This window comes from Gymnoscopelus braueri, assembly GCF_963280865.1.
Source record: "Gymnoscopelus braueri genome assembly, chromosome: 3".
Classification (NCBI taxonomy): domain Eukaryota; kingdom Metazoa; phylum Chordata; class Actinopteri; order Myctophiformes; family Myctophidae; genus Gymnoscopelus; species Gymnoscopelus braueri.
In genome coordinates, this window is record NC_137612.1 from 19,486,478 (window position 1) to 19,623,015 (window position 136,538).

Here is a 136,538-nt window from a genome sequence, read left to right on the forward strand (position 1 = left end):
ATAATGTTCCTGACATGGTGCTGCAACTGTCCTTTAAACTAGGGCTCAGCTTTTCAAACTGGGTTATTATCATTTGTACAATAACCTTTTTGGATGATAAAAGAGCCCCCGTAAGCGGCCTCCTATTTCTTACAATACTTTGTATTCGAAGGGGAGATTCTGCCCTCTCCCCACGATTCCTGAGTTGATACCTATTTGTAGGCATGGAGAAACTTGTAATTTTTCGGTGTTTGAGGCAAACTGCCATTGCTGTAAAGTTAAACTGGAGGATGCGTGACATAAATTCTCCACACCAAAGTTTTTATTTGTTTTGATTTGTGATTTGCTTATCTCGGCAGAATTGGTACCTTTCAGTGATCTGCCTTCGTTTAATGCTCCTTGGCAGAAGATGCGTGGCTCATGAATAAATCAGAGCCCCTCACTGTCAGTGCTTTGAGGGATAGGAAATGGAATTACCATGTACTGTACCATTCTGAACCAGGAAGCACTTTCATCTTTTCTGCTCCCCCCTGCGCTATAAATACCCCTGACCCCGAAAGTACCGTGTACACATTGCATCAGTAAAATTTGGCTTCCACACAAATTCATAAACAATTTCTGATGCATGTTGTTTTCCACATTTAATATTCTTCTTCACAATCAGGTTGATCATTAAAACAGACTCTTCCCTGACACCTGGCCCACACTGATACAAAGCAAGGCAGACAGACAGACACTCCACAAACTCATGGATACATTATACATAATCATAGCAGAATATATCAAGTATAATCATTAACCCTTTAAGACCAGGAACGCATCTGTGTCATTTTTAGATTTTACACTCTGGCTATTTTAGAAAAATCATGAAAATGTGTTCAAACCTTTGAATATATATATGTTTAAAGCAAACATTTTTCTGGGGGGTCCCCTGGAACAAAATATTGGGGGTCGGCGGCCAAATACATATAATGTTGGGGGTCCTTGACATGAAAAAGTTTGAGCACCACTGATATAGAAACATACGTTTTTCAGAAAACTGTTGGGATTTCGGAGACGTGTAGAATCGGCTTCAGGTCGTTGGGCGCGCTCTCACCGCACTTTTATTTTACCTCTGGGGCAGAATCTGCCAATGCATTGTCAATGTAAATGCGTGGATTCAAGCAAGAGCGGATTTTTCCGCTTGTCGCGCAGACCTTGCGTATATCTGCTCTACGCGACATGTCCATTTGAAGCAGAAAACTGCTGGAGGCAGGAGCTGATTTTCCCCCTCTGTCCAATCGGGTGAGTGGAAGGCGGACCGTCCCAAGACTCAGGAAGCAAAATGGTGCTCAAGGCAGCAGGCGGTGCGGGCTACGGGGACGGTCCTGAAAGTGAGTGACAGGCGCGTCACTCCCGTTTTTTAGAATCCGCTGGCTGCAAAAAACTGTGGCTGCGCACAACCTGCGTTTAACAGCGGCCAGCCAACTTTTGGTGAGAGCGCGCCCTTAATGGGTTAAAATGGAAATACAGAAAGTGTTTGGAATTCATGTATATATTATTATTATTACCGTAAGTATCAACAAAGTGATTTATGAGTGATATGATGCATGGATTGTTGACAAAACATACAATGACAAAACCTCGAAATCATGTTTTCCCTAGCCTTTGGATTTTGAACCTACATTGCTAACTAAATAGATAGTGGTAAATGTGTGACTGAATGAAGATTTGAAGCCAAAAGTAGAAACGCAACTTTGAATGAATAAATGTCATTTTAGGGCCCTGTTGGAATTGCAGTGGCATGCAGCCTTCAAAGTGGTGTTGTGTAGATAGTGAATTGTGTAGATCTTTGCCTAAGATATGGGCATTTTCACATTTTATCAAAACGATCAAACTGATGGGAATTCAGCCAGCTGTGGCCATATACTCACCAAACCCCATGAATCAGTTTCTCACCCACATCATAGATAGGCATCAGAGGCTGAATGACTTTTAAGTTCCGTTTGAACTCCTTTGCCTACCTAAAATGGCTATCGTTTGAAAGTTACACACTATCAAAGTTGTCCTTCCTACTAGTTAGACCATTAATTCGAAAACTAACTTTGATAGACTATTAAAGTTACTTAACCACTTTCAACCTCACATCCCTATTTTGGGCATGTCATTATAGGCAGAATGAAAATAAATAATTATAGTAATTTTCCCCAAAAATATTTTCAAAATGGTCAGAAATAGCAGATCTACAAGCTCACAAAGCATTGCGACACGTTGTGAACTTGTAGCATTGTGAGCTTGTCGATCTGCAATGTTTTGTTGCTATGAACGAAATAAGTATACAGGTTAACAACACATATTATCCACTACATATATCCACTACATATTTTGATTTATTTAACCATTTAAGACCTGGAACGCATGTGTGTCATTTTCAGATTTCTTTGGCTATTCAAAAATAGCAGATACTGTATACAGTCAAGCTCATAGCGCGGCACCGAGTGCCGCACTATGAGCTTGTAGATCTGCTATTTTTTTTTTAAATCGTGAAAATGTGTGCAAATCTTTAGTTTGAATATATCTACTTTTATTAAAGCAAAACAAATTTGCTTCTGGGGATTTTACAAACAGTTTTTTTCCCCTAAAGTTATTATTATTATTATTATTATTATTATTATTTTTTACTTATGTTGCTATATTATCAATGGTTTTCAAATCAAGGACCCCCAAAATAATATGTATTTGTCCGCGGACCCCCTCCCATCCAAAATATTTAGTTCCAGGGACCCCCAGAAGCAAAGATTTGAGTTAAGATTTGCCAACATTTTTACGATTTTTCTAAAAATAGCAGATCTACAAGCTCATAGTGCGGCACCACTGAGCTTGTATATCTGCTATTTTTGAATAGCCAAAGACATCTTAAAATGACACACATGCGTTCCCTTCCCGGCCTTAAAGGGTTCAAAATAATTCAAACTTACAAATGTGATAGCTATTCAGAATGGCAGATGATCTCATGGAGTAGAAATGTTGCATGTTTTGGAGAATCCATCATCTTCCTCATTACGTGCACAGGAGGTAGATTTCAACCACCACCGACAGTGAGATTGCATTTTTTAGACAAACATAAATATTCTTTCAGGTCTCCTTCCTCAGTGATGACAGAAATTATTTGCTTTGACTTGTTTTTCATGTTGCATTTCTCCCAGACAAGCAAGTGGCTGTGCTTTATTGCTGCTCTTCACCTTTTGATATACTGGAGTGTCTTGCCTTAGACTCATTAATGTTTAACAATATTGTATCTAGCAGCGTGCCTCAGTTGCTCTAACATGGAATTTGCTGTTTGAATTTAACACATACGCGTGTGTGTGTGTGTGTGTGTGTGTGTGCAGTGGCGGAGCGTCCGGGGAGGCCAGGGAGGCGGCCGCCTCCGGGCCCGCGACCCAGGAGGGCCCGGGCCGTCAGATAATAAATCGGTAAAATCAGGCAAAAATAAGAATTAAACAACATAACCCTAACATAACCCTACCCTAACCCTAAAACCGAAATTAAGTGACAAAAAGACCCCCAAAAAGTGACCGAATCCGCCGAAAACCCGCAAAAAACTTCACACCCACGCAGCGCGCGTGCGTGCATGCGCAGGGGGGGCCTGATCACTGTGCTGTGCCTCCCGGCCCGGCTTTGAGTTGTTCCGCCACTGTGTGTGTGTGTGTGTGTGTGTGATGCTACATAGTATCTCTGTGAACTCAATGCTAGCTACATAGCATCTATTTGAACTCAATGCAAGCTACATAGCATCTATTTGAACTCAATGAAAGCTACGGAGCATCTATTTGAACTCAATGAAAGCTACATAGCATCTATTTGAACTCAATGAAAGCTACGGAGCATCTATTTGAACTCAATGAAAGCTACGTAGCATCTATTTGAACTCAATGAAAGCTACGGAGCATCTATTTGAACTCAATGAAAGCTACATAGCATCTATTTGAACGCAATGAAAGCTACGTAGCATCTATTTGAACTCAATGAAAGCTACATAGCATCTCTTTGAACTCAAGCCAATGCAAGCTACATAGCATCTATTTGAACTCAATGCAAGCTACATATAGCATCTATATAGCGTCTATTTGAACTCAATGCAAGCTACATAGCACCTCTTTGAACTCAATGTAAGCTACATAGCATCTATTTGAACTCAATGAAAGCTACACAGCATCTCTTTGGAACTGAATGCAGGCTCTCGCTGCCCTTACCCATTGTCATTCACTGTAGGGTAGAGTAAGTTAGTGGAAATTACTCCCCCTGTGGCACCGCCATCCATCAAATGCTGTCTTAAGTCATATCTTATGATGACGAACTGTGAGTCGGATGGTTTGTGAATCTATATGGTTCTCTCAGGCTTGATGCTTATACAGAGTACAGTAGCTATTTCATGCATCTAGAGCGTTCAGCTTCCGTTAGGAAGGATAAAGCTGTTTTAATCAAGGGTGACGCTGACTTCATGATCATGGTCATTTTGGACTGTTATTTTGTACATGGCCTTTTATAAGAGGAGACTGTTAGGCAGGTATGAAGCAAGGTATTGAGTGTGTGATGTAGAAATGATATTATAGTGTGTGCATATGTGTGCTGCCCTTGGGGGGGGGGGGGGGGGGGCGTGTCTGTGGGCGTGTGAGCTTGTTGCACTCATGAGTGCATGCATGTGTACAGTACAATTGCATGTTATTTTCATGTCTGGGTTAATTCACATAACCTTTTCATAATGCAATCTCTTTCTGTGATGTGGTAACATCACATTAATACTGAATAATGTCTGGGCCATTCTCGGCTCTGCGACAATGTAATTGAGAAAGAGCCCATGGGAGTTTGAGGACGAGATTGCAAATCTAATATAGATATCCATATCTACAGCAGGTGTTTTCCACCATCGGCCCAGTAACATACCTTTAAACCGAGGAAAGCTTAGTTAGCACCACAACACTGTCTGTATGCATGAATAAAATGAAATATTTTCCTTAGATGTGACATTTTAATGTGCAGTTAACAGTTTGTATGAAATCTCTGATACAAGCAAAATTCCAATTCCCGGTAACCTATAAGGATATTACAACTCACGTCATCAAGTCTGTTAGTACCTAACATGAGTTTTAAACCAGTGCATACAACAAAAATGATGAAACAGCAAACAGTGAACGATGTCCAGACAATAATAAGAATTTTCCTTGCTATTAGGCAGAATTTACAACAACTATACAGCCTAGCAGAAATACTGAGCCTCTGCACTCGGCAGCAATGATTAATGCACTGGCACACTAAATGGATTTGCAATGAACCAATCGTCTGATGAGATGCTTACACTTGCAATAAAAACGGTACGTGTCTATAGCGTGGCTCCTCCTCCTGGCCTTTTACTTTGGAATTATGAAGGCAAAACCTTTCATGTTCATGTACAGTATGACTAGAATGTGAATAGGCCTATGTGTGAACAGAGTAAGTCATCTATCACAAATAATGGCCTGTGTGCGTGCGTGTGCGCGTGCGTGCGTGCGTGCGTGCGTGCGTGCGTGCGTGCGTGCGTGCGCGTTGCAGGTGACTCATTGTGTACATCTAATTCTCAGGGGCAGCCCCGTCTGGTGGTCATAGTAGGCCTATTCTCTCTGTCTTTTGTAGGGCTGACTGGTGATTTTGTCCCTCTCTCTGCCTGTTGCTTTGCCCTGTGATCTATGCCATTTCCCCTCCGCCTCAGCAGGGTGACAGTGGTCTCTGCCCCTGGCCATCCGTCAATGGAGCTCCTCCGAAACATCATATTTCCGGTACAACTTATACCCGTCCCTTTGCGTGGTGAAAAATAACCCCTGACATGTGTGATTATTCTAAACCTTTAAACTGTCTTTTTCTATTACGCTTACTGATAGATTTAGCTTTACCTTCAGGGCCACACATGGCATATGTTTTTTTTCTTTACTCTGGATTGTTTATGTTTGCGTCTGTCGAGAATATCCTCTCTTAGCAGGGGGTTCCTCATCAATGCTCTTTTCACAAATATCAGGGGGCAGCATAAAAGGCAGCTCCAAGGGGGCCACGGTCTAATAGATTAAGACCACTACCATCCCTCAGCCTTGAATACCGAATGTCCATTGTGATTTCATTACCCTCAGAAATACCTCTTTTACCTTCGGCCAAAAGCGAAAAAATGTGTTTCACTGAAATAGCCATTTCCGTTTAATAGAAAACATGTCCTGAAGACACACTGGTATTGCTCTGTATCCACCACCCCGACATACCTATTTCAACAAGTATAGATCGTTACCTGACCTTATAATAGCCGGACAATGGCTCCAACCATTTGTGGTGGAATTTAAGACGGGATTGAGTGAGCATCTAAGATGGACACCACATAGTATTTCTTAGAGACATGCCGTTGCCTGGATTTGACCTGTATTGGTGTGATTTGATTAGCCCATTTAGACCCGGGAACGCATCGGCGTGTCATTTTTAGATTCCTTTGGGCTATTAAAAAATAGCAGATCTACAAGCTCGTAGCGCGGCACAGAGTGCCGCGCTACGAGCTTGTAGATCTGCTATTTTTTTTTAATCGTGAAAATGTGTGGAAATCTTTTTTAAGTGAACATTTGTAAGTCAAATCTTTGCTTCTGGGGGGATTCAACAAAATGTCTTCTAAATCACATATTTTTTTTTTTAAACTTGCTTTAATATCAGTGGTTCTCAAACTTTTTCATGTCAAGGACCACCCAAAATGATATGTATTTGGCCACGGACCCCCATCTTAAATTATTGTGTTCCTTGGACCCCCCAGAAGCAAAGATTTGAGTAAAAAAAAAATATATTCAACGAATTTGCACACATTTTCCAGATTTTTCAAAAACAGCAGCTCTACAAGCTCGTATATCTGCTGTTTTTGAATAGCCCAAAGAAATCTTAAAATGACACACAGATGCGTTCCCGGTCTTAATGGGTTAGATGCGGGGGTCCCTGTCGGGTTGCCTTTTTGTAGGGTTAGGGCTGTGTGTCTGTGATGAGTGAAGCCACTGGCCTGTGTGGTGGAGGATGGATGGATGACCGGGGTGTACAAGGTCCAGGAGAAATGTGCACACCGGTGCCATTGGGGGATAGAGGGGAGGACATGATTCATTTTCAGCATCACTTCACCCAGGATGATCTCATTACTTTCTGCCAGTGGATAGTCCCACTGAAGAGAACTCCACAGGACATCTCCAGCTCTCAGATACGTCGGTGTGGTACATGCTCATCCGCTCTTTTTGACATCAATTATAGAATATAATATAGCCGTGAAATATATATTTCTCGGCTATACCTGAAGTTGATATGAGGATTTTTTTTTAAAAACTTTCTCTATCAATGTGCAAACCATTCATAATTTATCAGGTGTGTTTGTTTTAATATAAACAAACAAATAAATAAAATAGAAACAACCATAACCCATTAAGACCTGGAACGCATCTGTGTCACTTTTTGATTTGAGCTAAAAAGCATCATTTTACACTTAGGCTATTCAAAAATAGCAGATCTACAAGCTCGTAGCGCGGCACCGAGTGCCGCGCTACGAGCTTGTAGATCTGCTACTTTTGAAAAATCGTCAAAATGTGTGCGAATCTTTGAATATTTATTGGTTTAAAGTGAACATTTTTAACTCAAATCTTTGCTTCTGGGGGTCCCTGGAACAAAACAATTTCAGATGGCGGTCGGCGGCCAAATACATATAATTTTGGGGGTCCTTGACAAAAGACATTTGTAGAAACGGCTTCAGGTCTTAATGGGTTAATTGATATGGAATGCAAGTCATTGCCTGTACCAGGCTTTTTGATGCATTGCATCCCTCACCTCCAGTGAAAGGTTCAGCCCTTGACACATGGGGTTCAGGGCTCTCATAATGCAGCCTGTCGGCTTTAAATAGCACAATAGCACTGAGTTATTATTTATTGGCCGTTATTGGTTATTTACTACTTGTCATGTTTGATGAATGCACAATGTTTGATAAATATGCATTATGGATCTTATGACGCTTATAAAATGCTAATGTATTAAAAGGTTTTGCTCTTAAGTGACCATCGATAGATGTCCATAAAAGCTTTGGCTTTGTGATTTACATAATGCAGTGCATCTATTCAGATAAAGTTGGCTGCCACAACTTTGTTCACAGACTTAAGGGGTCGTTCACGAGAACTATAATGGTAACTAGAACTATATCGTTCACCATAGTTTTTGTAATAGTTGTGGTCGGGGCTTAATTTGTGCCGGAGCTCCGGTCCGGTACCTCTGGGGAAATCTAGAGGGTGCTCCGTCACCTCAAATGCACATACAATACATTACGTTTTTATTTTAGGCTATTTATTATTAATTCAACTTTCACATTTTCCCCTCAATGTCCCTTGCTGCAATGGAAAAGGACTGTGGATTAAATGAAACTTGAGTTACGTTTCGCAAATCGCCACGATTTAAACACTATATATAGGTTACATAAAAAAAGAACAAACAGACCAAAGGTTGGACATGTAAAATACATGGGGATCTGTGGCTCAGGAGGTAGAGCAGGTCGTCCAATGATCCGTGGGTCGAATCCCGGCTCCTCCTGACCGCATGTCGAAGTGTCCCTGGGCAAGACACTGAACCCTACATTGCCTCCAATGATTCGGTCGGCGCTCGCTTGCCACCATTGGTGTGTGAATGTGGGAAAAGTGGGGACGCTGGCGTCGACTGTTCGCCGCTCCACCTCCCAATGTCCCCCACCTGTATGAATGAATGAACCATTGGAAAGCGCTTTGAGCACTTGGAAAAGCGCTATAAAAATTCGTTATTATTATTATTATGGGGATCTGTAGTAATGTCATATATTGACGTATTCCTCGCTTAGACTGTCGTATACTGACTGGTTTGGTGTGTACTTACAGTATATTTCAGCAGGACTGCATCGAGATATAAGATGACGGATATTGCCCAGCAGGCCTATTGGTTGCGGTTGGAAGGTTTTACTGGAAATTTTGACTGACTTTTGACTTTTTGAGGTGGTTTACTGGACGCATGTCGTCTCACATTATCGTTCCTTTCATTCTCTTATTTTAAATATTCACAACGATTCTTGCCGGTTATAATATTTAGTCTCATGAATTCAATAATTATCCGAAAATCTCACAAGCGGCGGGGAGCCTTGGAAACGCAGAAGGTAGCCTATCTTTTGCTGTGTGTGCACTAATTAAAACAAGACAGAACATCATATCTCAATCACACAGAGCCTCATCTTTAAACAATAGGTTCAGTGGGGTGAGAGCGCTAAGAATTCCACCAAGTCTTGCCAATTAAAATGCATATGATTAAACACGAATTCTATTATAAATGTTTCCTTACCTACGCTATAGGCAATTAGAAATGGTCAGGATAAGTAGGCTGCTCTTTTAAAACGTGCGTGCATGTTAACTAATGTGTGTTGGAACAGAGAACACCCAACGGTCTTTTGCACGCTTGCTTTTCTCAGTCAGTGTGTGACATGAGAGCCAAAAGGTTCTTCAAAATTAACCATCTACACATTTTAGACTATAATATTCTTTGGATAATCATTCACGTGGGCAATTGTCTCGTCTTTAAATACATTCTGTATTAGAGCTACTTGTACTGAAGAATAATGGTTTTCTAATTAACCCATTCAGACCGGGAACGCATCTGTGTGTCATTTTTTGATTCCTTTGGCTATTCAAAAATAGGAGATCTACAAGTTCATAGCGCAGCACCGAGTGCCGCGCTATGAGCTTGTAGATCTGCTATTTTTGAAAAATCGTGAAAATGTGTGCACATTTTTGAATATTTTTAAAACGAACATTTGTAACTCAAATCTTTGCTTCTGGGGATTCTACAAATGTCTTCTAAATCCTACAGTTTTCCTTTTTAAACGTATGTTGCTATAATCAGTGGTTCTCAAACTGTTTCATGTCAAGGAGCCCCAAAATGATATGTTTGCGTAAAAAAAAAACACTTTAAAAAATACATGTACACACAGATGCGTTCCCGGTCTTAATAGGTTAAATATAAACCTTTATGAAATTTACATAAAGCTGAAAATGCTGCTTGACATGTGCTCAAGCTCTTTTGACTTGTGTACTTCATGTATCATCAATAAATCATCTTAGCATTCCTCTGCCACATCCTGAAGTGCAGAATTTTTGATACAGAGCCAACATCGGCACAGTATGTAGTCTCTGCTTGCCTAATTTATAAATGTCTTATATATATATATATATATATTTTTTTCAAATCAACTTTGCTGCTCTTTGACATGTTCTGTAACTTTGCACAGTTATATGACAGGGCTTTAGTGATTATGGCATCTATTGAAGTGAAAGGTGAGGCGGAGGCTGTAGATGGAAGTGAAAAGTGACCTTGCTGGTTTTGGAGCAGCCAGATGGTTAAGTGAAATAAACACACAGGGTCAGAGCAGTTTTGGACCTTGACCACATGGTGCTGTTAGGAACTGCAACACAGGAATGATGCATGAGAGGACATCTTTTTTTCCCCTTTTCCTAATCAAGGACTCTAAAAAGAATGCACAACACGACCGATTTATTGGTAGGCTGATTCCATCACCCAATACAGACCTATCACATATATATTGGTATCGGCAATTCGGCATTATATTGTCCGATATGTGCTAATATATAAACGTCTTTTCACACAATGTACGGCAGAAAAATATGCTTGGGGTAATTTGTAATAATAATGTGTTTTCCTTTCTTTTTTAAATTTATAGTATTTATTTATTTATAGTTTATAATTATTAAATTATCTTGCAGTATATATTATTTTGGACAATAATGTTTGTTGTTAAACCTATTACATATTTTTGTCACAAGTGTTTTGTATATAAGTACAAGTACATCTATCTGTCTGTCTGTCTGTGTCTGTGTCTGTGTCTCTGTCTCTGTCGCTCTCTCTCTCTCTGTCTGTCTGTCTGTCTGTCTCTGTGTCTGTCTGTCTGTCTGTGTCTGTCTGTGTGACTGTCAGTCTGTCTGTTCTGTGGCCTTTTCATCTGCATTCAACGTGACACAGCTCTACATCTCTTAACACATTGGGTGCCAGCATTTTATAATAAAAGATTACGTTCGGTGCCAGAAATCTCACCGTTGAGCTGCGCAGCGCGACGTGCATTCCATGTGAAAAAAAGCATGCCTCCATTTTGCCCGATGGTCCTGACTAACGCCTGGAACGATAACATCTCTTACGCGAGTAACAATGGCGGAGCGATCGTGCATACAAAATTAGTAGTTTTCCCCAGCGTAAAAAGTTTCGGAGTTATAGGGGTTTAAGAGAAGGAGATGGAACGGAAGCGGATGGGCGGCATGTTTTTTGACACGATGATCCATCTGGCCTATCCTTCTCAGAATCACCACGGGTGATCCCAGAGCTGCTCCAGCCCCTCCCGTGTGGAAAAAAACGAAAAAGACACCAAACACGGTTCAGACCGTGTTCGGCACCAATGCGCTACTCTGTGAAAACACGGTTCAGACCGTGTTCGGCACCAATGCGCTACTCTGTGAAAACACGGTTCAGACCGTGTTTGGCACCCGATGTGTTAATAGAAAGGTTGCTACGTTTGACTTTCATTTGGCATACCAGCATGTACGTAGTGTGGATCTTGGACTTCTCGACTGACAGAGAGCAGAGGGAGGGTCTCTCGCCACAAGGCTTACTCTTTATTATGTACACCGATGAATGTAGGAGCTCTCAGGAAGACAGCTATATCTGGTCTAGGACTCCTAGGTTCACTTATTGTTTTGTGTGTTGTGGGCTGTGTGTGTGTTTTTAGATTCTACTCCCTCCTGTTGTGACTGACTGACAGTGTGACTTGAGTTCTTGTTGTCCTAGTCTAGTCTTCTTGTCTTGTCCTATGTTTTTCTCTCGTCCCTTTCTTTTTCTCTTTTCTTCGGACTGCGCCCCCAGGCCAATGTAATAACTATGACCTGCTATGACCTATGGTCAGGGTTTCCGGCAGACCAATTTTGCCGCGGGGGGGAGCCGAGGCTTAAATTTCCAGCGCCGAGGCTAGACCAAAGGGCTGTCGTGTTTTCATCACACACACACGTCCAGTGCACCCTCACAGGAGGAGAGCGTGCTGTGTGCACCAGGGCTTTGAAGTTAATCTCAAAATTTAGATGTTTTAACCCATTACGACCTGGGACGCATCTGTGTCACTTTTTGATTTGCGCTAAAAAGCATTATTTTACACTTTGACTATTTTTGAAAAATTATGAAAATGTGTGCAAATCTTTGAATATACTGTATATTGTTTTAAAGCGAACATTTGTAACTCAAATCTTTGCTTCTGGGGGTCCCTGGAACAATATATTTTGAGATGGGGGTCCACGGCCAAGTACATATCATTTTAGGCGTCCTTGGCAATTGTGAAACAGTTTGAGAACCACTGATATAGAAACATACGCTTTTTAGAAAACTGTTGGGATTTAGAAGACATTTGTAGAATCGGCCTCAGGTCTTAATGGGTTAACCTTGTTCGCAAAATGTAACGATATATAATCTACAGTATATCGCTACATTTTGCCTCTATCTACGCTATACCCGCGCACCATGCAGCTTCAGCTTTTTGTTCTTTTTTCTCCTTGGTGGAAAGCCTATAGTGACGCGAGGTTAGGCTTCAGCTAAAGGCAGCCAAGTGCCATATGTACCTCACGATAATAGCTTGTTTTGAGCCTTCTTTACCCGTGAGTCACTTCCAAAACTATTTAAATAACTCCAGCATGGGCGGGCGTGTGCATGAAACGAGCACGACTGTGTCCGCGCGTTAGTTTCACGGGACTTTGTCTGTCCCGCGGAGTGGCTCACCGATCTGCCTCTCACTGCAAATTAATTACCAAAGATAAACGACGTGTGAAAATAAGAATGCTGCAAACCGCTCATAAAGCCTTCCGTGTGAAAAGCTTTACTGTTTACGTTGGTTTCTCAATACGCTACCGACGATAGTTTATTGAACGATCAGTGGTGAGCAAAGCTTAGCATGTTCGTCAAGTCAGACGAACGTAAACCTTTTACTTTCGGTCAATGGCCTTCAAAATAAGAGCGCTTTGTCAAGTTATGAGAAAGTAAGTGTCTGGATTTTTCCTGCAGGAAACCCTGCTATGGTCAAATGTTCTGATGCCACTGCGTGGTTGTCCCTTCTCTGAGGTTCAGGATCAGACCACGAGAATGCTCTCACTGACATTGTGAACGGGTGTGATAACAACTTATGGTCTGTTGTTGAAATTACAAATACTTGGGTACTGTTTTTGACAACAATTTTAAATATGATGTGAACACTGAGACTATTGTGAAGTGGGGGAAACAGAGAATTCACCTTCTACTAAAATGAAATAACGTTTCATGTCAGGCCCGTCATTTCTGTCGTTTTTTTATCAATTTTTTATTAAGAGTCTTCTGAGCTTTTCTTTTATCTACCTGTTTCACAGCCTCACAGTAAAAAAACATAAACATAGCCTGAACAGCATTGTTAAAATCTGTTATGAGATTATCAGAGTGAAACAGAGAGAGAGAGCTGAGTTATTTCTGTAACCAGCAAATCCTCCAGAAAGCTGCAAACATTTTGGCTTCTCCTGGACCTATTTTAGCAGGTGAAACCCCCCTGCTGTCATCCCCTCAGTCGTGTGACTTTTAAATGCATGTTATTTTTTACATTTCTTCTTTTATTTTATTTTTTCATTCCATTTACCCTATTTTTATCTTGTGACTTGAGAATGCAAGATAATTATTCCATACTACTCCTTGCAGTACTTTGTTTGTCTGTGTATGCTACGGTTACTCTGTACAAGCGACTCAAAACTTTCTCACTTTCTGTATTGCACTTTTTGTGAGTGAAACCACAGACTATGATTAAATGCTCTTTTCTTTCTTTCTTTTTCCTTTACTTATTCAGGGAAGCCCACTGAGCGCAAGCTCTCTTTTTCAGGGACGCCCTGATAACAGCATATAAAACATATAAAATACATACATAATGAAAAACAATTGTTTCATGTTCTTCATGTTGTCGTTAACACTAGTGATGTGTGAGGGAGATGCCAGTGTTCCTGAACTCTCTTCCAACTAGACAGACTGCCCCCATTACGGCCTCTACACTATGCCTTGGTGTCTCGGCTTAGATGGAGCTCAGAAGTCTGCCCCTCTTGAGCTCTGTGAACAAACGGGCAGTGTGGATGTGTGATAACTGATAGCACAAAACAACATTGAGTGGTAGCCTATCAGCAGCCCACTAGCTGTGACCGCTGGATGGGATTTGGAAGGCCTGGCCCTCCATTAATCATATTCAAATCAGCTTCCACTCTGAATGCCTCCCTTAAGCTCCCTCAACCCCTCAATCCTGCTTATCTTCGTATGGACACATGAAGTTGCAGTCGTGTTTGTCTGGGTTCTACAGCCATCACTCCTACAGTATGTCACAATGTCAATATTCTCGGTGACTAACAGATCCACACTCAGTTCTCAGGGGGTCTTCAGGTGTCATAGCTCCTACAGCAGTAATTGCGAAACATAGGAGAGGTAACGGGTAAGGAGGCTAAAGAACCCAACCAAGATAAAGATAATAATAATAATAATAATAATACCATATTGGATTCTGACATTAGACATATGCACTGGGTTTCTGAATGAACAAAATAACATTTATTGTACAGTCTATCAACAGTGAATACTGCATATGAATGAATATACTGCATTTACAGTTTATCAACAATTACTATATTAATTAATATGAGGAAGTCTCACAACAGTTATCCTTAAGGCGTGGGCATCCGTCAACGTTCTGTAGTGTCCATCCTTGTAAGTGCGCCAGAGTCGATGCCAGAGTCCGTAATCCCAAAAGAACAGAACGGATAGTGCAGGTCTTATACTCTCATATGGGGGTCAAGCTTGGCTGAGGAGCCTGATGACTGCTGGCACAAAGGACTGTCCAAGTCACTTTATGGTGCTGCCGAGGGGGGGATGAGTCTGGCTGATTGAGCTCCTCGTCCCCACTAGCTAATAATAGAGGCAATTCGAGGGGTTATCCAGGATAGCCTCCAGCTTCCTTCTCTTCCTCCCCGTCCACAACTACCTCTAGATTATCCAGTTGAACTCAACTATGGAGCTAGCATTCCTCACCAGCTTGTTCCTAACCCTTGTGTTAATGTCCCCCCCCCCTCCCCCCAACATACCATGACAAAGAAGAGGACACTGGCTACTACACACTGGTTGAACATCTGCAGCAGCCTGCTGCACGCAGTGTTGTGGTCTAGGTTTTTTTTCGGAGGTATACTATAATCATTCCCTGCACGAGATGCGCATGGTCGTGGGTATACGCTAGCGCGTTTTCAATGGATGAAATGGTTAGTAGACTGTATACGCTTTTTCCCCAAAGAATCTACACTGTACACGGCGTATACAGCGGGACACGGTAGAACACACCACTGGCTGCACGCCATGAAGACCGGAGCCTCCTCAACAAGAACAGCTTGCTCTGTCCCTTCCTGTAGAAGAGCAGTGGCTCTCAACCTGTGGGTCCGGACCCCCAGGTGATCCCCACATGATTTTGGGGGCTCCCCAGATGACAATTTAAGGACTTTTAAGACCTTTTTAACACCTCAAAAAAGAAAGGAAAGAAAAAGTCCATCACTGCATCAAAAGTAATCAACAAAACTATACTTTAAAAACTGGTTAAACGTTGACCAAATTGTCAAATAATAAAAGAAAGAGGCTAAATTTTTGAAAATAGCCAATCTATAAGCTCACAACGCCTCGCCTCGCAACGCAAGGCGTTGTGAGCTTGTAGATCTGCTATTTTCACCATATTTATCTGTGGAACCGAGTCAAACTAAAAGTAATGCCTCAACTCCTACATTCCAAGTGCTTGTCACAGGTTTTTTTTTTTTGCGTACGCCTCAATGCCTGTCTATGACCGCCAAGTCAACGCACGATTGGCGGTCATACGGCCTCAGCACTACTTTGCACTCCTCCTCGTTGTCATCTGTGATGCGGCTGACAACGGGAGTCAAGAACTTCTGTAGGAGGTGTAGGTGTAGATAGAGGGTGAACATGAAAGGTGACAGCACGGTTCCTTGGGGAGCTCCGGTGATGCTCACCACCAGCACATCTGACACGCTTCCCTGTGCAGTCTGACGTACTGTGTGTGTTCTTCTGGTGAGGTGGTCGTAGAGTTGAGTTGTTATACCACTTTTCTGTGTTTCAAAATCCAATTTTGGATGTTAACCCATTTAGACCGGCACCGAGTGCCGCGCTACGAGCTTGTAGATCTGCTATTTTTGAAAAAATGTGTGCAAATTTGAATCACACCCATCACTTTGAATATATTATATATATTTTTACAAAAGCAAACATACAAAACTAAAATCTTTGCTTCTGGGGATTCTACAAATGTCTTCTAAATCTAAACAGTTTTTTGTTGCTATAATATCAGTGATTCTCAAACTTTTTTCATGTCAAGGACCACCCAAAATGACGCGGACCCCCCCATCTCAAAATATTTTGTTCGTTTAAAAAATATATATATTCAAAGATTTGCACAAATATTTCACGATTTTTCAAAAATAGCAGATCTACAAGCTCATAGCGCGGCACTCGGTGCCGCACCATGAGCTTGTATATCTGCTATTTTTGAATAGCCAAAGAAATCTTAAAATGATATGGATGCGTTCCCGGTCTTAAAGGGTTAAAGAGGCAGTCTGATGAGATTTCACAGTGTTTTAATATATTAATTTTAAAATATCCAACTGGCAGAGAGGAACTCTTACTAAAGAGACTATGGAAATGAAGCATGAATATACAGATAAGATTTAATTATTCTTTGGCTGTACATTCCGAATGGGAATTTGCCTCAGCTGATTACGACAGTTTCAGTCTTTTTTTGTGATCCTCCAACACGCTTTGTATGCATTATCTGTCACTTTTTTCAACGCATGACTTCTGCTGTACAGTAATTCACATTTATAATAGCTGTTAATGCAGATGATCTTCTAAATATCTACTGTGTGGATTTACTCACTTTACTGTTGCGGTTAACTTACTGCATTTCTTACATTAGCAGTCACGTGATAGTTAAAGGTAGGGTAAGTGATATTTTTGGGCAAATTTCATTTTTTTGTTCAAAAGGTTAAAGTACTATATTCTGATAGTAATCATTGCTACAGGGCGTTTGTTCGGTCACAGGGGTCTCTCCAGCTCTTTAGTAAACAGAATATAGTACATTTTCAGGTAGGTGACAACATTTAAGCCAATCAGGGGAGAGCTGGAGAGACATGGGAGACTCCTTTTACTGAACAAACACTCTATAGCAATGAGTACTATCAGAATATAGAGCTATTTAACACTTATTTTAACCAAAGTAAATCACTTACCCTACCTTTAATATTAATTGTAATGCAATATCGTGTGTTAATAAATCCCTTAGTTAGGGGTTAGTTACAGTAGTTAGTTTTTATTTCGGTCATGATTTTTTTTAAACAAAACAGTTGAACATACAGTACAACTTAGTCAATAAGATGACTATTTGGCCGAAAAGGTATGGGCTGAAGCCGAAGCTTATTTTGCCCACCTTATTACCATTAAAATAAATTATCATAGTAGCAACGAGAAAACACAAGAGCAAACAAAAGAAAATTAACTAACACAGAGCTTCAAATATGTAGCCTACAGTATGAATATAGAGCTACTGATAAAAAGTCACTTGACATTCCTCTGCAGATGCATTAGTTACAGTACTGTTTGTTTATGCACACAATAATGTACTCATGTCAACATAACACATTCACTACATGCGTAGCACAATGTTCCATTAATAATGCAATCGTGCATACACTTGTCAATTGAATGCATCCATATCACATTATGTGAAAATAGCAGATCTACAAGCTTACAAATCGTCTCACAATGTGACATGGTGTGAGCTTGTAGGTCGGCTATATTTGGTGAAGAGATTTGGTTTAGAGGGATAAAGGGGGTGGGGGGGGGGATCCGGTCAAGGAAGTATATGTACTAGAGGTTCGGGCCCGCTACGCGGCCCTCACACCTGCGCCGCACCGCCGATCCGACCAATATGTCTGAGTCATAGTGTCGGGTGCTTTGTCAGAGTACCCGTTGTACCCGTCTGTCTGTGACTCTTTTGTGCCCATATATGGAGATACCTGATGTCATTAGTATATACCCATACCCTGTATATCGACATGCCCATATATGGGCATATTGGTTGGATCTGCGCTTCTGTACAACTGGATATCCATATGCCCATATATGGACATATGGTTCGGATCGGCGGTTCTGGACAACCCGAGCCCCCAGAACCCAGTGGTTGCATTGAAGCGCATTGGACATGCTGGCCATTCATAGGTACTGCGGCTGGGGCCACTGTACATGAACGAGCGAAAACGGTTTCGACCAATGGGCTCGACTCGCGAGCTTGCGCACGGGGCTGCGCACCTCTGTGACGCGCAGAAGCGCCAAATTGGACTCGCCCATCACATTTCCAACCCCGATTTCGGCCCATGCGCTGGGTGAGCAATTCAATGCAAGTGGATGGGAGGGGATATCCGGTGCCCTCTCTATTATTTTTAACTCTATGGGACAACCGCATATCGGAACGACCGGGCGGCGGGCGGCGCACTCCCTCGAGTCCTTGTCGACGCGCAGTTTGGAGTCGGTCGGTCCAATATATGCACATGACCATATATGGGCCTGGGCATATCGGGTTTGTTTATGGTTATATGGCTGAGTCAGAGTGACGTGACTGTGGTCCTGCCTATACAGTACATGGGCATATCGGGTTTGTTTATGGTTATGTCTGAGTCAGAGTGACTGTGGTCCTGCCTATACAGCATATGGGCATATCGGGTTTGTTTATGGTTATGTCTGAGTCAGAGTGACATGGCCGAGGCCCGCTTGCCGGCCCTCCCATTAGTCCATGTTTTAGGATAATAGAGTTTAAGTGGTTAACTAACAATATGAGTTATAGTGACTTCCAGGATATGTACTCTATGTCACTCTGTAGGTACTCATTGGAGTCAGGTTAGCTTGAAAGCCCACTTAGTTTTGTTTGCATAGAAAATAAAGGGTGAAAAAAAGAGTCTGATTCTAAACAGTCCGATTCTAAAAATGTCTTAAAAACATATATATTCAAAGATTTGCACACATTTTAACGATTTTTTAAAAATAGCAGATCTACAAGCTCATAGCGCGGCACCGAGTGCCGCGCTATGAGCTTGTAGATCTGCTATGTTTGAATAGCTAAAGAAATTTAAAATGACACAGATGCGTTCCCATTCTTAAAGGGTTAAACTTCCCCTGCTATTTTCACATTTCTTTGCACAACAACGCTGTGTACGTTGAAGCATAAAACAACACTTAGATGGATAATCGATTCGTTGATATACAAATAAATTAAGAAATATTAAACTTTTACTTTTCGATGAATCGAAAAAGGAATCGATAGAATAATCGCTAAGAAATGAATCGATAGTTGCAGCCCTAGTTACTTACTACTACTTATTCTGTACTTGTTCTCTACCCATACCTGTATCTTTGTTTCATCCTTACTTGTTGCTATGACAGCTGAATTTCCCTCTGGATCAATAAAGGTCTGTTTATTAAGAACAATTATTTAGTTTTTCTCGATGTAGTTTATGTATAAGCGCTTGCCTATGGACCTCTTTATAAAATATGAAACTTAATTTTCTCTCTGTGGTCAGTGCCTAGTGGAGCAAATAAACTGTTTTGTACGGACCGCTTGCTCTCTATGAACGGATTTGAGAGAAGGAAAAACTGGATGATGAACCAAAGCAAAGAAAAAGGGATTAACCCACTGATGGATGGAGATTGACAGCAGTCCATATAAGATGAGGTTGCATTGGATTCAACAGTATATAGCTTTGTACTGGTAAGAACCAACAACATAACTACTGTAACACCCCAACACCTTAACTACTAAATTAGCCAAAATGTTGTGTTTGGAAATAATTTTTGAGTGAGTGATTAAACTACAGTATACTCCAGTCTTCTCTTTCAGAAGCCACAGTCCTAAAGGTTGTCTATGATGATCTCCCAACTTTCTGCAGTGTGTTAACCTACACTCAGACATGAAACAAACTGAAATATGAGAAGGAGCAACTAAAGGAAAAATGGAGACACACTTAGTTTAGGGACACAGACAGATGGATACAGAGATCTCCATGTATGAGCATGGCATAATAATATAATAATACAGATATGTAATAACTAATTAACCCATTGATACCTGGAACGCATCTGTGTCACTTTAGATTTCTTTAGGCTAAAAATCTCGAAAATATTTTTTTTAGATTTTTTTTCAAAAAACTGTTAGGATTTAGAAGACCTTTCTAGAATCTTCTCAGGTCTTAATGGGTTAATTGGTTGATGGATTGTGGGATATGGTATGATATTGATATGGGGTTTGCATAACTGTTCCCAACGAGCATTGGCCTAGTAATTCATAATAATAATTATGTAGTGTACTTTAACTGTAGATGTTTTTGGGGATATTTGTCACGGTACATAATTATGCAAAATGTGTCCTCTGCATGTAGCCCATCCTAACTATTAGGAGCAGTGTGGAAGGGCCATTAAAACGGCACCCGAGGAGCAGTTAGGGGTCAAGTGTCTTGCTCAGGGACACTATATGACAGACTGGGCGGACCGGGGGGAACTTCTTCTTATTACTAGGCGGCCTCTATACTCACTCAGCTAACAGTACAGCCACCCTCTGTAGCCGAGTAACCTTTCTAGTTTGGAAGTAGCTCCCTGCACAATACGTGTGCTTTTCAAGGCACTTGGTCTAATATGAGAATACACACTGAAAGACTAATAGATGGGAAAATGTCAAAGTTCTAACAAGTGTTGTTCCAGTCACCCAGGGTGACCTCTTAGATGACATGGTAATTGTGTGCTGAGCATTAACCCATTAAGACTGGAAACGCACCTGTGTCATTTTAAGATTTATTTGGCTATAAAAAAATAGATGATGATAGATAGATGATCTTGTAGATCTGCTATTTTTGAAAAATCGTGAAAAATGTGTGTAAATCTTTGGATATACGTATTTTTAAAGCGAAGGATTCTAAATCTTTTTTTGAAAAAACATATTTGCTATACTATCAGTGGTTCTAAAATGGCCGTGGATCCCCATCTCAAAATATTTTGATCCAGGGACCCCCAGAAGTTGTAAGAGAGTCAAAAATGTTCGCTTTAAAAAATATATATATTCAAAGATTTGCACATATTTTCCCGATTTTTCAAAAATAGCAGATCTACAAGCTCATAGCGCGGCACTCGGTGCCGCGCTATGAACTTGTATATCTGCTATTTTTGAATAGCCAAAGAAATCTTACAATAACAGAGATGCTTTCCCGGTCTTAAAGGTTTAGCATATCTGTGTCAGAGGGTAGTTAGTACATAGAAGATGAAAATGAATAAAATGCTATTTTTTTAATGGGTGTACATGTATAACGGTAACAACTCTTGCATTTGGAACAGTTGATTATTTTTTGCCAAAGTCTGGCCTGTTACAGTCTGAGGAGAGGGTATAGGCGTGTCTATGAGAGGATCCAGGCTACGTGTTAAAACTGCATTCTGTAACTTTCATGTTTTGAACCCCTGTAGGTGCTGAAATGTTTTTACCGTTGAGTTAATTGAGCCTGCATGCCTGCTTGCTCAGGGGAAATATAGAATTTTGACAGTCAAACAGTATTGGTTAGAGTCGAGTCAGTCGACAGTACCACAGGATCTACGTTTCTCAATAGAAGAGTAGGGAGAACAAATAGAACCACAGCAGTTGGTAATAATTATGCAAGGGATAATTGACGGCGAGCCGGTCATTGTTGAGAAATAAATTATCTCGCTTAACACACGGCTACTTAATAAATACATTAACTGGAACGCATCTTTGTCACTTTTTGATTTGAGCTAAAAAAGCATTATCTTACACTTTGGCTATTCAAAAATAGCAGATATACAAGCTCATAGCGCGGCACTGAGTGCCGTGCTACGAGCTTGTAGATCTGCTATTTTTGAAAAAACGTGAAAATTTGTGCAAATCTTTGAATATATATTGTTTTAAAGCAAACATTTGTAACTCAAATCTTTGCTTCTGGGGGGTCCCTGGAACAAAATATTTTGAGATGGGAGTCCACGGCCAAATACATATAATTTTGAGGGTCCTTGACATGAAAAAGTTTGAGCACCACTGATATAGAAACATACGTTTTTTCCAGAATACTGTTGGGATTTAGAAGACATTTGTAGAATTGGCTTCAGGTCTTAATGGGTTAATAAATTGACCCAAAAGTAACAAAACGAAGGTAACGAAAGTAGTCCATTCATTTATGCCAGGTCACGGTCCGTCCAGTGCAACCTGCGTGTAGCCTCGGAAAACAACAGGAAGTGTCGATCAAATAGAAGAAAAAAAATGTGGTTACTGCATTGTCTATTTCTCGCTTCAAATGTTTTCAAAAATATTCTTGAGAGCAATGGTTTGCTGTAAATGACATTGTGCGTTTGTTTACATGGCTGCCATGTTGGATACGGCTCAAAATCAAGCAGCGCAGCAGGTGCTCTGAGCCTTTGATTAGACAGCCGTCTATTTATTAATGAGCTCAGCGGTCAGCATTCAGAAATAACACGCCGCTGAATTCATTGATTGACCAATCAGAATCAAGCATTCAACCAAGCTGTGTAATAAATTGTATTAACGTACTCTACCATACAGATTGGTCAAAATACATTTGTATTCACAAAAAAGAAAAAAGAAACAGTGTAGCCTTAACAACTCAGGCAAAACATATTGTTTGAAGAATACAGTAATTTAGGTAGGTTTGCTTGCATCATTCCCTCATCTCTGCCTCTGATAATGCGATTGATGAGTACTTGTTGCTTTGTACTGTTCAAAGTCTCAGTATTGGAAGTCATGTGGTGGACTTTCTTACGCATTAAGACCTGGCACGCATCTGTGTCACTTTAGATTTCTTTGGCTATTCAAAAATAGCAGATACACAAGCTCATAGCGCGGCACCGAGTACCGCGCTATGAGCTTGTAGATCTGCTATTATTTTCAAAAAACTGTTAGGATTTAGAAAACATTTTTTAAGAATCGCCTCAGGTCTTAATGGGTTAAGTTGATGAGTCTAAGCAGAAATGTGTGTCCTCCCCGTGCCCGTGTCAGTCCATCGTGGTATTTTAATGGGCACTTATCCTCAAGTGTTCTGCTTGTACCTGTATGAGTGAGTAACACATTAACCCTCTTGAATCTTGAATCATCCTTACAAAGTTAGGAAGCTAAAATTGTGTACATATATCCAGCCATAAACTAAGGAACAGTTTGCCGTCAGGAAACAGTTGTTAGTTTTATTGATAATGACCCACATCTTCTGGCCCTGTCATTGGCTAGGCAGGACTAATGTCTTCAGTATTATAACCAGTATTCGTCTTTTCTATCGTATCTCATAAGTGGTTGGGTCCTTTTGCAACTGGCATGCGCCTGCGCGATGTCAGTGTGTGACGTCTGATAAGTGGTCTATTTGTTGCAAATGTTTATTTGGAAAACCTTTGGAGTATCACTGTATTCTGTAAACAGATTAAATATATTTGTGGATACTCTTATCACCTCTGTTAAAGCAACATAATTCGATTAAGTATTTTAGTTGTTGTGTTAACTCTAGAGTTCTTTCATGGTTATATTAAGATCATAGTGGAGTTCAAGCTGTTGTGCATGTCAGGGATTGATGTTAGGGATTATTGTGGACTGATTTTACGTTTAGATGAGAAATGATTGAAAAGTGATCATCAAGAAGCTAAACTTAATTCATGGCATAACAGTTGACTCCCCAAACAAACCTGCTGAACTGGATGAATGCAATTCCTGCAATTATCGCAAAGACACAGGAACTTTGTGTGGGGGCATTTTGCAGTCCTGGGGTAACTGAAGTGCTAAAAAAATGTAGGTTTTCTATATAAAGTCTATATAGAGTCTTGTTATTGCTGCACATATTCTTAATGATAGGCAAACATAACCTTTTGGAGAGGGTACATGGTACATAATAATTTAGGCGTTTAGCAGATGCTCTTTTCCAGAGTGATTTACAAGCGCAAGTTCAGAGTAAATGACATGAACCCCAGTCTTTTGAAACAATTGAGTATTCATGTAGTGACCAATCAGTTTGGTGAATGTTAAAGGTTTCATGACATTCAGTTTTACTACACATTAAAAGTCTTTGTCGTGGTCCTTCAAACGTGCATAAAAAGTTTTAACTGAAAATTCTACTCCAGTGAGCCATTGCAGGTGTTTCTCTCACATTTCTAAAGCCTTTTCAACTGCAATGTCAAAACTAATCTTTGCCTTTGGGTGTCGCTGATTTTGCCTGTCAATCATCGCCTCTGCTCCACCCCCCCCCAAAGGAAAGGATAGGGGAGGGGCGGGGAGGATAGGGGAGGGGCGGGGAGGGGGCGGGATTAAGTGACTATGACAGCATAACTTGCCAAACGCTTCTTTGGGCTATGCTATGTAGAACGTTTCTCCTAGAACTAGCACTTTGCATAGATGGTTACCATTTAGCTAAACTGCTAGCACGTAAAAACATGGTAAGGCAGTGGTGCAAGTCAACCTTTTTCTGTTTCTGCCTTAGACACAGTGCGACATGTGTTTGATTGACATTCCTTTTACCAGAAACGCCGTGGCCCTTGTTCTGTATCTCGACGGTTCCATTCCAATGAGCGCTGCCACAAAACTAATTGGCCTTGCTTTGTGTGGAGCCTCAAATTGTTCAACAGGCTCTGCCAGGCAAGAGAAAACACTGATTGGGTACAGTTGCATGAGCTTTAAGAAAAACATTGTGTTTCAATTTGTCACCACGGGTTCTGTCTCGAAGATGTGCAGATGGCTTAAAGAAACTAGACTATATTATGGGTTACAAGTCATTCCATGATTTCGCTTAAAGCCATTGTGAAAAGATGGCATGTGGAAAATGCAACAAAGGTATTACAACAAACTAATATTTGACAAAGGAGCAAAACAGAACTTTTGCCTTCCATGAGTTACTCACCCCATAAAGCGTTTGTGTCAAATTCCTTCACAGTGAGTGAAGAATAGACTAAATAATCAATGAATAGACTAATTGCTTTATATACTATAAAGACTCAACATTAAAGGACATTATCTGACATGCTTACTGTGCGTTCTCATATCATTTATTTTGTCCTGCACTATGAAAGCACTGTTGAGGGTATATAGACCGAATCATCATGACATCACCACAACAAAATGTATTTCCGGGTAGATAATATCGGCAGCGTCTCATTGGAGCAGTGTTATTCATTAAGCTTATTTCCAGAAGAACAGGACACTCATAATATTGTTATTGACTATTATCCGTTTGTTTACAAATATTCAAACATCACCCCCTAGTGTGATACTTTTTACCACTGAAGTTTTTTAGATTGTTGAGTGAAACTGCTGTGTTTTGGAAGTAATGAGGACGCAGACTGGATACAAGACACATGGTACAATTGTATAGTGACTCTTACAGTATAGTGATGTTGGCAAAATTTTGGGTGAACTGTTTTTTGACTGATTACAAATTGTGTAGGCTAATTGTCTTTATCCTGTAGCATAGCCTACGTTGCCTTGTCCCAAGATCACCAGCAGTAAAGCCAAGACATTTTTTATTTTATGCCAAAACCAACACAGAGAATTTCTCCTCTGTGTGCATGTTAGGCTACAGTTGTCAGTGCTTGGCACCTAATCCTTGAAGTAGTGAATGCGCATACTTTATCTGTCAGATAAACAAATACATGTCTAAGAAAGTCTCTCTCTCTCTCTCTCTCTTTCTCTCTCTCTCTCTTGCTGACACTTTGATTTTAACAAGTAGAACGATGGTTGAGCAGCAACCTAGGTTTTTGCCTTTGAAATCAATGCAGTTACTACAGTATATTGTTTTGAGAACCTGATGTCAATGTTTCTGTCTCAGCTTTTTTTAATCATTAAATTCACTCTTAATTTGTCACGTAAACAACGGTATCAGATTTCAGCACATACTGAACAACTAAGTGAATTGTTATACATAATAACCGGAACAAAACTAAAATCAATACAATGTAATAGGGGTTTATACGTAGGTCAGAAATTGTGGAATTATACAATTATAAGCTTTGTCATTTCTACCTGAAAGGATTATTGAGTTTTGCACCTAGGGTTGGGCATTGATCCAGTGTTATATCAATTGAGACTAGATATCGCCTGGCATTTTGGATATGGTAATATCATGATATGGCCTTATTGGCCTAAGTGTTTCCTGGTTTTAAAGACTGCGTTACAGTAAAGTGATGTCATTTTCTGAACTTACCTGACTGTTCTAGCTGCTCTATTATTTGCCTTTATCATATTTTTATTATAGAGGCAATACTGTTGACCATTTATCAAAACATTTTTTTTTGTGAAAGCACCAATAGTCTTCCCCACAATATCATCATCGATATTTGATAACTAATAAAATACTGTGATATTATATTTTGTCCAGATTGTCCAGCCATACAATTGTCTCTACTTGAAATCATATTATGCAGTAGTACATCTATTTGTCACCTCTCCCTTTTTCCTTTTCCAGTTTTATACCCTTAGCTATTATAGTCCTCTTCTTCAAAATACCTATTGCATCGTTAATCATGGATTATAAAAAAGGAAAGGTGCCAACTTTACACAATTGGACTGAGAATACCCTAAGTCTGCATCAATCTCTTTAGTTATTAGAATGGAGTAAAACCTGTCATTACATTTTTATTTTCTTGAAGGTACTATGCATTAGAGCAGTGGTTTTCAACCTTTTTCATGCCAAGGACCCCTAAATTGATATACATTTTGCCGTGGACCATCATCTGAAAATGTTTTGTGCCAGGGACCCCCAGAAGCAAAGATTTGAGACGTTAAAAATGTTGGCTTTAAAATATATATATATTCAAAGATATGCACACATTTTCAAGATTTAGCGTGGCACTCGGTGCCACGCTATGAGCTTGTATATCTGCTATTTTTGAATAGCCAAAGCTAAGTGGTTAAAATGATTGTGCCGCTATGTCAACTAATTTAGCTGGGGACCCCCTGGTACCCACCGGTTGAGAACCACTGCATTAGAGGTATGCACCCTACTGTATAAATCATCTGCCCTGGTAAAATATTCTCATTATGAAAGTTTAACTGGAAACACAAAGCCATGAATTTTTATGATATTTGATCAGTTGGAAACATAAATCCATGTATTTCTGTTATTGAAGGTTGAGAGGGGCTCTGTCAGTGATACTCATCTCTAATAATTACTCCATTGGAACACAACTTATTTTTTTATAATTTCCTGAAAAGTAACGGTTTTAAACATACAAGGTTTCCACCCGACAGCAACAATACTGTAGGTACTGTGCACCAATGCTGTGTTCACTTTTGTCAATTTATCAATTAGTTCATAAAAGTAAAATTGTACGTCTCTTTCCTGAAAAGTACAGTAACTGTTTTGGACCGCTGTCACCTCACAGCTAGAAGGTCCTGGGTTTGATTCCCGCAGGGGACGCTGGGGGCGTGTCCTCTCCTCCGCGTCATCAGTGCCCATACCCTAGGTGGGGTTGGCGAAAGGGCCTTTCTGTGTGGAGTTTGCATGTTCTCCCCGTGTCCCCTAGGGTAGGTACCCTCACAAAAACATGCAGTAATCCTGGTCTCTATACTGCCTCCCCCTGGTCAGCCGGGGCGCCTGATGGAGGGGAAAGGAACTGGTTGGAATAACGTGTTCCTTCCACACGCTACGTCCTACCGGGGAAACTCTCCCCTGTCAGGTGATAAGAAGGTCAGTTGGCTCTCATGCATTGAAGGAGGCATGAGCTCGGCCCTGGCCTCCCTAGGTTGGCAGAGAGGTTTGGACAAACAAGGTTTCCACCTGACAGCGGCGATATTCACTTAGCCACACTCAGCAAATTTTTATTTTTATTTTGCCTGGTGGACGCTGTCAAAAGAATAATAATTGGGAGATTAAGTTTAAAGAGGTGGTGCCATGGTTTTGCACTTTTTCTGTTTTTCATGTGTCTATGAGGTTGATAGAACTTCATTAAGCCCCCTGGTGGTGTTTTTATGGTGTTTTATGTCTTCTCTGACTATTTTGAGTCTCTACCTGGAGGCTGAAACCTTGAGGGTCAAACGTGCCAATAGAAAAACAGCGCTTTAGTGACATAGTAAAAACATACCCTCCCCCTCATTATCATAACACAACAGGTGTGGGCATGAGGAGGAGGAGGGACTAGGACAGGTGGGTGGTGCTAAGGTGGTGGAGGAGGTGCTAAGGTGAGAACCAGGTATACTTAATGAACTGGAGGCGTGTCCACATAAAACATAATTTTAACACTTTCTGTACACTTTTTTGAAAAAATCTTCCTCCTAGTATAACCATAATACCTGATGATTATGTTTTAGGGGGGGAAACATTTTCTGAAAATCACGGCACCCCGTCTTTAAAGCACCTTCTGATTGTAATAATCTACCTTATCTTATTCAGATCATTCTGCTTTAAATCCACGTGTTCTCGTTTTTGACTGTTATATTTATAAGTTGAATATTTTGACATGGTTTGTTTACTTTTATTGTTTATTTTAATTAACTTAATTTTAGATTACATAGGTTGCAGTGTGCGGTTGTAGTGTGGTCTGGGATGTAGGGAGAGCCCTTGTGTACGCTCTTGTTGATGTTGTTCATGTTGATTGTTCTGTGTTGTTTTTTTGTCATTGTTGTTCCTATGCTGTGCTTGAGGACCCCTTGAAAATGAGATGCTCTGCTCACATTTTTAAATAAAAGGTATACAGTATGTCCAAGCAAGCAGTCATCAAGACTCATCATACATCAACTCAAATCTTTGCTTCTTGGGGTCCCTGGAACAAAATATTTTGAGATGGGGTCGGTGGCCAAATACATATCATTGGGGGTCCTTGACATGAAAAAGATTGAGCACCACTGATATAGAAACGTTTTTCAGAATACTGTTGGGATTTAGAAGACATTTGTAGAATCTTCAGGTCTTAATGGGTTAAGACACATCACCTGTGGTGACTGATTAGCCCCACATGGGTATATAAGCCCCACACGAGCGTGGCCACTTTGATTACTTAATTTCCACGAGAGCAGAAGCAGACGTGTGTTATCTTTGCATTTGAGTGAAGAAAAAACATAGCGTGTGTGATTTGTAGGCTACGTATAGCGCTGTCCACTTACATTGGTAAGAAGGAGAGCTGGTATTGCGAGGCTCCTCTCTGGATCGCTGCGTGGGTTATTACGCACAGACTAGGATGGACAGCAGCTCCAGCTAAAAGTTCATATTGTCCAGACTGTGACGGTGTGACGGTGACAACAGAAGCCATTTGAGTTCATGTTATTTAGGTGGTGCTTAGTTGAAAATGTTTATGTAAATCAGGGTGATTAGAAAAGTCTCAACAATTGTAAGACACTGAAAGAATTCACAGTTGGTTACTTTTTGAGTGCAATGATTAAGCCCCTTTTCACGCTCTACACATAAATAGTTGTGTAGAACAGCTGTTCAGATTACACAAAGAAAAAAAAAACAATGATTTCTCTACTCTAAAGTGTCTTTCCCCTCACAAAAATGTAACTTGAATTTGGGCCTGAGAGCAGACGTTCCGGTGTGATCGTGCATGGTTTCTACAGGGTTGATAAGGCGCTGCTCTGTTCATTACAGTTTGTCACAGTCTGCAGACACCATGTTCAGTGGATGAATTGCCTTGCATACTAATATCAGGCCCACCAAATCTAGGCAACAGCAGTCAGGTGTGTGGTCTAAAGTCCCTTAGCCCCTAAGAAAGCCTTCGAGGTTGATTTACCTGTGCTGTGACTCTACATACTACAGTTAACACGGCTACGTTTCCCCATGCATGCATGTCACATGCAAGATAATCTCCCATCATAAATGTTAATTGTTTCTCTCTATGCCCCATTGGGAAATAATGTGAACCTGGAGCCACAAGAGAGCTATAAGAGACACTTTGGGTGACAAGATACTTAGTGATAAAACAATGAAACCGGAAATGATTAATAAGCAAATAATGAGTAAAAAGGGGGAAAGAAGCTTGCCTTGGGATTAACCATGGAAATGTCTCGTATTTCCATCTGTTTTTTAATACAATCAAATAACAGCCATTTAAGCTTGGCTCTTTGTTATTACTGTCAAAAATATTCTAGTGTAGGCAGAAGGAATCTGGATTATCCCTTCTACTGCATGCTTCTTTCTTTAACTTCTGTTAAAGTTATTGTGGGTGCTGTACGAGCATTATGAGCACCATGACAGGTACAATGACAACCAGTCACATGAAGTAATCAAGTGAAGTCATTTTGAAATCAGTTTATCCAGAGGCATGGAGAAAATGGTCAATTTAAAATGCTGCAATCGCATGTGCCAACATCAAGCATGAATTCAAATGGCTTTTGAAGTGCGTTGTACAGTAAAAGGAGGTACTTGGATTAAACAAATGAAAGCACACTTCAAAGTGGCCTTTGCTTGTCTCCTAGGTGTTTTTTTGTTGTCTCCAAAGGGCATGGCCGAGACTATGTTTTGCACCCTGTCCGTCCGTCCGTGTGTCCGTCCGTGTGTCCGTCTGTCTGTGAACGGCTAATCTCCGGCACTGTTGGCCCGTGCACACGCACTCCCTGGATGCCAAAGCCGAACCTCTGCCCCGAATTTGTCATATTGGCCTGTTATAGCGCCACCAGGAGGCCGCTTTTTGCAAAACAAATTATTTTATATTACTCCTACAGATTTTGTCCAAACATCATGCAAATTGGTACACTGTATCTCTATAGTCATGTGATCAATACAGATCTATAATTTGCAGTGTGTTGTAGTAGTAAGTAGTTATACAGTAGTATACTGTACTTATAATGTGTGTGTTGTACTAGTTATGCTATACAGTATGGTATAATTTGGAGTGCTTTGTGGTATACATGTTATCCTTTATATTTTGGTTAGTTTGTGGTATTTGCTTGTTACAATTTCACATATTTGTGTTACTTTGTAGACCTTATACACAGGGGGAAATTGTCGTTTTTTTTAAAGTACTGGTTTTAGTACGTTTTGGTCCATTACTGTGTTCAGTTTGCAAGGAAATGTTTGAAATCATTACTAGTGGACTGATAAATGATGTATCAAAAGCAGTATTAATTATATATCAACACATAACATCCTGACTACTATGTAGTTTGCTGCTGTGCTGGGCTTTACTAAGACTGTGCTTGCTTTCAAGTATTTTTTATAACTATATGAATTTATCAACAAACCAAAAAAATAGCCCTAATAAGTTATTCTAGTAGACCCTGGTCACATTTAGGTAGCTCAGATTTTCCGTCTTCTAAAAGTTTGAATAACTGTTCTTGAGCAACCAATACTGCTTTGCTTGTAATAGCCATTATGTGGACTAGAGTTGATCAATTCGAACTAGTACACACAGTAATGTATATCATTATATATTGCTATGAATTGCCTTTGAAGTTATGGAACTGAAGTGATAATCTTGTTCTGTAGGTAAACTGTAAGATGGCTGTTTCCACTTAAAGACATCCTGATCCTGACCTCCTGTCAGCACAGTTCACAAGCAATGGGTTACGGCTGCTGGCTGAGCCTCATTTTCCTGAATCCCCACTGCTTCGCCCTGTAGCTTTATGACAGCTAGGAGAGAGGCGTGACACCTGTGTGACTTGCCAGCTATACCTTACACAGTAACACCCGGAGTGCTATTAACACTCAGGATTTGACTGGGCACAGCTGTCAGTCGGCCATGGCCAGGGTCAGTCTTGTTTTGAAGTGGGTCACAATACTCGCCACAAGATAAGATTATGACTTCTGGAACCTGCTTCCTTCCTTCTGGTGCTCATGGTGTGTAGTAGATAGTGTGGCTTTTGGTGCCACAGTCTGATTCACAATTTTTAAGTGATCTCCGCCCAGGCCTGGTTGCCTACCCAGGGCTGTACAATCAAACTTTATTGTACGACCCTAAGGTTCAAGAGTTATAGGCCAAATGTGGAATTTGATATGCCATTTGATTTGCCTTTTATATGCCACTATGAGGCTGATTTGAGCTGTGCCTGCGAATAGCTGTTAACAGACGGACTATGGCGAAAAGAAATTCCCCGGCTTACGGCCGTCTAGCCTGGCGGAGATAACAATATCAAGTTGATCTCCCGCTCAGTTCTATCTCTGTGGGCAATAGCACTGAGAAAGTATGTTATCTTAGATTTAGATTTATGTTATTATTAGGAATTAGTAACAACTAGTCCATACCCGTGGGGGGATATGCGCACATGATCTGGGAACCCGGGAGCCAGCGAACACAAAAACGCTAATAAACAGCTGACATTTGGGGAAAGCAGGCTTCGCTGTTCCGTGCACATGGTAATGGTCAATGGCTGTGTGCAAATTCAGATCAATTGCTCCAGCCAATGAGGAGAACCGGGCAGAAGAGATTTGGGTTCACCACCCTCACACCACCCTCACACCACCCTCTCACACCACGCTCACAGAGCTTTGTAGAATTATAGAAGGATATCTTTAGATATATGCATTATTTTCAAGGGGCCATTACTGAATTTAAGTTTATGTCTAGACATGTGCTTGTATTATCACTTACTGTATGTGTTGCGAAGGGCAGTTTGATTCCAAGCGACTGGTTGATTCATCCTCTCACTCCAAACGAACCACTCCAGGGTTCACCTAAAGGCAGCGCTCTCATTTGGGCCAGTGCACCTGGGTTTTATTGGATGAACTCAGTGAAGTGGGTAAACAGACCAGAAACAGATTGATATTCGTCTCTGCCAAGCCGAAAGGCATGGCAGAGACTCTGTTTTGCACCCTTCCTGTCTGTCCGTCCGTCTGTCTGCGAGCAGCTAATCTCCGGCACCGTTGGCCCTGTTGCTGCGAAACTGTGCACACACACTCCCTGGATGCCAAAGCCGAACTTCTGGCCCGATTTTTTCAGATTGGTCGGTTATAGCGCCACCAGGAGCCTGATTTTTGCAAAACTATTTTTTTGATATTACTCCTACAGATTTTGTCCAAACATCACGCAAATCGGTACACACTACACTCTATAGTCATGTGATGAACACGGATTGTCCGATTTATCATATTCCATCCTGATTGGCTAAGATTGGCTTCCAAAGTTTGCAGGATTAGTTTGTTTTGAACAAAATACCTCAATTGAAATTTTGCATGTATATTCCCACTAGGCCGAGGAAGAATTCAAATCAGCCTCATGGCGGCGCTATAACAGGCCGATTCACGTTTTTACCTATAACTGCACTGATCTGTGTGAAACTTTCCACGCACACTCCCTAGAGGCCAAGGAAAAACCTTTGCTCTGCATTTTTCACATTTGCCTTTTAGAGCGCCACCAGGAGGCTGACTTTAGTAAAACTAATTTTTTGCTATTACTCCTTCATATTCTGTACAAAAAATGTGTCAGATATTTCAAATTCCATCCTAATTGGCTAACATTGGCTTCCAAAGTTTGCAGGATAGGTCAGTTTTGAACGAAATGCCTCAAATCATGAACGCAGTGTGCAAGTCCCACTAAGCCAAAGAAGAAATGGCTCCCTTTTCACATTGGCCTGTTATAGCGCCACCAGCAGGTCTAATTTAGCAAAACACATTTTTGGAACACAATGCCTCAAATCATGAATGCAGTGTCCGATTGTCGTGAAAAGCCTAAGAAGAAATGCAACCCTTTTCACATTGGCCTGTTGTAGCGCCACCAGGAGGCCACAATAACTTACCTGACCTAGCGGAGACCTTCTAGTTTTCATTAAAGTTGTACAATGCAGAATCCCAAATAACGATTTTTAGCAACCTCTGCTGGTCACTACCGTCACTGCATACAATTTCCGTAATCCTCGATTACCCAGAATTCCATTCGTTTTCACCGGAAGCCGGAAGCGTTTCAAAAAGCGATCTTTTAATTGTTTTATACTATCTACGGATCGTTTCTCTTAGCCAGTGGAGCATTAGTTACCATGAGCTGTGCTTTCTTTTTCTGTTCTTTTTCGATCTTCCAATCCTACATTCTCTTAACATCAGCGTGAGGTTCCTTTTTGCTATTACCGCGGTAGTTCCTGGCCAAACAGGAAACCGTTGCGGTAGTTCCTGGGGACGTCGGCCACGACGTCATGACGTTGGCCAGGAACGTCATTTTCCCGGGAAAGTCCCCCCCTTCACCGTTCAATAGAAAATATATAAATAAAAGGCTTCCGGGGGTGAAATTCATGGAGTGGGTGTTGTGAAACTTTTGCCACTGACAAAAGATATACAATTTAACTTTAGTTTTGTTGAAAACGTTACCTAGTATTACTTTAAGTTGTGGCTGAAAGCTATAGTGTAAAAAGGAGCCAAAAAAAATACAAAGGACACGCACATATAACTATTTTGAAAATGTTAACACTGTCTACTGTGCAATTACAATGATGATAATAATACTTATCTAGGTTTCAAGGTTTTTTTATTGTCACATGCTTTTAATAGAGCTGTTGCAACATTGCAGGCAGTGACATTCTTTTAGTTAGAGCTTTCTCAACATAATAATGTTAAACAATATGACAATAAAAGCCAATGAAAATTGTAATATAATAGCATATATCAACAATGGCATATAGCTATTTATAGCAACAATAAGAACACAAATAAAATCAAAAACAAATGTAGATTTTGGAATCCTGTACAGTGTGACTTGATGAAGATCTACTACTACTACAAAAAAACGGCATTACCTTTAGCAATAGATTAACACAAAAGGACAGGCTTATTAAGCAGCGGAGTCCCTTCAAAAGCAGACACCTGAAGTCACATGTGTTAATGATCACCACCGGCAATTTGGCCATCAATTAAAGTGACATACGAATGTGAGAGGTGTCTCCCGAGGAGGTCTCTGTTTCACGGATTTTAAAGCTGGAAGACAAGTGGAAATGAGCCTTGTGGACTGCTGACTGCAGCAACACTATTCCCTCATACGTGCCAGATAGTGCCACCGCAATTAAGAGACGAGCTTGTCTAATGGGGCGGCAATTTGAAGAATATGCCAAGGCCACCAGAGGTAGAGCTCTGCAGCCTAAGCCACTAAGGCTTGTGCTACTGCTGCAGGCCTCACATAGACTTAGTCAGAGTAAACCTTGTCTTAATTGATGGCTAGCAGATCAAAGTCACAGGATTTTAGCATGGATAAAAGGCACAGCCATGTACATTTTTAGCATAGTGGACTTCAGGGAGAAGCCCAGAGCAGCGTCAAATGTTTGTCTCTCAGTCTCCTTGAGAGAAAAAATAATCAATTTTCCACAGTCAATCTGGTCAACCATAGGTCCAGAAGCTGCACTGTGTTACTTAGCTGTGGTTTCATATTGTTGTATCGAATGAATGAATGAATGAATGAATGTACGATTTATTTATTTTTGTGTCCGTCTTACGGGATTATATAGACACATTAAACAATTTTTCCAGTGCCAACATGCTGACACAAAAAAAGAAATAAAATAAAACAAGAGAGAGAGAGAGAGAGAGAGAGAGGGAGAGGGAGAGGGAGAGGGAGAGAGAGAGAGACTGTTTAGCTTGGACAATACTGTAAACTTAAATATTGTATTTTCAATACCAAGAACTCAAGGATTAAGGGTGAGAACAAGTTGGTATAATCCATCATAGTGTAACTATGCATAAGTTGCATGTTTTCTTCGGTTTCATGCATGAATTATGATGAAGTGCTGTGTGACTTCCAAACAGTCACGGCAAAAGTTGACCAGCTTTCTGGTATAATGTTGACCACTGAGACAATTAAGCTGTTTTCTATGAAACAACTTCATTTTTCAGTATAAATAAACACAATGGACTTTTTTACAGTAGTAACTCTGATAATACCTCCCTGGATAAGACACAAAGCACTTGCTACCAAATGCTTAAGGGCTCAACATGTACATTGTTTTGGCTATGGTTAGAAAAAAGTAGCTGCATTTGGCTCTAAATCACTGAATCGATAAATAAAGATGCCAAAGAAACCTTAGTTTTTTCATAAATTAATATGAGTATGACAGTGTCCTGCAAAAGTAGAAAAAATCAGATCTACAATTAGATCCGTTTTTTTTGTGCTATTTTTGAAAAATCTTGACATATTTTATGAATATTTGTCTGTTTTTTAAGATGTTTGTTTATGATGACATGCTTAAAATAGGGACAAAAGGTTGAAAGTGGTTAAGTCTTTTTTTTTTTATACATTTTTTATCCCACGATTTTTGTAACCCATTTTTTTCACCCGGTGCCAATTTCCTAAGTGATCCTGGGCACTACACCAGCCCTACACCAGTATTACACCTGTCACCCCACAGTAGGGAGGCCAGGGCCGAGCTCATGCTTCCTTCAGGCATGAGAGCCAACTGACCTTCTTGTCACCTGACAGGGGGGAGTTTCCCTGGTTGGACGTAGCGCGTGGAAGGAACACGTTATTCCAACCAGTTCCCTTCCCCTCCATCAGGCGCCCCGGCTGTCATGGGGGAGGCGGTATAGTGACCAGGATTACTACATGTTTTTGTGAGGGTGTTAACTACCCTAGGAGACACGGGGAGAACATGCAAACTCCACACAGAGTAGGCCCTTTCGCCAACCCCACCTGAAAGTGGTTAAGTCTAATACAAACTAATACAAGCCAATACAAACTAATAGGCGAGTGCGCTCCCGTTGCGCATTTCCGAACGCACCCTAAATAATAACTATATTGGATCCATTGAAACACAACTTATTTTTATAATTTCCTAACGGCTTTAAACATACAAGGTTTCCACCCGACAGCGACAATACTGTACATGGTACTAGGCCTGTCACAATTATTTCATAATCGTCTAATCGCAATTATTTGAGATAATCGTCATAATCGTTTCCATGTTGAAAAAGTTTCATACATTTTAATTTTTCTAAAACGTTTCAAATGTTTTTCAAACATTTTCAAACATTTTTAAAAAATTGCGAAAATAGCAGATCTACAAGCTTACAACACGTCACTTTGTGATGTGTTGTAAGCTTGTAGATCAGCTATTTCCACTATTTACATTTATTTTGGAAACATTTTTAAATATGTCAGTAATTTCTTTGTTTGTATATTTAACTTATTAGTCATATCTGCCCTGTGCATTTTTTTTGTTTATGAAGAAAGGCAAACAGAAATAACATTTATATTCACATGTTCTAAAGTTCAATGGCAATTAAATCGTTAATCGTGATTATTTGTGTGACAATTAATCGTCAACTTAAATGTGTAATCGTGACAGCCCTACATGGTACTGTGCATCAATGCTGTGTTCACTTTTGTCAATTTATCAATTAGTTTATAAAAGTAATTATACGTCTTTTTACATCTTTCCAGAGAAGGAGGTGTACACGGAATATTCCTCATAATATTGTAATCTATTCTTTTAAATCGACTGTTTGTCTTTAAGGTTCTCCTGCTGAGACCTCTCTCAGTTAATTGAAGAAGCCAGTGAGACAGTATGTGGTTCATATACTTTGTGTGACCGTGTATCAGTGGACAAAGGCAAAAATACCAAACCTACTAGTACATAAATGGGCAACTGGCGGCCCAGGGGCCACACGCGGCCCCCACCTTCACTTAACGCGGCCCGCAGCTGTTACAATTCCAAACATGCAAACATGACCCGCTTTAATTACTTCAGTCTATATTAGTAGCTTAACACATTGATTGCCAAGATCGCATCGATGCGTTCTTTCAAATCCATCGCTTGAATGCCAGCAATTCAAAAGAACGCATTGATGCGTTCTTTTGAATTTTCATTGTTTAATCTGTGATCGCACGGCTCTGTTTATTTCTCATCAGCACTTTCGTTTTCCACTTATGTCACACTCACCCGGAGCCGGATGTAAAAAAAAATAATCATTTCCGGGTCACATTGTTTTTCTCCGGTCATTTTCGGCCAGAATAAGGAAAAACACAGTTTTTCACACGGTATAAAAAACGAACGGACAGCTCAACTTCTATTTTCTTTGGTCCGGGTGACTAACAGTCATCGTCGTAGTGTATCACATCGTTTTCAGGCCGATCAGCGGATCAGGGATTGTCGAAAACATAACATCCGGTGAATGACAGGATATGACGTGGGCCTGTTTGGGAGGGGCCGAGCGAGGTGATCAATGTGTGGATTTGCTGCTCTCTACTGGTGGAACTGTCGTATGTGCTTAACACCACAATCAGAATTTATTTGAATGAAAAATTACAAAATTAAAAAATTAAAAAACACGCAAATTGCTGGCACAGGGGTGAGTACATTATGAATAAACTCTGGCAGTCAATGTGTTAATGACTAGTATAAAAATTCTAGTGTCTTTTTTATGTCCAATGCATTTGTATTTAAGTTCATGAAGTTAGTATAACTAAATGCATTTGAAATTAAATAAAAATGTTACTTTTCAGGATTCCAATTCAAAAATAGCAAAAAGAAAAACAGGATTCCAATTCAAGAATAGCAGATCTACAAGCTCAAAACGCGTCGCGTTTTGAGCTTGTAGATCTGCTATTTTTGCTACTTTTGTGTGACAAAGAATGGCGAAGTACGGCATTAATTTACGGAAAAAGGTTAAAATACAGAGATAAGAGGTGTCTGCCCGACAGTATTATGCGTGGCCCTCTGGAGTGAGTGTGGAAATATAGTGGCCCTTTGCATCATCAAAGTTGCATCACCCCTGTACTAGTACCTACCAAGGACAACGGTACAGTCAGTAACTTAATTTGGGGGAAGTGCATGCATTGTGAGATTTTTGCATTTGTGACGCCCATCTTTAATCAGGGCTGTTTTGACTGTTGCCGTCTATAAGGAGATCCGTGATTACAAACTGTGTGAATGTCTAATCGATATGGAGAGCAATTACAAATAACTCGTTAACCCATTAAGACCTGAAGCCGATTCTACATGTCTCCTAAATCCCAACATATTTCTGAAAAACTTATGTTTCTATATCAGTGGTGCTCAATCTTTTTCATGTCAAGAACCCCCAAAATTATATGTATTTGGCCGCAGACCCCCATCAAAATATTTTGTTCCAGGGACCCCCAGAAGCAAAGATTTGAGTTAAAAATGTTTGCTTTAAAAATATATATTTTCAAAGATTTGCACACATTTTCACAATTTTTCAAAAATAGCAGATCTACAAGCTCGTAGCGCGGCACTCGGTGCCGCGCTATGAGCTTGTATATCTGCTATTTTTGAATAGCCTAAAGTGTAAAATAATGCTTTTTAGCTCAAATCTAAAAATGACACAGTTCCAGGTCTTAATGGGTTAAGTATTTTTTGCATGTTTTGTGTTTTTGTAAAAATTGCAGGTCCACACGCTCACAAGGCAATGCGACACGTGAGCTTGTAGATCATCGATTTTTATCTCTTATTTGTCATACGACAAAGTATGTACTGTAGGGCTTAAGTGGTTAGGTCTACTCTACGACAGCCTTTATTTACTAAGATTGATTGACATTTTAAAAAGTGTTGACAACTGAGAACTGGCTTGAGACTAAATGCTGCCACTGGAATGCAGAGATTTGCCTAACAGAATGGAAGCATAGTGATGCATTTTTCATGTCGCAACGTCTATTTTTTGTCTTTCTTTTTGCCTTTATTGTATTTCTCTCTGATGGTCTTTGCTATGATCTGGCCACCCCACCGATGCTCATGGTACAGAGTAGCAGCCTCCCCTCCGGGTGTCGAGGGGAATAATCGAAGTGGTATTGACCTGTCTTGCTGGATTTTTGATGCTCAGTCAAAGCCTTGTCAAGAAGAGCAGTCACAGTTTATACCTAACCTTTTACCAGCATTAGTCACTTGCACTGTGACCTACTGAAGTAAGAGATGATAAACTCTTTCTCCTTACACTGAAATACCACCGCTGTCTCTGACATTATTCAGCTGAGTGACAGCTAAAATTGCCCAGCCCGCGAGACAAGCAGGCTGTGTCAACATCAACCTCTGAGTGGCTCCAATATGTTATTGTACACTTTGATGATGTGTTATGTTTCGGTATCAGCCATTTTCCATTGGGCTTTTTTTTTTACTCAGCACATTTTATTTGTGTCTTTTCTGTCTCACACATACCAGCTGCCATTGCAGTGTTCCTTCTGGTCATTCACAGCACTTTACAATGCTATTACTTTAGATTTCTCCACATAGATTCACCATGAACCTTTTTTTTTTGTGGAAAGAAAATTGAAGATTTGTATGGTTGGTTGGTTTGAATGTATGGTTGCAGACAAGACAGTCAATAGTCTAAAACAATGTTTAAGAAAATATTATGTACAATGTACAATTTTTTTTAAACTAATTCTGTTCCCAATATCACATTGACATGGGGTGATTACTGTACATCCAAATAGTAACTCTAAACCTGGTATGATGCAATACCACCAAGATATCCTGAGGCTTCACTACATGGAGAACATTCGATGTGGAATATGTTATTTCACATTTTGACTGACGGTTACATATGCGTGCATTTCCGCACGCACACACGCACACACGCGCACACACGCACGCGCACACACACACACACACCACACACACACACACACACACACACACACACACACACACACACACACACACACACACACACACACACACACACACACACACCCACACACACACACACACACACACACACACACACACACACACACACACACACACAGAGTGGAAGGTTATCTGCTCATCCAATATGAAGTATAGGAGAGTAGTAGACGCACAAAACTGAACCTCCTTAAAAAGCTTGTGCTGGGAGTTGCTATTTAAGTTGCACAAGAAAAATAAAATAAAACCTTTTTTTTTTAAAGTGCCAATAGCCTATCTACAAGCTGAAAACGCATTGCATCGTGATAATAACAATAATAATAATACAACATCAGACTTATATAGCGCTTTTCTTAGTATCCAAAGTCGCTTTACAAAACAGCTTAAAATAGAAGAAATTATGAACGCATCTGTGTCATTTTAGATTTCTTTGGCTATTGAAAAATAGCAGATCTACAAGCTCGTAACGCGGCACTCGGTGCCGCGCTATGAGCTTGTAGATCTGCTATTTTTGAAAAATCGTGAACATTTGTAACTCAAATCCTTGCTTCGATCTGGGGGTCCCTGGAACAAAATATTTTGAGATGGGGGTCCGCGGCCTCAGGTCTTAATGGGTTAAGCTAAGACTAAGAAGCAGAAGGGGAGATTTGGTTTGAGTTTAGGTTGGGAAAGCAAGTCTGAAAAGGTGGGTTTTGAGGGAGGCTTTGAACACGGCCAGAGTGGGGGGGCGGCTTTGATGTGAGGTGGGAGTGGGTTCCAAAGGGAGGGAGGGGGCTGCAACTGAAAAAGCCCCGTCACCCCAGGTGCGTTTTCTAGTTTTTATGGGGGTCCAGGAGTGATGTGTTGTGAGAGCTTGTAGATCAGCTATTTTCGCACACTAGAGAAAATTAAATAGAGCTCAAGTGGTTAACCCATTAAGACCTGAGGTTCCGAATCTACAAATGTCTTCTAAATCAGTTTTTTGAAAAAACATTATGTTGCTATGTCAGTGGTTCTCAAAAGTTTTCATGTCAAGGACCCCAAAATGTATATGTATTTGGCCGCGGACCCCCATCTCAAAATATGTTGTTCCAGGGACCCCCAGAATCAAAGATTTGAGTTACAAATGTTCGCTTTAAAAAATATATATTCAAAGATTTGCACACATTTTCACGAGCTTTCAAAAATAGCAGATCTACAAGCTCATAGCTGGTGCACTATGAGCTTGTATATCTGCTATTTTTTAATAACCAAAGTAAGTGTAAAATAATGCTTTTTAGCTCAAATAAAAAAATGACAGATGCGTTCAAGGTCTTAAAGGGTTAACACTGGGATCTTACTGTGTAGTACTAGTAACTAGTAACTATGCTTACAATTAAGCAGATCATTGCTGATTTGTTAGCATGATGTCATGTACTGTAACTACACAGCAAAAACCTCAGTGTCAGTTTTTTAATTTTTTTAATGACTTTTTGTCATTTTTCTCCCAATTTAGTCACTGTCAATTCCCCCATGTGTAGAGTTGTCCCTGTCACTGCCAACCCCATGGGTCGGGGGAGGGTGGCAGACAACCACATGCCTCCTCCAATACACTGGAGTCGATGGTCACTTCTTTTCACCTGACAGCGAGGAGTCTCACCAGGAAGAGCGTAGTGTTGATTTTGACAGCAGATTTTTATTCAGTTTTAGTCATAGTCTTTTGAATAAAATTTCATTTAGTTTTAGTCACATTTTAGTCATCTGAAACGTTTTACTGTTAGTCTAGTTTTAGTCGACTAAATATCATAAGATTATAGTCGACTAAATCTACAGTTGATTTAGTCGACTAAAATGTATTTTGGCGGTGCCTTGATGGCGTCTTAATGGCTGATTTTACGCTTGGTTGCACTCTGAAAATAGCAGATCTACAAGCTCACAACGCGTCGCAGCGCGACGCGTTGTGAGCTTGTAGATCTGCTATTTTCAGAGCGCAACACCCGAGCTCAACCAAACATAAAATGACTTGTCTTTTAGTTCTACTGGATCTCTTCTCCACTCGTCCCTCACTAACATTTTAGTCTAGTTATTATTTGTTGACAACATTGTCAATATATTTAGTCTTAGTTGTAGTCATCGTAGCTTAGTTTTTATTTAGTTCTTATTTCGTTTTCGTCAGTGAAAAAAGGTAGTCGACCAACATTTTTCGTCATAGTTTTAGTCGACGAAATCAACACTGCGTTATCTCTCTCAGTTCCCCTCCCTGCTGAACAGGTGTACTGGCCAGCCAGAGTAGCTATAGTGCCGCGACAAGAAGGAAATCCCCTATACTATGCTGGCTTTGCACCCGTTGGGGGACCCCGGCCAAGCCGGAGGCATATCGCCGCTGTGAATTGAACTCTACGGTGGTGGGCTAGTATTTTACCTCTACGCCCCCCCCCCCCCCCACCACCCCCGTGAGCCCTCTAGTTTGAGGGTGCAAGTTTGATACAAAGCAGTGAAATTGGTTCAGCTGGTGCTGAAGGACTAGAAAGGTGGGCCTAATGAAAAGGGACAACCTACCACAAGAATGCTGACATTTATTGCATTTCACTTCACCGGGTTGACTATTGTCTGCGTGCCCTATCCAAATGGCAAATGTCAGGTGGATGACAATGGGGGCACTTTAACCCATTGAGACCTGAAGCCGATTCTACATGTCTCCTAAATCTCAACAGTTTTCTGAAAAACATATGTTTCTATATCAGCGGTGCTCAATCCTTTTCATGTCAAATACCCCCAAAATGATATGTATTTGGCCACGGACCCCCATCAAAATATTTTGTTCCAGGGACCCCCAGAAGCAAAAATTTGAGTAAAAAATATTCGCTTTAAAAATATATATATTCAAAGATTTGCACATATTTTCAAGATTTTTCAAAAATAGCAGATCTACAAGCTCGTAGCGCGGCACCCGCGCTATGAGCTTGTATATCTGCTATTTTTGAATAGCCAAAAGTGTAAAATAATGCTTTTTAGCTCAAATCTAAAAATGACACAGTTCCAGGTCTTAATGGGTTAATAAAATGTGAAAAAGAGATTTCACTCATAATCTCCAGGGATGCAGTAACTTGACTCTTATTGTTATGGGCACTTAGCAGGGCTTCCAATAGGCTGTGTGATAAGTTTTGCCACTTGCACTGTATGCTGAGGAAAAGTAGAAATTGTGGGAACATTTGAAAGAATCCTGTACTTGGAACAATAACTTTCAAAGTATAATAACTCTGCAGTACCTACATGTACACTCTGTCGATGCTACTGTATATCTGATTTCTTTGAGATAAAGACATTCATCCCTACAAACACGGAAATAAATATCAGTGATATATCAGAAGTCTGGAAAAAACATATATTTTCACAGAGCATCCTCCAACAAGCCAAAATAGTAGAAATATGGTGGTTTACTTTGCATGTAGGAAAAGCCTAACACATCCATTCACTGAAATGGACCTTCATGTAACATCAATCAATCAATCAATCAATCAATCAGAAATCAGAAATCAAAATAGTTTTCCTCCCTAGCTAGCCTTACACAGTAAAATCCAGAGTGTATGGGTATGGTATGTATGGGTCCATTTGGTTACATTTGTAGTTAAATTAACATTCAGGATTTCACAGTTTTATCCATTCTTTGTATTATTATCTCAAGACTTTGTTACAGTAGATTCTAGACTGATGCAATGGAACTTCAATCTTCTACATCCATGGCATGAAAACATAATAATACATGGACTGCGTATAATCTTTAGGAATTCTGTAAAACAATGCAACTCAGAACATTTCAGAACATGTGAGCATGCAGTTATCTAAATGCAGTTATCTAAATCGTTGTCCTTAATTTCAGTAGACTTCAGGTGAAGATATTTATTTTTAAAACAAATATGTTCCCACCCAGGGGATTTTCATAAACGAGGTTAGATTGTAGTTTTATTATGTAATCATTATTATTGTCTCTGGAAAAGCCCTTAGATAAAGCATGGTATTATTGTGTACATGTTTGCCTCTACCCGCAAATCCTCCTTGCTTGCCTGCTTTTCTCGAGATAACCTTTTGTTTTTGTGTCTCTGATGTTGCACTGCAAACTATGCAGAGTCCTTGTTATTAAGGCCAATGCAAGCAGGACTCTATCCACCTGCAGAAACAATCAATCTTTTTGTGATAGCTCTGCTGGAGACTTGCCTGGCTGGAAACAAAATTACACTGAGAGTAAATGGCCTCTGCGGTGCGAATGCCGACATTCAGGTCATTATGATTGGTTTTGTGTGTCTATGACCACAGAACAGCTTATGTAACGGCATCTGATTTCTACCTTCTAAAATGTGATGTCTCGTGTAAAATATTTTTTTCTTATATAAAATGCAGATCTTTCGCTCTCTCTAAGCCATTTTTACGTAATTTATCAGAGTATACTCTGTACACTCACTCCAATACTATGAATCCACTCATGTTTAGATGAGGGACTTGACATTTTCTTCATTAGTGAGGACCCAAGCTTGTCAACACCACTTCATGCTGTACCATAATTAAACACAGTGTTGAAGGGGCATATCCCCTCCTGCTACTGACTCCACCCCCCCCCCCCCGCCCCCTTACACACCACACTAAAATAAACGTGTTGCCTTTGGGTCACATCATACTTCAGAACTTACACACACAGCCTCTCTCTTCCTCCCATCCTATCTCCCTCTCTCAGAGCGGACCAAAGAACCAATTGTGTGTCTCTCTCAGCCGCTGAGGAAGAAGTGAGCTGACTCCACTTAATCTGTGAGTACTCAATCAGTCGGAAACATGCTTGTCTGCCGGGCATCGTGATTTATTGCATGCTGTAAGTGTAAATGAGTGTGACCATACGACCGTTTCTCCAGGTGGAGGAGCAGTGCTAGCTTAACCCATTGAAACCGGGGAGATGCATCTATGGCATTTTCAGATGTCTTTGGCTATTCAAAAATAGCAGATCTACAAGCTCATATCGCTATTTTTTGAGAAATCCTGAAAATGTTTTGAAAATCTTTGAATATATATATTTTTTTAAAGGGAACATTTTTGACTCAAATCTTTGCTTCTGGGGGGTCCCTATCACAAAATATTTTGAGATGGGGGTCCGCGGCCAAATACATATAATTTTGGGGGTCCTTGACATGAAACATTTTGAGAATCACTGATATAGAAACATACGTTTTTCCATAAAAAAAAACTGTAGGATTTTGAAGACATTATAGTAGAATCCCCCAGAAGTAAAGATTTGAGTCAAAAAGAAAAATTATATTCAAACGACTTGCACAAACTTTCAAAAATATCTACAAGCTCGTAGCGCGGCACTCGGTGCCGCGCTACGAGCTTGTAGATCTGCTATTTTTACATAGCAAAGAAATCTAAAAATGACACAGATTCTTTCCCGGTCTAAATGGGTTAATAATAACCATATTCTTTGAGCCTCATTTACAAGCAGTATAAAACTAATTACTGTAGGTTCACCCAGTGGTCCTAAGGAGATCTACTGTAAGCTGAAGGTAGAACTCACCAGATTTTGAATGATAAAATGTCCCAAGATTTTGATTTATTTAGGATTACCGGAACAATAGACTTCTCTTGTTTCATTTGACTTACCTCCGGTAAATTGGTAGACAAGAAAATGGAGGATTATCTTACCTTTTTACCTTAAACCTTTATTTTTTTTATATGACTGCTGGGAATGTCACGCTAAACTTGCTCTATGTGCATCATTATTATGATGCCGTGGAGCCAGTCAATTGTTATACATTTTTGATAGATTTTATACAGTATTTCTCATTGATACAGCGAGAGAGAGACAGAAAGGGCAGGAGAGATGTGGGGGATTACATGTTGGATTCAAACTGGGGTCAGCTGGGAGAATGACTATAACCTTATTATAGTATGCACTCTTACTCAGTGATCCAGCTGTGCGACCCTGAGACAGTCAAAATGTTATATATACAGGGAATACCACAATTTCCCTACAATACAAACTATTCTTCAAAATATCTTAAAAATGAAATTACTTACTGAAAATGCAGTAACTGCAATTATATTTTACCTTTACTGCCAGAGGTTAGCTTAACAAACTGTGGCGCTCCTGTGCTTAGATTGACCTTTTTCATTACAGATCATGTGGAAACAACTTCTTCAAATAGCAATGCCACTGAATCCCAATCAAATTCAGACCCATGCTTCCCTTACACTAGAGCAGGGGTCTTCAATGTTTTTCAGGCCAAGGACCCCTTAGCTGAGAGAGAGATGAAGCAGGGACCCCCACTGCATAGTGTATAAAATTACAGTATGTTGCAGATGATTTTTTAAAATATAGATTCCATAGATTGACTTGTTTGACAGCACTATCATCAATTTTGGATTCATATTAACCCATTAAGACCAGAGGGTTCCGATTCTACAAAATATTTAGATTTTTTTTCCAATAAGAAATATATATATATTCAAAGATTTGCACAAATTTCCCCCAAAATAGCAGATCTACAAGCACATAGCGCAGCACTCGGTGCCGCGCTATGTGCTTGTAGATCTGCTATTTTTGAATAGACAAAGAAATCTAAAATGACACAGATACGTTCCAGGTCTTAATGGGTTCATGTGTATTTTCAGACAGTTAACCACTTAAACCCTCAATACTTAGAAACCTTGTACTTGATATGCACTTTTCCCCCCCTACACTAAACCTCTTTGCCGAAAATAGCCGATCTACAAGCTCACAACGGAGCTTGCAGATCTGCTAATGTTCCCCTCAGAAAAGGAATACTAGGATTCAAGTGGTTAATGTAAAAAAAAAAAATCACACAAACATTTGGTGGCCCCCATGTAGTAACTCTGAGGACCCCCTAGGGGTCCCAGACCCCCTGTTGAAGACCCCTGCACTAGAGGATAATGTGGACAATTAAAGTCTGACAGCCTCACACATTTAACAGCAATTTGTCATAAATGGTGGGTTTTTAGTCCTAGATGTGTGCACAGGACTCTGTGATACTGGGAATCATGCAGTTTCCCACATTTATACCGCGAAACAATTCTAGAAGAGATCGTCCTCTTCTTCTTTCATGCAATAAACACTGTATCCCCTATATTAGCCTTTTTGGGCGATTAGTAGAACCATATGGTGTTGAATATTGTATGTTTAGTTTGTTTTACCCTGCTGTATCTACAGTAGTTTTTTCTTGCCCTGTAATTTGTATCTTAACTGCTGTGCTGCCTTTGAGCAAGGCACCGAAACCCCAAACTGCTCCAGTGGAGCATGCTCAGTGGCCAACAGTATACTGTGTGTGTGTGGCTTTACACAAACACTCTCACTGGCTGTCACTTCCTCAATGACCGAATAATGTGATCAATTAGTTTTTTTGCTCCTGGCAAAAAATACAGGAAAAAATATATAAGAGTAGATTACAGGAATGGAATGAGATGACTGGGCACTATGCATATAACATATATCGGGTGCGTTTGGAAATACACACGCACTGAGAGCTCTGGTGGTCGTCCGTAAATTATGTGCTGTTTGAAAATGCGCTGACCGACCGACCGTACTTAGATGAAGGGATGTCCAGTGGGTTTGACTCCAAACACTGATGTGAAAACAACAATGGTGCAAGAAGAAGTAGCCTAATTGATTGCTAAATGCATACTAGACTAAAGGCTAAATGTGTGCCAAACGAAGCGAGACGAGTGCTATACTGCCAGTCATTGCTGTCAGTCAACTGTTATTATCTGATACACCCGGTGCATTAGGCATAGGTATAGGTATAGGAAGCGGTGAAGGACAATACAGATGGCAGGCACGGAAGCGCGAAGCAACAATACATTATTACACCCTGCACACAGGCAAGGTGTGTTGTTTTTAGGGACCGTTCATGAATCAACTGATGATGTCACTGCCAGAGCACTCTGAGAACTGAGCAGATTCTCAGAGCGTATATTTCCGAACGCGCCCGTTGTAATTGGATCTACTTGTGAAAATAGGCTACACCGGAACAAGTGCACTGCGTTAAAAAAAAACATGTAATTCTCAGTTCAAATAACTCAGAGTCGACAGTTTGTTATACAGTATGTGTTAGTTACGTAGTAACAGTATGCAACTTAGTTTGAATTAATTCACTCATTCCAGCTGTGTGTGTGTGTGTGTGTGTGTGTGTGTGTGTGTGTGTGTGTGTGTGTGTGTGTGTGTGTGTGTGTGTGTGTGTGTGTGTGTGTGTGTGTGTGTGTGTGTGTGTGTGTGTGTGTGTGTGTGTGTGTGTGTGTGTGTGTGTGTGTGTGTGTGCGCTCACTTGTCGCTTGGTCCTCCCCTACAATCTGGCAACACTGGTTCTAAATCCTTCTCTCCCTTGCTGGAGGGCGTTTAGAGTATTGGGGCTGCTTAAATTGTCAGAGGCATACACTGAATGATGTCACGCTAAATGCTGTGCAAAGTTTTCATGACTAAAGGATAGATAATTTCATTGATAATGCAACATATACAGTATACTATCTCCATGCTTCAGTTCAAGCTGAAGTCTTACAAGCTGCTGAATTGGCAAAGCTAGCACACATTTCAAAGTAGGCACATCAATTACGCACAGGATCAGACCAGAGAAACAGAACAAAGACATCAGAGAGAAGTGACGAATAGGGTATTCCCACATCCCTGCCGTGTTCGCCAATCGCCATCCTTCCAAACTGTCCTGCATGACCCTTTCTTCCTCCAAACCCTCACTCCTAAACCCACTCCACCTATCTCTCACATCTTGTTCGCTTTTGTTTGAATTGGCACCTCACAGTGCAAGCTTTGGCAACGAAAGAGCAGCAACACATTTTGGTGTCTGCAACAGTCTATACAGCGCACCTATTGGCTGCTGATCATAAAAAACCTTTGAGCAAAGACTAAAGACCTCCGATAATATTAAAGATGTTTGGTTTTATCTCTGCAGCTCTTAAGTAAACTCATGATGTAATATAATATACAAACATTTCATTCCGCTATGCCAATTTTATCCAATAAACTTCAACTTCAAGTTTATTGTCACATCACAGGTTTGCAAGTGTAAAAAAAGTTCTTTGCAATGGAATGAGGCGGTTAAAATAGCAGCAGGTTCATAGTATAAAAAAAGACAGTACCTTGTGCGCATAGTCTCTAATCAGGAGAGAAAACTCATACAGGATACATGATAAACAAGTGAAATTGGAAGTGATGAAACAAACAAAAGGAGCAGACAAAATTGGAACTGGAACACTTATCACTATAAAAGCTGATACATGATCTTTGTGGATTTCTCTCTTGGAGGATTGGATAAAATTGGTATCCAGACCTGAAAATATATTTCCTGTAAAGCGCTGGAGAGATCGGTGGAACGGTCTTTAGAAATGATTGCTAAAATAAATAGACTAGAACTTTAACTTTTTTTTCACACACCCTATAAGACAGCTCAGATTGAACCAAGATGAAGGGAGCATAGCACAATTCTAGCAAAACTCAAGATTTTTTTTCTTCTTTTTTTCTGACACATTTCGTTACAGACATTTTGTCTGTAACAATGTACAGCCTCGATCTCCAGGCTTTTATTTTCCTTCGCGTTTTGCTCAAAAATAAGATCCGCCCTGGACCAGCCTGTTGACGTTCCTGGAATAGAGTACAGAAGTCCTGACGTCACTCGTTCATCCCCTGGTTCGTAAAGTAATTTCTCTATGGAGAATAACATTGGGTCATCTTAGAGTCGTCAGAATTGTCGTCCAAAAATAAACAAACTGTCTCGGCGATATTGTCAGGGAGGAGGTTCTGTATCGTTTATGATAGTCAGTCACTTATATTTGATACAGTCTGTTTCTGGCGAAAATGTAACTAATTCGGCGGAAGTAACATTAGCGTTTTCTCACCGTCAGTTGATGCTTCATATCCATAAGAGTCAAACCGCCGGGATCATTTGTTTATTTTTGGAACACAGTTCTTATTTGACGCGATATTAAAGACGTCTATGGGGATTCAGAACGGGGGTGGAAAACCGCGAACCAGGTAGGATGTGTAAATTACGTCAGACTTCGGTGCTCTATAGGAAGTGTTTCACCAACCAACCAGAGTGCAGTGGGCGTCGCTCCAAATGATGCGACGTCAGGGCTCTCTCAATGCTGCACGTTGGGGGAGGAGGAGGCTGACGGACAGATCGGTGAACCAATAGGAATTTTTCTCCAGAGATTTTTGAACCCGCCCCTCTAGACATGATATCAGACGCGCTAGGGCAGCCTAGTAACAATGAGATCACTTGAAAAGTCATTTGGTGTAAGGCTGGCAATAAGTGGCCAAGTTAAATGACTGATTAGAATTAGTATACAGTAGCATAAAAATGGCTGTAAAATACAAGTATGATTTTAAGAGCAAAATGAGCACTTGAGAATGGTCCATGGGGGTTTGATTTAACCCATTAAGACCGGGAACGCATCTGTGTGTCATTTTTAGATTTCTTTGGCTATTCAAAAATAGCAGATATACAAGCTCATAGCGCGGCACCGAGTGCCGCGCTATGAGCTTGTAGATCTGCTATTTTTTTTAAATCGTGAAAATTCGTGAAATTCTTTGAATATATATTTTTCAAAGCAAACATTTGTAAAATATTTAGTTCCAGGGACTCCCAAAAGCAAAGATTTGAGTTACTAATGTCCAAAAAAATAAAAAAAAAAAAAATATTTGCGCACACTTTTATGATCTTCAAAAAATAGTAGATCTACAAGCTAATAGCGCGGCACAGTGCCGCGCTATGAGCTTGATATATCTGCTATTTTTGAATAGCCCAAAGAAATCTAAAAATGACACACAGATGCTGCGTTCCCGGTCTTAAAGGGTTAAAGGAAGGGCAGTAGCAGCCAAACACTTGCTTAGGGGCATTCATTCTAAAATGTAGAGCCAACTCTGCACGTTGATGTATTGAAACTTGTTTGTCTATTTGTTGAAACATTAGCATGGCTTCATCCCATTATGAGTTAATTGTTTAATGCAGTCGAGTTTAATCAGGGTAACCAGGGTATATTAACCAATTTACAATTATATCAGTGATTTTATAGATTTTTATAGACAATGAGATCATTATGAGCATACAGTTGAATATTTTCTACATGAACTAAATGCACATTGAGGATATGAGCTGCACTTAGACTTTTCTGAAAGCAAAATACGGATATTCTAATGGATGTCGGCCCATTGGCAAAATGGGTCCATTGGCATTCAGCCTGACCTTATCACTGCAATCGTTCAGTATTATAATCTCATGTCACAGACATCATTGGAATTCTGTTAGGTATCAATTATAATTTGTTTGGTGGAAAGCAAAACTGTCACATCCTGTAAGCGTGTTTTATGAATCCCTGGTTCCTTGAGCTCACATCAGCAATACCCAATTTAAATGCCAAATTATATCCTGGAATACTTGTATTGCATTTCTGTGGACATTAGTCTGTTTCCATTTTCTCATGAGGTCTCTCCCACTATAGTGATGCCCCACACCTGCACCCATTGTGCATAATATGTTGAGTTTGAAGAGAAATGATGTGGCTAGAGGTTGGCTTTTAACATTCTCCCCCCTCTCTCTCCAGTGATGTGTGATATAGGCTCTTACACAATATGATTGACATTCTTCCAGCATACTGTGCTGTTGCAACACACAGCTCATGTTCTCCAGTGAGTGAATAGATTTACAGAATGGACAGTAATGTGAGATCTGGAGGCTTACAGGAATGTTTAGAGAGAGCAGGCACAAGCTTTAATATGATTACTGTTACAGTAAACATGTACTGTAGAGCATTTACCAAAAATGTTGGTTGGATTCTGTACCGCCAATGTATGATTCAAAGTGAAAAAAGTCTATTTAACCCATTAAGGCCTGAGGTTCCGATTCTACAAAATGTCTTCTAAATCACTTAGAAGACAGTTTTTTGGAAAAAACGTATGTTTGCTGTCAGTGGTTCTCAAACGTTTTAATGTCAAGGACCCCCAAAATGTATATGTATTTGGCCGCCGACCCCCATCTAAAAATATTTTGTTCCAGGGACCCCCAGAAGAAAAGATTTGAGTTAAAAATGTTCGCTTTCAAAATATATATATTCAAAGATTTGCACAAATGTTCTCGATTTTTCAAAAATAGCAGATCTACAAGCTCGTAACGCGGCACCCGGTGCCGCGCTACGAGCTTGTAGATCTGCTATTTTTGAATAGCCAAAGTGTAAAATAATGTTTTTTTTTTAGCTCAAATCAAAAAGTGACACAGATGCGTTCCAGGTCTTTAATGGGTTAAATGTCAGAGGCTGTGTGTTGTAGACTGTATGGTTGGTTTTGATGACTGTGTCATGGCGATGCCTGACAAAATGAACACGTTCTGGCCTTTGAAAGCCCTGTGCGGTGCTGCTGATTGCTCGTCTTATTTACCATGGTATACAAAAAAAAACAAAAAAAACATTCCTTTAATTACCTCTCACAAGGCTGCTGATGTTAATTTATGTAGTCACGTGATTAGCCAATTACTCAGGAACTAATGAAGTGGAACATGGCTCACCAGAGTTCATAGAACTAGCCCTCCTTCTTCTATCCCTGTTTGGCTATTCCACAGTGGGAAAGCTAATCATTGCCAAACTTTAAACCATAGGCGATACTTGGAGTCTAGATATATACATTTTACCATGTCAATATCCATAGCTCATTTAACCCATTAAGACCTGAGGCCCATTCTAAAAATGTTTTTTAAATCCCTTTTAGAAAACATTGTAAAACATATGTAAAACATAAGAAATATAAAAATATAAAAATATAAAAATACAAAAATACAAAAATACAAAAATACAAAAATATAGAAACATAAAAACATAAAAATACAAAAATATAAAAATACAAAAATACAAAAATATAAAAGATATCTCAAAATATCTCAAAATATCTCAAGATATGTTGTTCCAGAGATCCCCAGAAGCAAAGATTTGAGTTACAAATGACAAATCTTCGCTTTAAAAGTATATATTCAAAGATGTGCACAACATTTTCACGATTTTTCCCCAAAAAATGCAGATCTACAAGCTCATAGCTTAGTGCACTCGGTGCCGCGCTATGAGCTTGTATATCTGCTATTTTTTTTTAATAGCCCAAAGAAATCTTAAAAGGACACACAGCTGCGTTCCCGGTCTTAATGGGTTAATCACTTCTCTGCAGCTATCTCAATATCGCGGCCCAGTGAGAGAGAGAGAGAGAGAGAGAGAGAGAGAGAGAGAGAGAGAGGGGGGAAGCGCATTATCTATGCCACGGTGTTATTAGGGATTATCCTTGACAGATAGTTTCCCTTGCAGGCACCATTAGCTTGGCTTCATCCCATTTGGTATTTTCCAACACCTGCGACGACCACCACCATCCGCTGGGCACAAAGCATTATTACCATTGTATTTTTTTTCCTAGGGTATATAAATTAATCATGGGGATCACACAAGCAACTACTTTAACCCATTGAGACCTGAAGCCGATTCTACATGTCTCCTAAATCTCAACAGTATTCTGAAAAATGTATGTTTCTATATCAGTGGTGCTCAATCTTTTTCATGTCAAGGACCCCCACAATTATATGTATTTGGCCACGGACCCCTTCAAAATATGTTGTTCCAGGGACCCCCAGAAGCAAAGATTTGAGTTAAAAATGTTCGCTTTAAAAATATATATATTCAAAGATTTGCACACATTTTCCAGATTTTTCAAAAATAGCAGATCTACAAGCTCGTAGCGCGGCACTCGGTGCCGCGCTATGAGCTTGTATATCTGCTATTTTTGAATAGCCCAAAGTGTAAAATAATGCTTTTTTGCTCAAATCTAAAAATGACACAGTTCCAGGTCTTAATGGGTTAAATTTCTGGACTGTGACCAAGAAACACATCCTCCCCAAGGATGGGATGCACCGGGACCTATGCATCATTAAAACAGAGTTGTGCTATCTGACAGAGGGACCGTGCCAGCCTCCCTCACCTATACTTAACCCATTAAGACCGGGAACGCATTCTGTGTGTCATTTTTTGGATTCATTTGGGCTATTCAAAAATAGCAGATCTACAAGCTATGTTTTATATGAGCTTGTAGATCTGCTATTTTTTTGAAAATTTGTGAAAATATTTGAATATATTCTGTTTTAAAGGGAACATGTTTTACTCAAATCTTTGCTTCTGGGGGTCCCTGGCACAACATATTTTGAGATGGGGGTCCGTGGCAAAATACATAATTTCGTCCTTGACATGAAAAACTTTGAGAACCACTGAGGTAGAAACATACGTTTTTCAAAAAACTGTAGGATTTACAAGACATTTTGTAGAATCCCCAGAAGCAAAGATTTTAGTTTAAAAAAAATTGCTTTAAAAAACATGTATTCAAAGATTTGCAAAAATGTTCAAGATGAAAATAAATAAATAGCAGATATACAAGCTCATAGCGCGGCACTCGGTGCCGAGCTATGAGCTTGTAGATCTGCTATTTTTGAATAGCCCAACGAAATCTAAAAATGACACACAGATGCGTTCTCGGTCCTAAAGGGTTAACAGGATTCGGTTCTGCGTTTTCGTACCCACTGCTGCTATCCATGGGCAAACGCAATCAAGATCCCATTGAGTTTTGACTTTGAATGTCATGGAGAAAGGACATTTCTGTGTGCCAATGTGAGCCCCGACAACAGAAAAGTTGATCAGCTCGAAAGTGAAACTGGACAGCTGACTACAGCGAACATAAATTAGCATCGATCATTGGGCTAGAGCGAGGACACTAATGACATATGGCTTCGGGGGGCTTGTTAGACAACCTCTGCAGTGGACTGCAATGCTTCCCCCTGTCCTCCTCCTCCTCACTGCTAAATATCCATGACTTTGGTTGCTCAATGTACATCCTTGCCACATGTATATGTGGTCTCTTTTAAATTATTATAAGTTTAAATTATTATAAGTTGCGTCAAATGTAAAATGTGTTTGTATTCATACCAACCTCAAGGACAGTGTCAGCTAGAGGTTTGTATTACACAGTGCGGCATACGTTCGCCAAACAAAGTCAGCTTGATCTCACAGAAAATGTGTTGATATATGCTAAAAGTAATGCAATGTTTTGCATATAGGGCCCTACCTTTTCAAATAGTTCAAATAGCCAATATACAAGCTCACAACGTGTCGATGTACATCGTCTAGTTGAACTATTTGAAAATGTTTTTAAAAATAGTAAAAAATGGCAAAGAAGTTTAGGGATAATGGGGTAAGGCACCGGCAAAACATTGGCCCTAAGTATGAATCAGATGGATGCCGGGTGAACTCAGTGTTGTAATAGACCAACCTTAAACCCACACACAGTCCTCCTTTGGTTCATACAATATGAAACCTTTTTGTACTTGACTGTACTTTTCATTTATACTTATTTATAGTACAAAGTTGCAGGGAGTGTGTTTGTCGTAGGATATGATGTGAAGACCGTAATGAGATGTCATGTTTTGCAGAGATTACAGTGTTGATTTCGTCGGCTAAAACTATGGCAAAAAATGTTCGTCGACTACCTTTTCTCACTGACAAAAACGAAATAAAAACGAAGAATAAAAACTCCAGTAGAAATGACAAGTCATTTTATGTTTGGTTGCGCTCGGGTGTTGCGCTCGGGAAATAGCCGATCTACAAGCTCACAACGCGCTGCGAGCTTGTAGATCGGCTATTTTCAGCATGCAGCCAAGTGTAAAATCAGCCATTACGACACCATCAAGGCACCGCCAAAATACATTTTATTAGACTAAATCAACTGTAGATTTAGTCGACTATAATCTTATGATATTTAGTCAACTAAATGGAATTTTAGTCAAAAGACAATGACTAAAAAAATAAAAATAAACATTTGCTGTCAAAATCAACACTACTGCATTATGAATCAGAACGTCTCCTTCACATTTCCTCATTTCCACTCATTAGACTATAGTGGGTAGATCATTGAATTTGTAAGTCAGTTACCACATAGCATGGTCAATATGCGGCCAAAGTAAACACAACCTTATATTGGCCTACACACTGTACTACAGTGTACTGTAGTATTTATTGATAGCAAGACTTTCATGAAACCATCTGCCAGATGAAACAGATGAGTCTTAGCTTAAGCAGACTTCATCTGAGTTCCTTTGCATGTGGATTTTGCTCGGTAAGCTTGTCTGAATGTAAAACATATCGATTTGGAATTACTTACAGGTGCCGGCCTGCAACATTATTGATTGTGGGTAGGCATGTTGACCAAGTGACCGAAAACATTTAGCATTGATTCAAAGTTTCCTACAGCACCAAAATATGCATTACTGTAGGTTTAATTGCGCAGGTTTTACTCTAAAATAGGCGTAATAGTTTCATCCACATTAAACTGTGAATGTGGGACCACAGCTATTCAACGGAAAGCTTTCAAATTGTATAGCACCCAAAAGAAAGCTGCCTCGCTTGTAGATGGATCTAATTTCTGCATTGGTTTTCTCCCTACAAAGCACATCTCTCAAGTATGTGAGTCTCATAAGGAAAGACATCAACCACATCTCCCGTTATTGACCCATCCTTCCATATTTGATTGAGGCTCATGACAAGATGTGGGCAGAATGACAAACAAAAAGGCAGAAGGTTAAAAAATGGAAACCAAATCAATACTGATGATTGAAAAGATGAAGTGTGGAAGGTCATGATTCTCAGTCCCTCCGACTAGATAATCGAGAATAGAATAAATCTACTTCACTCTCTTTCATCCAGGGGAATAATCTCCTTATCCTCTCTTCACAAACAGTCCTTTTCTAACATCAGTATCTCTTGTCAAGAACGGAGTTGTGGAAGCGAGCCAACAAGGGCTAAGAAAATAAATATATAGGACTTGTATAAACATGTTTTCTCTTTGCCCTTTATTTCTATTTCAGCTGTAACTTTTAGAAATATTGGATAAAGGTTAATTACTGTAAATCTGCACTGTGTGATCACAGTTGTTTCTATAATTAGAGAGAGTCTAGTTACTTTGAACAATTTACAAGAGTCCCTGATCTTGTTATTGTTACAGTTACACAACACAACACAACACAACACAACACAACACAACACAACACAACACAACACAACACACAGTGGTGTAAAGTAACTAAGTACATTTACTCAAGTACTGTACTTCAGTACAATTTTGAGGTACTTTTACTTTACTGGAGTATTTCCAATTGTCTATACTTTTACTTCTACTCCACTACATCTCAGAGGCAAATATTGTACTTTTACTCCACTACAATTATTTGAAAACCTTAGTCACTAGTTACTTTGCAGATATACATTTTTATATTATAAAACATACATTAACCACTTTAGCCCTATTTTATACCGAGGCTATTTGAAAATAGCCGATCTACAAGCTCACAACGCGTCGCGAGCTTCTAGATCGGTGATTTTCAAACATTTTAGTACTTTTACTTTTGGTACTTTAAGTACATTTGGATACCAATACTGACATAACATAAGACCATAGTGGCCGCCATCATGTGAATTTATTCAATTTGTAGTATTAATAATGAAAGTATGTGTCAGTAAGAGTTTCATTACATGTACATCAATAAGTACTATATAAGTATCTTCTAAGTATCTGCTGTTTCTTTTTAATAACAAATTATAATAACCGTATTGTGGCGGTTGGCACATCTAGGTGAGGGGCCCAGTTTTATCTGTTGCTGCTGTTTTATTTTTTTATTTTGACATGCTCCTGGGAGTATACTGTAGTGTACCCGTAGCAGTATGTAGTAGTATTGTATTGTATTGTATTGTATACAACAGAACAAATATCCGCTCCTGTGGATCAGCTCTATAGCTAGCCCTTAGGCCTGGGATCTTGGCAATGCTTATTTAGATGGATGAATTATTAATGGCTCACTGATTCTCCTCGAGTTCTAGCAGGCTTATTGTACAGTGAGCATTTTCACGTTTTTGCTCATCTATGCCTTCTCTTTCTTCCACAGCCAAAGAAGAACTACACACTCTTTGGCAACTGGATGGGAAGAAACGGAATCTTTGACCTTGGAAAATGAAGACGTTGTTACCATGGGAACTGCTAATCCTTCTGTCACTCAGCGGATGCCTGGCTGGTAAGACGTCCCCCAAGTGGCCTTTGATGACACACCTGATCTGCATACGTATATCTCTCACAGGGAGAGTTTGACACCTTCCTCTGCATGTCTGAGTTATCATTTCATTATCTCCCTCAAGAAGGGGATCATGTCGGTATCTCTTTTTTTTTTTTTGCGGTATATGAGTCATACAATTATACAGTCATACAGGAGATCATAAGAAAAACATTCCCCCCAACTTCTGTAGGCAAAGTTATTTTAACAGTAGACGCCTGTCACAAAAATGCTATGCAGCTTTACACATTCCCTTTAAAGACTTTGCTCAGTATCTACAGTATGTCATCGCAATGCCACATTTGGGAACCATCCATTTTGAAGTGTTACCTCCCTTTTATTTTAATTATAGAAAATAAACCTAGAAACAAGTATTAAATTCCATACTTGTAAAAATGTAAAGCAACACTTCCATTTGTTATTTAATAAAGAGATCACCACTTTGAACAATACCCATCATCTTCACCTAGCCACCCACACTTGCTCCAAATGATCAAATATGTGACTGCTACTGGTCAAACCTGCCGCATGTCGCCAGCTGACAATCAGTAGATAATGGAACATTTCCGCGCTACGAGCTTGTAGATCTGCTATTTTTGAAAAATCTTGAAAATATATGCAAATCTTTGATTATATATTGTTTTAAAGCGATTTTTTTAAACTCAAATATTTGCTTCTGGGGGTCCCTGGAACAAAATGTTTTGAGATGGGGGTCCGCAGCCAAATTCATATCGTTTTGGGGGTCCTTGACATGAAAAGGTTTGAGCACCACTGACATAGAATGAAACATATGTTTTTCAGAATACTGTTAGGATTTAGAAGACATTTTGTAGAATCGGCTTCAGGTCTTTATGGGTTAAAGTGGACCTGTAATAGGAAATGATTTCCTTTTATTTCACATGTGATATCAGTGCGAGGATTTCAGGTTTCAGTGGGAGTTTTTTGATAGTGCTCAGGATATGGAGAGAGAATTTGACATGGTAGTACTGCCCCAATACAGATTAGATCTGGAGTGGCTCTTGTGTCCAAGCAGATACTAAAAATAAGGATCTGCTTGGGCTTTTTAATATTTTAACACCAGCAGAAAATATACTCTCTCATCATTGCTAACCTTGTCACAGTAATACTGTATCAAGCTGCCCCCTCTCAGTGCTGTCTAACCAGAAAAACACACAGTGCAAAGTTGCAATTGAGTAATATTTTTCGGTGTCAACAAGGCTGAAAATAATACTGATTAAAGATTCAAGACAAGAGGTTTTATTCATTACATGCTCATTCAAGTACCGTATGTGTAGTGAAATAGTGTGGCATACTCTGCCAGACTGCTAACAAAATGTCCAACATAATAAAAACAACATAATACAAGGGTACTAAATATAACAAGTAATACAATGTAAATGTGTTAAATGTGTAAAGTGTATAACGTGTAAATGAACGTATACTGTAGGTGTGCAACAAACGGCATCAAAATACACCGGAATTGATGTAGAGACTGACCATACTGTGAAGTAGGCTAGCATATTATACAGTACATACAATCTTCCCTGGGTTACCAAGGTAGGATACAGTATATATTCTGTAGCTACATAAATTATTTTGCAGCCAAATACAAAAACACAGAATATAGAATAGGCATATACAGAATATAAATGGGTGAATAAGTTAGCAACCAGTATAGAACATGGGGCAACCAAGAGGTTAGAGTGTACAGTACCACATGGGTGCAAAATGGCCGAGTACCGAGTCCCGGTTTGATTTTCCGGCTGGCCGGACCATTTGCGGTGTGTTATTCCCTTACTCTCTACACATTCCCTCCAATATCACTGTCAAACAAAGGCTTAACCCATTAAGACCTGAAGCCGATTCTACAAATGTCTTCTAAATCCCAACAGTATTCTGAAAAAAATATATGTTTCTATATCAGTGGTGCTCAATCTTTTTCATGTCAAGGACCCCCAAAATGATATATATTTGTAGCCTGGCTCCACCCCCTGAATCGCTAGCCTCGCATTGAGGGTCTGGTGACGCTGTCGAAGGCGGGGTTTTCTCGGTTGAAAATCTGTACGACGAATCGGGATCGGGATAATCCAGTATGAACCAATCGTCAAAGAGTCCAACTTTGAAAACGGCTGCCCTGAGAGAGGGCTTTCAGACTGAATAATGGAGTGAACGAAATGAAAATTCAGGCTGAGTGTCAGGTTAAAATATTTGGCTGCCGACCCCCATCTCAAAATATGTTGTTCCAGGGACCCACAGAAGCAAAGATTTAATTTAAAAATGTTCGCTTTAAAAATATATATATTCAAAGATTTTCACGCATTTTCACGATTTTTCTAAAATAGCAGATCTACAAGCTCATAGCGCGGCACTATGAGCTTGTATATCTGCTATTTTTGAATAGCCAAATTGTAAAATAATGCTTTTTTCAGCTCAAATAAAAAAATGACATGGATGCGTTCCAGGTCTCAATGGGTTAAAAAAAAAGAAAATTTAAAATGTATATACATTCATCATGCAGCAGAAGGATGACCACACTGTAGTATAGTGCAAAATAGCAATATTATGTGGTGAACTATAGAAACACTTGAGCTAGATACAATCCAACACAAATGTACCATTTGTGCAAGAGATGTGCAAGAAGATTTGTCACAAAAGATAAAAGTACGACAGTGTCTGCTTTGTTGGTGAAAGAGTATTTATAGGTTAAAGACAGTTGACCTGACGGTTGGGTCATTGTTCAGGGCTCGGACAGCCTGAGGCAAAAAAAAGCTCTTCTTTCTGTGTCTCTCTCTGTAGTGGCTTTGTGTCAGCGCAGGGTAAAGGCATTTGAAGGGTTCATCCAGACAGAATACCGCCGCCCCCAAAATGTGCGTTTGCTGGCTGTTCCATGATGTTGTTTTTACCCTTCCTCACGTTGTCCAGTGGATCTCAAACTTTTCAGGCCCCCCCCAAGATAATGGCATTTGAACTGTGTGGACCCCGCCACTCTGACAAGCACTTGGAATTATAGGAGTTGAGGCATTATTACATGTTTGATTCGATTCCACAGATACAAATTGTGAAAATAACTGACCCACAGTCAGTGGTGGAAAAAGTACTCAAATTCTTTACTTAAGTAAAAGTACCAATACTGCAATATAAAAATACTCTGTTACAAGTAAAAGTCAGAAATTAAAAATTTACTTGAGTAAAAGTACAAAAGTATTGGCATCAAAATGTACTTAAAGTACCAAAAGTAAAAGTACTAAATATTTGAAAATAGCCGATCTACAAGCTCACAACGCGCCGCGATGCGACGCGTTGTGAGCTTGTAGATCTGCTATTTTCAAATAGCCTATGTATAAAATAGGGCTAAAGTGGTTAATGTATGTTTCATTATATCATAGTTTATATCTGAAAAGTAACTAGTAACTAAAGTTTTCAAATAATTGTAGTGGAGTAAAAGTACAATATTTGCCTCTGAGATGTAGTGGAGTAGAAGTAAAAGTATTGGAAATTGGAAATACTCAAGTAAAGTACAAATACCTCAAAATTGTACTTAAGTACAGTACTTAAGTAAATGTACTTAGTTACTTTCCACCACTGCCCACAGTACATGCTCACAACGCCTCTCGTTGCGAGGTGTTATGAGCATGCATGGAGATCAGATATTGTCAAAATGTTTGCCTCTTTCTTAGCTAATATTTGACTATTTGGCCAATATTTGACTCTATATTGTAGATTGTTGCTCGCTTTTGATGCAGTAATGGTATTATTTTCTTATGTTCTTTTTCTTTTTACAGGTATTGAAAAGTCCATAAATTGTCACTTTAGAAATGTGCCGATACCCTGCATACACTTATACTGTATGTTGGTTTGTTTACTGTTGAGTGAGAGTGTGTGTTGCACATTAAGCAAGTAATCTGGGGACCCCCCCAAAATCATCTGGACCCCCCACAAATTATTTGGGGACCCCCCTGGGGGTCCCGACTCAGTTTGCCAACCACTGACTGATGTTGTCAATATCTAGCTTGACTCCACATGTAATTACTAGGTATATTTAAACTACTTACTTCTACCTCCCCATCCTACTTAAGTTGGATGGGGAGGTACTGTATAAGTGCCACCTGCCAGAGAAGGGAGAGAGAGAGTTTTTTTTATTGTATGTTGTTTGTAGATTTCAGGCATAATTCCTGTTGTTCATCGTGATGGCTGTGTATCACACGACACATTGCAGCTTTAAGCTCTGGCTCAGCGTACAGAGCAGTATACTGTGTATTGTAACCTGTGTAGCTTTAAGGGTATGGAGAGAGATTTCAAGTTGACAGCCCCCATTGACAGATATAAATTGAAGTCAAGCCAACTGTTTACAAGTCATCAGACAAATGTATTTAAATTTATACAGTATATGGAGTGTTAGGGGGGGGGCGGGTGGTATTGTATTGTTATTTATGCCTCCATTTCCATTGATTTAGCATTTCATCTTAAGTCAGCAGTTTCACAGAGGTACACACAGCTAAGCAGCCAGTAACAGTAAACACAGTGAGTGGAGTGGCATATCGTAGCTGTAGGGCACAAACCTCTTACTGTATCTCCATATTTTTTTTACTTTTTATGGGTTTTTACATGAATTAATGCCATTCTTTGTGAAGTGTCACACAAAAGTAGCTCAAAAGGCATCGCGACACAACGCGTTTTGAGCTGGTTTGATGTGCTATCTTTGAAATGTAACAGTTTTGGACATACAGGGCCCTATCGTGCATTCCCACGCCATCCCTTGGCAGTTGGCACTATATGCAATATCCGTTAATTATGCGCGTTAATGGCACTGGCCATAAACGATATTGTGCGGCTGCGCTACCGGTTAAACATTATGCCGACTCCCTTATTTGCGCCTGGAGGTGTGTCTGATGGGTGTGTAGTTGCGCTATCCGTGAAATTCATTCCCACTCAAAGGCAATCAAAGGCTAGAGAGCTTATGATCCAAACGTCGGGAGATGTCCGACATTACATAGGCGCCTCAATGCGGCTGCAGAGCTGAACACCGGCTCTTCTGAATTAAGTGATAGCGAATGTGATTGTCTTTACAATTTTATTGTAATCCACATAAGTGTGACTGTTAATTCCTCCTGTATTTTTTATCAGCTGTTGCCAGTTAATCTGATCAAAGAATCTGTGTTTGCTATAACACACCAGACCATTCAGTTTAATTAATCCGGAACACAAGCGATTGCTGTAATTTTAAGTTCTCTATAACCAGCAATGTGTGAGTGATAATACTAGTATCAAATCAAATAGGATTTTATTCCAAGGCAATTGATGTCGTACTGCCTCTTCCATGGGCAGAGAGGGAGTGAGTGTACGATAGCACTAGGGGTATAATGCATTGCGCAGCCTGCTCTTAAAGGCAATGGCACCTGGCACGCTGGTTGGTTTTATTAACGTAACGTCCAAGCCACACCTATGCATAATGTAAGGGGGTAGCGTCGGTGTTTTAGGGACAAGGCTGGAGGTTTCCAACCGAACAAGCAGCAACGTTATGTCAAAGGCTGTGGCGGTGGCTGTGAATATACCTACTGCAGCCATTATTAAACCTCCATTTGCATGCAACTTAATTAAATGTGGTATGTGCACGTTCTAAGTCTAAGTGTATGATTCTGTGCTTGTGTGTGGCACGTGTTTGTATGCAATGCATGCGTCATAGCGTTTGCATTCATGCGGCGTTCTTTTCACGGACTCTTACAATTGGTATGCCTACGTTTACAGTGCAAGCCGCGCGCACACACACACGCACGCACGCACGCGCGCGCGCGCGCGCAGACGCACATGCGCGCGCGCACACTCACATGCATGCACACTCACAAACTATCCAGGCATCTCCCAAGTGAAATAGCCCAGCTATAAAAGGTTCATTAATTTGTTTAACCCATTAAGACCGGGAACGCATGCATCTGTGTGTCATTTTTGCATTTCTTTGGTCTATTCAAAAATAGCAGATCTACAAGCTCATAGCGCGGCACTCGGAGCTTGTAGATCTGCTGTTTTTGAAAAATCATGAAAATTCGTGGCAAAATCTTGGATTATATATTTTTTAAAGCAAACATTTGTAAAATATTTAGTTCCAGGAACCCCCAGAAGCAAAGATTTGAGTTACAAATGCTCATAGCGCGGCACTCGGTGCCGCGCTATGAGCATTTGCTTGTAGATCTGCTATTTTTTGAATAGCCCAACGGAATCTAAAAATGACACACGGATGCGTTCCCGGTCTTAGAGAGTTAATTTAAAGGACATAGCGAGCAGGGTAAAAATGAAGCACCTCCCTTGGAGGCTGTGGGGAGAGAAGGCTCTCACCTGAGGCAAAGATCTCTCCCACTCTCATTAGGATGATGATGATGATGATGGTGGTGCGGGAGGGAACACTTCTCTTTGTCCCCCGTCAAGGTTAGAGACTTGTAAAAAAAACATCTCATCCACAAAATGTGGGGGGAAAAAAGATTACACTCAATTTTCATAGGGCATGAGACTGACTAGCTGTAAGAGAGATACTAGTGTGTAGTCCAGTGGTGGAAAAAGTACTCAAATTCTGTACTTAAGTAAAAGTACCAATACTGCAATATAAAAATACTCTGTTACAAGTAAAAATCCAAAATTAAAGATTTACTTGAGTAAAAAAAACTTTTGTAAAAGTACAAAAGTATTGGCATCAAAATGTACTTAAAGTACTAAAAGTAATAAATATTTGAAAATAGCCGATCTACAAGCTCACAACGCGTCACAACGCGTCGCATCGCGACGCGTTGTGAGCTTGTAGATCTGCTATTTTCAAATAGCCTGGGTATAAAATAGGGCTGAAGTGGTTAATGTATGTTTCATTATATCATACTTTATATCTGAAAAGTAACTAGTAACTAAAGTTTTCAAATAATTGTAGTGGAGTAAAAGTACAATATTTGCCTCTGAGATGTAGTGGAGTAGAAGTATTGGAAATTGGAAATACTCAAGTGAAGTACAAATACCTCAAAATTGTACTTAAGTACAGTATTTAAGTAAATGTACTTAGTTACTTTCCACCACTGTGTAGTACACTATAAAATCCTGAGTGTCAACTCTCAGTGCTAAAATAACACTCAGGATTGTGTGTGTGTATGTGTGCGAGCGTGCGAGCGTGTGCAAGTGAGTGTATGCATGCATGTGTGTGCGTGAGCGAGTTTGCTTGGCATGTATTGAAAAAAAAAAAATGTTCACAGGAGTAATTAGTGCAACATCATTTAATTACTCTAGCGTATTGATATTTTGGCTGGAGCTAACCAAAACAATGGGCTTGACTGAGCAGCCATGCGTTCCAAAACAACCTGGAACGTTTGGGTGGGAGTGTAAATGAGCAGAGGGGAAATAAAAGGCACGCTTATGACTACTACTGAGTTTATTGTAAATAGCCTATGGCTCAGAAATGTGTGGAAAAAAAGCACGGGGGTCGTGATCAGTTAATTGCTCTCTCATGTAAGTATATTATCTGATTCACTGAAAAGGTTCACGAATTGCAGGCTGCCTTCTAAGAGCCATGTTGGCGGATAATTGCATGGGAAACGTACGGCGCTCGCCGCATAATACCGTAACCTTTTGAGCAACTTACGAATAGACAGCCATTTGTTCACGTGTTGATTTGTTTTGTCTTAGCTTGGCTTGTCCCGACGCTACGGTGCATTAACCCATTGATACCTGGAACGCTTCTGTGTCACTTTAGATGCCTTTGGCTATTCAAAAATAGCAGATATACAAGCTCATAGCGCGGCACCGAGTGCCGCGCTACGAGCTTGTAGATCTGCTATTTTTGAAAAAATCGTGAAAAAATATTTTTTATATTTTCTTCAAAAAACTGTTAGGATTTAGATTTTTTTAAAGAATCGCCTCAGGTCTTAAAGGGTTAAACGTGGTCTTTATTCACACAGACAGGAAGACGCGACACGGCCCCGTCTTCACCCAAGAGCCCAGCGACAGCATATTTCCATTCTCTTCCGACGATAACCACGTGTTCATCAATTGCAAGGCAAAGGGAAACCCACCGCCACGTTATACGTAAGTTTGCCCTCATGGTCGACGCGGCAAAATAAATAGTTGACAGTGTTTTCGTTTGTGCATTACAACATTTGGATCTACAGTACATGATGATTTATGTAGAAATAGAGACTAGGGCCCTATCTTGGGCCCGCCTTATCCCTAAACTTCTTTGCTATTTTTTGGGCGGTGAAACCGCCCCTATAAGTGAGATTTGGAAAAATGTACATTTTCCTGCGCTGTGATCTGGGCCCAGGAAATTAGTAGAATTATCCTGCGCTGTGATTGGCCAATCACAGCCTATTCAGGACTGTGATTGGCCAGTGTCACATGACACATGTGCATAGCCCTATATAATAAACCATAACTTGAAAAAAACAAAAAAAATGTTTTTTTCAAGTTATGGTTTCGTCCATCATAAAGAGTGTTTCAATAAATGTATTTATCTTTTGTACATGATTGGTTGACTCCATTCAGTATTGTGATTAGCTAGCAAGACACCGCCCACTTCACACAGGGTGTGATTTTTTACTATTTTGAAAGACATTTTCAAATAGTTCAAATAGCCAATCTACAAGCTCACAACGTGTCGATGTAGATCGGCTAGTTGAACTATTTAAAAAAATTAATAAAAATAGTAAAAAAAAATGGCTAATAAGTGGCGCCCAAGATAGGGCCCTCATTTTATGTCCTGTAAGGCGTTATTACTGTGACAGTATGCCATTAAGTGATGTTTTCTTTGTGAAGTCATTTGTGAGAAATAAAAGTGCATTTCCCATTCTTCAACCGTTCCCGTTCTATATGTGGAGGGAGGTGAAATGGAAGTAATAATGGGTATGTCTCTGTCAATCTCAAATCTTTATAGTCACAGGAAATAATTGGCATAAATCAAGGATGATATTTCCAATATGACAGCTGAATAGACACAGACGGCCTTAAGTAGGGCTAGATGTGAATGCTATGTGGAAAGTGGCTAGTCGTCATTAACAGTGGCTGCTGTGTTCTTATGAAGAAGGCTAACGACGTATCAAACAAATAAAGATATGTACTTAAAGTGGTCTGAAAAGAAGTGTTCTTCCATCAGACGAACCTCTACAGAAACTTCAATGTCCCAAAACCCCTGAGTTTGCATTAACAACGTTATTCCCTCCAAACCCCTCCAGAAATGCAGAAAGTGCTCCCTGTAAGTAACTTTCTCTATCCTGTGTGCAGGTGGAAAATGAATGGAAGAGACATTAACCTAGAGTTGGGTCCTAACTACAGCCTCGTAGAGGGAAACCTGTTGATCAATAACCCTCATGCTATCAACCATGGAGGAGTGTATCAGTGCATATCCACTAACGCATTTGGGACCATCGTCAGCAGGGAGGCTAAGGTCCAGTTTGCATGTGAGTAGATTCTTACCTTTATTTTGAAATGCATCTTTTCCACAGCTATTTGACGCATAAATCTGTCATTCTGAAACTAAAACATTCAGGTCGTACACAGCTTTTAAGGCCATCATTACAAAAGAGATGTTTGTTGTTCTGATGTGAATTAAGCAGCTTGCATTTTATAAATCTGAATCTGATCCACTTTTTTTTTTTAACATTTAGAAAATGTGGTCTGGAATTCCCATGAACATGTGTGTTATGAAGCTATATTTCAAATAATATCTGGTCTTTGTTGCATCATGCCATTTACTACAACCTAGAACAATAATATATGGTCTTTGTTGCATGCATCATCCCATTTACTACAACCTAGAACAATAATATATGGTCTTTGTTGCATGCATCATCCCATTTACTACAACCTAGAACAATAATATATGGTCTTTGTTGCATGCATCATCCCAGTTACTACAACCTCTGTATACAACCATTGTATACAGCCTAAAATAATAATACATACATTTTGGGCGGCCATAGCTGACTGGGAAGAGAGCACGTCTGGGAAGCAGAAGGTCCTGGGTTTCCTTAATGTGTCGAGGTGTCCATAAGCAAGACACTTCACCCCTAACCCCTACCTGTGCTCCCTCCCCCCGTGCTCAAAAACAGCTGAAAACAGAATTTCCCTGGTGGGATGAAATAGGTCTAATTATTGTGATGAATAATATGTATATATGTATGTAATATGTATGTACAGTATGTATGTAATATGTATATGTGTATGCGTAATTATATGTATATATGTATATATAATATACATAATATATGTATATATAACATATTCATAGCACAATTATAATTCACCAACTGATGAATGATTTATCTCTGTCTTCATTTTGAGAGGGCTTTTAATCATGTTGTGATTTTATCACCTCTGATATTTATCCTTACTTCTCTTGGGATTTGGCTGGTATTTCCAAGTATTCCGGGTTGTATCCCTCACTGTTTATTTTCCCTGACAATAAACAGCGGCTTAGCGTCTAATGAAAAATGAAGGTAATCTCTCCGAGAGGGTCATTTCTTGGTCACCACGGTCCCAGATCTCTCATTTACTTTGTGATATTAATAAGGGACTCAAGGGCTTGACTTCCCCTTAATGTGAACAAATGGGCGGAAAGTTTCCGCAGAAACCAATGCCCTCACCTGGAGTATTATCTTCCAAGTAAAAGTGGGTTAGCTTGAAAGTTAACAGAAAGCCCTGCTTGTCCTTTCATATCCGCACATACAGTTCTGCAGAACTTCAGCAGGAAGCCACGGAACACGGTGTCAGTGAGAGAAGGTCAAGCCGTGGTTTTGCTGTGTGGACCTCCACCACATAATGGAGGTACAGTATGCCACTTTGTCCCGCAACTCTCAACACTTACTGTCCTCCGCTGATCCAGATTCCTTCTCGCCTGAGTAAACTTTATTGTGCCTCGCCGTGCCACGTTCAATTCTATCTCCCTAAAGCACTTGTGTGTACCCTCATTTTGTTTTTATTTACCTCACAGCCACCCTTTCCCAGACTCCTAACAATGTCTTCCATTTTTTCTTTCCCCTTATCTGTGAGACAAAGAACTTTTATGATTGTTTCTGTCAGATCGGCCACTGTTCGCGCACCTGAAACCTATCCAAAACCCAGATCGTACTTTTCCTAGCTATAGTTTGTTGCTTCACACTCCTTAACCCATTAAGACCGGGAACGCGTCTGTGTGTAATTTGTAGATTTATTTGGCTATTCAAAAATAGCCGATCTACAAGCTCGTAGCGCGGCACCGAGTGCCGCGCTACGAGCTTGTAGATCTGCTATTTTTGAAAATGTGTGCAAATCTTTGAATATGTATTGTTTTTAAAGCAAACATTTTTTACTCTGTTACAACTTTTGGGGGGTCCCTGGCAGAGGCGTCGCTAGGTCTCTACTAGGTTGGGGGCTTAGCCCACCAGGCAACGGACACATGCACGCGCGCGTTACATTTTTTTTATTGGTGGCTTTGGATAAAACATTGGTGGCTATAGCCACCGAAGCCCCCGCGTAACGACGCCACTGGTCCCTGGAACAACATATTTTGAGATGGGGGTCCGCGGCCGAATACATATCATTGTGGGTGGTCCTAGACATGAAAAAGTTTGGAACCACTGATATTATAGCAACGTACGTTTTTTTTCAACGTTTAGAAGACATTTGTTGAATCCCCCAGAAGCAAAGATTTGAGTAAAAAATGTTCGCATCAAAAAATATATATATTCAAAGATTTTCACACATTTTCACGATTTTTCTAAAATAGCAGATCTACAAGCTCATATATCTGCTATTTATGAATAGCCTAAAGAAATCAAAAAAATGACACACAGATGCACGTTCCCAGGTCTCAATGGGTTAACCTTGAGCCCACTTTTTTTTCTCCCTCCAATCCACATGATCTGTGACCACGCTGTCATCCATAAAGCCTTGAGTGCTCTACTACCCAACTGTCATTCCTCTCAGTGTTGGGCAGGTTATCAGTGGGTAATAAAGGCTGCTGGTGGCCGAGACAGCATTTATCCCTCGGCGCAGCTGTGAGTCGGCTGTGGTGTGTCTGTATGCCGCTGATTAGCAGACTCTCAAAGTGGCCCTGCACACTCCTCTAGACGTAGCTGTGTGGCCACCGGCACAATTTCACGCCGGCATACCAAGCCTTTCTCGGCTTCTCTGTTACTTTCGAACGAATCGTATATGGCCACGAGGGATTTCTGATGGCACACTTTGCAGTTTGCCCCTCCGATGCACCCCAGAAAAAGCCTCCGTCTATTTATTTTTTACAATCCAAATGTTTTTTTTTTGTACTGGGTGTTGCCCCGAAGATGCAAGCTGTTAATTTTGCCCAAATGGAGTTCCACACGGTTTCAGACTGGCCTCCAAGCACTGACGTTGCACTGAAAGCCATGCCATTATGAGAATGTCTTGTATTATTCTTAAATTGACATTTGTTGACAGTTCTCACGTATTTCATGTGATTTTCACGGGGTGGAACATTTTATATTTAATAAGAGCAGTTTAATGTTTGTTGCCATGAGGTTTAAACCATGTCAGATATCTTTGATGTTACATGTCGCAATACCGTGCATCAAAAAGGGGATTCATATGAATCTTCTGTGAGCGATCAATACGTATAAGTGGTCCAAAAATGAGCCACATATAGAGTTAAACTCTGTCAGAGGATGTACGATTATGTGCCTGCAAGTCCTCTGCTGCTTTGAGACTGCAGCTTTTAAGCAGAACCAGCCTGTGATACTCCCTAATCATGAAAGGTCTGTCATTTTCTGCCCCTGACTTGCTCTGTAACGATTTTAATTCCCTGTTTTCCCTCAAGGAAGCAAGTAGGATTGTTAAGTATCTGTCTGCCCAGTCAAAAGGGCTGACTGCAGTATGTCATCTGCTCATCTGCTCCTTAAGTGTGTGTGTGTGTGTGTGTGTGTGTGTGTGTGTGTGTGTGTGTGTGTGTGTGTGTGTGTGTGTGTGTGTGTGTCATCTGGTTGTCAGGCTGTCGTCAAAATAGAATACAACTATAAAAGTGTGCTCCGAGGAGCACAGGTCTCCGCCAGGCCGGGTCGTAGCTACTTGGAATGGGATCTAAAAAAATCTAACTCATACATCTTGATCACATGACCCCAGAGATAATGTTCACCGATTTATGTGTGTTTTGGACAAAATCTGGAGTAGTAGCAAGAAGTGGGTTTCGAAGAAAACGCAAAAAGGCGGAAAATGTAATCTGGCCGGGGCCTACAGTATATGGAGAGGGAGGAAAATATTTTGATTGTACCAGCTATTGTTTCAAGGGTTATTGTCCAACACTGGGAGTGGGCTGTTGTAGCGCCACCATGAGGGGTGGAGGTTCTTCCTTGGCCTACTGTGCGTGTGCGTGCAAAGTTGCACAGCAATCGGGAGCTGCGTTCATGATTTGTGGCATTTTGTGCAAAACTAGCCACTCCTGCAAAGTTTGGAAGGCAATTATAGCCAATTGGAAAGGAATATGAGAAATCTGACAGATGCATCTTGATCACATGACCACAGAGATATGGTGTACCAATTTCAGTGATATTTGGACAAAATCTGTAGGGGTAATGTAGATAAAAAAAATTTGAAAAAATTGGACTCCTGGTGGCGCTATAACAGGCGGATGTGAAAAATTTGGGGCAATGTTTTTGCTCTGGCCTCCCGGGGGTGTGCGTGCAAAGTTTTATGCCTGATCTAGATAGATGGATAGATAGATAGATAGATAGATAGATAGATAGATAGATAGATAGATAGATAGATTTTAATATCTAGTCCTCGTCTCCACATGCAGGCATATTTGGGAACGTCACTGGAGAGAGTATGATTTTTACTCATAATTCTTTGTGGTCAGTCTCTGCTCTTCTGTTGTTTTGTTTTTTTCAAATAGAGATCAAATATTCATGGATTTTCAATGGACAACGCAGTTTCCTGCTACAGGACACCCGGCGCTTTGTGTCCCAGAGGACGGGCAACTTGTATATTGCTAAAGTGGAGGCTTCAGATGTGGGGAACTACACATGTGTGGTGAGAAACATGATGACCAATGCCAGCGTGTTCAGCTCTCCAACCCCTGTGGTCCTACGGAGAGACGGTGAGCATTCTCCTTCGCAGTGGCGGACAAAAATACACAACAATTCAAAAGTACAAATTATCAAGTGAATGTTATCTTAAATATCATGTATTGCTGTATTGAAATTTAGAACATTTCACCCAAAATATAATAAGAAGAAGAAAACCTAACATTTTTAAAAAATAGTGAAAATAGCACATTTACTACAGTAGCTTGCAACGTATTGGCTTGTTAATCGGCTATTTTCACTATATTTGAAATAGGGCTTAGGTGGTTAATTCATAATATATTTTTCTAAGTTTGGGTCCCAAGAGTCCCTTCGAATTCCTAGAAATGTTGTGGCGTTATAAGTACAATATTTGTATTTAAATTGTAGCGGACTAAGCGGAGTGGAAGTCATGAGCTTGCAAATTATTATTATTATTATTATTTTAAGCCCCAAAATGTACTTAAGTATGTATAGTACTCAAGTAAATGTAGTTGTTACTGTCCACCACTGCTGCTTTTGGCCCCCTGCCGGGGCCTGTCTAGCCTGCCACCTCCTGCTTATCTTGTCTTGTGCACTGAACTGACTTGTACGGCAGCAAAGAGGGCAAGTTAAAGAGATAAAGTCTTGAGCGTAACACTGTTTGTTTTTGCCTCTGCTCTCACAATGATGACTTTTTCAGTGTTAACAATCTCTGCACTATACAGAGTTATTTGTGCATGAACGGAAAAAAAAACACTGTCTGCGTGAAAGCACACATACATATAGACAGAATTGCAATTCTTTCGACAAACACTGATGCACGAAACGCACCCTCTATCGCACAAACAAACAGCACTAGGCTTGCCTCACATACTAAACCCCATCAGGACTAGTTACAGTACATGTACCACTTAAGACTTGAGCCAAGGCACATGTGTAATCCAAACCCATCCACGCACTATAAGCCAAATGCTGTTGTAAACGGCATCGAGATACAGTGTTCAGGCTCTGTACAGCTCTATGTCGCACCACAGCGTTTAACCCACTAAGACCGGGAACGCATCTGTGTCATTTTTAGATTTATTTGGGCTATTCAAAAATAGCAGATATACAAGCTCATAGCGTGGCACCGAGTGCCGCGCTATGAGCTTGTAGATCTGCTATTTTTTTAAAGAAATCGTGAAAATGTGTGCAAATCTTTGAATATATATACTTCTTTTTTTTTTTTTTTATGCGAACATTTTTAACTCAAATCTTTGCTTCTGGAGGGGTCCCTGGAACAACATATTTTGAGATGGGGGTCCGCGGCCAGTGGGTGGTCCTTGACAAAATAACTGTTAGGATTTAGAAGACATTTGTAGAATCCCCCAGAAGCAAAGATTTGAGTTAAAAATGTTTAAAAAATAAATACCGTAATTTTCGCACTATAAGCCGCACCTGACTATAAGCCGCAGCAGCTAAATTGAATGTTTGGAACATATATAAGCCGCACTGGACTATAAGCCGCGGGTGTAAAATCCATAGATTTAGAAGGTCCCCTAGTGGTCGTTAGCTGTAAAAATCCATAGATAAGCCGCGCCGTTATATAAGCCGCAGGGTCGAAAAATTGGAAAAAAGTCGCGGCTTATAGTCCGAAATTTACGGTATATATATTCAAAAGATTTGCAAAAAATGACACGATTTTTCAAAAATAGCAGATCTACAAGCTCGTAGTGCGGCACTCGTACGAGCTTGTATGTCTGCTATTTTTGAAAAGCCCAAAGAAATCTGAAAATGACACGGACGCGTTCCCGGTCTTAATGGGTTAACTTCTAATATGAAATGTACAGGAAATGTAATGTACGTGTGTCGTGCTGTGAGTGATGTGGTTTTCATCTATTCCTCATGTAGCGGTGATGGGCGAATATGAGCCAAAGATTGAAGTGCAGTTTCCTGAAACCCTTAATGTCTCTAAAGGATCGTCGGTGAGACTGGAGTGCTTTGCCTTAGGAAAGTAAGTGTCACAATCAGCGCGGATAAGCTGTTCAGCCCCTCTCACGTTGAAGTGTCAAATTAGTAAACTGACCAGACATCTTCTCTTACACCATACATCAGTGGTGATGCAACTTTGATGATGGAGAGGGCCACTATATTTCCACACTCACTCCAGAGGGCCACATTACATACAAAAACATTCTTGTGATTTAAATCCTATATTATACAAGTGTAGAATTGAAGAAACTTTGATAATTAATTATTTTTGCACAAACATGTCACACTTAAGAACTCAAAGGCCACCCTAAGAGTCCTCTTCAGTGTGTGTAGATTCTGTTCTTACCTGAGAACTGATCACAGCCAAGAAAACATTGGAGTATACCAAAATCTTCTTAAAAACTTCTTAAGTGGGTCTAAGAAAAAATGTCCTCTTAAGAAAGTGTGCGTAGATTCTGTTCTTACCTAAGAACAGATCACAGCTAAGAAAACATTGGAGTATACTAAAATCTTCTTAAAAACTTCTTAAGTGGGTTTAAGAAGAAATTTCCTCTTAAGAACGGTTTCTGCATGAGGCCCAATGTTCTGTTGCTGTTGGTAGTCATGGCTGCCAGTTCCCACCTGACGTTGTGTGGGAGTTCAGACTGCTCCAAACCGTACTGAATAACTGCTACCTTGCATAATGTCTTCAGACTAGGACTTAAGTCGAGGATGCACAGGTTGTCTTTTCCATAGAAGATGATACGATCTCCCACCATGCAACTGCGCATATACCTTGGTCCTTTCCCCTTGGTCTCAACCTTCTTCAGGGAGAAGGTCTCTGGATTGATTTTCCACAGATCATTGAAGTTGTAGATGGAGTTTGAGCCACCAAATATGTACGGCTCTCCATTGTAGACAAAGGCTGAATGACCCAAGCGTCTTTCTGGAAGAAGCTGTTCAGAAGATGTGTTCAGCCAGCAGTTGGTCTCTGTGTCAAACACTCCGATGTTGATGTTGTAGGCCCCAAATACAAGCATCTTTGTCCCGATGATGGTGGCAGAGTGACTGCATGTAACAGGTGGTGGTGTCCCTCTGGTGTTAATTAAAGACCAGACCATTGTGGTGGTGTCCAACTTGTAGACGTCACTTGTAGACGTGTATCCAGTGTATCCAGTCAGACAGTGGTATCCTCCATAAATATACATGATCTTCCCTAAGACACAGGCTGAGTGGTTATCCCTCCCCACTGGAACAGTCCCAGAAACCCTGGGTTTGAGCCACCTGCGGGTGTCGACATCAAATGCATAAAGCACGTTGTAGCGCTTACGGTAGTTATAACCTCTACCCCTCATGGTGGCGCTGGGTTTGAGCCACCTGCGGGTGTCGACATCAAATGCATAAAGCACGTTGTTGCGCTGACGGTAGTTATACCCTCCCCAGATGTAGATGATATCTTCTATCAGCACAGCGCTGTGGCCCTCACGCCTGGAGGGACCCGCAATGTGGAATTTTCTTCCCGTTGTCACCGGGGTCAACTTCCTCCAGCATAAAGACACTGTGTTGAATACGTGGACATCAATCTGAGCTCCTCCATCTTTGAGCCCTCCACCTAAGGCGTACACCATGTGCTCCACTGCAACAGCAGCATAACCATGTATTTTTGATTCTCCAATCAGATGTACCGTCCAGGAGAACATCTCTCACACTGTAAATCACGTTGAACTTGTCAAACCCTTCTCTGAGACACAATAGAGTCCTAACTGTTATCTCCACACGGCAGCAGCTAACCTCTCAATGTTGGAGTCCTAATGTGCGCGTTATCGCTTATATTGGTTCAGTGGCACAAATGTCACGCAGAGTTTGGCCAATCCACTAAGTTCGGTTTGCCAATTAAGGAAGCCAATGACTGTTGATCTCCTACTATGGCAAATCTAATCCCCCGCGCTACACAGCAGTGTGACCAATCATTACTAATGCTTCAGGCAGCTAGATTTGTTGGTATAAAAGTTGTGTATTTGAATGGACCGGGTGACGACATTATGTGATGATGTCACATAAGCGAATTTTGATTTAGTTTTAGTCATAGCAATGGCCAAAACGCAAAACCTCCTATGTGCAAATGTCATGATTTTTGGATTTCACTGACGATGAGGACTATAGGCTATGCTGCACATGCTCAGTCTGTCTGCAAGATAGTCCCGCCCCTCATTTTGTCAGAAAAGTAATTTGACTAGTGCTAAAATGTTGAAGCGCAAAACCGCTTATCTGCACAAGAACTAGTTGAGCAGCAGACAGAGCTGAAACTTGGGAATTCTATGTTATGTAGACCGTCTAAATGTCTTTCAGTTTGTAGTAATCAATTATTTTCAGAATAAAAAAGTGTCTTCCACCCTTACTATTTAAGTATTTGTTAGTAACTGTCAAGTTAATTGCATTGCCTTGTTGATTGCTAATGATTAGTGTCAGGTGGTGAAACTTTTATCACACCAAGAGTGTGAGTTGATCAAAAATATGAATGGTAATACTGTATACTGTCGGGCCATTCTATGTCACACAAAAATAGCAGATCTACAAGCTCAAAACGCGTCGTCCTCCGACACGTTGATTGATTTATTTTTTGCAATTTTGTAATTGGAATCCTGAAAAGTAAAATTTTTATTTAATTTCAAATGCATTCAGTTATACTTATGTTAACTTTATGAACTTAAATACAAATACATTGGACATAAAAAAGACAATAGAATTTAATACTATCATTAAGCTACTACAATATACTGTAGTAGTAGTAATTAAAGCGGGTCGTGTTTGCAATTGTAACAGCTGAAATCAATAATATATCAGTATTCCGATATTAACCTGCGGGCCGCATTAAGTGAATGGGGGGCCGCATGTGGCCCCTGGGCTACCAGTTGCCCATGTATGCTATACATATACTGGATCAAATATCGTTGTCCAACCATTTAAAACAACTTTAACTATACTGTCCCTATTCTGGGGGGAATATAATGGGTGCTTGTAGAAAAAATTGATTGATGATGAAAATGATTTGGCATTTGGTGATAATTTCCGATCTGCAAGCTCACAACACAGTGCTGTGAGCTTGTAGATCAGATGTTTTCAGCGAAGATATTAGTGGGCTTAGTAGGGCTGGAAACTTTCTTCAGAAATGATATTCGAATATTGGTCTTAGATTTGGCAGGTATTCGAATATATTCAAATATTATTATTATTATTATGAAAGAATATATTTAAAAAATGTTTTAATGTTTTTTTGACAGGGTCAATACAAAAAACAATGTATCAAGTGCTCGGATCCAATAATACATTGATTTTTGTATTGTCCCTGCCAAATAAACATAAAAAAATTAATTAAAAAAATACATATTCGAATATACATATTTTCCCCATATTCGAGGAATATTCGAAATTCGAATATTAATTTACCAGCCCTAGGGCTTAGAGGGTTTAGGTTTAAGTTGTTAATAAGCATGTGGCTGACATGATGTTTCTTCCCTGACCTCCGCAGCCCGGTGCCTTCCATCTCGTGGAGGAGAGCTGATGGAAATCCACTCCCTGGCAAGATCAAAATCAACCACTCCAACGGAGTTCTGGAAATACCATATTTCCGCCCGGAGGATGCAGGGCTGTATGAATGTGTAGCCGAGAACTCCAGGGGAAAAAATGTTGCCAGAGGACAACTCATGTTCCAGAGTAAGAATCTTTAAGAACCTTTATTTATTTATTTATTTTATTCCATTCCTGAGTTGATGGCTGGTAATCCATTTCATGTGCCTGTGTATAGAATAGAATTCAATGTAATACAATTGAAATAAAAAGTTACTGTAGTAGTAGCATAGTAGTAGTATTTGGTGGACACGCTACATTAAGTACATACATTTATTTTATTGGTATTACAAGCATGAATCAGCAAAACGTATGTACTGGTTAGTTCCATGCTCTATACAATTGACTACATAATCAATTGTTAAAATAATGTTTTGCCTATAGTGTAAATCGGATTAATGATGTTTGATTTCCTGCATCTGATACAGTCGTGTGTAACTTCTGTGAAAGTTAAATGTCTATGTTGGTAAAGTGACTACTACTTCTAAACTCTGGAGAAAAACAAGCAGAAAAGTAATCTATTTTAGAAATTCCACAATCATAAATATTAGAAATGTTTACCAATAACTACTGGACATTAGTCAAGGGAAAGAACTGTGACTGTTTTCGTCATGTTTTTGGCTTAAAGATAGCAGAGTTAAAGTTCAGCAAAACAAATCCGGAACCTTCAATACATTTAGTCTTGGTTCTCCAATAACTTATACAAACCTGTTAGAAATTCATTCATACTTGGACTATGGTAGGCCATTATGGATTCTTACATGTTGTGGTCATCATTTATGAGATCATAATTATCACTCGATCAGAGTGCTTGAAAAATCATCAGGAGTTAAAGTGGAGCCAGCGTATGGAAATGTTACCCCCCCCCCCCCCCCCCCTCCGAATGTCACTTGAGTTTCTACTTTCTTGATCCCATAGCCCGGAGACAAATCGCCGCTTAAAATCACTACCAGTCCAACTACGATATTCACCATTAACGATTAAAGTTAAAAAGAAGCAAGCTAAACGATTGTTTTGGCTGCAATCTTTTTTTTTTTATGTTTATATTTATGTTTATTCAGCTTTCAGCATGTTCACAGATGTTTAAAAAGACAGGTGCCATTAAAAACACTGAATTATTTGTCTGATTACAATATAAAACTTCAAATCTAAAAAATGCAATTGCCTGTCTAAAAATCGAATAACCTAAAACACACATCTAAAATCCATTATCATTTAGGAGTCTGCACATGTATGGGATCGGTGATTTCTTGTATCTCTCAGTTCGGCATGCTAGACTGTCCAGGTCGTCGCCATTCCTTGTTTTGCGACCAGAGATCTCCTTCCTGAGGCGGGGTAGCCAGTTTCTGAAGTTGGACTTAAACAGCTTCCTGGCAAAGTCAAGACACAGTTGAGTGTGCCTCTCTGCTATAGGCTGCACAATGTGAGGTTGCGCAGAGCCTCTGTGTATCGCGAGTACCTCCGGCCAAGTATGATTTTGCAAGCCCGTTTCTGAACTCTTTCCAGTCTTTTAGTCTGGCCGACAGTCAAGGAACCGTGCCAGACTGGGACTGCATACTCCAGCACCGGCTGCACATAGCCTGTGTAGATCGAAACCAATTCAGGGTGTTTGGACCCCAATTGCCTACAGGCGACATAGGACAAAAAGCTTTCTATTGGCTGAGGTCAACATATGGTCCACCTGGCTGTCCCATTTCAAGTCAGCGTGAATGGTGACCCCCCAGAACCTCTACTGTGTCACAGACTTCTAGTATGTTTTGGTCAATGGAAAGGGTTGGCAAGGCCGGTTTTTGTCTCATGCCAGTGACATGTACAACTTTTGCAGTGTCATTTTGTGCTCGTTTGCCCAGATGTCAAGACCATTCAGGGTCTGTTGGAGGGTGCGAGGTACCGTGGGCCTCCACGACTGGGCCATAGTCATATCATCCACATATTTCCAGTGGTGTGGTCCATCCTGGAGGGCGCTGTTAATCAGTGCTAGGAAGACTAGGCCCTAATAAAGTCCCCTGTGCAACTCCACATGTGGGATATTCCCAATCAGACAGATGTCCCTGGTAGCTCACTTTTTGCTGCCGATCAGTCATGAAGCTGCAAATCCATGGAATCAGACCTGAGGCTCAGAGACTGAGCCTGAAACATCACTGGCCCTATACACAAAGTCCATTGGCTGACAAACTGCATGGGGTCTAGGTTTGCCGTGATGTCATAAAGAATCCAGTTCCCAGCAAAATGTTCACATATTTGAGAGTTGAGCTGTTAACTCAATAGGTGCCAGAGGTTTATTAAAACAGGGTACATCTAGTGCCAGCGATCGCACCGTTTACGCTGCGCTGTTTAGAGCTGTAGAATCGACGACGAGCACCCAGATGTAAACAATAGATGCGTGTACGACGATGGATGGTCCTGGCTAACGCCTGGAACAACAACATCTCACGTGAGTCGTCATTGCGGAGAGAACAGAGGTTCAAGTGACTGGGACACCGTGACAAATTTTACATTGATTGGATTGGCAATTGTCACAAAGTCCTGGGGGTTAATTCCTGGGACATCAATTCGGGGCTCCATCATTGGAAAGGTATAAGCAATGATAAGCTCATGGGAGAAGTATTTACTTCATTCTTAAAATATACGGTCTTCCACCTTTGCCGTTTTTGTGTTTTCCAATTATTTTTATGAACAGAATAAAATGTTTTATGGTCATTATTCGCCAGGAGCCTGGCTGGCTTGACTCCAGGCTTAACACTCTTAATATAAGGATTTTCTGAAACGTCTATGGAGAAATTAATGGGATTTCTATTGCAGCATACAGTATGCTGCAATAAAGGTTTCTTTGTTTTACATGTCTCAAAAAGTGCCTATAGCGTTTTTACCTATGCTGCAATAAAGGTTTCTTAGTTTTACGTCTCTCTCCTCCTGATGATTTGTGGAGTGCTGGGATTTCCTTTTTGTTTCTTCAATAAAGATATTTATAGATTACCTGGGTGCCATTGACTGAGGTTGGATACCGAGGGTAACAACAAATGCCATTCGATAATATGTTTACTGCTGTACATAACCATAGATTATTTATTAACAAAACAGCAAAGAGAAAATTCACTTTAATTAATATATTAATATTACTGCCAGTGAGGAACTGCCCTGGCAAACAAAACCACTGTGATTTCCCTACAGTCTGGGGAGGGAGTTGAGTGAAAACACGACAGTTGTTGATGACATATAGCCTCAGGGTTATGCAGCCATTCTGTAAACCAGGGGTTTTCAACTGATTTTGACCCAGGGACCACCACTATTGTGCGTGGTGGGTCCATCATAGACCCACCCCACATTCCGATATTGTCCAACTCCTAATTTCCGATACCGATATCAACCGATACCGATATATGCGGTTATATATGCGTTTTTTCACCAAAAGTCAACTAATTGTCAGGAAACAACATCACATATCTAATCAAATAAAATAGCTATAATACCAATATAATATCTAATAAAATACAGTGATTTTTTTTCTTTTCAATGAAGTGAGTCCTATGACTCACTGGTGAGTCCCACTAATCTTAGATTAGATGTTGGCCTATTTGACAGTGCGGAAGCATAATTGCTTTGATGCCTATAACATTAACGAGCGTCAACGAGTCAGCTGGACACAGACACTCACACCTGCCCTCTGCAGTGCTCTAATTTGAAAGTGACGGGAGTCTGTCTCATTTCTCTGCAAAAGCCCTTGAATATGATTAAGGATTACTGTGATTAGGGTAAGCTCACATTTCATATCACACACAGTCACACACCATACAGTAAGAACTCCTGTAACTTATTAAAAGTAATTAAAAAAAAGTGATGCATGGCCAGGGACCGCGGACCACCGGTTGAAAACCCCTGCTGTAAACCATCGAATGTCACTGTGTTGTCTGCTGTGTTTTGGTTCCTTTGCACCAGGTTAAACTCCAGTGTCTCCTCAGCTACAGTGGTAGTTCTAGCAAGTTTTCCATTGGGTGGCAAAGGGGGTGCCAGGATGCTTTGGCAGGGTGGCGTGGCGTGGGGATAGGTGGGGGGTCTGGGAAATTGAGTTTCAGAGAATTAATTTCCTGCATAATTCATAAAAAAAACCTGGGGCTATTTTATTTCTGGGTAAAAGCTATTATTTAACCACTGAAACCCTTACTTAGCAAAACAGACCAGAGTTGGCTCTGTACTTGGTTTCCTTCTACACAAATCTCATAGCCAGAAATAGCCGATCTATAAGCTCACACCGCGTTACAACGTGGCGTGTTGTGAGCTTGTAGATTGCCTATTTCTGGAAAATCTTCTCCAGAAGAGCGGGCACTTGGGTTCAAGTGGTTAAGATATCTTTGCAAATAATTGTATTAAGCATATTTATTAACAGTGAAATTGACTTCATGATACACGTCCAATAAAACTGGTTCTGAGCTATGGATGGAATTTATTGATGGAAATACATCTAAGAATAAGCACATTCAATAAAAAAGTGGAATTACTGCAGGCTTTAATACTGCATATAATTCAATCCAATGGGGTTATCAACAAATGCTTGTATTTACATCCCCACCCAGCTTTTCCCCTTTCATGTCAACACGCGCACACACACACACACACACACACACACACACACACACACACACACACACACACACACACACACACACACACACACACACACACAGTGATGTAAAGTACATTTACTTAAGTAGGCTACTGTACTTAAATGCAATTTTGAGGTACTTTTACTTTACTGGAGTATTTCCAATTTTCAATACTTTGTCTTCTACTCCACTACAATCTCAGAGGCAAATATTGTACTTTTCTCCACTACAATTATTTGAAAACGTTTAGCTACTAGTTACTTATAGATTTTTATTATTACTACAAAACATACATTAACCACTTCAGCCCTATATACATTTCGGCCATTTGAAAATAGCCGATCTTTGTAGATCTGCTATTTTCAAAAGATTTTTATTCATTTGAAAACTTATGAAATGGGACATTCTGCATAATGAGTACTTATACTTTTGTACTTAAAGTATATTTGGATACCAACACTTTTTTTTACTTTTTTACTTGTAACAGAGTATTTCTACATTGCAGTATTAATACTTTTACTTAAATAAAAAAAAATTACTTTTTCCACCACTGACTGCACACACACAAACACAAACATACATCCGGTCCTGACCTCCCTGGAGCCCTAAGCTAAATTGTGCTAAGCGGCCGTCCTAGCTGACCTGTGAGCCATGTAAACCATTTGCCACACAGTCACACCTGGCTGAGTCTGAGTCTGTGCTTGTACCGGCTGATGACCCAGCACTCCTCTACTGACAAACCTAACCTGTTAAGACCGGGAACGCATCTGTGTGTCATTTTTAGATTTCTTTGGCTATTCAAAAATAGCAGATATACAAGCTCATAGCGCGGCACCGAGTGCCGCGCCATGAGCTTGTATATCTGCTATTTTTGAAAAATCGTGAACATTTGTGGCAAAATCTTGGATTATATATTTTTTTTAAGCGAACATTTGTAAAATATTTAGTTCCAGGAACCCCCAGAAGCAAAGATTTGAGTTGCAAATGTCTGCCAAAAAAAAAAAATATATATATTTGCACAACTTTTCATAATTTTTCAAAAAAGATCTACAAGCTCATAGCGTGGCACTCGGTGCCGCTCTATGAGCTTGTATATCTGCATTTTTTGAATAGCCCAACGAAATCTAAAAATGACACACAGATGCGTTCCCGGTCTTAAAGAGTTAAGCAAAGCACCAATACATTATAGATTAGGTTATTATTTTATCAGCTGCATCAGGCCCATTAAAACGCCCCAGACTTCATTTTATATCAACTACATTTTCAAATATAAAACACTATTTATTCTACACTTGAATGTTATTATTTTCACTGAGAGATGTGCATCCATAATGCCCGGCGAATCATCATTTTAAATTCGAAATTTAAATCAATAGTCATTTTAAATCCATTGCTTTCCATCTCCAACCAAACCTTGACTGAGAGACATAGATAATCATTGCCTCCTTTCAAAATGATGTGCGCCTGTGAGTAGTGCCATCCTTCCCATTATTGTCCGGACTGGTCCCCCGTCCCCACAGAGGTTGCTTGTTAGTTTCATATCATGCCAGCACATATGGACACGTCCCTGGAAGTGGCTGGCAAGCAAGCGAGTCACAGATAGACCAACAGACACACTGCCCACTGTGCCCAGCTCAGTTAAGTAAGACCAGATCAGACTAGAAAGAGATGCACTGCAAGCTGGCACATCAACATAATATTACTGTTATTTGCTGACATCAAACTTGGAGAGGAGCAAACACAAGTTTACGTGATTGCTGTTCCTACAAATACAGTGCACTCTCATGGTGTTTTTCTTTTCTTTTATTTCCATTACCAGATGATAGTTCCACTTCACCCTCTCATGAAAGTAAACATTGACACCTGCTTTGACTTGAGGGGGAGGGCGTAATTAACTACGCAACTTGCATAGGGAGTGTACTGAATTAGACTGCCTGGCTCTAGTTGTGTCCATCACGGACACAACCTTTATTTTATATGTTGAGGGTACAAAAATTGCGGCGATTTACAGAGCCTTTTGAAGAAATCATGAATTTTCAACACAATTTATTGTCTTAACCCATTAAGACCTGGAACGCATCTGTGTCACTTTTTGATTTGAGTTCGAAACCATTATTTTACACTTTGGCTATTCAAAAATAGCAGATCTACAAGCTCATAGCGCGGCACCGAGTGCCGCGCTATGAGCTTGTAGATCTGCTATTTTTTTTAAATCTCAAAAATGTGTGCAAAATCTTTGAATATATATTTTTTAAAGCGAAAATTTGTAACTCAAATCTTTGCTTCTGGGGGTCCCTGGAACAACATATTTTGAGATGGGGGTCCGCGGCCAAATACATATCATTGTGGGGGTCCTTGATGGGTTAAGTTTATAATAATACATCTGAAATCGGGGTTGCATTTGGGGTAGTACTTAGTTCTCTTGTAAAACGGCTCACGCATCTAACTGCTATGTGTTTGCCCATTGTTTTATTTATCGAATACATTTCACAGATCAATATCTTTATCTACTGAACGAATGCCCCGGTGGTAATCTATACATATTACCTGAATAATGTTTTATCTGTTCCATCCTACAGATGTTGAACATCTGCAATGGGTCCAGACACTGAAAGATGCACATATGACTATTGAGGCTAATCTGCATTGGGAATGTAGAGCCCGTGGTAAGCCTAAGCCGACATACAGATGGCTAAAGAATGGCCAGCCACTCGCAACAGAGGCAAGTCAACTTAACTGACATTGAGACAATATCCTGTCAAGTCTAGAGTTTCCTGTAATAAATAGCCACTGTACTGTACCTGTCTGAAGACATTTTCATCTCGAATCAAAAACACGACATGAAATGTGACCTGCTTGGCCGTTGCTTAAGCTTGTATGCCTGTTTTATCTGATTGTGATATTAAGGCCTCTGATGTGTAATATCAAGGCCTCAAGTTAGCTTATAAAGATCACCAGCACTCAGTTTAAAGTCCTTTTAGGATCTCTTATTTATTAACCAGTTAAACACCCTCTATTCTTAGTAAAAACGGACCTGAGTTAGAGCGGAATTAGATCGCTTTTTTTTGTACACCAAATATCCTCTCTCTACAAGGTCACAACGTGTTTTGTAGAGAGAGGATATTTGGTGTACCAAAAAAAGCGATATTTTTGATATTTGATATTTGGCCTGTAGATCTGCTATTTTTGTGTGGTTAATGATGACCCAGCAGCAGCAATAAACAAACGTTTCGGCCCATGGCCTTCTTCAATGTGATTGCCATTATAGCGTAAAATTAAGGCCTATAATGCTACGTACTTACTGCAGATAGCCTATTGTATTGGAAACATTGTGAAATCAAGAAAATCCCGAACTGGTACAGGTCATAGACGTTAAGACAGTTTTGATAATTAACCAAACCAACATCATCTGATTTATTTATTATTTATTATCAAAATAAACTGGCACATACTCTGGTAAACAATAAATAAAATAGTTTGATATACAAAATAAAATGTTAATGTTAATGTTAGATTATTTATATTGACATTGAATCCTTGCAAATACTTGAAGCAATTCGAAGGCGTCATCAAACATGAATCAAAATTGTAATATTTGCAGGGAAGGGTGCACGTGGAAGATGGGAGATTGGCCATATCCAGCATCGGTCTGACAGATTCCAGCATGTATCAATGCCTCGCAGAGAATGAACATGGATCCATCTATGCCAGCGCCGAGCTCAAGGTTGTGGGTAAGCGGTTTGTTTGCTTTGCATGGTTTACAAAGAAATGAACCACAACAGACAAGGCCATCATCCTGTACACACCCGTCATGCTCAGTGTTGCCAGATTCTGTGAGAGAAACAAGCAACCAGGGCTAGGAAAACCAGCCCAAATGAAGCGACTATGGGCCACGTGAGCACTTTAACATATACATCAGCTATTTGAAAATAGCAGATCTACAAGCTCACAACGCGTCGCGATGCGACGTGTTGTGAGCTTGTAGATCGGCTATTTTCAAATAAAATCTAGCGGGCAAATTATAATAAGCAGATCTGGCAACCCTGATCATGCTGCCAATGGAATGAAAACACTTGACAGAACTGTTACAATGAACACGAAATAGGTTAGAAGCCTCATCGAGCCATGGTCACAGTTTTAATTTACACGGTCGTTCCATGTAATAGACAGGTCAGTGGTGTGCTGATGATTTTCTTCTTATTTTTGTCCTAATTGCCAGTGATGTGTCTGGCATTTTGGCTTGATGCATAATCGCTGCCCCTCCACAAAGCAAAGCATTAAAGGAATAGTTCACCCCAAAAATTACTTTTTTTCTATCAATTAGTCACCGGAGGGAGACTTGAATTCATGGATATTTGTTTTGTTTTTGTCGCATTCCTAAGCCAATAATTTGATGACCGGCGGACCGGTAGGCAGCGGTTCCGGTAGGAGACACAAAGGAGACTCTTTGTGTCTCCTACGGGAACCGCTGCACCGTCATCAAATTATTGGCTTAGGGATGCGAAAAAAAAGAAGAAAAAAATCCATGAATTCGAGTCTCCATGGGGGTGACTTATCGATAGAAAAAAAAAGTCATTTTGGGGTTGAACTATCCCTTTAATTATGCCTTATGGGTATGTTTCTCAGCCTCCCAGCCGGACTTCAGCAGAAGCCCCGTAAAGAAGTCCACTCTGATCCAGCGGGGGGGCGAGGTGGTCATGGAATGCCGTCCCCACGCGTCCCCCAGGGCCACCGTCTCCTGGCGGAGGGGAGGCGAACTCCTGAAGGACGGCAAGAGGTAGGGTACAGTATTGTATGCCTCGCTGCTCGTGCCTTTGATAGGCTTTGGTTAAAGGGCCTTCCTTTTGTATTTATGCTTATCTCTGGGGCTCATTGTTATTTATGGATCCCCTCAAGGGTATGTTGGATGTCATTGTTGTATAAAGTGCCCCCTGTTGGCCTAAGTTTAGATGGATTTCTAAGAAAAGCACAATGTTACATGGACGCAGAAGATTTAATCTTAGTACATTCACACAGCTGGATATAACATTAACGCTACATTCACACGAATTACAAGACGGTCCACCTGTCTTACTCTATATATGGAAGATATACGATGAGGAAGGAAACTTGTAGCGCTGCATCTCATCTTGTATAGTTCCCCTAGTTCTTCAGGCCAGTCAAAGAGCTGGATGCAGAACAGATAGATCCAGCGGAGACATTTCTGTCTGCAGAAACTTCAGCTCTTCCGTGAGGCATGGATCTGACAGTTCCCCTGAGTCAACATCGTGAGGCTACGATATATGACAGACCACTCATTAGGATTTAAGGCCTAATCTCAGGCAGCAGCTGTGCGCTGCTTGTCTGTGAGTTTCCCTATGCCGTGTTGGCATGCCTGGCCATGCAAGAAGAAGTAATAGTTCAAGTTCACTACAAAAACAAGTCACTTCATGTGTGTATAGCGAAAGAGGAGGGGGAGTAATTGAAGCCACGCTTCACCCTGTTTCGTGGGTAACATTGTGTGTGGGTTCAGGCAAGCTAGCTGCCTGGGGAGAGAAAAACAGTATAGGCGATGCTTGGCTGTGTCACTGCAGGCATCCATATCTCAGGTGCAAGCTCGCAAGCTGAGAGCGGCAAAATGTCTGCAGAGAAAATCAACAGTAAACCTCAGACTTTCAAGATAAACAAGGCAATAAACAGAAACTTCCATTTTTGCCCGCAATTAGAAAGGGAACGCACCTTGCTAGCTCGAGGCCAGTTCTGCCCTGTTGAGTGTCCCTGTACACGATGCTCCAAGACTCCTCAGGTTCCCTCCATTTAACCCCTTAAGACCGGGGACTCGTCTGTGTAATTTTAAGATTTATTTGGCTATTCAAAAAATAGCAGATATACAAGCTCATATCGCGGCACCGAGTGCCGCGATATAAGCTTGTAGATCTGCTATTTTTTTTTTTATCGTGAAAAATATGTACAATGCGTGTTTGCTATAATATCAGTGGTTCTCAAAAATGATATGTATTTGGCCGTGGACCCCCCCCCCCCATCTCAAAATATTTTGTTCCAGGGACCCCCCAGAAGTTGTAACAGAGTTAAAAATGTTCGCTTTAAAAAATATATACAATATTCAAAGATTTGCACACATTGTCACGATTTTTCAAAAATAGCAGATCTACAAGCTCATAGCGCGGCACTCGGTGCCGCGCTATGAGCTTGTATATCAGCTATTTTTGAATAGCCAAAGAAATCTTCAAATGACGCAGGTGCGTTCCCGGTCTTAATGGGTTAAAGAGCTTGAAGTAGGTCACTGGAAATTAGGGAGCCGCAGCACCTGTGATTTTACTCCCATGTGCAGAGAAGATCAAGTGGGGTAGCACCCGCTATCAATCACCCTCCCCGGTGGACCATGCTGAGAGAATAGCTATTGTCCCTGATGCTGGCATTGTGTAGTTCCCTCATCCCAGTGGGGTAATGTTGGGGAATTGGGGTGCCGGAATGCATGCGTCCGTGCGTGCGTCCGTGCGCACACGCATGCTTGCTTGCGTGTGTTTGTGTGAGTGTCTTTGTGTTTGTGCATTCACACCCGTGCAAGGAAATGAACTAAATATTGCTAATTGATTTTTTTTGTGCAAATAATGGTCTTAAAGTCATACTGCAACCTTTTCAGTTAAACAAAACATTGTAGTTTAGACATTTATTATTATTAGAATTACTCTAATTACTATTATTACATTGTCCAGGCATTCATAAGAGAATGCCTGGACAATACATTTTAGTTATCAGCATCAAACTCCTGCTGTCCATCGTGATGTTGTTCACAACAGAAAATACTAGTTCAACTGTGCAAGTTGTATATGGTATGCACGATGGTGAGCAATATCTTTAACCACTTTCAACCTGGTTTCCCTATTTTAGGCATGTCATTATTATACTGTAGGCAAAATCATTTCAAACATTGCAAAAATGTCGAAATAAAAAATAAAATTGCTATTTTCGCTTTTTGTCGTGACGTACTGTATATAGGGCCATAAGTGGTTAATCAAGCAGCAAGAAAACTTCTCTCTTGATTTATTTAGCTTTAAGAAAACAAACAGCTCTGTTGGGTTAAAGCTAAATTAAACTTGGCTAAAGGTTTGGGTTGTGTAGTTACCTTTCCATGATGTAAGTACAAATATTGGCAAAATTAGATATCTCAATAGTTTCTCTGTAGATAAAAAGCTCTGTTGATAATCCAAAATAGTCTCCCCCAGTCTCCCCCCAAGGGGATTCTGCGTGTACAAAATTACAGAACCCGGTTCAGCATTGGTTGGAAAAAAACTAAAGTGTGTTGATTTTACTTTTTTAATTAGATAGAAGATTTGGAAGGTATGCTATGACCGAATCACCTTGTCTGTTATTGTGCATGCAAGAATGACTAGTATCTTTATCAAACAAGACAAAAAAATAAAAAATAAAACGATGAACCAGGTTTTGTCATTTAATACATTGTCAAAATCCACTTTGCTCACGTTCATTTATATGCTAAGAATGTCACTTTGAGACCTGTTTCACCATGGAATATAGGACTAACCCATCGGGAGAATATATTGTATAAACAACGTATTTATTTTTCAGCGGAGCAACTATTAACCAAAGTTAAATTGTGCCAAACAATGTTCTTCAAGGGAATTGCTCTCCAACAGACCTACTGTTGTTTGTGTTTTTGTCTCCGCCAGGCCGAAAGGCATGGCGAGAGAGTATGTTTTACCCTCCGTCCGTCCGTCCGTGTGTGTGTCCGTCCGTCCGTGTGTCCTGTCCGTGTGTTAGCAGCTAATCTCTGGCACCGTTGGCCCGGTCGCTGCGAAACTGTGCACACACACTCCCTGGATGCCAATTCAGAACCTCTGCCTCAAATTTTTCACATGGGCCTGTTATAGCGCCACCTTTTTTTACATTACTCCTACAGATTTTATCCAAACGTCATGCAAATCGGTACACAGTATCTCTATAGTCATGTGATCAACACGGATCTGTCCCATATTCCATCCTCATTGGCTAAGGTTGGCTTCCAAAATTTGCAGGATTGGTCCGTTTTGAACAAAATGCCTCAAATCATGAACGCAGCTTGCGATTTCCGTGTAATTTCACAAACACATTCCCACTAGGCCAAGGAAGAAATGCCACCCTTTTTCACATTGGCCTGTTATAGCGCCACCAGCAGGTCTAATTTAGCAAAACACATTTTTGGAACAAAATGCCTCAAATCATGAATGCAGTGTCCGATTGCCGTGAACGACCTAAGAATAAATGGCATCCTTTTCACATTGGCCTGTTATAGCGCCACCAGGAGGCCACAATAACCTACCTGACCTAGCGGAGACCTGTGCTCCGAGGAGCACTTTTTCTAGTTTTATTATCTTTTTTACCTATTTACTGTACCATTTTAATCGGGTGTTCTATGATAAGAGAAATATGTGTGAATAATAAATCACAAAATAATATCAATAATGTTCACTGGTAAAGTTTGTGTTGGCCATGTTTGTGTAGTGTGGCCTGAGATCTTAATAACTTGTCTGTGACCTCATCGTAACGCTGTCATTCTCATTCTCAAACACTATTTTACCAAAAAACCATAGGGTGCCCTACTGTACCTTAAAGTCTGTCAATTGAAGAGGATTGTGTGCATCCTCACTTGACTTGAAACTTGTCATTATAGACTTGAGACTTAACTTGATACTTGTGCCAAAAGACTTCAAAGCAGCTCTGGTAAATAGAAATATTTAATAGTCAAATTTTCCCCAACAGCCATCCATCATAGTCAAACGCCCAGATGTTATTTTTCTCTCAGTACACCAGTGTTTGCACTGTGTGTGTTCAACTGCAACGCTGAAAACGCTTCGAAGACAGCAATATTTCTTCATAACACGTTACAAATAGAGCCCAGTCAGATGCATTAGGACTAGCCATTATGATTGGGCATTAGCTATAACTTTATAGGATAATAAACAATAACCTCGATGCTGAAAAGGATTGACGTGCATAAGCAGTTATTGGGCGCTGTGCAAATTGTGTGCATGCAGAAATCATTAGAGTGTCATGCACTTTCATTTTCCTTGAGCCTTGTTTTAGCCAGCAGTGAGTGTGTTCAGTATTCAAGGAGCACATGACCACGTTTCCAGGCTGTTTCAAATATATGCATTTTAAAATCCCCTCCCTCAGATAAGACGAATTCCAAAATCATATTGGATGAAGAATCCCATATTGCATTGAAATGCAACTTTCGGCCTTTAAGCTGATTGCCTTTAAACATAAGTTTCAGTATGTGTATATTTGACATATTGCCATGCTATCTAATTGCAGAATGATATTTGGATAGAACATCCAAATGCCCATAGCCCATATGTTCCTTTATAAATAGCATGCCAAATGATCATCGAAGTGATTCTCATTATCTAGCAGTTGCAGTATATTGATGTTCACTGTCTATAACCTATTTATTTGGTAAACATTTCTGTCTTTGAATGCGCAAAGACTAAATCTGGATAATAAACATCGATGATGGGGTGAATACTGGTATAGTTATACTAGCAATTTCTGTCATTGTCGTTGGCGAGAAAATAAGAACAAGAAAAACCATCACATTTTCTTATTTCTATTCTGACAATGGTGATGCTGAAGTAAAGCTTCACATGGAAAACAGCAACAGGTCACTAGATATACACGTCAGTGCCTGTCCTTCAGTATGGCTTGAATTCATACTGTGAAAATGACAATAATTATGGCAAATTGACTGCACCCAACCACATCACAGGTAATGCAGATTGCACCCATTGTTAGCACTGGAGGGAAAGAACAATGTTCTGTCTTGGCAGCTCCCAAGTTGCTGAAACGCTCCCAATATAAGTCTTCTTTTTTTTCTTTTTTTTAATACTTTATTGAGTCAAAACATGTGAAGACAATACCTCATTAAGTTAATTAAAAAATATATATAATATTAGTATAATAAGTCTCCTTTGTCAACTAAGATATTAATTTGTTGTGATGAATGGGATCTTACATTGAAAGCAGACACATACTGTATGTTAATAACACAGATGGCACCATTATTATGAATGTCACCCTCAAACCAACATTATAATGATTGCTTGTACCAGAGACCAATTAGGTGTTACTACTGGGCATGCTGTGAACTTCCAAACGCACACACGCAGACACACACGCTTTCCCAAATGTAATTATAGCAGTCCATTTCATAAGTGGAAAATGTGTACTCCGGGTTCTCCACAGGTGTAATGTTTTTGTCTGCTGCACGTTACATCTTTTCTGTCTTTTCTTTCTTTTCAAAGCTTGACTTAGATCCAAAATGGAAAGGTGCGTTCAGTGGAGTGCAAACCTCCGCCAGGAGGAAAGCCCCAATAGTTGGGTCATCTGTGGCACTTCCGTGACCGTGGAGAGCGAAGGTCCGTTTCTCAATGGATTTGTCATCTAGGAGGGTTATTAAACAAATTTAGCCGGGGTGTATTTTTAAAAGGGGCGGGGAAAATTTGTGAGAGACCAAAATCCAAAATGGCTGCCGTGAAAATGAACTTTTTAATGGTTTGACCTACAAAGATACAGTACATGGTTTCAGAGCTTATTTTGGTCAAGGAATACATATTTGGTGTTTTTATAATGATTTGACCTATTGTTGACCTTCAAATGCAAGATGGCTGCCAATTATGAGCTCCAAAAGGTTTTTCTTTCAAAATCGTCACAGAGCCCTCTTATTAGGCTCTAATGAAAGCTCTGCTCATGATGAGTTGAATAATATACAGTATAAGTACACAGAAGTAATATCTGAGGTCAATAAAGTCAATGTTTGTGTGTAAACAACAGTTACTGAGTTGCAGTTTCCCATTAAATAGTGTAGACTACTGAGAATATGGTGTCCAGTTCATCCCATCACATTTTCATAATGAACCAAAAATAAATTAGCACTATAGCACTATAAAATAAAATAGTATTCTGTATGCAAAGCTAGAAAGGTTAGTTGCTTGAGGTGAATTTAAATGTCAACTCATTTGTCACCCTTATTTTGTAGTATTGCTCCCAGTGTTTCCTGTCTGCCTAGTTACTTTTACCTGCCTTGTCTAACCAGTCTTGTGATTTTGTCAGTGTTTCCACCTGTGTCCTCCTAGTCCCCCAGCCTATCCTAGTGTTGATTGTCTGTTGAGTTCACCTGTGTCCTATTAATCCCTGTCTATTTAAGCCCTGTGCTTGCCCTGTGTTCTTGTTGGTCTGTAGACCTTTGTCATGTGAGGTTGTTAGTCCTTGTGCCCAAGAATCTTGGACTTGTCTTGGAGTGTCTGCCATTCCAGAGCCCTTGAATCGCTTGTAGATGGCATAGATGTAGTATAGGACATCAGCTGGTGGACAGTTATGAGGATTGGGAGGATGTCCTTGAACATTTCTGGATTCTCCGCCTTGAGCTGAGTGAGCGTCTTGTAGGTGCAGGTCACCAACAAGAAAGGAGAATGGAATATTCTTCTGCCGCATGGCCTCCACATGTTTCACCATTATGTCATTCACCACTGACTTGCTTGGAGGTTCATTGTATGTTCTGTGGTAATAAGGTTTGCTCTTGTTGGGTGGTGGATGACAGCAGGACTGGGCACCACTGTATCCTGGAACTTGCTGGTCTTCAGGTGGTGGTCTTGTGCCATGATTGTCTACACGAGACAGTGCATGACAGAGCGAGCGCGCTGCGGAGCTGACCCATTCACTGGTGGATCTACCCTGGGACGAGCAGGTGGCTCACTCTTGCTACCAGGGGGGCATCTGTACTGGCAAACCTTTGTCAGTTCTGCACACTTCTGCTTTAGATGTGCAGAGATTTCCTTCTTCTTGGTGAGCTTTTCAGCAGTCTCTTCGCCTGGTTTCTTTTCATAGCTCTCTGGCTGTATGTACATGACATTTGTTCGATGGACTCCTGTAGAGTCACCTGTCATAGTGTCAATCTTGAAGTCGTCATTGTCGATGATCACAATAGCTGGCTTGCTGTCTGCGATCTCCTGTGGGCAGGTTGCTGATGCCTCCACATCCATCAGAGCCCAATGGTCATAGAGGAGCAGTGTATCTGCATAGCTGATGCAGACACCGCTCTTGTGCAGAGTGTCTACCAGATCTTTACTATCGCTCTGTGATACATGCACTGTCTCGTGTAGACAATCATGGTACAAGATCACGCCCAGTCCTGCTGTCATCCACCACCGAACAAGAGCAAGCCTTATTACCACACAACATACAATGAACCTTCAAGCAGTGGTGAATGACATCATGGAGAAACATGTGGAGGCCATGCGGCAGAAGAATATTCCATTCTCCTTTCTTGTTGGTTACCTGCATCTACAAGATGCTCACTCAGCTCAAGAAGGAGAATCCAGAAATGTTCAAGGACATCCACCCAATCCTCATCCCTTTCCACCAGCTGATGTCCTACACTACATCTATGCCATCTACAAGCGTATTGAATGGCTCTGGAGTGGCAGACACTCTGGTTACAGCGGGGGTAGTAGTGGAGGGGTTGGTAGACCAAGCACTACGAGGAAAGCACTACAGATGGGGCGTGCGGTGCATCCTGCTCTGGAGAGAGTTTCTTATCCAAAATCAAATGTTCAAGATTCTTGAGCACAAAAAATAAGGACTAACAACCTCACTTGACAAAGGTCTACAGACCAACAAGAACACAGTGCAAGCACAGGGACTAAATAGACAGGGATTAATAGGACACAGGTGAACTCAACAGACAATCAACACTGGGATAGGCTGGGGGACTAGGAGGACACAGGTGGAAACACTGACAAAATCACAAGACTGGTTAGACAAGGCAGGTAAAAGTAACTAGGCAGACAGGAAACACTGGGAGCAATACTACAAAATAAGGGTGACAAATGAGTTGACATTTAAATTCACCTCAAGCAACTAACCTTTCTAGCTTTGAATACAGAATACTATTTTATGTTGGGCTATAGTGCTAATTTATTTTTGGTTCATTATGAAAATGTGATGGGATGAACTGGACACCATATTCTCAGTAGCCTACACACAGTACACTATTTAATGGGAAACTGCAAATCAGTAACTGTTGTTTACACACAAACATTGACTTTATTGACCACAGAGATTACTTCTGTGTACTTATACTGTATATTATTCAACTCATCATGAGCAGAGCTTTCATTAGAGCCTAATAAGAGGGCTCTGTGACGATTTTGAAAGAAAAACCTTTTGGAGCTCATAATTGGCAGCCATCTTGCATTTGAAGGTCAACAATAGGTCAAATCATTATAAAAACACCAAATATGTATTCCTTGACCAAAATAAGCTCTGAAACCATGTATTGTGCATCTTTGTAGGTCAAACCATTAAAAAGTTCATTTTCACGGCAGCCATTTTCGATTTTGGTCTCTCACAAATTTTCCCTGCCCCTTTTTAAAATACACCCCGGCTAAATTTGTTTAATAACCCTCCTAGATGACAAATCCATTGAGAAACGGACCTTCGCTCTCCACGGTCACGGAAGTGCCACAGATGACCCAACTACAACCTCCCTTCATTGTTGTCTCTTGTGGTGCATGTGATGACAATGTTTTGGAGTTGTGTGCTTGTATGGATGCTAATCGTTAATGCCTTGTGTCAATTATGTTTGCACATAGCCAGACTCGGAACACAAATCAGGCCGGGAATGTAAATGACAGCGGCCCCCATGTCTGTCCAAATTGACATACAAATAGTAGCAATAAGTAGTAAGAGCAGGCAGCTGATCAGTAATACAAAAGATTTAGCAAAGTGAGGCTGCCCCGACGTAAGTCATGGGTTGCAGCTGTTGAGACCCAAGGAATTTGCAGGGACAAATAGCTTAAAGTTATACTAGGTAAGGTTTTTAAAAAAACTAAAGTTAAAGCTCCACTGGCTAAGAGAAACGATCCGCAGATAGTATAAAACAACTGAAACGCTTCCGCCTTCCGGTGAAAACAAATGGAATTCTGGGTAATGCAGTACTCAGCTAAAGACCTGCAATGACGGTAGTGACCAGGTTGCTAAAAATCGTTATTTTTGGACCTACCTTGTATTGCTTTAATTATATGATATATGGTTAAATATCTTTGGTGCCCCTTATGGTCAGAAGTGAAAGTGCTTTTGGAGGTGTAGATGCCGTGCAATTCAAGTTTGGGGTTGATTGGACATTGTGTTTATGATATGTTTTTTTTAGCGGTGCCAGCCGCTCTACATTTGACCGTGTGTGTATGTCTGTCTGTCCGTCCGTCCGTCCGTCCGTTTGCGGACGGCAAAGATGCAACCCATGCGCCACTTCAAGACATGCACACAAACAAACACACACACACAAGCCAGCACTGCAAACGTGCGTGCGTACGCACACACACACACACACACACACACACACACACACACACACACACACACACACACACACACACACACACACACACACACAGAACATACGGTCCTGCGAGGCGCACCTTTGCAACACATGCGCCACTTAAAGACATGCACACACACAGACTGGCCCGCGTGTGTGCACGCACGCACACACACACACACACACACACACCCAACCACACACACACACACACACACACACACACTAAAACGACCGATCTACAATGTGAGTAAAAAAATATTAAAAGTAAATAAAGTGAGTACAAATATTTAAAAGTAAATACCTTGAGTAAAAATACCTCAGAGTACTTAAATTGAGTAAAAATACTTTTAAGTACTCATAATGAGTAAAAAATACTTAAAAGTTGAAAAAAATAGTAAAAATACTTAAAAGTTGATAAAAACAATAAAGATACTTAAAAGTTGATAAAAAGAGTAAAAATACTTAAAAGTTGTAAAAATGAGTAAAAAATACTTTTAAGTTAGTAAAGTGATTAAAAATACTTTCAAGTAAATACATTGAGTAAAAATACTCAGTAGTACTTCAAATGAGTAAAAATACTTAAACATGGTTAAAATGAGTATAAATACTTAAAAGTCGATAAAAAAAGCACAAATACTCTTATAGTACCGCCTCAATACCAGTCTGAATGCCAGCGCCCACACATCAAATAGATTTGTACCAACTGAATGACAGCACACACTCATCAAACAGAGTAGGCACCGCTTACTGGGTGTGATTTTTTTTATGCTTATTGTCACATGACTGCTGAGAAAAAGCAGAGAAAAAGAGTAGAAAAAATGCATCAGAAACTTTTCACAAATTTGAAGAATTTAGTGAAGAAACCTACCCATTAGTGGGGGAAAAAAGAGTCAAGGCGTGTCGTGTGTATATAGATAGTTAAAATGCAAATGAATGAATCAGAAGTGAAGGAGCTGCGTCATTCACAGTTCAACATCCTTATATATTTAACACCCTTGCAACACACAGACTACGCTGTCTGTTTTAGTGTTAACAGACAGCATTGTGCTATGACTTGTCATTCTCACCAGTTTCCCCACCCTTTTGGACTTGTGTCTCAAATCAATATGTGCCGCCACGTCTCCATAGGCTTTCCGTAACTCAGTGGACCTTCCTCAACATGTGAGCGATGTGGGATTGATTAGTTATCATATTTTTCCAAGGGTTGGTCATGGGGAAAAGGAGAAAGAAGTGATTACACAGGCAGTGCGTCCGGACGAGAATAGAAACGCTCGTTGGTGGAACGGGGATTTGTCCGCCAAAGCAGATAGTTCTTTACGTTTCTATTTGTTTTGCAGCTCATTGCCCCGCAGGTCATGTTCTCAGTGCGCCTCCATCACTCAGCGTTTGATATTTTTGTCAATAAATCAGTGCAAAGCACCCCAGTGTCAGACATGCTCTCTGGGTCTCCGCTCAGGCCCGAGTGAATACATATATATTCTGAGGAGCAGCTAAAGGGAAATTGTTTGATTTCTAAGCTGGCTGCTCATAGCTTGCAGCGTTTGTGTTTGATTCGCCGCAGTCCAAAGGTCACATACGAACGCATTATATCTGCATCATTTATGCATATGTTCACATGCTTTCTCACTTGTCTTTTTTGAAAACAGCGTGCCAAAATAAGTCTTCATGTACTTGCTTGCTGCTGCTTCTGGAATATAGATTACGTTGCCATCCAGTGAAATGCCTGCTGGTTCTTCCTTTGTTTTTCACACTTGAACAAAGCGCTATCTCATTTAGTCTCTTTTACTACATTTCCACAGGATGAATCCCTTCATAGCAGGAAACAGGAGGGAAGAAACAATATGATGCATTGTACATTATAACAATGAGGTCAACGTGCGTTACTGTTTTGAGTGCAGCTTTGCAGTTATGCACTGTTCCATTAGATTCGACATCTCAATCCCCACAAAACCTCCCTTCCTGGGGACCAGAGAGTGCTTTTCAGTGAGATCTGACTATCTCAGTTTATTACCTTTCAGGGAGGTCTTTTACTGTGTTGATAGTGACTCTGTACTGTAGAATGATGAAGCCACTGGTGAATATTCCATTCAAATGCTCTCTCTCTACAGCGCACTGTACAGTAGTTCTGTCCTTATACTGGAGATTGTCTACCGCTGTGTATCCAATTATTAGAAACATTCAAGCTTTTGTGCTGTCAATTCAGGGCCGGATACAGAAATTATTAACTGGGGGGGGCATTAATAAATGCTGGGGGGGCGGCTTCCTTGGCGCCGCGCAAAGCGCGGCGTAGATTTTTTTTGGGGGGGGGCCCAAAACCATTTGGGGGGTTTTCGGGGGCCCCAAACCCCCCAAATGCGTAGGAAAATATGCATAGGAAAATATGCATTTTGGCACAGTTAGACCTATAAAAAAAAATGTTTTCAGTTTTTTCGGCTGTTTGTGTATTACTGCTTCCTATTGTTTTTTTGGGGGGGCAGTCAGGGCATTTGGGGGGGCATTGCCCCCCCTTGCCCATGCCTAGATCCGGCCCTGTGTCAATTCCATGCAAATATGTTGTGCTCAGACAATGACAATTATGTTATGTGTGCAAACGTGCTTCTGTTGAAGATGGTGTCTCTGAAGCGGCCATTCAAATAAATCAGGGGGAAAAAGTTAAAAAGCTGTGAATGTAATTAATATCATCCTGCCCGGTTTCTTCAATTAAAGAACAAAGCGTGCAGTTAAATCCTCAGTGTTCATTTTACACTGAGTGTATAAATGTAACTAAATGGACCAATAAGGGCACACCAAAGTTTAATTCTAAATATGAGTGGCGGATTCTGCCTAATGCTTTTCAATGGGAACGGAGCGGTTTTGTTGCCATTTGCGGATTCCTGCAAAGAAACGCTCTGTTCCCATTGAAAAGCATTGGCAGTATCCGCCCTCATAGGTAGAATTAAACTTCGGGGTGACCGTGCCCTAAGGCAGTGGTTCTCAAACTTTTTCATGTCAAGGACCCCCAAATTGACACTTATTAGACCCCCATTTGAAAAGATATGCCAGGGACCCCCATAAGAGAAGATTTTTACGGCTCTAGCAGTGATTCTCAACCATTTTAATTTCAAGGACCCCCCCAGTTTGACATGCTTTAGGCTACGGACCCCCATTTAATGGCATTTCTATCTCTGGGACCCCAATTTATATTGTAAAATCAATGTTAATTTAACTCTGAGAGTGTACAAATGGAACCAAATGGACCCGTGAGGGTCCATTTGGTTCCATGTGTACACTCTCAGAGTTACAGAACCATAAGGGTCCATATGGTTCCTAACTATCTATCATTTAGCTGGGGACCCCCTGGAACTCCCTCAAGGACCCCACTTTGAGAACCAATGCCCTAAGGGTCCATTTTGTTCAATTTGTACACCTCCTCAGTGTTAAATTAACACTAGGGATTTTTACTGTGGAGCTGATTGCTTAGTGGCTGTGATATTGAATCATGTGTGATGGTTTCTGTTTTTTTTTCTCGATCTCTCCAGACAGACCATCATGGACGACGGCACCCTGCGTATCACCAACATCAGTCAGACGGACGCGGGGAGGTACACCTGCGTGGCCAGGAACCAGTTCGGGACGTCCAGCAGCACGGGCTCGCTGGTGGTGAAAGGTACTTTTCTGCCCGCAAGGTTTTACTACCATTTAAGCAGATGGTTTAAACCTTTGTTAACCCATTAAAGACCGGGAACGCATCTGTGTCGTATTTTTTATTTCTTTGGCTATTAAAAAATTGCAGATATACAAGCTCATAGCTATGAACTTGTAGATCTGTAAAAATTTTTTAAATCTAGATTTCTTTGAATATATATATTTTCAAAGCGAACATTTGTAACTCAAATCTTTGCTTCACTGGGGGTCCCTGGAACAACCTATTTTGAGATGGGGGTCTGTGGCCAAATACATATAATTTTGGGGGTCCTTGACATGAAAAAGTTTGAGAACCACAGATCATAGCAAAATATTTGTTTTCAAACATAATTTGAAAGACAGACATTTGTTGAATCCCCAGAAGCAAGGATTTGAGTTACAAATGTTCGCTTTAAAAAATATACCGGTATATTCAAAGATTTTTTTTCAAAAATAGCAGATCTACAAGCTCATAGCGCGGCACAAAGAAATCTTAAAATGACACACATGCCTTCCCGATCTTAATGGATTAAGGGGGGGGAGAAAATACTAACCCAAGCATGAAATTGATAATAAAATATATAGTCATATTATGTTCCTGCTGGTTTGACAGAAATATAAGTCATCCATGGTTTTGTCAGCTGTGAGTTATGGTCCAGACTGCAGAGTGGGGCCCCAACCGTTGGCATCTATATTACTGAGAGAAGATCTTTCTTTCTGTCTTTTTCTTCCTTTCTTTTTTTTGCCACCAACATTTTAATTTGAAAAAGAGCTGCTTTTGCAGTTTTGGATTTGAATGTTTAAATAATGGGTGATGATTATTCACACAGAGAGAGAAATGTTTTTTTTCCCCGTTTTAGAGTTGACATTGTGATCGCTGTGTTTAATTATTCATTGTTGGATTTTTAGGCAAAAATGTTCTCTTCCAGATGGAAGTTAAGTGGAGGTCACTTTATTACGCCTTCTCCCCCACACCTTCCATTACCACAGTAGACAAATTAAGATTTATTATGTTCTCTACTTATCTACTTTTTACATTGACACAGTGCCACATGCAGCAATAAATAATATGTTGTAGCTAATAATGCGTACGAGGTAAGATAAAACTGTTTATCCCCAAGGGGAGTTTCACCAACATTTTACTTAACCCATTGAGGCCTGAGGTTCCGAATTCTGCAAAATGTCTTCTAAATCCTAAACGGTTTTCTGAAAAACGTATGTTTCTATATCAGTGGTAATCAAACTTTTTCATGTCAAGGGCCCCCAAAATGATATGAATTTGGCAGCCGACCCCCATCTCAAAATATTTTGTTCCAGGGACCCCCAGAAGCAAAGATTTGAGTTAATGTTTGCTTTAAAAGAATATATATATTCAAAGATTTGCACACATTTTCAAGTTTTTTCAAAAATTGCAGATCTACAAGCTCATAGCGCTATGAGCTTGTATATATACTATTTTTGAATAGCCCAATTTTTTTTTAAATGACACAGATGGGTTAACATTGCTAATAGTGCTCAGAACTTCCCGGTTGCCTATCCTCTTCAGTTCTCCTCTAGGGTTCTGTCACCCCCAGCGTGCCCAAGGCTTTTGGGCCTCGCTTGTAAATGTCTTGGGATTCTTTCCATCTTGTTGTCTGCATTTTCGGTCTAATTTGTTAACCCATTAAGACGCATCTGTGTCATTTTTTGATTTCTTTGGCTATTCGAAAATAGCAGATATACAAGCTCATAGCGCGGCACCGAGTGCCGCGCTATGAGCTTGTAGATCTGCTATTTTTGAAAAATCTTGAAGATGTGTGCACATCTTTGAATATATATTGTTTTAAAGCGAACATTCTTAACTCAAATCTTTGCTTCTGGGGGCTCCCTGGAACAACATATTTTGAGATGGGGGTCCGCGGCCAAATACATATCATTTTGGGGGTCCTTGACATGAAAAAGTTTGAGAACCACTGATATAGAAACATACGTTTCTTTCCAAAAGAAAATAGGATTTAGAAGACATTGTGTAGAATCGGAACCTCAGGCCTTAATGGGTTAACTCGTATGAAGGAAGAAGCCTCCCAAATACAAGTTATATTGAGTGTATTACACAAAGAGCAGCTGCTGTTGTTTTATCCACTTAAACCCCATATGGGTATAACCAGAGTCCCTCAGGGCTCAATACTAGTGTCTTTTCTGTTTTCTGCTATTTTTCAGCGAAAGCTTTCCCCCACAATACCGACGCTGGGGTTCAAGTGGTTAATGTAGTTTTGTTATGAAAACTGCACACAAGCTATTGAGAAGCGCGTCTTATCTCCTCATCGATCGACAGTGCCCCCATCCAATTGTCAGCGTGTGTGTGTGTGTGTGTGTGTGTGTGTGTGTGTGTGTGTGTGTGTGTGTGTGTGTGTGTGTGTGCGTGCGCGTGCGCGTGCGTGCCCCAATTATGTAACAGAGCCAACCAGGATCATAGTTCCTCCTCTGAGCTTGGATGCCACAGTGGGACAAAGCATCGTGTTGCCATGCGAGGTATTCACCGACTCCTCCCTGGATCCCGTCTTCAAATGGTTCTTCAACGGCAAGCCCATTGATTTCAGCAGGCAGGATCATTTTGAGATGATTGGAGGGGTACGTACTTGATTGATTCCAATTTGTATTAGCCAAAAATAATGTAAAACATCACAGTTACATTTATGATACTTTTGTCTAAAAGGTCCGTCCAAAAAAGTCCTTGCGGACTTGTTTCCGTTGGGGTCCTTGGTATTCATTTCATAGACATATATAGTAGCAACCAAACAGTTCAAATATCAACATAAAAATACAGAGAAAAAATAACACTATGTACAAAAAAAAAGAAGCAAAAAGCTTGAAAAAAAAATCAAAAAAAAGCGAGGGGGGTTGTCTCTCTACCGGGAAACTGGTACTACCTCCTCTTTTTGCCTCCAGAACGATGAGTTTTTAGGGCTGTTTTAAATGAGCCCAGCTACTGTACAGTTTATAATACGAGTTGATAATTCCCTGATGTGGCCTGACATGATCTCACATGTACAAGATTTCTGTCAAATCCTAAACTAACAATTCAGTATATAAGTCTCATGATGCTATTACCAAAAAAAATAATATATATATATATATATATATACACACACACACACACACACACACACACACACACACACACACACACACACACACACACACACACACACACACACACACACACACACACACACACACACACACTATAATGGCCTTTTCCCCTCAACATCACAGATTTGAGCCTTCCCCAAAGTCGAGCAGTGGAGGAGTATTGTAAACAATCAGAAATTGTGACAAAACTGTGAAAGGCCCTAAACTGGGACATTCTATTTGAAGTTGGGATTTCTATCCGTATAAGCTCATGTGCTATAAAACACTTCTACACTTCAGGCAGTCATGACAGGAGACTAGGCTTTATAGGTGAAAAACCTGCAGACAGAGATGAAATCTCCACCAGTGTGTAGAGGTGATCTTGTGAGTAAATCATCTGACAGCTCTCTCCCCAACAAAGGAGCGGTCACCCACCCTGCTTGATTACAGGATTTATGCTTCTCTAGGAGACACGCTGAAAACGCCTGTATCACACTGAGCGTCATCACTTTCACCTTTAACTCTTTAAGACCGGGAACGCAACTGTGTGTAATTTTTTAGATTTCGTTGGGCTATTCAAAAATAGCAAATATACAAGCTTTCATGATTTTTCAAAAATAGCAGATCTACAAGCTCATAGCGCGGCACCGAGTGCCGCGCTATGAGCTTGTAGATCTGCTATTTTTGAAAAATCCAGAAAAGTTGTGAAAATATTAGATTAAAAAAAATATATCTTTGCTTCTGGGGGTTCCTGGAACTAAATATTTTACAAATGTTCGCTTTAAAAAATATATAATCCAAGATTTTGCCACGAATTTACACGATTTTTCAAAAAATAGCAGATCTACAAGCTCGTAGCGCGGCACTCGGTGCCGCGCTATGAGCTTGTAGATCTGCTATTTTTGAATAGCCAAAGAAATCCAAAAATGACACACAGATGCGTTCCCGGTCTTAATGGGTTAAACTTCAGCGAGCCATTCTTTTTTACACAAAAGGCTCATAGAAATTGAGCAACGTTGTGCTATTTGACTTACAAAAGGCCAAAAGTCTCTTATATATAAGACCCACTGCAATGCACCAGTGATTCAAAGTAAGCTATAGTCACCCGCCGGTGATGAAATAATGTCTTCTTCTCATTAGGGATCTGCTGGTGACCTGATGGTGAGGAACATTCAACTGAAGCATTCTGGGAAATATGTGTGTATGGTGCACACTGACGTCGACACCGTCTCAGCAGCAGCAGACCTGATCGTCAGAGGTACAGTAGTATGCTCTTTTGAAGGGACTTTGAACATTTCACATTTCTACTAAATGTTCTTGGTGTGTTTATCGGAAACTCCCTTCAGATGAGAACTGTCTCTGTAGACAGCTGTAGAGTAGGTTTTTTTTAGCAGCAGGGATGGCTCTAAGGATGGCAAAGTCCAACACTTTGGTCCCCAATAAGATATTTTGAAGACTACTGTTTTGACTGGATTGCCATGGAATTGTATTCAGTCCTATCCAGTCAACATGGTTCTCCGAATAAGGGAGAAGAGGGGATGTAAGATTTTTTTTGGCCACCTAGAAATGGCTGTCAATAGTCAAACTTGCACATTGACAGCAGAGAATTGCTGACACAACCGACATCACGAATGCCATATACACACGGCAACAGTTTTCGGCTCCCAATACGCTGACGGGAGATTCCGTCAGTGCCTGCATGGAGTTCGGACAAAACACTGCGCTGAGTAGCTGTCGGCCAAGTGCACCAGTTAACCCTTTAAGACCTGGGACGCATCTCAGTCATTGTAAGAATGTATTTGGCTATTCAAAAATAGCAGATCTACAAGCTCATAGCGCGGCACCGAGTGCCGCGCTATGAGCTTGTAGATCTGCTATTTTTGAAAAATCGTGAAAATGTGTGCAAATCTTTGAATAATATATATTTTTAAAGCGAACATTTTTGACTCTCTTACAACTTCTGGGGGTCCCTGGAAAAAAAACATTTTGAGATGGGGGTCCACGGCTATATCATTTTTGAGAACCACTGATATTATAGCAAATATGTTTTTTCAAAAAACTGTTAGGATTTAGAAGACATTTGTAGAATCCCCCAGAAGCAAAGATTTGAGTTACAAATGTTCGCTTTAAAAAATACATCTATCCAAAGATTTGCATAAATTTTTCACGATTTTTTTCAAAAAATAGCAGACCTACAAGCTCATAGCGCGGCACTCGGTGCCGCGCTATGAGCTTGTAGATCTGATATTTTTGAATAGCCCAAAGAAATGACACAGACGCGTTCTCGGTCTGAAAGGGTTAACCATCCTCAAACTAGAGTCCTTGTTTGAGGAGGCTTGGCCCTCGGCCTGTGGCCCCATGCCTACGACCGAATCACAGTCGTCGTGCCTCTTGTGTGATATCGCTTAATTAATTTGACACCTCTTCTCCAACAGGCAGTGCATTTTCTCTCCGGTGATCGGGCTGATGCATATTTAGCCGGAGTTATGAAGCGCTAAATGCCTTTTTCTTTGGGGCCTGCCATGCGTGAAACTAACCTTGATTGATTGCATTTCGCTGTTTCGGTGCTGCTGTGGTAACATAAAGCCTGACGAGTGTTGTTGTTGTTGTTGTCTCTGGGTGTGGCTATAGGGCCTCCCGGTGCCCCAGAGAGTCTGCTTGTGAGCGGAATCACCGACACCACAGTCCGGCTGTCCTGGGGGTCTGGTCCTGACAACCACAGCCCCGTCACCATGTACATGCTGCAGGCCAGAACCCCCTTCTCCATAGGGTGGCAAAACGTCCGAACAGGTACTGTAGCACGCCAATGTCACCTTCAAAACATTCACTGGGTACAGCAATTTATGCTAGTACTTTCTAGTACTTTTGTTTGTCATAGTATTATAGTGTAATGTAAGAAATGTCACAGCAACACTGTACTGTATGTCTTTAGGGAATTATGTGAAAGGTGGTTTTATTGCTACGCCTACAGTTTCATGTGTCGTCCTTAGACTGGTGGAAGGATACAATTATTTGTGCTACAATTATTTGTGCTACAATATGATGTTATTTTGAAGCTTTCAAGAAAATAACTCGCATTATTAAATAAATGTAAGTAGGCAATGAGAGAGTAGTGTTAGGATGCCATCTGCCCAGTATGTAACCTACTGTTACCTAGAGTACTGCATGATTATAAGGGTTAAAAGACACCTATATGATCCTAATACATTATAGGAGTGACATAAAAAGTGTGCTCCTCTGAGTGCAGATCTCCACCAGGTCGGGTTGGCTACCCAGGGCCTGCAAACTTTGGTCAATAGAAGTCAATCAGAATGGAATATGAAACGTCTGGCTGATACATCTTGATGACATGACTCTAGCGATAATGTGTACTGATCCAAAGGAATCCCGGGAGAAAGAAAACTTGATTGTATAACCTACATTCAAGAGATATAGGCCAAAACTTGAATCTTATCTGTTATTGCACCACCATGAGGCCGATTTGAAAAATGTGGGGTGGCAAGTTCTTCCTTGGTCTACTGGGCGTGTGCGTGAAAAGTTTCATGGCAGTCGGAAAATCTGGTCATGATTTGTGGCATAAAAAAAAGAGGGAAGCCGATCGTAGGCAATCAGAATGGAATCTTACATTTCTGACAGATACTTCCTAATCACATGACTACAGATATAATGTGTACCAATTTCCGTGAATTTTGGCCAATATAGGAGCAAAAACGATATAAAATCTTTTCAGGCAGAAATGGGCGTGGCCTATATGGGGAATTGAATCATGATCCAAGAGAGAAAAGGAACATTTTGACTGTACAACCTATGGTTCAAGACATGTGTATAGGCCAAAACGTGAAGTGGCCTGTTATAGCGCCACAATGAGGCTGAGGTATTCTGAAGTATTCTTTAGCTTACTAGGATGTGTGCCAAGTTTCACACTGATCGGTAAAGCGGTGCCAGAGATTAGCTGTTCACAGACGGACAGACAAACAAACACACGGACAGACGGGGAAAACACAATATCCGGCCTGGTGGAGATAAATATGGTTCAAGACCAAAACCAAGTCTGGGTGTCTTTGGATAAAGGCGCAATAGAGATGCTCAAAACTTTTTCGTTTTCATTTATTTCAGGAGAGACTCTTTGTAACTGAACAAACACTTTGTAGAAGTGATTATTTACAGACTATAGAGCTTTGTAACTATTATGACCCCTGTCTAGGGTAGGGAGTGCAACATAATAATGGAGGAGGACAGCTTGTTTCAAAATGAATTTATTTGATCAATTTCTTTAGCCAAGACTAAAAGTCTCTTGTTTCTTTGTTCTTTGACATATTATATATTAACACAGAAACATATCACCCCTTCAAAAGTACTCTGTATAAAACTGACTTTGCAGCAACCTCGACAGTTTGTATTTATTATTCACAAGAAAACGTGTGAATATAATTTGGATTGAAGATGGAGTAAAACCTACTTGAAGAGGAGTTGATGATTTTGTTTTGCCAAAAAGTAGTTGGTGGTGTTAGAAAGAAGATTTTTTTTTAACCCATTAAGACCAGGAACGCATCTGTGTCATTTTAAGATTTCTTTGGCTATTCAAAAATAGCAGATATACAAGCTCATAGCGCGGCACCGAGTGCCGCGCTACGAGCTCGTAGATCTGCTATTTTTGAAAAATCGTGAAAATGTGTGCAAATCTTTGAATGTATCATTTTTTAAAGCAAACATTTGGAACTCAAATCTTTGCTTTATGGGGTCCCTGGAACTAAATAGTTTACAAATGTTCGCTTTGAAATATATATATTCAAAGATTTGCACAAATTCGCAAGATCTTTCAAAAATAGCAGATCTACAAGCTCACAGCGCGGCACCGAGTGCCGCGCTGTGAGCTTGTAGATCTGCTATTTTTGAATGGCCAAAGAAATCTTAAAAGTACACAGATGCGTTCCGGGTCTTAATGGGTTAATCTACATTTGAATGCCACCTTATTCAGTGTTTGTACTTTATTGGTTAGGTGAGATATCTGAATTCTAAACTCTTTAATCCTAGTTCCCGATTCTGTACGCGGAGAGATGTTGCATGCAACTGTGAAAGACTTGAACCCGTGGGTGGACTATGAATTCAGGGTCGTAGCAATCAACAACGTGGGCGTAGGAGAAGCCACCATGCCATCGACACAGATCCGAACCAAAGCAGCAGGTAATAACCCCTCATTTCACTGTTTCACCTCTTGCCAAACCCACCAATCACAGTGAGGAAATGTGAGTTTACAGTCTGCTTTTTTTTTTCTCAATACTCTTTATGACAGCTGTTTACTATGTTTAAACCTTACAGTTTTAACTGGTTTTCACAGCAGTCCACTCGATAATGGGGATTTGTCATTGTTAACCAACTCAATGAAGACCAAATACATTTACCCTCACAGCCTGATTGACATTTGACACGAACAATGTTAATGATTTAGCAAACACGGTAGACAAGACTAGAGCTACTGTATCTGTTTGGATGACAGGTTCCTAAAACCATATTTTCACATGACTAGCAACTTTCCTTGTCACATGAAAGTCAAGGCACAAGAGGCATTTTTAAGCATTTAAGCACTCATACGTACACTGTTTGCATCAGCACTGCAAATTCTGCCTTTATGGATTAACGTCTGCATCGAGATGAAGCATGTAAAACACACTATGCGCGCCGTAAAGCAAATGACATGAAAGTGTCTCTTTTTGAACGGGAGAGGCGAGCGATTCCATCCTGCTGGTTCAATCAAGAACGGAGCAGGTCCCCTGTTGTGTCTCACACATGGAGACGACATACTGCGCCACTATCAGCAGCTGCATACATGGGTGGCCATGCCACTGTCAGATCATGTGTGTGATTCCTCTGCTAAGTGATTAACCTGGGAAACTAGTGTCATATGGAAATAAGATGCTGTCAATACCTGAGTTAACCTTGTGCAAAGCCTGTCTACTTAAAATGCTACCACTTTTAGAAAGTGTGGAGTTACAACCAAAATGACAGGAATTCCCTTTTCTTTTCTTTAAATTCATTGTTTATATAGTTCCAGAAGTTGCACCCGTAAACGTGAGTGGCGGTGGAGGAAGTAGAGGAGAACTTGTCATCATATGGGAGGTAAGAGGATCACAGGCATGAAATGGCCTTCATTGTGACAGAAGTCGTGTTTCACATCTTTTGACACGAATGGGATTTTGTGTTAGAATCATTTGCAGCAGTGTGGCATCAATTAAGCAGATTTTTTAATTAAAAGCAGAGCCGTAGTGATTTGCAGATTGCTGATTCCCGTGCTGTGTAAATCATAGAAGATACTGGAGCCAATTAATGCCAATTGCATAGACATAAATCAAGAATTATGCGATGAAGGACATTTATAGTATGTGGTTCATTTGAATATTTTATTACGAACTTTGCTCGATACAAAACAGTGCCCAATTTGCACCTTTTAATGCCTTGTTTTATAAGCTAAACTTTAGAATGTGAACATGTCAGCTGCATTTCCCATGTGGTAAAGTACGCACAGTAAAATCTGCTGTGTTAATTTAACTCAGAGTGTAAAAAGTGACTCATAAGGTCCATCTAGGTAATTTTTGTGTGGCCATATTTGACCATGTAACAGAGACGAGGAAGGCCCTATCATGTCTCTCACTTTCTCTAGCCAATTCCAGAGGAACAGCAAAACGGAGAGGACTTTGGATATGTTGTGGCTTTCCGCCCACTTGGCGCCAGCACCTGGATCCAGACGGTGCTAGCGTCGGCCGATGCGTCCAGATACGCTTACAGGAACGACAGCGTCGCGCCGCTGTCCCAGTTTCAAGTGAAAGTCGGAGTCTTCAACAGCATGGGCGAAGGACCTTTTAGCTCTGTGGTCATCGTGTATTCTGCAGAAGAAGGTATACCCCCACTTACCCGCTACGTGATTCTAATAGGCGAATGTACACTTAATCTACAGTTAAGTACACCTACTCTATTTTGCCCGTCTGAAATTCATAATTCACTGTCTGCCCCCTGTGTGTGTGTGTGTGTTCAGAGCCACTGGAGGCTCCGTCAAGGATGTGGGTGCGTTCCGTGTCAGCCTCTGAGATCGAGGTGTACTGGGAGCCCATCCCTCCCGGCTCCAGCAGCGGGAGGATCATTGGATATGAGGTATGAATAAAAAAAAAACACCTTAATCAGACATTACTCTTAAAAATGATTGGCACTACAATAAGCTGTCATTCATTTAGAAGGTGACTGTCGACGGTGTTTGTGAAGTGTTTCAACACATGACGAAAGGCTTGTGTTTGAAGCTGCAAATGTTTCACAGTTTAATCTGGGGAAACGAAGAGAGGTCTGTTCACAGCTGCTCCAGTTTCCTACAGAGCCCAGTGCACCACGTTGCCTGAGTTCTGTTCACAGAGACACAAGGTGTGAACATCGTGCACCAGTGTTCTCCAGGATAAACAAGCTATGGATGTTGAAACTCCAAAGGGAGATATAGCATTGGTCCTATAGTTGATAAATTGTGTTTGCTCAAAAGGCCCAGAGGAAGGCCAGCAAGGAGATGATTTGAGGTTAATCCAAAGAGAAGCAGTGCCGCTGTCAGTGAAAAAGCAGCATTTGGTGCATTCACATTTGAGATTGTGTAAATTAAGAAGGACAGGATCTGTGGTACATTTAGGAAATGTTGTGGTTAGCTAGAATCAATGATTAAATGTCACTAATTGGTGTATTTGTAGCACAGAATGAAGGTTTCGGGTTTGAAGTATAACATTTCAGGAAGTAATATTGTGTTAGCGAGGAAGCCATTGTTTATAAGAGAAAAGACGACATGGTGGATTTTCTACCTCAAACGGTTGAAATGGTTGCAAAATATTAACTTTGATCACTATAATAAGTAGTATGTCAGTGGCAGCATAGTGAAAGTAGAGCTCCCTTTGTGGTTTCACTTGGCATCAAATACTTAGAAAATTCGCTTTGCATATTAGTTATAGAGGAATTTCATGAAATACATTTCCTATGTCTCTGTAATGCAGAAGCAAGATTTCTTCAGCAAATGAGGCCTTCTCTCTCTCTATATATATATATATCCCCCCAAAACCAAACATGTCACTGTGTTTCAGAACCATGGACAGCACCTTCACTTTATCCAGACAAAGGCAGAAAAGACTGTCTGTATAGGACTAGTGTTGATTTTGACACCACATTTTCATTCAGTTTTAGTCATATTTTAGTCATCTTAAATGTTTTGCTGTTAGTCTAGTTTTAGTCGACTAAATATCATAAGATTATAGTCGACTAAATCTACAGATGATTTAGTCGACTAAAATGTATATTGGCGGTGCCTTGATGGCGTCATAATGGCTGATTTTACGCTTGGTTGCATGCTGAAAATAGCCGATCTACAAGCTCACAACGCGTCGCAGAGCAACGCGTTGTGAGCTTGTAGATCGGCTATTTTCAGAGCGCAACCTGAGCATAAAGCATAGTCTTTTAGTTCTACTGAATCTCTTCTCCACTAGTCCACTCCCTAACATTTTAGTCTAGTTTTTATTTGTTGACACAATTGTCAATATATTTAGTCTTAGTTTTAGTCATCATAGCTTAGTTTTTATTGTCTCCGCCAGGCCGAAGGCATGGCGAGAGAGTATGTTTTACCCTCCGTCCGTCCGTGTGTCCGTGTGTGTGTGTGTGTCCGTGTGTCCTTCCTGTCTGTGTGTTAGCAGCTAATCTCTGGCACCGTTGGCCCGGTCGCTGCGAAACTGTGCACACACACTCCCTGGATGCCAATTCAGAACCTCTGCCTCAAATTGTTCACATGGGCCATGCGCCACCTGGAGGTCGATTTGTTCAAAACCAATTTTTTTACATTACTCCTACAGATTTTATCCAAACGTCATGCAAATCAGTACACAGTATCTCTATAGTCATGTGATCAACACGGATCTGTCCGATTTCCCATATTCCATCCTCATTGGCTAAGGTTCGCTTCCAAAATTTGCAGGATTGGTCCGTTTTGAACAAAATGCCTCAAATCATGAACGCAGCTTGAGATTTCCGTGAAATTTCACAAACACATTCCCACTAGGCCAAGGAAGAAATGCCACCCTTTTTCACATTGGCCTGTTATAGCGCCACCAGCAGGTCTAATTTAGCAAAACACATTTTGCCTCAAATCATGAATGCAGTGTCCGATTGCCGTGAACGACCTAAGAATAAATGGCACCCTTTTCACATTGGCCTGTTATAGCGCCACCAGGAGGCCACAATAACGTACCTGACCTGGCGGAGACCTGTGCTCCGAGGAGCACTTTCTCTAGTTTAGTTCTTATTTCGTTTTCGTCAGTGAAAAAAGGTAGTTGACGAAAAAAAATTGTCATAGTTTGTAGGCGGCCAGTGGCTTTGACCAGTTTCACTTTCAAAACCTTTGCATCATGCATGTCACACAAACAGAATGCGGCACACAACACCAATGGCTTTGATCATGTGGATTGTGGAAGTTAAATGTGAAACTGGTACAATTGTTTCAATTGTGGTCACCAGCAAAGTTAGACAGATTTGTAAGGCAATGCGTGTGATGTGCGTGAGCTGGAATTGTTCCCTTGCCAGATTGTTTACGCTCATTTTTAATACATTCTTTGAAAAGGGTCCATTCCCTTGGCAACGTCATTTCTCAAGTCTTTGGAGTACTTAATTTTGTAGGCTGATTGCTGAAGAATGAATTTCATATTCTGGGAGGGATTGGGTATTGTTAAGAAATCACTGGTCAATTTCCTGATACGCTTGATATCCGCTGCAATACGTTTGTCGACATTCGACAATTACAGTGAACACGTTCACAGAAAACCATTCTTTTCCTGATATATTTTGTTGACTATCGGGCCCCAGAGGACTGTTCATTAGCCTGCCTTGTGCCTATAACGCTCTCTCTGCTTGTCATGTCCCCTGCTCCCACACATCCGCACGCATGCACGCACACATGCGCGCCCACACGCGCGCACGCACACAGGCACAAGATGGAAAAGTACACCGTCACAGAAAATAAAATAAGAGCCTGATTGATTGACGCTTGTGGCCTGCCAAGCCCCCTGGGCTGCAGCCCTTTGAGCCAGTGCTATAATCTGGGTCTGCCTCAGCGTTCAATTAACTCTACATACATATGTAACCACATGTGTACACTCTCAGAGTTAACTCTACATATGTAACCACATGTGTACACTCTCAGAGTTAACTCTACATATGTAACCACATTTGTACACTCTCTGAGTTAAATGAACAAATCATTATTATCAAAACCAGAACAAAAGAAATACAGCCTCTTGAAGCATTTTGATTGAATGCCTCAAATTCCAATTTATACTTGGCATTAGCATAGTGTCCTGGGCTTTCAGATTGTGTCTGGATAAAGCTAGCTGTATTAAATTTCTCAGGCGTAAAAATATCCAGGATGCATGGAATACAGATAGTAACCCGATCACTCAAGCCACATTAGTGAGGTGGTCAAAGATTTGGCCACATTGCTAAGTGCAAATGCCTATAACATTTCCATCCACATGCATTTACGTCTCTCGCGTCCTGATTGCGTCTAGATAGTCATTTTAATCAGATTGCTTCTTGGAAGAACTCATCAGATGATTATTTACTATGAAAAATAAATATTGATATGCTAGTGCTCTCCCTCTCTAAATGTGTCACGTCCTCTTGTAACAGTTGGAAAATGCATAATTACTGTATATGCGGTCTTCACCTTACAGGGAGATCACCCTAGACAACAGGGATAACAAGCAGCCAGCTTATTGCAATTATAACAATTTGTTGAACCAGTCCATTATTTATAGCAGACGGCACCTGGTGTTGCTTGTTCCCTAATCCTTCCATAAGTGCTTCGTGCACGTTTGTGAGCACTTCCTACTAAGACCTGAGGCGATTCTTAAAAATGTTTTCTAAATCCTAACAGTTTTTTGAAAAAAAATCGAAAACATTCTTTTTCACGATTTTTCAAAAATAGCAGATCTACAAGCTCATAGCCCGGCACTCGGTGCCGCGTTATGAGCTTGTAGATCTGCTATTTTTTAATAGCCAAAGAAATCTAAAGTGACACAGATGCGTTCCAGGTCTTAATGGGTTAAATCCTCACACTGAATGTACGTACTATCATTTCTTTATTAATTCTTTATTGTTATGTTTTACGTCGTTTTGAGTTGATTGGATTGGATATGACCCACCTGTGTCCCTATAGCCTTCTGTGACCACCAACAGAGCTCTAAATGAACCCTAGAGTCCCTATTCTGAAGCAAACATTAGGCGAGAATAGCAGACCTACAAGCACACGACACGTTGTGAGCTTGTACATCTAGTATTTGCAGAGCAGACCTATTATAGACCCCTGGGGGACACCGGAACGTTGTCTTTGTCCTTCCCTTTGTGATGAAAATAGTTCTGATGTGGAGAAAAGCACTGATATACCAATCTTGTTTAAGACATTGAAACGCACTGGACCACTTGATGAGTGAGATGCACGCTTTTTAGTGAAAACGATCGTGCATTCAGTCGTAAGAGTCTCCCTAATGCTAATACCATTATAGTTAAACACTTAAAATCCTAGCGTCCCTTTTCTGGGATGAACATTTGCGGAAATGAGCAGATATACAACATTCACTTAGTTGTTGCACTTACTGCAACAAAAAAAAAGTAAGCATGGTGATTCACATTTTCATTTTTGCTACGTGACTGCGTGGTAAGCCTGGAAGCCCGACGAATTTGGCACAGATAAAAAAGAAATAGCCCTGGGCCGATTGGTCTGGTTTTGAATTACAATTCGCTCACCCCCAGAGTTGTGGGTGACCTGACCACCACTATTCAAAGTGGGATTTTTTTTTGTTGCTGTGACGTTTGAATCTGTTTGTAACCGGCCCTTGGAAATGAATCCTCCACAACGAAGTTCCAGAATAATATCTACGCAGTGATATTAGTCTGGCCATGCCTGGCTAACTGCGTGGGTGTTCGTGATGCATATGTTCACTGGCAATAAAAACATTTCATCATAGCCGGATTCTTTGGGACTACAAGACACACCTTAAGCCATGTCTCCATCTATTGTTCTTGACTAAGCCCACTATAGGAGTGTTTTTTATTCTTTGAAAAAGTCAGCGACCGAAACAAGCTGTGAATCTGCAATAAGAAAAGTGTACGGAAGCCTCCTCCTTTTTTTTTTTACTACAGGATGGTACCATTTCTATTGCTAGATGCCTCCCAGGAAGCTGTGTGTGTACACCCGCTCAAACACGTGCCTGCTATCATTGGCGGGGATGTCAAATCCGACTCTGTCACTCTAGAGGCAAAGAATGGGATGTTACTTATCAAGTAGTATAACATCCTGTCAAAAAAAATCTTTTTGAAGTGTGTTTGAATGAGTGACTTTCCACCACTCACTCTAGAAACGTAACGTAAACAAAAGGTTTCACATGGGAAAGGTACTGTATGTTTTACTCCGCGCACTAAGTAAACTGCTGTCTAAAATGCAAAGTATCGCTTTAATCCTGTTAGCGGGACAGTTATTGGCTCATTGAGTTTTGTCTTCCTTTAGTTGGTGCCACTTAAGTTGTCTAGAAATATCACTGGCGAACTGCAACAGTTTTTTTGTTTGTTTGTTTGTTTGTTTTGGACCAGGTTCTCTGTTTGAAAGAGGGGACTCCAGAGAGTGAAGCCGAAAGAGTCCGGGTCAAGGATCCCGCAGCCCTGCTCTCTGGCCTGCAGGGAAGCACGGCGTATCTCATCTCAGTCAGGGCCCTGAACAGTGCTGGACTTGGACCCTCCACGCCTGTGTTCAACATCACCACCAAGAAACCACGTGAGTCCACAGCTGCTACAGAACGCAATCAGAATGCTTTTCATTTTCACCAATTTGACTTGGGTAACGCACTGGGTAAAGCGATTCCTCTGACAACAGGTACAGTGGTGGGTATTCCACAGTGTTGATTTTGACAGCAAATCTTGATTTAGTTTTAGTCATAGTCTTTTGAATAAAATTCCATTTAGTTTTAGTCATATTTTAGTCATCTGAAATGTTTTAGTTTTTGTCTAGTTTTAGTCGACGACATATCATAAGATTATAGTCGACTAAATCTACAGTTGATTTATAGTCGACTAAAATGTATTGTGGCGGTGCCTTGATGGTGTCGTAATGGTAGATTTTACACTCGATTGCATGCTGAAAATAGCCGATCTACAAGCTCACAACGCGTCACAGCACGACGCGTTGTGAGCTTGTAGAACTGCTATTTTCAGAGCGCAACGCCCCCGAGCGCAACCAAACATAAAATGACTTGTTTACTGGATCTCTTTTCCACTAGATCCCTCACTAACATTTTAGTCTAGTTTTTATTTGTTGACGAAATTGCCAATATATTTAGTCTTAGTTTTAGTCATCATATAGCTTATTTTTTATTTTGTTTTTGTTTAGTTTTCGTCAGTGAAAAAAGGTAGTCGACGAACATTTTTCGTCATAGTTTTAGTCGACGAAATCAACACTGGTATTCCATTATGGCATGGGGATATGCATTTCTAACTTGCATCGCTCCTGACTTGCGTGGTACCCGAGTGGTACCCGAGTGGTACCCGAGTGGTACCCGAGTGCATGGCACCGGTCTAGTAAACTGACAAGCACCAAGAAAGTTAAATATCTAACACACCAATTATAAAAGGTTATATAGCAATAAAAGACAAAAAAACTAGATGGCTATGACAGGGTGTAAATATGAATACATATTAATGTACATGTACTGTATACTATCTACCTGAGATCAAACAGACATTATACCTACTGTAAACAAACACTACCCCCAACCATTGTTTGAGAAAGAGGGAGATCGTCATAATCGTCATAATCAATTCCATGTTAAAACATTTCATATTAAAAAAAAATGTCAAAAATAGTGGAAATAGCAGATCTATAAGCTCAAGCTTATAGATCGGCTATTTCCACTATTAATGTTTATTTTTAAGTATAAAGTAATTAAATATGAGTTATTTGTCATATCGGCCCTGTGCAACTTTTGTTTCCGAAAGCTAAAAAGACAAAAAAGAAATGTAAATTTTATTCATAATGTTCCATTAATTTTCAACGACAGAAACACAATTAAATTGTTAATCCCAATTATTTGAGTGACAATGAATCGTTAACTTAAATGTGTAATCGTGACAGCCCTAACTACGATGACCTTCGGATTGAATCCTGTTCCAGGATTTTGACATGACATGTTCTTGCCTGATGTATTGAAAGCATGCTAGGAAATGAAATGCTAATGTTTACTGGAGTACAGGGTGATTAAATCCGTACTGAAATACCTTAAACAAAATGAGATAATGATGGAATTAATTCTCTGTGTTTGTGATTAACTTGTGCGACTGTATGATTATATTACATATCTTTGTAGCTCCAAGTCAGCCCCCTGGGAACATCGAGTGGAACCTGACCAACTCCAAGATCTTTCTAAACTGGGAACACGTCAAGGCGATGGAAAATGAGTCTGAGGTGACAGGATACAAGGTGAGAGTTTGTCAGAGTAATGGCTGAGATCTGGAAACTGGGGGGAAACAAATACAGCCTCAGCAGCTGTCACCTCAATAAATGGCTCTCTCATTGCAGTGGAAAGATAGTCTTCAGCACTCCAGTGTCACATTATGGATTGGCCCTGTCTGGCCTTTCAAAATTAAAAGATCTGTTCCAGGTGATAAACTGAATAGTGTTGTGCCACAGAGGGAATTCAGCTTCATCCAACCAGCACAACAACAATGAATCTTATTATTCACTTTGCATACTTATGTAAAAGAGAGCCAGCCGTGTCTTTGATAATGCGATTCACCTATTGTTTTGTTTTTTACTGTACTGTTTGCACATTGCCCAGATAATACATAAACTTGCTCCTTTCCGTCGACACGTTTGATAAAGAATCTTCCGGTAAAGCCCCTGTTGTAAGGTCTACATTGTGTGCTGAGCAGAACAGTTTAATAATTCAGCAAAGGTGCTTCAGTGAATTAAAAACATATATTTCTTCGTTCCATTCTACTTAATTTGCTGCGCAGTGCACTTTGGCATCTTTTGACCTGCTATGAAAGTGAACCCATGATTACATCTGGTATTTTTGCAATAAGCCGAAATACTGTATTATGAAAGGTTCTCTACACAAAGGTACACAAAGGAACGGTATATAGAGGATGGTATTGGATTGCACACACTGCTCTACCATTCTCGGTATCTGCCAGGAGCCTGTTTTACTTTTCGCTGTAAAATGTTACTGTGTTGGCTTCTTAATATTAGATTTTTTGAATTTTAGAATGATGGCTCTCTGGGACCCTCGCTCCTTTTCTCTGTTCCATCTCCAGGTTGAGTACCGTCAGAACTGGTATGGCAGAACTAACGTGCTGGAGACAAATAAGACCAGCGTGGAGCTGCAGATTCCCTCCGGAGAGGACTACCTCATCGAGATCAAAGCCCTCACGGACGGAGGGGATGGCAGCAGCAGTGGTCCCATTCGGATACCAAAGATGTCAAGTGAGAGACGGAGCATTTCTTAACCCTTTAAGACCGGGAACGCATCTCTGTGTCATTCTTAAAGATTTCTTTGGCTATTCAAAAATAGCAGATCTATGAGTTTGTAGATCTGCTATTTTTGAAAAATGTGTGCAAATCATTATATATATATAGCAAACATTTTTAACTCAAATCTTTTGCTTCTGGGGGGTCCCTGGAACAAAATATTTTGAGAGGGGGGTCCGCAGCCAAATACATATCATTTAGGGGGGAACCATCGCAACCTCATACGTTTTTTATTTTTTCTCCAAAAACGGTTAGGATTTAGAGAAGACATTTGTAGAATCCCCCAGAAGCAAAGATTTGAGTTAAAAAATGTCGCTTTAAAATATATATATATTTAGATATATATACAAATTTTCATGATTTTTCAAAAAATAGCAGATCTACAAGCTCATAGCGCGGCACTCGGTGCCGCGCTATGAGCTTGTATATCTGCTATTTTTGAAACAGCCAAAGCAATCTAAAAATGACAGAGATGCGTTCCCGGATTGAACGGGTTAACAGTGGTTTTCAAAGTGAAAGGAGGGGGGAAATATTGTGTTATTTAACCAATTGTCATTTTATTGTCAATTGTCAAAGACTTTCAAAATTTGTAAATTAATTATACATTTCTAAGCCATTTATCGATGTGGCCCGCAGCCAGGGTCCTTGGCATGGAAAGGTTTGGGAACCACTGTCGTTAACATGATAAATTTACAAGCAACTTCACATCTGCATGCATACTATAATTTTTGCTTATAGTACACTTGGTTGCTGATTGTAATTTTGCTTATTCGATGCTAAAGCTCCATTGTGAGACCTGGAGAGAGACAAAACTGTTTTTTATTTATTTACATGACAAGGTTCTAGTACAATATGTGCCATAAGATAATATTAAGCTGATGTTCTTCTTTTACAGGTCTCAACTCAAAAGGACATGTACGTTCAGATCCAAGCAAGATATGTTTTTTTATGTTTTCTATATGTTCAATGTTGATTTTATAGATTACAATGCCTTTATATTTAGCTCTGGCTATTAGAGCAGTATATCCTTATATTTTGGGCTGTAAACCACAAAATGTACTGTGGAACCATTTGCACCAGCCATACTGTATACCCATAAAACTAAACAAAAACATCCCCATTGATTTCAGCACCAGTATGATGATGCTCAAGTGTTAATGATATGTTTTGAAAGGAATAAGAACGTTTATGAGCTTTAGTTCGAGCCCACTTTCATTTTGATTATTATGAATGCAGGAGTCGCTGGGTTATTTTTTGGTTGCCCATCACCATGTTTTTTGCCTGATCTCAACTCTAAACTCAAGTCCAGAACTTTGGTTCTAGACTTGCTGTCACTGCTCACAACGGTATAGAAAGGAACAACCAACTGGTGGATGCTGCCAGAAATTCAATGATTTGGTTTCTGTTCTTATCGTTTTTATTCACATTTACTTTACACATAAAGAAACACTTGGTTAACGTCTTGCAACTTGAGAAACGAGTTTTATGGACACGGGTCCAAAAGGAAAACTGCTCTAGACTAGAGGGTTGACAAAGGTGCCTTATTGCCTTAAGCTTAAAGTATATATAGGCTACTTTTCTTTGTCACCTAGTCTGAAAAGCATTATTGATTGTAGATTTAATTTGCATAATTAAATGTCCTTAATTAAAATAGATAGTTTATTTACATTTTAATATGAGTGTAACAAGGAGATCCTTTGCCACCACCAGTGGTGGAAAAAGTACTCAAATGTTTTACTTAAGTAAAAGTATCAATGCTGCAATGTAGAAGTACTCTGTTACAAGCAAAAGTCCGGAATTCAAAATGTACTTGAGTAAAAGTACAAAAGTATTTGTATCAAAATGTACTTAAAGTACCAAAAGTAAAAGTACTAACATGTTTGAAAATAGCAGATCTACAAGCTCACAACGTGTCGCGATGCGACGCGTTGTGAGCTTGTAGATCGGCTATTTTCAAATAGCCTAGGTATAAAATAGGGCTGAAGTGGTTAATGTATGTTTTATAATGTGATAATTTATATCTGCAAAGTAACTAGTAACTAATGTTTTCAAATAATTGTAGAGGAGTAAAAGTACAATATTTCCCTCTGAGATGCAGTGGAGTAGAAGTAAAAGTATTTTTTGAAATTGGAAATACTCAAGCGCAGTACTTAAGTAAATGTACTTAGTTACTTTCCACCACTGGCCGCCACACAGTACAGATAGAGTAGGGGAAGGCAGGAAGTTCATTAGATACCAAGCGAGTGTAGAGGGGGAGGAAAGAAGTCTAATTAGATCCATCACTTAAGACTAATTAGATCCATCACTTACACTCGTCAATTAGCGTATGTTGATTGTGTTATGCTACGGCCATAGACATAATAAGTACATTATAGTACAGATAGGTCCACAGCGCCCTACTTCCATGTTCACTGCCACCTACTCTACTGGGAACCTGATGACACAGTGTACTGCTATGGACACCATTCAATCCTATACGTCGGCATCAAACCAATGCGTCGCAGAGGCCCTCATTAATTGATAACTGTTTCCAATCTGGCCTCTTCCCTGTTTGATGCGGAAGTGCAGTGATGATGCTACTGTATGAATAATGTGCATTCTTAATTTTTCTATTTCTATGGGTATACCTTATAGCAGCTTTGGAACCTAAACATAGGTTTACGTTTCAAAGAGCATACGTTCAAAAACGCAAGATCTTTCTCACACCTTACATTTAAATCCACTCTTAACGTGCTCTTTGATATGAGCGTGAGACAGATATGAGAGTCACGCAAGCAAAGCAAAATACATTTGGCGATGGCACATCAAAACAGACAAATTAAAGAGGACAAAGGAGAAGCACTTGTTATTGAGGCCTGGATCGATGGAGCTACCCGCTGCAAAGGACTCTACACAAATCTGTCATCATGAAATGAGTGATGCTCTCAGCATCCTGTTTGAAGAGGTTCAATCAATTTCTTCATCCTTTAAATCGGGCTGTCAAATGGACACATGAATGTTGTTAGTCAGTGTCCAAAAAGCACACTCCTACACCGACGGAACGATAACAAATCTCGAAAAATACACCCTTTAACCTCTTTGATACCACTTTTATTACTAGGTGTTCAATACACTGTGCACTGAGGCGCTATTGGGCTGATGTTTTAACATATTGCGTCAGCTAAAAAGCCAGCGTGCAAACAAACACACGCACAAATACTATTAACGGTAAATATATTAAGAGTCGTTCTAACTTTAAATTGTTTTCTAAAACACATCACAACGACGGTAGTCGCTACTGTATATTGTTTTGCTTTAATGTAATAGCAGCTATTGTCAGCAATTTAAGAAGCAGAAACAGAACAGGGGGATAACAAAAGTGGATCAAACATATCCAGGCTACCAGGGCCACACAAGGACATATAATGGCCCTCAGACCATTTACTGTAATGTATAAAACAGGTATACCTAAATGTAACATCATGACAAACAGTCTTTTTAAGTTGCCTTTTTATTTCTATATGCTTGTTTATGTCTCAATCAGTTTATGTTAACTGTTGATATATCAGAGACATTCTTTCATTTAAATGTTGCATAATGTGTCTTTTTTTTTAATCCAGTTGTGTTCTATAGGTATCGCATTTAATGATTGTTACTGTAAACAGTGTAAAGAATCATTAAGGTTATGTTCACACTGGCAGCCCGAAATCAGATTCGTGGCCTATCCAGATTGGAATCAGATGCTTTATTAAGTATGAACAGTGAAAAAACACATGGAAACTAAAGATCAATAGTGTACACAATCCTTCCGACGTCGGAAAAAACGTCCATTTCAGACGGGCTTTCCGAACTAGTTGGGACAGTCAGGACATCTTCTGGGTTTAGACGTCGGAAGGAGGAGCATGTGTTGCGCTTCAGTTTTGCGAATGAGATTTGAACCATATTCCTGGGCGGTTTCAAATGCAATGTTTACACTGAAGCGTGATTTGTACTTAGTTGCACAGATGTGTATGATGTCTGAATACACACATCTAATCTGATCTGATCAAGTAACAGTGAGGACAGTCAGTTCAAAAGATTAGATTTGAGAAACAAATCAGATTTGCCTGGAGTCTGAACAAAGCCTTGTATTTGGTAATACTGTACCTCCAAATAGTGGTTTGCTTTTGACAAAATATTTAATGCCAATAGCATTTATTTAAATTATTGTAACCTTTTTTTTCACATTTTCAATCAATTTATGTTCATTTTGTGATGAGAATTTCAGAGAATGTGTTTGTATTTATTGACACAACCCCCCCTTTTTTTTGCAAATAGTTTGTTACTTGTTGCTTAGCAAACTTACGTTGCTTTAGAATCTTAATACCGTTGTATTAACATGCAAAATATCTCTATGAGATGATAAGACTCAATAAAGATTCACATTGAAACCCTCCAACTAGTCAGCTATTGTTTACATTTTTTCCTTTTATCAAATCCCCAGCTTTTGCCATGGCTGTGAGGGTGATAAGCTTGTGCTGATTGGTCAGCTTCTGTATCTTCCCAAGGGGTTTTATAAGGCAGCTGATCAATCAGTGCAGCTAAATTGCCATGTCAAACATGGAAGAAACAAACAAACACGGTTGCTGTGGTAAAATCATGGCTGAGCAACTCCTGATTTAAACTCGGTTGAGCGCAAGTGTCACGTACCGAAATGAGCCAATCTACAAGCTCACAACGTGTCACTGTGTGACGCGTCGTGTGCTTGTAGATCTGCTATTTTCGGTGCGAGACACTGGCACACAACTATGTATAAATCAGGCTTAGAGTTAATCCAGACGCAAAGGAACCAAAACACAGAGTGGGAAACTGTTACCTTCATAATGTTTCACGCCCCAGACCTGACAAACTACAGGAGACAAGAAAAACAGGCTTCCCTTCTTATAGCACAGGGACAAAACTTTACTATCTGTCTGTGTGCCAACCAGCAGAACACAGTAGCTCCCCAGACCAACTCAAACGGCACCCGGCTGTGCCTTAGCCAGAATATCTGACAGTCAATTGCAGGTGTAGCCAACTGAACATTCAGTCACTGGCTTCAGAGAGACAGTATCCACTATACTGCTTCACTAAACTCTTACCCCACTTATCGAAGGGGACTCGTCCCGCCCTGAGTCACCCTAAAGATATCTGGTAATCATGACACAACGTTAAGTGCCCTCAGTGGTCTCAACTCCCCGTTGCTCCTTGAGGGTCCTGAGGTGAACTTCTCTACTGCAGGGGTGGGGCAGGTGGAAGTGGTGCCATCCGATGGCTGAAGCCCCCTGATTCCTGCCTTGACAGGCATGTCCTCCCTAGATCCTGATGTGGATGTCTTCATGGGCTCCTCTGGACTGCATGGCGCTGCTGGTTGACCTAATTGGACCCCCAGTGGACCCTGGGCTGAGCACGCAGCCCGCTAGGCTACTGGCCTGCAGGACCACAGGCCTCCTAATTGTATTGCTGGAGGTTCTGGGCATTGGGGAAAGATAAGGTTTAAGCCGACTGAAATGCACAATCATTTGTACCCCTCCCTGCACCAATGACACTTTATACAGTACAGCACTTTTGTGACCCTGTATCTAATCCTGCATAGGGGAAATGTCTTTGAAGGTTTGGTAACATTTTACTTAAAGGTCGGGTCTATAATGCATTATAATGCACTTATAAGGCTTCATTTCACTCATAATAATGGTTTATAATTATGCATAACAACTTATAACAAGGTTGATGAAGTATTATAAGTGTGCTTTGATGTCATCTCCTGGTCCCGCCTTTTCTGTCTGATCAGGCTTTCGGTCCCTGTCCTGCTCCTCTTAAAGGGGAATTTTGGACCACGGTTTTCTTACCTTTTCTATGATGTTATGATATCTTAGGATGAATGGTACAGTAGAAACATTTCATAACTCCATCCCGGGTCCACCACAGCTTAAAACGTGCACCAATAGGCCTTGCGCTAGATCGCGTATTTTAAAGGGTTAGTTCAAATATTTTGAGTATTTTCTGTAGGAAATACTTACCATTAATGTAGTGGTTGCAAAGGTATTAATTGATTGCCCGAGTCCCATGGTCAGAGTTATGGTCCGGTTCTGATAAATATGAAGTAGTTCCGGTAGATTAGTAGATTCGGTGGGGGCCGCTCATTAAAAATAAATTAATTAAAAAAACTAGCGTCATTTGTATTGTTGACCTATTTCTACCATATAGAGCAGGTTTCGTTCAATTTCGACACCTCTGTCACATGGTACTAATGTTTGTGTCCAGAATCACTGCACCGCGGCAGCCTACTCACGCACAAAATATATGACACCAAAAATAGTACCATGTGACAGAGGGGTCAAAATTGAACGAAACCTGCACTATATGGTAGAAATAGGTCAACAATACAAATGACGCTAGTTTTTTTAAATAAATTTATTTTTAATGAGCGGCCCCCACCAAATCTACTAATCTACCGGAACTACATCATATTCATCAGAACCGGACCATAACTCTGACCATGGGACTCGGGCAATCAATTAATACCTTTGCAACCACTACATTAATGGTAAGTATTTCCTACAGAAAATACTCAAATAATCTGAACTAACCCTTTAATAGCTTCTTTTTTTTTTTAGATGTTCATAGTGACAGAACACTATGCAACCGGAAAAAAAGAAGAAAAAAAACGGAGGTCTGGCTAGACGAGATCTCAATCTCGAGATCTCAATCTCTTCTAGCGAGACTTAGGGTTTATATCTCAAATATAAATAATATTAGGTGACAGTCCTAATATTGTTTATATTTATAAATATTAGGTGACAGTCCAATGAACATAAAAAAAACCTTTTTAGGGTATTTTAATTGTTGTTTTAATTTTATGATGCCTTCAAAACATTATACGTCTCTGACCAATAACAAAGTTATTGTATTTTAATATTATTTAAATATTGGCGTTACATTGAATGACTATCTCGTTACCCTGAATGACACGTAACACTACAGCCCATAAATACTGATTATGTGATTCCTTAAGCAATAACAAATATGGCCCTATGAACTATTATTACTAACAACACTATGCTTTTTCTTTTAACAATTCTGTTGTAAAAACTATGCATAATAACAGGATAAGATGTTCAAAATGTGCATACTTAATTTACACAGATGCATTACTTTAAAATAGCTAAAGGGAAATATTGCTGCTGCTAGTACTAATAGTTCATGGAATCATAATTGTTCAGAAAATAAAATCACATTTAATCAATATTTGTGGACTGTAGTTAAAAGTCTTTCAGGGTAAATGTAATTCAGTGTAACACCAGTAAAACACCAGTATTTTATATTAAAATGCAATGCAACTGTCACGATCTGGTGGTGAGGACCCAAATGCAGGACAGCAAGGCAGAGTTCAAAACCCAAGATTGGGTGATTTATTACAAATAACAGGGAAAACGTCACAATCACAAACTGACAAGATACAACACTAAACATGATGTGACACCAAACAAGGACTGACTGGGGAACAAGAATAAAATACACATGAGGACTGATTTCACATCAGAAACACCTGGGGAAGACATGAACATAGAACCATGAAAACTGGAACAAGAACATAAGCACAGAAATACAAGACCTAGACACGACAGGCAAAGTATGTAACTGTGACAATAACTTTGTTTTGTTTACTAAGATAGACAAAAACAAATATCAAACGATGAAGTTAAGGATAGTTTCATAGACCTTTATATTTTATTCAGTGTAAGGCATTATGTTATAAAGATAATGCGTCTTATAATTCCTTAAATGCCATAAATAGTTTAAAAATGACAATATTATAGTTATAGTGTTTATACAACAATTACATTTTAAAAATACTTTTGTCATTAAGATTTTTGCCCGGACAGTTACACTGAATAACATTTTGACACTTGAGAGCTGAATAACAGAATCAAATTAATAGTTTGTAATACAAATATTTCTGGGTCAAAAGAAGGGTATAAGTCGAGTTATTTAATATTATGTTTATACATATTTATGTTTTCCGTTTTTTTGATGGCCTCCGGACAACAAACGTCTCGTCTTTGACCCATACACACACACACACACAGACACACACACACACACACACACACACATTCTATATACATTTATTTATTTATTTATTTTCTGTAGGAGCCTCACAGAACTAGGCTACTGATACAAGGGTTGTAGTACCCATAATCTGCAAAGAAGCACCTTGAGCTACTTGGGCCTGTAAAATTGCATAAACAGTCACGGTTCGCTGTTGATAAAGCCAGTCTCCAAACTGAGAGCCGTGGCAGATGCATAATCTTTCAAGTAAATAGGATTATTATGCAGAAGTAAAGCATCATCTTTACGCAATGCAATGCAGGTATTTGAAGGAGCTGTTGCCGGTCTGACTTTCAGTCAGTGCAAAAATCTCACACAGTTTGAAGAGTTGGAACCTTTGATGAAAGTTGTGTGTGTACACTCAAGTAAGTTTATATCAGGAGTGAAGATCCAGTCCTGAGCCAATTAAATTCACAATGGATTAGGTAGTTTATCTTTAGCATTAAAGACTGTCTTGAATGATCCAAGGCAAATCACGACAGCCTCGAGAGCTCACTGCAACCTTTTTGACATCGGCTCTTGTCAAAATGAAGGAGTTTCCTGTAAATATGCCACAGCTTTATATGCCACTCATGATTGTGTAAATAGCATACTTTTGAGTTTAGAACCTCACAGTGAAAGTCAAAGTTACATTCCAAGAATACATTTGATACAGTTGATATTCTGGAGTAAACTACAACATGCAATATGCAAAAAAAAACGAATCATTTAATTAAATGTGTTGATTTTATAAACACAAGAGGTTCGGGTACACGTACGTCGCACCGCCGATCCGACTGATATGCCCATACTGTATATGGAGATCTCTGTGTCTGTCAGTCCTAATCCCTTTTATGCTCGCAAATATGGAGATCCCTGATGTCATCAGTGTCTGCCCATATATGGGCATGCCTCCTTTTACCATGACGACACATTGAGGTTAGACAACACTCTCCAAATTTGGGCGTAGCTGCATGCATTGGGAACTCCTTATATGGTCATGGCTGAGTCATGGTGACATGAACGTGATATCAGAGGTCCGCTGATGGCCGGTCGGCCCTGCCCTACCTTAAGCCAATTTTAATATAGGATTATTACATGTTCACAGCCACTTCACAAACCCCATGTAACAGCTCACCTTACAGTTTTTGTCATGTGAAATGTGGACCTCGTTGGTTTTAACAACAGCTTTTGGAAAGTTTTGCAACCTTCACTCCCACTTTGCAAAAGTACTGCACAATCTCCTTTAAGCTGGCTGTTCTGGTAGTGCAAAACTTAGACATAAATATGTAAAGCAATTGGAAAAACCAGAGCCTCATGGCTGGTAGCTAATCCTTTATTCATGGAAAAATCTCTTGAGAACCTTTATCATTCAAGGAATTACTTCTTTACCTTTGCCTATAGGCTCAAGCATGTAATTTCATGTCATGTCATGTCTCCTACACCGCTGCTCATTATCCTCACATATTGACACCAGACTAATCTCTCAAGAACAGATCCATAGCTGCGCTTGGATCTGTCGGGAGCCGTGTTGACAACCCATGCACATTGGCTACAAGTGGGCTTCCCTTCAGATCAGGAAGCAGGCCGCGCTTCACCCAGTCAAATGTAGTGGGCGGGATTTACATGTGTGCGGGTCGCTTCCCACTGGAAACAAACCGAAACACATTTAACACTAGCGTCCTCGGAGCCGACAAAACCACGGAAAGTTAGTAACATTTTAACTTGCTCTTTCATCATAGAAACAAGTGGGCTTATAACCAAAACGATCCATGTTCTTTGGGAGAAATGGTGTTAGGGTTCCGTGGAGAAATATTGTTAGTGGGAATGAAAACATAGGCGCACCAACCGGAAGTGGAGGGCTGAGGGCAGACCAAAACCCCGGTTTCCCGTGAGCACGGGTCCTCCGTACAGCTCCGCCCAGAGTCAAATGGAAAAGTGAAAAACAGCAGAGGGCGCTGTTTTTCCTTTTTGTTTGACGATGGGTTCCCAGATTGACACCAGACGAACTTGTGTCACTGGAAAAGACCACTGTGAGCTCTCATGAACTAATGTCTGTGTTTTCTCTCTCAGGGCAACACACGCACACACACATTGTACATTGCAGAGTACTGTAAGTGAGTGACCTAAAGGATGTTGTTTTTGTTGTTGTTGTTATTTCAACATATTCAGCTCAGAAATATGATTTGTTGTTCATACTCAAGTTGCATTGGGATAGGGCTGCTGTGGGGGTTGTGCTGACAATATTTTCCTGCTATTGTCGAGGTGTAGGCTGTGAGGTATGTCAGAAAGTGACATCTCTCACAGCCTGTGTGGACCTGAGCTGCGCTCTAAAGTAGGGATAAAGTGGTGTGATGGACAGAAGATTGGCTGAGAATTAAAAAGGACTATGAGCCCTCTGCAAGCACCACAGGACAGCTGACAGACAGCCTGTAGAGCGGCACTTCCCAGGTTCACAGGGAGAGAGGGAAAAAAAAAGTTATGCGTGCCTGAGAGACCACTGTACCGGAGGCTTGGACTGACAAATGTGGGCGTCATCAATTCCTTTGACTTAAAGGTGACTTGTGTGGATGTGAAGTTAGAGTCCACCATTTCTCCACATTTCCTTGTGTACAACATGCAAATATCTACAAATCTTTGTGTGTGTGTGTGTGTGTGTGTGTGTGTGTGTGTGTGTGTGTGTGTGTGTGTGTGTGTGTGTGTGTGTGTGTGTGTGTGTGTGTGTGTGTGTGTGTGTGTGTGTGTGTGTGTGTGTGTGTGTGTGGGGGGGACGACGCTACGATCGTATGCTGTGTGCAAAGGTTTACAGTGAGTGTGGATAACACTCTTTGAGAGGATGCTGCTGTATTTGAAGTTAAGCCCAGACTGTAGTATCTGCTACAACACAGGATCAGAGGACTGCCAAATTCAAAAGAATATTTGAGAATGTGGTTGGTACATGGAGTCATTATGGCTATTAAAGGCTTGGCTTTGCAGGGCCATACCTAGAAATGCAAGCTCATCAAATATTAAATTGGTTTGACAACGATCGGCATTTGTGAGCTATAGACCCCTCTTATTGGTTAGTATTCCTATACCTTTCTGTAACTCATGCTTGCTTTCAGCATCTACAGTACAATAATGCTCCCTTATCTGTTATACTCGGTCAAGACCTCCTGCCTTTCAGCTTATTAATGTATGTACGCCATTAACCTTAGAAACCCCTGGAGTCTGGATACTGCCTTGTCCAGCAGGAACCTTCAATGCGCTGTAAATAATTGATTGATGAAACATGAGTTTCATGATCTTATCATGTGTTGACTACCTTTTATGAATTCTGAGGGCTTTTAAAGCACATGCAGTCTAGGATTAAATGTTGATCATTGTTGTTTTCGTTAAGTGATGTTATTGTTTTTTATTTCCTATAAATTATTTGTCATATACCTAATGCCCCCTGTTGTTATCTTATTGTTTGCTCTGCAATCTGTGTGTATATTTTGATAGTGTGATTATTTGTCTGTACTTTTGAAATATTTTTTTTTACCTCTCCACAAGAATTAACTGTTTCAGCAACCAAGCTAAATTATACACTGGAATGTAGTGTGTAGAGGTCTTATGTGAAGGTAACCCTTTCACAGGTCCCAAATGAAAAGATGCCCCAACCATATGGTGAGCATAAACAAATGAAATATTTCCTTAAACCTTGGGGACTGTGTAGCTCTCGTCGTGTTCATTAGCCCCAAATGAACTTTGAAGGTGAGAAAGAACAGTGGAACGGAAATCAAACAAACAGTTTGACTTTCCTTCTTTATTTAAAAGGTGTGATTCAGTCACATGTCGTGATAGTGTGAAGACCGGATTTAGAATTACAACAACCAAACACGCAATACAAGTAAACCCTTAAATACTGGGTTGATACATAGTAATAGCTGTCTACAGCTGTTGTACAGTAATTTTCTAATTATGGATGTTAAAAAACTCCTTTAAAGCCCCATTCTGTTATTTGCTCCTTAGAGAAAATGGAGTAATTGAGTGGAACACACCAATAGATTAATCACCTATTTTTTTTTACGCCTTGGCAGCAACTCCTTATTATTGTTGGCAAGAGGGAGGCAACACTATGTGTAAGCATCGATATAATTTGATGAAACGATCCCAGTTCTCCCAATCCACCGCTAACTCTCTAAAGAGAAGTGGGCTCATTTGTTCCAATTTTCCCCACAGTTCCTGTGGGCAAATCTCGTTACAAAGAAAATTGTGTCGAAAGGAGAGTACGCCTCAGTGCTGTGACCTCAATTAACGTCGTCTTCCTCTGTGTCTGAATAGTGTTCAACCTTTGGTGGCAGAAAACATCCCCAAATCTGTTGCATGTCTTGCTCTGCCTTCCTTTAGGGGACATACTTGGGTTATACTTGGGTTAGGGGACATACTTTCTCTGCCAGCATTTTTTCCATTGTCAGCTGTTCAAAGCGCTGATCTTTTCAGGGGGGGAGATCCAGTTAGACCACAGCCCTGCAGGGTTCTTTGAAATGTTTTGCTAATTAGAGGATATGTCTTTAGAATATAACATCAATTCGACCTCAAGGGTCTAATAGTTTGACTGCACTTCTGATCTGTTGGCCCCACACATTTGAAAGGTTTATTCAAAAGGAAACATAAATATATACACATCTCTCAACCCCTGGTGCACACATGCCAAGCAAACACTAAACAGAATTAATATTTCCTCTGCTGGCTTTAAGATTCTCAATTTTGAATGCTGGCTCGTAGCCAGATAAAATTTGGCAGAGCTTGGATCAGTGACCAGCATGTGAATTCCTTTATATGGATAACTAGACTGATGAAAGCAGACCCAATCTAAATGAATCTGATGGCACACAACATGCATACCATATTGTAAGCCACAAAAATGCAGTTATCCACTTGAGCTCTATATTAAACTTTGAAACATTTTCAAAAGTAGCAAAAAAAAAGCTCACAACACGTTGCTATTTGAACTTTATTTTTGGGGGATTTTTTAATATATTTATTTATTAGATCTTTTACATTTTAAAATACAAGACATGCATGACGGAACAAAATAAAACAAAACATGTCAAAACCCCAACCACACGTAGTACAAAAGTCTAACAATGCACAACTATTTGCATTGTATTTTGGTGATAAGCATGAAAAACTAAAATATACAACAGCAACAATCAAAATCTCTGGTAGTGGCGGGAGTCAATAGGGGAGCAATGGAAGAAGGTATGAATGAAAGTAAATAAATAAATAAACATAATAATGAAAATAGTGAGAGCTATAAATAAATGAACATAGTAATAATATCCCTTCTTACCCCTTCCACCTCTTCTCATACACACCACTCCAACACAATCCACATTGTGGTGTAAATACTGATATTCAACCAATGCCCATATTTGTAATGTAATCTATTGCCCGACCCCAAATCCTTTGTAAACACAATGGTTTTTCCCTTCACGTGATACATAATTTATTTACGCAGTACAATAAGATATTTCCTGCTATTTCCTACATTTGTCGCTATTTTAACTTTTTCTGTTGCTATTTTCAACAACAGATAAAGTTGTCATATAATTAGAGTGCAAGAGTAAAGTAGGTCTACTATTGTACGTGCAACAAAGTAACTAGGATAAAGAGTAAACAACATTCATCAATCTAAATAACATTATCTGGTTTATATCTAAATATTCAATGAACAGGAAGTGCAGACTCAAGATAAGTGAGTACAGTGATCTGGCCAGAGAGAGAGAGACAGAGACAGACACAGACAGAGACAGAGACAGAGACAGGGAGAGTGCACGCGCACGTGCATACACGCAAGTGTGTAAGCAGGAGGAGATTAAGATTTATGAATTTCAATGTGCTTAATTGAAGGAAATGCAGCAAGGCATCCACATTTCTTTGACTGACAGATGTTCCTTGGAGGCATTCATCTCGAGAGAATGACTGCTGTGGTCAGGGGAGAGCCCGGCGGCTTGACTTGATGATGATAGATGACGCCAATGGGACAGGCTTACCTCATGGATCAAACGTAAAAGAATGTGACACTGAAAAATGCCTTGACCAAAAAAGTTTCATTTGATTGAATAGTTCTGGATTAGACCCATCATCTCACTCGGGGAGAAGTGCGTGACAGTCCCGACATGACTGAGTTCCCACACTTCCTCAGCAATAGTAGAGCACTGCACTGAAACGCAAAATGTTTTAAGTAGCCTAGTCGTTTTGTGTCTCATTAACTTGCAAAGAACATTGCAGCATTAATAGGCTATTATTATGTAGTGCCGTCGTGAATGGAATCTCTCTCCCCCCCCCCCCCTCAGAAACGCAATTGCTGTGGGCTTGGATTTCTCAAGTATTCGGAGGACTTTCTTATTCAAATTTCATTGGTCTCTTGAAATGAGAAAATTGCCAGATCTTTCTCTATAACTATACACTACGCTAAGTTACTGGGCTACAGTGGAAAGTAGCTTGATTTTGTGTCTCCCTCCAGGCTATAGAAGAGCAGTCATCTGCGAAGGCAGTAAATGCAATTGAAGCATCACTGAGCAAACACATCCAACCGAGTCACAGATATTTTATTCAAGGGAAATGTAATCTATGGTCCACTGACAAATCAGAGAGACTGCCCAAATTCTATTTTTTGATACGACCATTGTCTCTCAAAATAAATGCGAGTTGTGAGTTTGTTTTTAGAAAAAGAAATATTTTACGCAAACACCAGGCAGAATCAGAGTGTTATTCCATCTCAGTGTGCACCATGAGCGACCGTTCAGAATCTAGTTTAGACTGTCAGACATAAGCTTGTTTAGCTGACCAAAAATATGCTGACCATGGTAGTCTTTAGAGCTGGCCAATATTTCAGCATCGACATCGCAATACACTCCTGCAATAGTTACATGATGATGCAATGTACAGTAAGCCAAATTGGGCCCAGCACTCATATTGCGCTAAAACTTAGAAAAACATAAATAAAACTAGCAAATTGAACTAGTCTAAATGGTATGTGTGTACTCTATCCCGAAATGACCGACCAGGATATACAGCAGTACACAACATTATACTGCTTCATTGCTAAATATGTCTTTAATCTAGAGACAGCTTTATTGAGGAGACACTAATCTACTTCGATTGATTAATTGAATACATAATTAACAGTTTGTGGGGGGAAAAAGCACATAAAGTACAGTTCTATACTGTCACGGTCCGCTCCTCGGGCCTTGTACTTTGACTGTGTTTCTCAGCCCTTGGACCTTTTCTACCCTTATAAGGTCATGGACTTATTATTGGGACTATTCTGTTGTAGATTTCATATTGTGTTCTGTTACTCTGTTGTTGCCTTTGCCCTGCTTTTGTGTTCCTTTATTTTGTAGTATTGTTCCTTTGTTTCCTGTTCTGCTTAGTTAGTTACCTGTCTTGTCTCACCTCTCGTTTGATTAGTCTTGTTCTCCTCCTGTGTCTTCTTAGTCCCCCAGCCTATCCCAGTGTTGATTGTCTGTTGAGTTCACCTGTGTCTTATTATTTCCCTGTCTATTTAATCCCTGTGTCCTTGCATGGTCATGTTCATTGTCTTGTGAGGCGTGTAGTTAGATCATGAGTTCAGTTACTGGCTTGTTTGTTTTCCTGTCTTTACTTAATAAATACTTTGAACCGATTCTGTTCAGCCTCTGTCTCTCCTGCATTTGGGTCCTACGACCTGCCCAGACTCAGACCGTGACATATGCAAGGTCTGCTAAAAGGATTAAAACCCAAGAAGCACTATGGCTTGTTTCCATTGGGGCGCATGTGTATTCAATTCATCGAAAAATGTAATGACAGACAAATATACTCTTGCATAACCATTAACCGAACACTTATTGTAAACTTTTATAGCTCTACAAAGTTTCCCTGACCCTGGTAACAAACTACAGGCCAATTTCCATTCTTTAAAGTTTCAAAAACACCTACAGTATATGAATACGTTTAAGTAATATAAAATAATAATTTAATGAACAGACTGCCTGGACGGGGACCGCTCATAATTCCGATCCCATTATTCCCACCATTAGGTTAGGGTTAGGGATAGGGACAGGGTTAGTTATAGTGGGGCCATCAAACAGAAAGCTTCCAACCACAGAACCTTTAAAAGGGAGTAAAAAAGACAATAACCTAGAGACAGTACAGGGTTTTAAGTATCTTTGAATCGCTTTGGACTCTCAGCTAAAGTTTTACAAACACATAAAAAAAGATTGATAGAACTGTTGGGGCCAAAACCTTCAGGCAAATCAGTCACTGCTTACCATTTTTTTGTTCAGCTCTAATGATTATTCTTTTTCCTTATCTCTCCTACTGCATATATAACCTCTTGGTCTCTGGCATCAGCCTCAGTCATTAAACCACTAACATCCCCTTTACAACCAAGCCGTCAAAGTTCTGGACATGAAACCACTAAGATGTCATCATTGTAATCAAGTATAATCTTTGCAGTTTTAACTTCATTAATGATTCCAACCTCACACGTACATCCTAATGTATCCACCATATTATACTGCCAATAACACCTACATCAAAGTACATCAGAAGAAAATTCTAGAATAAAACACAATAAAAGGTCCTTTGCTCAAATAACTGCATTCTAAATTAAAGGCACAAGGCAAGCCTCAGCAATAGGCTCCATGCACAGCAGCCAAATTGGGAATGAATTGGGCCCCTTCCTTACTTCCTTCACAGGTGTTACCAATAATACTAATTAAGGC

The 136,538-nt window shown here is 40.3% G+C and overlaps 1 protein-coding gene across 1 annotated transcript; it reads left to right on the forward strand.

The window, feature by feature from the left end:
• Positions 1–58,697: 58,697 nt before the first annotated feature.
• On the forward strand, positions 58,698–120,696 carry cntn6 (contactin 6; the record flags this gene model as incomplete). The annotated part of the gene is made up of 22 exons (XM_080423464.1): positions 58,698–58,758; positions 66,723–66,849; positions 68,041–68,216; positions 69,487–69,582; positions 72,659–72,862; positions 74,700–74,802; positions 78,289–78,473; positions 85,567–85,709; positions 86,589–86,718; positions 87,614–87,764; positions 100,883–101,010; positions 103,465–103,637; positions 105,279–105,396; positions 106,770–106,928; positions 109,173–109,322; positions 110,185–110,255; positions 110,797–111,031; positions 111,169–111,284; positions 116,787–116,967; positions 118,553–118,665; positions 119,502–119,670; positions 120,611–120,696. The coding sequence occupies 22 exons, from the start codon at positions 58,698–58,700 to the stop codon at positions 120,694–120,696; spliced, it is 3,075 nt and encodes a 1,024-aa protein (XP_080279590.1).
• Between the last annotated feature and the right edge of the window lie 15,842 nt (positions 120,697–136,538).